This window comes from Pristiophorus japonicus, chromosome 2 (genome assembly GCF_044704955.1).
Source record: "Pristiophorus japonicus isolate sPriJap1 chromosome 2, sPriJap1.hap1, whole genome shotgun sequence".
NCBI classification, from domain to species: domain Eukaryota; kingdom Metazoa; phylum Chordata; class Chondrichthyes; family Pristiophoridae; genus Pristiophorus; species Pristiophorus japonicus.
The window spans coordinates 90101682-90229280 of record NC_091978.1 but is presented as its reverse complement, the minus strand read 5'-3'; the positions used below and the strand labels follow the sequence as shown (position 1 = coordinate 90229280).

The window sequence follows — 127599 nt, the reverse complement described above, 5'->3', positions numbered from 1 at the left end:
GACTCCCAGGTGTCAGTGGGGATGTCGCACTTTATCGGGAAGGCTTTGAGGGTGTCCTTGTAACGTTTCCGCTGCCCACCTTTGGCTCGTTTGCCGTGGACGAGTTCCGAGTAGAGCGCTTGCTTTGCGAGTCTCGTGTCTGGCATGCGAACTTTGTGGCCTGTCCAGCGGAGCTGATCAAGTGTGGTCAGTGCTTCAATGCTGGGGATGTTGGCCTGGTCGAGAACACTAATGTGGGTGCATCTGTCCTCCCAGGGTATTTGTAGGATCTTGTGGAGACATCGTTGGTAGTATTTCTCCAGTGACTTGAGGTGCCTACTGTACATGGTCCACGTCACTGAGCCATACAGGAGGGTGGGTATTACTACGGCCCTGTAGACCATGAGCTTGGTAACAGTTTTGAAGGCCTGGTCTTCGAACACTCTTTTCCTCAGGCGGCCGAAGGATACACTGGCGCACTGGAGGCAGTGTGGATCTCGTCCAGGAGGCTCCAGAGATATGGGAAGTGGTCCAAGTTGTCCAGGGCCGCGCCGTGGATCTTAATGTCTGGGGAGGCAGTGCTGTGCGGTGAGGACAGGCTGGTGGAGGACCTTTGTCTTACTGATGTTTAGCATAAGGACCATGCTTTCATACGCCTCAGTAAATACGTCAACTATGCATTTATATAGCGCCTTTCACATCCGAAGGTCGTCCAAAACCGCTTTACAGCTAATTAAGTACTTTTTGAAATAAAAACAGAAAATGCTGGAAATCTCAGTGGGTCAGGCAGCATCTGTAGAGAGAAGCAGAGTTAACGTTTCAGGTTGATGGCCCTTCGTCAGAAGTGCCGAAAGTTCAAAATTAACAGATTCTTCAGGAGCACTGAAAGGGGGAGGGGAGGAAAGAACAAAAGGGAAGGTCTGTGATTGGATGGAAGACAGGAGAGGTTAGAGAGATAAAAGGGATGATGCGCCGACTTGAGTTAGAAAATGATGTCTAGATAGTGTGTGAATGGCGGAATAATTACCAGCAATGTGATAATGACTAATCTGTTTTTAGTGATTGTGATTGAGGGATAAATATTGGTCAGGACACCGGTGATAACTTCCCTTCTTAAGGAGCACTGAAAGGGGGAGGGGAGGAAAGCAGAGGCTCTGACCCATCATTTTCCAATCCTCTCTGGCTACAGGTATGGTGCCAGAGGACTGGAGGACTGTTAATGTTGTACCTTTGTTTAAAAAGGAAGAAAAGGATAGACTGAGTAATTACAGGCCAGTCAGCCTAACGTCAGTGGTGGGAAAATTATTGGAAAAAATTCTGAGAGATAGGATAAATCTTAATTTGGAAAGACATGGATTAATAAAGGACAGTCAGCATGGATTTGTTAAGGGAAGGTCGTGTCTGACTAACTTGATTGAATTTTTCGAGGAGGTAACCAGGAGGGTCGATGAGGGCAGTGCGTATGATGTAGTGTATATGGATTTTAGCAAAGCTTTTGATAAGGTCCCACATGGCTGACTGGTCACAAAAGTAAAAGCCCATGGGATCCAGGACAAAGTGGCAAGTTGGATCCAAAATTGGCTCAGAGGCAGGAAGCAAAGGGTAATGGTTGATGGGTGTTTTTGTGACTGGCAGGCTGTATGCAGTGGGGTTCCACAGGCCACAGTGCTGGGCCGCTTGCTTTTTGTGGTATATATCAATGGATCACCATCGCGGCAGGTCAGGGATAAAAGGCAGAGCAGCCCCAGGATCCAGAGGTCAGGAGACCGAGAGTTCGGGAGGCCACAAAGGTCGGTGAGTTCGGGAGGCCACAGAGGTTGGTGAGTTCGGGAGGTCAGACAGGTCGATGAGGTGAGTTGGTAAATATCTCTCTTTTCTCTATTTCTTTTTAATTAGATTTTAAACTAGGTAAGTTTAACTAGAGGGATGGCAGGGCAGCTCAGTACCGTTGAGTGCACATCCTACGGCATGTGGGAAGTCCTGGACGCTTCATGTGGCCTAGACAACCATGTGTGCAGGAGGTGTCTCCAGCTTCAACTACTCGAGCTCCGCGTTTCAGAGCTGGAGTGGCGGCTGGAGTCAATACAGTGCAATTGCTAGACTGAGAGCTACATGGATAGCACGTTTCAGGAGGTGGTCACTGTTGTGTATCTGTAAAGCATGCACTCCCATGTTCTGCCACCAGGGAGCGCATCCCCTGAAGTCCCAAGGGATCCCAGCATCCCTTGGGAGCACTGTATATGAGCCGGCCCCTAAGGCCTGTTCCTCACTCTGGAGTGTCTTAATAAAGACTGAGGTCACTGTTAGTTTAACCTCCCTGTGTGCAGTCTCATCTATGTTAGGAACACAACAACTGGCGACAAGTATACAAATCCAAGGCAAAGATGCAGCAAACTGTGGGCATCCTGGAAGAGTTCTCGGAGGGTGAGGACTGGGAAGCCTATGTCAAACAGCTAGACCAGTACTTTGTAACAACGAGCTGGACGGAGAAGGAAGCGCTGCAAAAAGGAGAGCGGGCCTCCTCACGGTCTGCGGGGCACAGACCTACAGCCTCATGAAGAATCTTCTGGCTCTGGTTAAACCCACAGATAAGTGGTATGAGGAGCTGTGTACACTGGTTCGGGAGCATCTTAACCCGAGGCAGAGCGTGCTGATGGCAAGGTATCGGTTCTACACGTGCCAGCGATCTGAAGGTCAGGAAGTGGCGAGCTACGTCGCCGAGCTAAGGCGACTTGCAGGACAATGTGAGTTTGATGGCTACCTGGAGCAGATGCTCAGAGACTTTTTTGTACTGGGCATTGGCCTTAAGACCATCTTACGAAAACTTTTGACTGTAGAGACACCGACCCTCAGTAAGGCCATTGTGATAGCACAGGTGTTTATGTCCACCAGTGATAACACCAAACAAATCTCTCAGCACACAAGTGCTAGCAATGTTCATAAATTAACTGGAACTCTGTTTGCGAGCAGAAATGTACAGGGCAGAAACCACGAGTCTGCAACTTTCAGCAGGCCACGGGTGACCCAGATGACTCAGAGTCCGCAACAAAGGATGAATGCAAGGCAATTCACACCTTGTTGGCGTTGTGGAGGCTTCCATTCAGCCTATTCATGCCGCTTCAAAGGATATGTTTACAAGAGCTGTGGAACAATGGGGCACCTCCACTGAGCTTGCAGACAAGCTGCAAGCTCTGTAAAACCTGCTAACCACCACATGGCAGAGGAAGATCGGTCCATGGTGGATCAAAGCAATTTTGAGCCTTAGAGAGAGGAGGCAGGTGCTGAAGTACTCGGGGTGCACACATTTTCGACAAAATGTCCACTTATAATGCTAAATGTAAAATTGAATAGCTTACCCATAGCCATGGAACTGGACACTGGCGCTAGCCAATCCATCATGAGTAAAAAGATGTTTGAGAGACTGTGGTGCAACAAGGCACTCAGACCAGCCCTGAGCCCCATCCACACGAAACTGAGAACGTACACCAAAGAGCTCATCACTGTCCTGGGCATCGCCATGGTCAAGGTCACCTACGAGGGCATGGTGCACGAACTGCCACTCTGGATTGTCCCGGGCGATGGCCCCACACTGCTTGGAAGGAGTTGGCTAGGCAAAATCCGCTGGAACTGGGATGACATTCGAGCGCTATCACATGTTGACGAGGCCTCATGTACCCAGGTTCTTAACAAATTTCCTTCCCTTTTTGAGCCAGGCATTGGAAACTTTTCCGGGGCGAAGGTGCGGATCCACTTGGTCCCAGAGACACGACCCATTCATCACAAGATGCCTCACATGATGAGGGAGAGAGTGGAAATCGAGCTGGACAGGCTGCAACACAAGGGCATCATCTCCCCAGTGGATTTCAGCGAGTGGACCAGCCCGATTGTTCCAGTACTCAAAAGTGATGGCACGGTCAGGATTTGTGGCGATTATAAAGTAACTATTAATCGTTTCTCGCTACAGGACCAATACCCGCTACCTAAGGCAGATGACCTATTTGCAATGCTGGCAGGAGGCAAGACGTTCACCAAGCTCGACCTGACTTCGGCCTACATGACGCAGGAGCTGAAGGAGTCTTCGAAGGGCCTCACCTGCATCAACACACACAAGGGACTGTTCATCTACAACAGATGCCCGTTTGGAATTTGGTCGGCTGCAGCGATCTTCCAGAGAAACATGGAGAGCCTACTCAAGTCGGTACCACGCATGATGGTTTTTCAGGACGACATATTGGTCACGGGTCGGGACACCGTCGAGCACCTACAAAACCTGGATCGTGTAGGGCTGCGGCTGAAGAGGTCGAAATGCGTCTTCATGGCAACAGAAGTGGATTTTTTGCGGAGAAAGATCGCCGCGGACGGCATTCGGCCCACAGACACCAAGACAGAGGCTACCAGGAACGCACCCAGGCCACAGAACATCACAGAGCTGCGATCGTTCCTGGGACTCCTCAACTATTTTGGTAACTTCCTACCGGGGTTAAGCACCCTCTTAGAGCCCCTACATGTGTTATTGCATAAAGGTGAGAACTGGGTATGGGGAAAAATACAAGTAATTGCTTTTGAGAAAGCCAGAAACATTTTATGCTCCAACAAGCTGCTTGTATTGTATAACCCGTGTAAAAGACTTGTGCGAGCATGTGATGCATCGTTGTACGGAGTCACGTGTGTATTACACCAAGCTAACGTTGCGGGGAAGTTGCAACCTGTCGCCTATGCCTCCAGCAGCTTGTCTAAGGCCGAGAGTGCCTACAGCATTATTGAGAAAGAGGCATTAGTGTGTGTGTTTGGGGTAAAGAAAATGCATCAGTACCTGTTTGGCCTCAAATTTGAGCTGGAAACCAATCACAAGCCCCTCATATCCCTGTTCGCTGAAAACAAGGGGATAAATACTAATGCCTCAGCCCACATACAAAGGTGCGCACTCACGCTATCAGCGTATAATTATACCATCCACCACAGGCCAGGCACCGAGAAATTTGCGGATGCTCTCAGTCGGCTACCATTGCCCGCCATGGGGGTGGAAATGGCGCAGCCTGCAAACTTGTTGATGGTGGTGCAGCCCGCAGACTTGTTGATGGTCATGGAAGCGTTTGAAAATGATAACTCACCTGTCACGGCCCGCCAGTTTAGGACTTGGATCAGCCAAGACCCTTTGCTGTCCCTGGTAAAAAAAACTGTGGGCCAGCATCCCGTTGAAATGCAAGAACTAATCAAGCCATTCCAGCAGGCGAAAGGATGAGCTGTCCATTCAGGCAGACTGCCTGTTGTGGGGTAATCGCGTAGTGCTACCCAAAAAGGGCAGAGAGACGTTCATCTCGGATCTCCACAGCACCCGGGTATAGTAATGATGAAAGCGATAGCCAGATCCCACGTGTGGTGGCCCGATATCGACTCTGACTTAGAGTCCTGTGTACAGCAATGCAGCGTGTGTGCTCAGTTGAGCAACGCGCCCAGAGAGGCACCACTAAGTTTGTGGTCCTGGCCCTCCAGACCATGGTCGAGGATCCATGTCGACTATACAGGCCCGTTTCTCGGTAAAATGTTCCTGCTGGTGGTGGATGATTTTTCGAAATGGATTGCATGTGAAATAATGTCAGGAAGCACCGCCACAACCACCATTGAAAGCCTGAGGGCCATGTTTGCCACCCACGGCCTGCCTGACATACTGGTTAGTAACAAAGGGCCATGTTTTACCAGTGCCGAATTTAAAGAATTCATGACCCGCACTGGGATCAAACATGTCACCTCGGCCCCGTTTAAACCAGCCTCCAATGGGCAGGCAGAGCGGGCATTACAAACAATCAAACAGAGCCTTAAACGAGTCACAGAAGGCTCACTCCAAACCCACCTGTCCCGTGTACTGCTCAGCTACCGCACGAGACTCCACTCGCTCACAGGGGTGTCCCTGGCTGAGCTACTTATGAAAAGGACATTTAAAACCAGACTCGCTGGTTCACCCCAACCTACATGATCAGATAGAGAGCAGGCGGCAGCAACAAAATGTAAACGATGGTCGTGCCACTGTCACGGGAAATTGATCTGAATGACCCTGTGTTTGTGCTAAACTATGGACATGGTCCCAAGTGGATTGCGGGCACGGTGATAACTAAAGAAGGGAGTAGAGTGTTTGTAGTCAAACTAGACAATGGACAAATTTACAGGAAGCACCTGGACCAAACGAGGCTGCGATTCACAGACTGCCCTGAACAACCCACTGCAGACACCACGTTTTTTGAGCCCCCAACACACAGCCAAAGGATCAACGATACCACCCCGGACCAGGAAATCGAACCCAACAGCCCAGCAAGACCAGGCTCACCCAGCAGCCCTGCAGGGCTAACAACACGCCAGCCCAGCGAGGGCATAGCTAACACACCAGAACAGACATTTTTATCGAGGCGGTCCACCAGGGAAAGAAAGGCTCCCAACCATCTCACCTTGTAAATAGTTTTCACTTTGACTTTGTGGGGGAGTGATGTTGTGTATCTGTAAAGCATGCACTCCCATGTTCCACCACCAGGGAGCGCATCCCCTGAAGTCCCAAGGGATCCCAGCATCCCTTGGGAGCATTGTATATAAGCCAGCCCCTGAGGCCTGTTCCTCACTCTGGAGTGTCTTAATAAAGATTGAGGTCACTGTTACTTTAACCTCCCTGTGTGCAGTCTCATCTGTGTTAGGAACACAACAATCACCCCGCAGCTTAAAGGCATGCACCAGAGAGGAAGTGGCTGACCACCAGTTGAAGTAAGAATGCTAGGCAGATAGTGCAGGAGTCCCCCTGTGAGTCCATCTTGCTTTCAAACCGATATTCACTTTTGAGTATCGGTAAAGGCGATGGTGCCTCTGGGGAGTGCAGCCAGAGCCAATTCCAAGGCATCACGGGTGGCTCAGCTGCACAGGGGGGAGGGACGAAGAATAAAAGAGCTCTAGTGATCGGGGATTCTATAGTTAGGGGAACAGACAGGCGTTCCTGCGGCCGTAGACGTGACTCCCGAATGGTTTCATGCCCCCCTGGTGCCAGGTTCAAGGATGTCACAGAGCGGACGCAGGGCATTCTCGGGGGGGAGGGTGAACAGCGAAAGGTCGTGGTCCATATCGGGACCAACGACATAGGTAAAAAGAGGGATGAGGTCCTACAGGCAGAATTCAGGGAGCTAGGAAGAAAATGAAAGGGTGGGACCTCAAAGATACTAATCTCCGGGTTACTACCGGTGCTACTTGCTAATGAGTACAAGAATAGAAGGATAGAGAGGATGAACACGTGGCTGGAGAGTTGGTGTAGGAGGGAGGGCTTTAAATTCTTGAGGCATTGGGACCGCTTCTGGGGGAGATGGGACCTGTATAACGGACGGGTTGCACCTCAACAGCTCCGGGACCAATATCCTCATGGGGAGTTTTGCTAGTGCTGTTTGGGAGAGTTTAAACTAGCTTGACAGGGAGAACAAATTCAATAGGGAAGGAAGTAAAGCAGAAATTGGATAGCAAGAATTTAGAAAGCGAATCTGTAAGACAGAGGAAACAAGGCTTAGTAAGTAGTAAACAAGGAGGTCTTCCTGTGCAAAATGGTATATATTTTAATGCAAGGAGCACAGCGAATAAGTCGGATGAGCTAAGAGCACAGGTAGACACTTGGGAGTATGACATTATAGCCATTACAAGAACATGGCTAAAAGAGGGTCAGGTTTGACAAATTAATATTCCTGGTTGCAGGATTTTTAGACAAGACAGAGAGGGGGGTAAAAGGAGCGGTGGGGGGGGGTGCGGGGTGGCGTCACGGTACTGATTAAATAAACTATTACAGTGATGAGGAAGGATGATATGTTAGAGGGATCAAATGAGGCCATATGGGTCGAACTGAAAAATAAAAAAGGGGCGATCACACTGCTGGTCGTGTATTATAGACCCCCAAACAGTGGGAGAAAATATGTAGGCAAATTGCTGTGAAGCCCAAAAATCATAGGGTAGTAATAGTAGGGGATTTTAACTATGCAAATATTGGTTGGGACAAATATAGTGTGAAGGGTACAGAGGGTGCGTAATTCTTGAAATGCATTCAAAATAACTTTTTTAGTCAGTATGTAGCAAGCCCAACACGAGAGAGGGCAGTTTTGGATTTAGTTTTGGGGAATGAAGCTGGGAAGGTTGAAGGGGTATTAGTGGGAGAGCACTTGGGTGCCAGTGACCATAATTCAGTCAGATTCAAGTTGGTTATGGATAAGGACAAGGATATGCTTGGAATAAAAGTCCCGAATTGGGGAAAAGCTGATTTTGCGAAGTTGAATGATTTGGCCACAGTAGACTGGAAACGGCTACTTGTGAGTAAATCAGTGTCGGAACAGTGGGAGGTTTTCAAGGAGGAGATCCGGAAGGCTCAGGCCAAACATGTGCCCTTAAAGAAAAAGGGTGGGAATAATAACTCTAGAGCCCCTGGATGTCTACAGACTTACAGGGGAGGATAAAGATAAAAAGAGACGCTTATGTCATATACCAATGGCTAAATACTATAGAATCTTTAGAGGAATATAGAAAGTTATGAGGCAAAATTAAAAAGGATATTAGGAATGCTAAGAGAGAGCACGAAAAATTATTGGATGGTAAAATTAAGGAAAACCCTAAGATGATCTATAAATATATTAAGAGTAAGAGGGTAACTAAAGAAAGAGTAGGGCCTATTAGAGACCATGAGGGTAATCTTTGTGTTGAGGCGGAAGATGTTGGTAAGGTTCTTAACAAATACTTTGCTTCTGTTTTCACAAAGGAAAGGAGTAATGCAGGTACTGCTATAGAGGAGGAGTGTGATATTCTGGTTGAAATAAATACAGTGAAAGAGGAAGTATTAAGGGGTTGGGTTTAGCAGCTTTGAAAGTAGATACGTCCCCAGGCCTAGATGAAATGCATTCCAGGCTGTTGAGCGAAGTAAAAGAGGAAATAGCAGAGGCCTTGACCATCATTTTCCAGTCCACTTTGGATTTGGGCATGGTGCCGGAGGATTGGAGGACTGCTAATGTCGTACCCTTGTTTATTGAGAATACAAGCTGGTTAGCACATGGAAACGATAACACTGTGCAATATCAAACCTTGTAATACACAGGCTCCTGTTTACCTTGCTCGATAAGCTTTGAAATGTCTTCATCTAGTGGTCAGCGGCAGGTCGGGGCCATAAAAGGAGCGGTGAGCAGCGGACATGGGCAGCGTGGAGGCCCCAAACTGCGAGGGAACATCAGCGGCAGGTCGGGGCTATAAAAGGAGTGGCGAGCTGCGGCCATGGGCAGCATGAAGGCATACCACTTCAAGGTACAGTGCGAGCTGGTGCAGGAGGGCGACGGCTGTGAAGAGTGGCGTCATCAAGATTCAGGTCGGTGATTGGAGCATGGGCAGATACAGCAGGTGCGGCAAGAGATTATAGAGGGATGTGATTGGGACCCAGTGGGGGTGCGAGTTCGGGGTCAGGGGCCCAGAGGCAGCACGGACCTGCCCACACTGCGATACGTGTGCGCACTAGGTCCGTGCAGCAGAGCTGGTCTCCAGTCGTCTTGGGTAATCCTTGCCACTGGACCAAGATCTAGCTCTGTCAAGCCCGTGTGGTGGCTGGTGTGCAATGGCCACCCCACGTTAAAAAAAATCCATGCACAGGTATCTTCCACCCTTCAGGATGTAGTTCGGGTCCTTCATTGAAACACTTGTGAACTCGTACTTTTTTTTTGTCGTGGAAGCAAGTCATCCTTGTTTCAAGGGAACGCCTATGATGACCCTTGTTTAAGAAGGGAGAAAGGGATAGGCCGAGTAATTACAGGCCCGACAGCCTAACCTCAGTGGTGGGAAAATTATTGGAAAAAAGTTCTTAAAGACAGGATAAATCTACATTTGGAAAGGCAAGGATTAATTAGGGACAGTCAGCACTGATTTGTTGAGGAAAGATCTTGTTTGACTAACCTGATTGAATTTTGTGAGGAGGTAACCAACAGGGTCGATGAGGGTAGTGCGTATGATGTAGTGGATATGGATTTTAGCAAAGCTTTTGATAAGGTCCCACACGGTAGATTGGTCACGAAGGTTAAAGCCCATGGGATCCAGGGCAAAGTGGCAAGTTGGATCCAAAATTGGCTTGGAAGCAAAGGGCAGTGGAAAATGGAATTTAATTCAAAGAAGTGTGAGATAATGCACTTTGGGAGGGCTAATAAGGAAAGAATATACACATTAAGCAGTAGGCCACTTAATAGTGTAGATGAACAAAGGGACCTTGGAGTGCTTGTCCACAGAACTCTTTTTGGGAGGAAACTAAAACATTAAATCATTAAATCGTGTCCCCCCGATCTGGGGGACACACCAAACATTTTCAAGGCCCTTTTTTTTTGTGTTTTTGATTTTTTTTTATAGTTTTTTTTGGGCACTAAAATCATATTTTTTTTTCTCCAAGTGCCCCCTATAAAAGGGGAGGGGGACACTAAAAACACTGGCAATTAAAACAAATTAAACTTTAAAACATAAAATCAAATTAAAATTTGGTTGCCGGGGGTGATGATGCACTCCAGTCCCTCCGGAGCCCACCTCTCGCGGAAGGCCGCGAGCGTACCGGTGGACACCGCGTGCTCCATCTCCAAGGTCACCCTGGCGCGGATGTACGCGCGGAAGAGAGGCAGGCAGTCAGGCTGAACGACCCCCTCGACTGCCCGCTGCCTGGACCGGCTGATGGCACCCTTGGCCGTGCCCAGGAGCAGTCCTACGAGGAGGCCCTCAGACCTACCCGCTCCCCTCCGCACAGGGTGCCCAAAGATCAGGAGTGTGGGACTGAAGTGCAGCCAGAATTTCAGGAGCAGCCCCTTTAAATAATAAAACAGGGGCTGCAACCTCGTGCATTCGGTAAAAACATGGAACACGGACTCTTCCAGACCGCAGAAATTGCAGGCGGCCTGGGAGCCCGTGAACCGGCTTAAAAATTTATTGCACGGCACTGCTCCGTGCACCAGCTCCAGGCCAAGTCCCCGATAAATAGTGGGAGGACTCCCGCGTAGAGTGCCCTCCATCGGGGACCCCCGCCTCCTCCAGACGGGAAGATGGTACGCCATGGCGTTTCCGGATGGCAAGCGAGGATGGCAAAGTTGAGAGTGTGCAGGAGCAGCCCGTACAGGAAACCCCTCCGCGCGGCACGGAGGGGATTTCCCTGAGGAGGCTCAAGTTGTGAGGCGCCTGCTCCCGAGGGAGGTTCCGGGGTTTGGCGCCGATGAGGAATTCCGTCCGGACGGGGGTCAGTTCGGACGGGATCTCCCCACGTGCTTGAGCCTCCTCGATGCACCTAACGGGGTCAGGGCCCAGAGCTGTTTTTAACGACTCGATGGCATCGGCCGCGTGGCGGACGTCGGCCGAATTTAGGCGCCGCGCCAGCGTGTCCGGCGCCATCCAGCCCGCTCCTCCACCATCGAGCAGGTCCCTGACCCTGGTCACCTCACCAGCCACAGCCCTCTCGTCCGACCGCCACCTAAAACCTCGGGTTGTGGAGGTACGGATTCCCGAGCAGCGGCTCCTGCAGGACAGCCGCCACTCCAGCCGGTGGAGAGCTGCGCTTGGTGGAGACTTTGTTCCAGACCCTGATGAGTTCCTTGTAAAAGACAGGCAGCTCCTGGAAGGCGGTCCTGACGCCCCCCAAGCTCACAAACAGGAGCTGCGTGTCGTAGTTGAGGCCGCGCTGCTGGCGGAAGAAATACGTCGCCAGAGCTCACCACCTGGGAGGGGGCTCGACGTAAAGGTATCTCTGCAGGGTCTGAAGACGGAAAGTCGCGAGCTGAGTGCTGACGCACACCAACGACTGACTGCCCTCCCCAAGCGGGAGACTCAAGACCGCGGCAGAGACCCAGTGCTTCCTGTTGTTCCAGAAGAAGTCCACCAACTTCTTCTGTATCTTGGTGACAAACGCAGGGGGAGGGGTCAAAGTGACCAGCCGGTACCACAACATGGCGGCCACCAGCTGGTTTATGACGAGCGCTCGACCCCTGTAGGACAGCACTTGGTGGAGTCCTGTCCAGCGCCCTAGGCGAGCGGCGACCTTGGCCTCCAGCTCTTGCCAGTTCGCCGGCCAGGCTTCCTCGTCGGGGCTAAGGTAGACTCCCAGATAGAGGAGATGGGTCGTGCTCCAGGCAAAAGGCCTGAGCTCCTCTGGCAGGGAGTCCACCGCCACTGACCCACCAGGAGTCCGGAACATTTCTCCCAGTTGATCCTGGCGGAGGATGCGGCCGAGTAAACCTCCTGGCATTCACGCATCCTCCGCAGGTCATCGGGATCCTCTACCGTGAGGAGCACGTCATCGGCGTAAGCCGAGAGGACGACCTCCATGCCCGGCCCTTGCAGAGCCAGTCCCGTCAACCTCATCCGCAGGAGGCGCAGGAAAGGCTCCACGCAGATGGCATATAACTGGCTGGACATGGGGCATCCCTGGCGCACCCCTCTCCCAAAGCGAAGGGGCGCCGTCAAGGACCCGTTAACCTTTATCAGACACTCCGCGGCGGCGTACAAAAGTCGGATCCGGGCGACGAAATGCGTCCCGAACCCGAAAGCGCGCAGAGTTCCGAACAGATAGTCGTGATCCACCCTGTCGAACGCCTTCTCTTGGTCGAGAGATAGGAAGGCGACCGACAGACCAGCCTCCTGGAAACAATGGATGAGGTCCCGGACCAGATGGATGTTATCATGGATTGTCCGGCCCGGGACCGTGTAGGACTGGTCGGGGTGGATCATGTGGTCCAGCACGGCTCCAAGGCGAGCAGACATCGCCCTGGCGAAGATTTTGTAGTCCGTGCTGAGGAGGGAGACCGGGCGCCAGTTCTTAAGGAGGCGGAGATCGCCCTTCTTAGGCAGCAGGACGATGACTGCCCTGCGCCAAGAGAGGGGCATCTCCCCGGTCGCCAGACTTTCCCCCAGGACCCGCGCGTAGTCGCCCCCCAGGACGTGCCAGAACGCCCTGTGGAACTCCACAGTCAGCCCGTCCAGCCCCGGGGCTTTTCCCCTCGAGAGCCGGTCGAGGGCGCCGGTCAGCTCCGCCAGGCTTAACGAAGCTTTCAGATTTTCGGCGCCCTCTGGGCTGACCTTCGGCAGGTCCTCCCACAAAACTCTACGCGCTTCCTCGCTGGACGGATCCGGAGAGAACAGAGCCCCGTAATATTCACAGGCCCTGTTGTTGACGCCCTCCGGATCCGAGACGAGAGAGCCGTCGTCGGCCAGCAGCGTCAAGAGCTGCTTACGGATACTCTGTCTTTTTTCCAGCGAGTAGAAGAAGGGGGAGCCGCGGTCCAGATCCCACAGGAGCCGGATCCGCGACCTCACGAACGCGCCTCGGGACCCGACGAGCTGCAGGTCCTTCAGCGCGGCCTTCTTCGCTTCATACACCATCCGCAGGGCCGGGTCCTCGACGACTTGACCGAGACGGGACTCCAGGTCGAGCACCTCTTTTTCTAGGCGCCCGACCCTGGCCGCCCGCCTCTTGGTCGACCCCCTCGCGTACTCTTGACAGAAGATGCGGACGTGAGCCTTGCCCACGTCCCACCATAGCCTCAAGGAGGGGAAGCCCCCCTGCTTCCTTCTCCAGTCGGACCAGAATCGACGGAACGAGTCCTGGAACCGCACGTCCTCCAGTAGCCGGTTGTTAAAGTGCCAGTACGCGGACCCTGTCCTCGCGCGGAGCGAAGCGAGCTCCGCCCACACCAGGTGGTGGTCCGAACACGGCACCGGCCGCATGGAGGCTGCCGGGACGCAGGAAACGTACGCCCGAGACACGTAAAGGCGGTCGACTTTGGACCATCCTACTCCAGGCCTCACCCAAGTAAAAGCGCTGGAGTCGGGATGGAGATTTCGCCAGACGTCCACCAAGTCAAAGGATCCGACCAGGTCCCTCAACTTCTCCATCGCCGTCATGCTCTGCGGGGCACCGGAGCGGTCCCTCACCTCGAGGGTGCAGTTAAAATCCCCCCCGAGGACAATGCAGTCGCCGACGTCGACGGAGCCAAGAATAGCGGACACTTCTTCGAAGAAGCGCGTTTGCTGCGGGCCGGGCTGAGGGGCGTACACGTTCACGAGATGGAGTGGCACGTGCCCCAGGCGAACCGTGATGTGCAGCAAGCGGCCTGGCACGGGCTCCTCGACCCCCAAGATCTCCGGCTGGAAATGCAGGGCCAGTAAGACGGCCACCCCACAAGAAGTGGCAGTGAGGTGGCTCATGCGGACCTCTCCTTGCCATTTCAGGAGCCACGTGGCTTCGTCTCCCGGAACGGTGTGGGTTTCTTGCAGGAAGCACACCGCATATTTCCCCTCCCGCAGGAGCGAAAAATTGTTAAATCTACGGCGTGCCTCTCTGCCGCTGTTGATGTTGAGGCTGGCTATGGTTATCTTCATGACAAAAGCATAGTGCAACCACTACCTAACCTATTGTGGGGGGGGGGAGTGGAGTCGTTTGTTGACCTCCACTCCTTCAGCAGCCCAGCGAGGAACCTTTTGAGCCGGCGCAGCTCAAGGCCTTGTGCCTTTGATAAGGGCCCGCCCACGGCCATGGTTTTAGCGGCGGCGCGGACGGACGCGATGAGCAACCCCGGCTCGGACCATCTTTCTAGGGCCAGATGGGCTCGGTTGCGGCGACCCTGGCTCTGGGCCAAAAAGTCCCGGAGTTCCTTTACAGGAATGAGGGGGGACTCAGCGGCGGGCACGAGGAGATCCACCGCCTCACTGGCGATGGACTCGAGATCTTCTCCCTCGTCCCCCACCGAGTCCCCGTCCCCCTCCGGGAGGTCGCCACCAGCAGCCGGCCCGTCGACCGCACGAAGTACGGCAAACGGCCCGGCCGATCCATCCGGCCCTGGCTCTGCCTCGATCCCACCCCCAGGATCGTCGGCAGAGGAGTCCCCACTGGGCTCTTTTAAAAGCGGTGCTGGGTCGGGAAGCGACAGCGGAAGGGGTTCCTCCTCCGCCCCAGGAACCGGGGAACACGGAGAGACCTGGTTTAGGAAATTCTCCAGGTCTACCCAGTCCCCCAGCTCCAAAGTAGGGGGCGAGGGTTGGTGTTCTTCCCCCTCCCCGCCGCCACCCCCTGGCCCAGCGTGTGGATGTATATTGAATTTTTTTAAATTTTCATTTTCTGCCGTGTCGTGCAAGTCCCGGGGGAAGTTGGTTAATAGCTGGGCGGGCTCAGGTTAGGCCTTTTCGGCCCCGCCCGCCTCAGTCCCCGGCAGCAATGCATTCCTCCGCTGGCCCTGCGCCCCCCACGACAGGCAGATGCTCCATGCCATCCCCGGGGGCAGATTCTTCTCGCCTACGGCGCAGCTTGGGGGCGCTAGTGGGGGACGCGGGGGGCTTACCGACTCCTCCGCGGAGGGATGTTGTTCCCCCTCCGTCTCATTGGAGTGCCGCCTCCTTTTGTTCCTGGGGGGGCGCGGAGGCAGGGAGACCTCCATGTCTGCCAAGGCCCCCGCTCCACTCCCCACTTTTCCTTTTCTTGCCCGCGCCCAAGCCCCTCTGCGGTAATGGTCAAGGGCTCGGGCACAGGCTCAGGGCACCCCGCGCTCGCCGGTGAGTGTTGGGCTGAGCGCGGTGATCAAATTGTCTGGCGCACTGGGGGGACCCGCCTCGAGATGTTTCGCCTTCCTCTGCGCCTTCTTTCCGATCGGACGCTCTCCCTCCCCCCCGCCGGAGGCCGTGAAAACAAAGGCCCCCGACGATGCCCACGCACCCACAGCTCCCGGCACGCGGACACTACTAGGGGGAGTGGTGGTGGCGGCGCCAGCCTTGGCCGCCCTCGGTGGTTTGGCGGCCTTGGAGGCAGGGCAGTTCTTACGAACATGCCCCACCTCCCTACAGGCATGGCACCGCACGCCGTCCGACGTCCAGAAGACGCGGTAGACAGTCCCCTCATGCACCACATTAAAACTACCCTCCGTCGTCTCCTCCTGCGCCAGCCGGACAAAGAGCTGGCGGCGGAAGGAGAACACGTGGCGCAGGCTGCTCTCCCTGAGGCCGAGCGGTATGGGGTTGATCCCTGACCTTACCTCCCCCAGTTGGTGTAGGTGAGGGAGGAGGAGCCCAGCGGGAACAAAGGGCGGGACGTTAGAAAGGATGACTCTCTGTGCGCTGGCCTCGAGAGGGTCCACCGGCAGGAACGCCTCGCCCACCGTGAGCCCCTTTTCAAGGGCCAGGGACACCGCCCGCTCCGACCCCAGGAAGAATACAGCCTTCCCAGACATCTTGGAGGCTGCGACAATGGCCGAGGGGCCGACTACCCCAGCCATCGCCCGTACGCACTCCTCGATGCTCATTGTGGGGTGAGTGTAGCTCTTGACCCCATGTTTTTTTGTTATAAGTCTGAACGGTGGCAGGGCAGCAGGAGGCGCCGTGGATGTGGACGCCGCCTGCGCGTACGTCTTAGCTGGCCCTGCCACCGGCGTGGATGGAGTCGCCATCACGGGGTCCCTTTAAGGGCTACACCCATCCCAAAGTCACAGGCTTTAATGTTCTTAAATTGGCCTCGTTTAAGTGTATGAGCAGAGGAGCTCACAATGAGGCACACCTCTGCCCTAGTTGACAATTGGGGAGGGGCCTTGCTCCCTCTGCTCAGTTGTCTTAATTGTTTTTTTCAATTAGGAGGAAAGGGCTCTCAGAGAGAGAGGGGAGAGACAGAGAGAGTGACAGAGAAAGAGAGAGGGGGAGGGTGGGAAAGAGGAACGCTGTGAGGGCAGGTCTCCCCTCACAGCGATGGGTGGGTGTTTCTTGGGGTGCACCCCCCAGATGGCAAAAAAAAACATCTATGACGAGCTTGTGGACAATGCGGACCACTTCCCATACTTTGGGAGCCTACTATCAGCTAGGACAGACATCAATGACGATCTTCAGTGTTCCAGTACAGCCTTCGGTCACATTCGGAAAAGAGTGTTCGAAGACCAGGATCTCAAACCCGGCACCAAGCTCATGGTCTACCTGCCTTCCTATATGCTTCAGAGACATAGACTAAGCACTGGAGAAGTATCACCAACGCTGCCTCTGCAAAATCCTGCAAATTCATTAGCAGGATAGGTGCACTAACATCAGCGTTTTCTCTCAGGCCAACATCCCCAGCATCGAGGCATTGATCAGGCTCGATCAGCTCCGATGGACGGACCCCATTGTCTGCATGCCCAATACTAGAGTCCCGAAACAAGCCCTCTACTCCGAGCTAAGTCACGGCAAGCGAATCCCAGGGGAGCAGAGAAAATGCTTCAAAGACACCCTCAAAGCCACCTTGAAAAAATGTAACATCCCCACCGACGCTTGGGAATCCCTAGCCCAAGACCACTCAAAGTGGAGAAGCACCGAACACTACAAGTCTCTTCGTCGGGAGCACACAGAAGCCAAGTAGAAGGAGCATACGACAAATCAAGCACCCTACCCACCCGTCCCTCCAACCACCATTTGCCCACCTGTGACAGAGACTGGAGATCCTGCATTGGTCTCATCAATCACCTTAGAACCCATTTTAGTGTGGGAGGAACTCATCCTCGACTCCGGGGGACTGCCGAAGAGGAATGAAGCTCAATCAGAACCACTCTGTACTTAGACTAATAAGAACATAAGAAATAGGAACAGGAGAAGGCCATACGACCCCTCGAGCCTGCTCCGCCATTTAATACGATCATGGCTGATCCGATCATGGACTCAGGTCCACTTCCTTGTCCGCTCTCTATAACCCCTTGTTCCCTTATCATTTAAGGAACTGTCTATTTCTGTATCAAAGAAACTGCCTATTTCTGTCTTAAATTTATTCAATGTCCCAGCTTCCACAGCTCTCGGAGGCAGCGAATTCTGTAGATCCACAACCATCAGAGAAGAAATTTCTCCTCATCTCAGTTTTACATGAGCGGCCCCTTATTCTAAGATTATGCCCTCTAGTTCTATTCTCTCCTATCAGTGGAAACATCCTCTCTGCATCCATCTTGTCAAGCCCCCTCATAATCTTATACGTTTCAATAAGATCACCTCTCATTCTGCTGAATTCCAATGAGTAGAGGCCCAACCGACTCAACCTTTCCTCATAAGTTAACCCCCTCATCTCTGGAATCAGTCATGTGAACTTTCCCTGAACTACTTGCAAAGCAAGTATATCCTTTCGTAAATATGGAAACCAAAACTGCATGCAGTATTCCAGGTGTGGCCTCACTAATACCCTGTACAACTGTAGCAAGACTTCCTTGCTTTTATACTCCATCCCCATTGCAATAAAGTTCAAGATTCCATTGGCCTTCCTGAACCTACATACTAATCTTTTATGTTTCATGTACAAGTACCCCCAGGTCCCCCTGTACTGCAGTACTTTGCAATCTTACTCCATTTAAATAACTTGCCCTTTGATTTTTTTCTGCCAAAGTGCATAACCTCACCGTTTCCAACATTATACTCCATCTGCTAAATTGTTACCCACTCATTTAGCCTATCTATGTCCTTTTGTGTCTCCTCCTCACACATTGCTTTCCCTCCCATCTTTATATCATCGGCAAACTTGGCTACCTTACACTCAGTCCCTTCCTCCAAGTCGTTAATATAGATTGTAAATAGTTGGGATCCAGCAGATCCCTGCGGCATCCCACTGGTTACTGATTGCCAACCCGAGAATGAACCATTTATCCCTACTCTCTTTTCTGTTCGTTAGCCAATCCTCTATCCATGCTAATATATTACCCCCAACCCTGTGATCTTTTATCTTGTGCAGTAACCTTTTATATGGCACCTTGTCAAATGCCTTCTGGAAGTCCAAATACACTACATCCACTGGTTTTCCTTTATCCACCCTGTTCGTTACATCCTCAAAGAATTCTAGCAAATTTGTCAAACATGACTTCCCCTTCATAAATCCATGCTGATTTTGCCTGACCGAATTTTGTTTTTCCAAATGTCCTGCTACTGCTTCTTTAATAATGGACTCCAAACAGCTTCCCAACCACAGATGTTAGGCTAACTGGTCTATAGTTTCCTGCTTTTTATCTGCCTCCTTTTATAAATAGGGAAGTTACATTTGCAGTTTTCCAATCTGCTGGGACCTCCCCAGAATCCAGGGATTCTTGGCTAGCACCAAACAAAAATATTGCACAAAGGGCAACAGGCTCTTTACAGCACTTCTCACTGGGCACAATGTCCTAAACTCAACTCGGCGTCAACATTTCTAAACCATTCCCTGGTCTGGGACTCAAAACATTTTTCATAGAATTATAAAAATTACAGCACAGGAGACGATTATACCGGCGCTCTCTCCTATAACCCCATTCCCCATCAGACCCTTTATATTTCTCCTTTTCAAATACTTATCCCATACTTATACATTACAACAGTGACTACACTTCAAAATGTACTTCATTGGCTGTAAAGCACTTTGGAATGTCTGGTGGTTGTGAAAGGTGTTATATAAATGAAAGTCTTTATTTCATTTTAAATGTTCCACTCTCTGCCTCAATAGCTAAATGTGAAACATCCCATGGTCTAATAGCCTTCCATTCAAAAACTTCCTTCTCCCTTGGTTTTTTTCAGTGTGAATCCTCAATCTCTGTCCTCTTGTTCTCCATTCACTCCCCAGTGGCAACAATCTTTCACTACCACCCAAAGTAAAGCCCCAATACAAAAGCAAAATACCGCAGATGCTGGAAATCGGAAATAAAAATGGAAAATGCTTGAAATACTCCGCAGGTCGGGCAGCATCTGTGGAGAAAAACAGAGTTAACGTTTCAGGTTTCTCCACAGATGCTCCCTGACCTGCTCAGTATTACCAGCATTTTCTGATTTTATTATACCATAAAAACCACATTATATCTATTTAATGGCCTTAAATCCAAGAAAAGCTAAAGTGCAGTTCTTTGAAATCTGGAACTCTCTCCGAAAAAGTTGCTGTGACTAGGCCAACTGAAAATTTCAAAAATGGAGATGGATAGATCTTTGTTAGGCAAGATTATTAAGGAACATGGAACCAAAGCAGGTAAATGTAGTTAAGCTGTTATCTAATTGAATGGTGGAACAGGCTTGAGGGGCTCAATGGCCTACTCTTGTACCTATGATTTTTTGCATTATTCTGTATCATTACATTTTTGTTCACAAAATAACAGGTGGATCACTCATTAAAAGGTTTAAGTTTGGAATCCGGGCACTTTATTGCCTCCATTCCACACTTTGTGCATTTTGAAAAAAAATGTTTTTTAATTGAAATGTCAACAGCACAGATTGTATTTTTATTTAAGTGGAGTACTTGTTCTCAAAGCCTTCAAGTTAAAAAATATCAGCAGAGACCAGTAATTGATCCAGACGCAGGGGTGAGGGTGAAACTCAACTTCAGCAGTACGCAAAACAAGTGGTAATCGATCGATCGCCACCATCCTCTTTGCACCCCGAGTAGTAGAATTTCACCCCTACATCTCCAAAGTAGACTTCAGTTCTGCCTTCAAATATATTGCATAATGTGACTTCTAAAGTGCTATTAGGTTAAATGATCTATACATACTTTTACATTCACTTGTTCCAGTGAGGAATACCTTGAGTTGAATGCAAGTCATTATTTTTCTTCTCGTTGGTGAAAGTCGTATTTGTTCTCATGGGTGATTATAAAAAGGTGGCTGTCATGTACGTACTTTTGGGATCACTAGCTACTAGATGGCATCACTGTTGGAGTCCATTGGGCTGCACGCACGTGTGTGCAGCCCAAGTATAAAAGGCCAGCCATTTTGTACATTAGTCACTTTGGGCCTTAATAAAGCAGAGCCAAGGTCATACCTCTTGAAGTTAAACAGTACTCAGTCTAACAGTTATTGCATACACAACATTGTGCTAACAGATAATTAACACACCACTGCCAGCCTGTTTAGCACATTCACATAGGGACTGCAACAGTTCATAAGAACGTAAGAAATAGGAGCAGGAGTAGGTCACCTGGCCCCTCGAGCCTGCTCCGCTATTTAATAAGATCATGGCTGATCTGATCATGGACTCGGTTCCACTTCCTGCCTGCTCCCCATAACCCTTTATTCCCTTATCGCTCAAAAATCTGTCTTATCTCCGTCTTAAATATATTCAATGACTCGGCCTCCACAGCTCTCTGGGGCAGAGAATTCCACAGATTTACAATCCTCAGAAGAAATTCCTGTTCATCTCAGTTTTAAATGGGCGGCCCCTTATTCTGAGACTATATCCCCTAATTTTAGTTTCCCCTATGGGTTGGAATATCCTCTCTGCATCCACCTGGACGAGCCCCTTCGTTATCAGAGATAAAACCACACCTCATTCTTCTTTAATCCAATGATATAGGCCCAACCTATCTTCATAAGTCAACACCCTCATCTCCGGAATCAACCTAGTGAACCTTCTCGGAACAGCCTCCAATACAAGTATATCCTTCATTAAATACAGAGATCAAAACTGTACACAGTACTCTAGGTGTGGCCTCACCAATATCCTGTATGGTTATAGCAGGACTTCTATTTTTATACTCTATCCCCCTTGCAATAAAGACCAACATTCCATTTGCCTTCCTGATTACTTGCTGTACCTGCATACTAACTTTGTTTCATGCACAAGGACCCCCAGGTTCCTCTGTACTGCAGCACTTTGCAATTTTTCTCCATTTAAATTATAATTTGCTTTTCTATTTTTTCTGCCAAAGTGGATAACCTCACATTTTCCCACATTATACACCATCTGCCAAATTTTGGCCCATTTACTTGGCCTGTCTATATCCTTTTGCAGGTTGTGTGTGTCCTCACAATTTGCTTTCCCACCCATCTTTCTATTAACAAACTTGGCTACATTAAACTCAGTCCTTTCATCCGTCATTAATATAGTTTGTAAATAGTTGAGAATCCAGCACCAATCCCTGTAGCACCCCACTAGTCAGTTTGCCACCTGGAAAATTACCCATTTATCCTGACACTCTGGTTTCTGTTAGTTAGCCAATCCTCTATCCATGCTAATATATTACCCCCAACCCTGTAAACTCTTATCTTGTGCAGTAACCGTTTATGTGACAATCACTAGGTGGGGGTAGTGCTGGACAGGCTAATGGGACTCAAGGTAGACAAGTCCCCTGGTCCTGATGAAATACATCCCAGGGTATTAAAAGAGATGGAAGAAGTTATAGCAGATGCATTCGTTATAATCTACCAAAATTCTCTGGACTCTGGGGAGATACTATCGGATTGGAAAGCAGCTAATGTAACGACTCTGTTTAAAAAAGGGGGCAGACAAAAGGCAGGTAACTATAGGCCGGTTAGTTTAACATCTGTAGTGGGGAAAATGCTTGAAACTATTAAGGAAAAAATAGCGGGACATCTAGATAGGAATAGTGCAATCAAGCAGACGCAGCATGGATTCATGAAGGGGAAATCATGTTTAACTAATTTACTGGAATTCTTTGAGGATATAACAAGCATGGTGGATAGAGGTGTACCGATGGATGTGGTGTATTTAGATTTTCAAAAGGCATTCGATAAGGTGCCACACAAAAGGTTACTGCAGAAGATAAAGGTACGCGGGGTCAGTGGAAATGTATTAGCATGGACAGAGAATTGGCTGGCTAACAGAAAGCTGAGAGTCGGGATAAATGGGTCCTTTTCGGGTTTGAAATCGGTTGTTAGTGGTGTGCCACAGGGATCAGTGCTGGGACCACAACTGTTTACAATATACATAGATGACCTGGAAGAGGGGACAGAGTGTAGTGTAACAAAATTTGAAGATGACACAAAGATTAGTGGGAACGCAGGTTGTGTAGAGGACACAGAGAGGCTGCAAAGAGATTTAGATAGGTTAAGCGAATGGGCTAAGGTTTGGCAGATGGAATAGAATGTTGGAAAGTGTGAGGTCATCCACCTTGGGGAAAAAAAAACAAAAAAAGGGAATACTATTTGATTGGGGAGAATTTGAATTACAACATGCTGCGGTGCAGAGGGACCTGGGGGTCCTTGTGCGTGAATCCCAAAAAGTTAGTTTGCAGGTAATCAGGAAGGCGAATGGGATGTTGGCCTTCATTGCAAGAGGGATGGAGTACAAAAGCAGGGAGGTCCTTCTGCAACTGTATAGGGTATTGGTGAGGCTGCACCTGGAGTACTGCGCGCAGTTTTGGTCGCCTTACTTAAGGAAGGATATACTAGCTTTGGATGGGATACAGAGACGATTCACTAGGCTGATTCCGGAGATGAGGGGGTTACCTTATGATGATAGATTGAGTAGACTGGGTCTTTACACGTTGGAGTTCAGAAGGATGAGGGGTGATCTTATAGAAACATTTAAAATCATGAAAGGGATAGACAAGATAGAGGCAGAGAGGTTGTTTCCACTGGTCGGGGAGACTAGAACTCAGGGGCACAGCCTCAAAATACGGGGGAGCCAATTTAAAACCGAGTTGAGAAGGAATTTCTTCTCCCAGAGGGTTGTGAATCTGTGGAATTCTCTGCCCAGGGAAGCAGTTGAGGCTAGCTCATTGAATGTATTCAAGTCACAGACAGATAGACTTTTAACCAATAAGGGAATTAAGGGTTATGGGGAGCGGGCAGGTAAGTGGAGCCGAGTCCACGGCCAGATCAGCCATGATCTTGTTGAATGGCAGAGCGGGCTCGAGGGGCTAGATGGCCTACTCCTGTTCCTAATTCTTATGTGGCACCTCATCACATGCCTTTTGGAAATCCAAATAAATCACATCCACTAGTTCCCCCTTATCCACTCTGCTCATTACATCCTCAAAGAACTCCAGCAAATTTGTCAAACATGATTCTGCTTGATTGAATTATGCTTTTCCAAATGTCCCGCTACCGCTTCCTTAATAGACTCCAGCATTTTTCCAACAGATCTTAGGCTAACTGGTCTATAGTTTCCTGCTTTTTGTCTGCCTTTTTTTTTTAAAAAAAGGGGCATTACATTTGCAGTTTTCCAATCCGTTGGGACCGCCCCAGAATCCAGGGAATTTTGATATTACAACCAATGCATCCACTATCTCTGCAGCCACTTCTTTTAAGACCCTAGGATGTAGCCATCAGGTCCAAGGGACTTGTCCACCTTAAGTCCCATTATTTTACCTAGTACTACTGCATTAGTGATTGTGATTGTAATTAGTTACTCCCACCCTATAGCCCCTTGATTATCCAGTATTGGGATTTTTTAGTGTCAGGAAGACAGCCCACCTCCACAGGGCATCTAAGGATGGGCAATAAATGCCAACCATGCCAGGGACACCTAAAACCAGAGAATGTATAAAAAAAAACACTTCTGTTCCAATTGTATTTCAGAAAATTTAATTAGGACCTATTTTACATATTGTTTCTCTGGGCACTCAGAAAAAAAACTAAGCACACATGCAGCATTTTTCTTCATTTCCCATTTTCTTTTTACCACAACAAAGACATGCCAACAAAAGCAAGTCCTATTGAAATAACAAATGCAGGGCAGGAAATGGCCACTTAGAATATATTCAGAATAAAAATGAAACAACCCACAAGTAGGTTTGGACTAAACATGTGCATTGAATTAGTAAACATATGAGAGACATGATCAAAACAAACAAATGTATGTGAAATATGATCACGTTTTAGTGAAATTCTTAATCCCCGGCATTAAATAACATATTATAAGACTTAGTTTTCAGAAAAAAATCCTAAAATTAAATATTGAAAAGTCAGGGCAATTACTGATCAGTTGTATAATTCCAGCAGTGATTTTTAAAAAAAGTCAAACCTGAAGAATGTGTTTTTTTTGTATTCTAGGGTTGGAGCTAGAATGAGAAAATAACTGATTCTAGTAAGCGTAGTTTGTAGTATTTTATTCCACATTCTACAATTCCTCTTTCTCCCCCAAATGACCCGTGTCTTGCACTAAAACCAGTGATTATCAGATAAACCTGTAGTTTAGCTTGATTTAAACTAAAAGTGGAGTTACATAACAATTTTTATACATCATAGTAAATAAAGATAACTACCGCAATAACAGAGTTCTCATTCTGAATATGTACACACTCAACACTGCTTGTGGATGCACTCAAATATACAAGACGACAATATAAAGTCCTACTAAAAGCAATTCATATATACACACAATCAAATGTACAATTTATTACTTCAAGCATGGATTTAAACCACCCGAGGAACGGTAGTTTGTGTCAAATATCTTATACAAAAGTAGGCATTTCTAAAACACAAGTTTAATACAACAAGGGTGCTTTATTTAAACCTCTTCATTTCAAAATTCAGTTAAACCAGGAAAATTTGATGTGTCCAAGAAACATTTGAAATCAACATTTTCATAACTATTTGTAAAATTGTACTGATTTTCTGACTGATTGGTTATTGATTGTATATAAATGTGCAAAAGATGCAATTTATGATCTTCTATATTCATTGTTATTAAATATTTCAATTTAGACAATGCCAATGAAGCAAATCCTTCAAGAACTGAAATGAGAAATTTTGGATTAAAAATATTAGCAAACATATTTAATGACTGAATGATCTGAAACTGTAATCATTGGTACTTTATGGTTTGAAAGCAATCCAAAATACATTAATTTGACATTCTACAGTACCAGTTACTATATGCCTGAAAAAGGTCAATTTTTCTGTTTCAAAACTAAAAAATAGAAAAGTACTCAGTTCTAACTAACAAATAACAGGGCTGTCTGAAAGGCTAAGCTTCAGTCTTTCATTGCAGTCAACACAGCAAATTTGAGATACTCATGTGGGTTTCAATTTGAATATTTTAACAAGTCAGCTTTTCTTTGTTACAACTATTATTTGCAGTTCAACTGTTACATTCTACTACATATACCAGGGCTTTACTGTAAAGAAAGGGCTATTGAAGTGTTTACACTTGATTCAATTCTTTAAGGGCATCATTTGACATAACAAAGACAACCAATCTTGCATCGTTCTATTTCCCTCTCCTCACTGAATTGTTACTGTACATTATTCTTGGAATTATTTACCCAAAAGGAATGCACACTTTTATAGATCAACAAACACATCTTAGAACAATTATGTATTGGTATATTTGGAAAATAGTCAAATTTGTAGTTGAAGTTGTGGGTGGGGGTGCAGAGGTGCATTTTTGAATAAAGTAACTCAAAAAAGAATTGGCCTCTAAATAACCAGTAAAATATGAAGGTAGCTTATCCTGATTTATACAGAACAGTTAGATGAGGGGAGTCGGCCATGCATTTTGTCTAGTGCTAGTTGCATACTCCAAATGCTCAGAGGTCTCATGTATGCCAGAGAACGATAAATGTTCTTTTCACAGTAGGCTTCAGGTGTCTGAAAAGCCATGCCAAGACGTTCCCACACTGTCCTGTAGGTACCTTCTGCAGTCTTGAAACCTTCATCGATAAGTCCCTATTAATTCCCAGAAAAAGGATTCATTTTAAGGATAAAATTAATACATTGCATTAACTAGTTTTAAATAACCAAAAAAGGTTGCTATGCTTCCAAATACACACCCAAGAAGTTCAATTAATTGCATCTTTAAGTAAAGCGATACAAGCATCAATTAATGATAAATTGAATGTAAATTTGTGCAGTTAACTATTAGTGTTTGTTTTCCCAAGTCCATATTGAAGCAACATCTTCACAATCTAGTATTAGTTTTAAAGTTTATTTTTCTCTCCACATATTTTTCCATCTCATTTTGGGATATGGTTCCACAGACACGAGAGTACCACCGAATCAAGTGGCAATTCTGCATGACGAGCCCAGAGTGGCAGGCTATTCACAGGAGAAAAAGCTCACACCTGATCTGGTTCTTCCCCAACAACCACATGTACTTTCCAGCAGGGTTCATTAGATGAGAGGGCAAGAGCCACTAGATAGTGATCAGGAGCAACAGCCCTTGATTATTTTCTACTCCCTTACATAGAATCAGAGGCCAATTATAGGACTCTTGCTGTCACCCTGGCTGAGATAAGCCAACTCAGTTCAGGCATTGAACCTGGTTGAAGTTCAGATGGCATACTTCCGGATACCACAATAGTAATATCACTCCAAGTGGTATACATCATCCTCAAATGTAAAGTGGCACATTGGGGGGGGGGGCGGCAAAGAGAGAGCAGGGAGGGGTCAGAAAGAGAGAGCAGGGGCAGAGGAGAGAAAGTGTGTGTGTGTATATAAAGAGAGCCTGGAGGGGGAGGGAAGAGAAAGAGAGACCTGTCAGAGCTGCTGCAATTTGATAGTCTATTTTCACACTTTGCTTAAGAATTCATAGCAACACATTGCTATTAAGAACTAATTGGTTTATTAACACACTACACATTGCCAGTTCATCCACTAGACTCATAACTGCGTACCTCAATGTGGATGACCTAGGCCCAACTGACTGGGGTATTACTCTCTGAAAACTTTTCCTACCTCCCCTGGACCATGAATGCACTACTGAATAGCAAGCCATAATTTCCCAGACCGTCACAGATCTCATCAATATTATCTGAATGGCGGCAGATTAGGAAAAGGGGAGGTGCAACGAGACCTGGGTGTCATGGTACATCAATCATTGAAAGTTGGCATGCAGGTACAGCAGACGGTGAAGGCGGCAAATGGTATGTTGGCCTTCATAGCTAGGGGATTTGAGTATAAGAGTAAGGGGGGGGGGGGGGTAATGGTCTTACTGCAGTTGTACAGGGCCTTAGTGAGGCCACACCTGGAATATTGTGTTCAGTTTTGGTCTCCTAATCTGAGGAAGGACATTCTTACCATTGAGGGAGTGCAGCGAAGGTTCACCAGACTGATTCCCGGGATGGCAGAACTGATATATGAGGAGAGACTGGATCGACTGGGCCTGTATTCATTGGAGTTTAGAAAGAAGAGAGGGAATCTCATAGAAACATATAAAATTCTGACGGGACTAGACAGGTTAGATGCAGGAAGAATGTTCCCAATGTTGGGAAAGTCCAGAACCAGGGGACATAGTCTAAGGATAAGGGGTAAGCCATTTAGGACTGAGATGAGGAGAAACTTCTTCACTCAGAGTTGTTAACCTGTGACTGCTCAGCCAATCAGGTATGTATGTCACAGGTTCCCAATTAATAGCACAGAACTCCGTATCTACGAGTTCTCATTGTTTTTTTTCCCCCCATTAATAGCAAACATACAATAAAATGTCAAAAGAGCACACATTTAAAATTAATTGAAATTAAAGTTATAAAAAAATATGTATTTTCCTGATTTTTAAAGAATTTTTAAAAAAATGTTTAAAAATAAATTTATCGTAGTGGGGAGGGTTTTTAAACAATAAAATAGGTTTTTATATTTGATCATGTTTTAGTGTGTTTTAAAACACTTGCAAGATTTTTGAGGACATTTGCTGGGCAAGATATGCGTAAATACCGCAATCTTGCCCAAACAAATGTCCTCACTCCCAAGATGTGTAGGACCTGTCAAGCTCCAGCTTGACAGATTGGAAAAGCCGGTTTTCGGCACATGCTCATTGCCTGCTGAAAACTGGCTCTTCCGATACCTTCCCGGGACCGTAGAAATTCCATACGGGTTCGGGATATCGGAATTTCTGGGCCAATGATTTTGGATGAAATGGAGTTTGGTACAAAAAGGATTGTCCTGTAAACCAATTGTGGTCAACAATTAAATCTCATTTGCAAACTATTTGTTTTTAAGTTTCCAGGTTTACAATAATGTTAACAACTTCCTCAATTATAAATACAACCAGAACATATTTTAGTAGAAAGCTCACTTTCTATGCACAAGTTAATTTTGTAGCATTTTGTAGGAATCATCTAGGTCTTGAAACCTGTGCATCTTAATAACTCACCTCTTGTATCATAGTAGCTGCCAGACTATAGACTACCCCAATCCAAACCTCATCTGATTGGACACTGGACGTGTCTATTGTACCATCTGGTCTCATTCCATTTACTGCTCCCATAGTTCCATTGGCAAAACTCATTACATTCAAGTCAAAGATAGTCTTTAGTGCACATAATATATGAGATTTTGGAAATACCTATAAAAATTAAATGATATGCTTACTTTAGCGACATAATGTGAAATATATGTACACAAGATATTTATTTCAATAATTTCTCTACACAACATACCCTGACGAACAGAGTAGGCAAGAAACCCGACATTAGGCCTCTGAAAGCATACCTTCCACAGACTTATTAAAACAGCTCATGTGGACAATCTCCAGTTTTCCATTATTTTTTTTTTAAAAAAAGAGAAAAAAAGTGCTTCATCTTAACTTGTCACAGATAATTAAAACATAACTAAAAACTCAACCATCTAGAAATTATGGGCCCACATTTATGATCTACGACTCATTGGCACATTTCATTTGTATGCAAGATATTGTACCACTGGACTAGTATTTAAGGGAGTACTTCAAGAGCATTTGGGCTAGGATAACAGATTGAAGGCATCCACTGATCTAGTGGGTAAATGCATCAACCCAGTGATAGTGTTAAGCGATACAGATCAGTAAGCTTTCAAGTTTAATCCCTGCTCGGTCTGAATTTGCTGACATCAGCCATGGCAGCAACAGGGAAACAATTAAATATAGCACCCTTAAACTAGGGAGAGGCTGGAGAGGTGGAGGAATAATAAAGCCAAGGTTCCTGCTCCTGATTGCTAACTAGTGACCAGAGTTGGAAAACTCAAGGACAGGGCAAGAATAGGACCGGGCTCAGCTGTGATTCCTCCCATTGTCAAATAATCTGCCACTGTTCAGTCAAGGCTCATGTCTCAAGAATGAATTAGATTAGACGGCTGCTGACACCAATGGTGCCTTCAGGAGAAACGGGAAGGAATGGGAGAGGTAAACCAAGTCAGCTTTAAAAAAGTTTCCAAATTTTCAAACTTTCAGAACATGGTTGGTGTCACACACACACATATACATACATACATACACATACACACATTTTAAAATAGTTGCAGGTTAATGGAGCAGAGGGTCAGTCTTGACTTTTTACTTCTATACATTACGGTGCAATTGGGCTGCAGTCATCCCTTATCAGGAGGTGCGACATGAGGTTTCAACAGCAATAGATTGCTATTGGCACTGTGCACCCATCTCCTCAGCAGGTAGCTTGCCAGTATTGTGCAATATGTGTGTACCATGCTTGAAACTATGCCCCAAGTGTGTGCAAACTTCCAGAAAATAAAATTAGTTAGAAGAGTAAAAATCTTTGTTTTGTCTTCTTTTCCTCCAAAGATGATCATGTCCTGCCAGGATATGCTACTGGTCTGGTTATGGGAGCTTAGCCCACAGGAAGAACCCCCAAGTCCTGGTATTCAGCTCCATGTACAGCCTGTACATTACTTGATCTAAATGGCATGATGCCCTCCATATACTTAAGACTTCATTTGCTGTAGGGGGTGCTGAATTGCATTTTCTTGATACCAGGAATAATATATATGAGCAGTAAGGGTTTCCTGCCCTGCTGGAAGTATGCATGGTCTCGGTCAGAGGGGGATGGGTCGGCTAGTCATTACTTCAGTAGCTGCCAGCAACTCTGTGCAGAAAAGCTGGCTGGTAATGAAGATCAGAATGTTTCCTTGTACTCATAATCCCACCAGCACTCACTTGCCTGGGTTGGGTGGAATTTGCTAAGTTTAGGCAGGATGAGATGTGCACTGAAGTATTCAAAGTTAGGTCCCCTCTCATTCTACTACAAGTGACGGCTAAGGGCAAATCTCAGTGCCCCTTCCAGTCTTTCCAAGTGCATACGTCCCAAGACAAACTTCCAGGAGCAACGTAGGTTTTCATATGCTGGTTAGTAGAGATGGACAGTACGATGTAGAGTTCATAGGGCAGCTGGAGAGAAATTATTTCCTTTGGTGAGGGAATCCAGAACAAGGAGCATAACCTTAAAATTAGAGCTAGGCTATTCAAGGGGTGTCATCAGGAAGCACTTCTTCACCTAAAGGGCAGTGGAATGCTGGACCTCTTCCCCCTGCCCTCACCGCCACCCCCCACCCGCAAAAAAAATTAACATTTCAAAACAGAGATTTTTGTTAGGTTATGGTGTTATGGTTTACAGAACCAAGGCGGATAGATGGAGTTTGATACAGATCAGCCATGATCCAATTGAATGGTGGAACACTGGCACCGGGATCTCTGGTAAATCAACACATTGGGAAGAGCACAAACAGGCCCACTGATATCTTTAGTGCTGTGCAAGCTTCCCTGCAGATTGGCAGGATTAGAGATACGACTGGGTGCTATGTACTGAGCCTTTAATGGGAACCTGTGAGGAAGAACATAAAAAAAATCTAATTTTTAAGTCAAGGCTGCCACTTTATAAAAAAGGTTTTTCTGGCCAATTTATTTTAGTTAAACATGAAGCAACTCCCAAACTGATGAATTATCAATTGAAAATAGTTGCAAAGAATATATAGTGATATAACAAACTCCTAACTTCAATAAGGGTGTTTGTCATTTTGTTGACTTTTTCCAATTTTTATTTAAATACCGAATACAAGACATTATTTTTGTTTAATTAAACATTATGAAGTACTGAAGGTAACAACAGAAATGCACAGATCCTCATTCTCTGAATAAATTAATTTGGTTTCAATTTAGAATTTATATTTGCCTACATGGGCTGAATCACTGCTCAGCATGCTTCTATTTTTCTCTGTTGAATCACATGTTTCCAGTTGCCTCAGCAGCTTTTAAATTCAATGACGCACCTCTGAATCAGTTCTGTGTACTCAGTATCCAAAGATAACAGAGCATAGGTATGTTGCAATGGTATTTTGGCCTTTATTGCAAGGGGGTTGAAGTACAAGAGTAAGGAAGTCTTACTGCAATTGTACAGAACTTTGATGAGACCACATCTGGGTACTGTGTACACTTTTGGTCACCGTATCCAAGAAAGGATATACTTGCCTTTGAGGGGGTGCAACAAAAGTTCACGAGGTTGATCACTGTAATGAGAGGGTTGACCTTTCAGGATAGATTGAGTAGAATTGGTCTATGCTCAGAGGTTAGAAGAATGAGAGGTGATCTCATTGAAACATTTAAGATTCTGAGGGCTTGACAGGGTAGATGCTGAGAGGCTGTTTCCCCTGGCTGGTGAGTCTAGAATTAGGGGGCACAGTCTTTAGAAGGGGTTATGGGGAGTGGGCAGGGAAGTGGACCAGAGTCCATGATTGGATCAGCCATAATCATATTAAATGGCGGAGCAGGCTCGACAGGCTGTATGGCCTACTCCTGCTCCTATTTCTTATGTTATGTTCTTATAAGGAGTCGGCCATTTAGGACTGAAATAAGACATTTCTTCACTCAGAGGGTTGTGAATCATTGGAATTCTCTACCCAAAAGGCCTATAGATGCTCAGTTTTTGAGGATTGGGCAGGAAAGTAGAGTTGAGGTTGAAGACCAGCCATGATCGTATTGAATGGCAGAGCAGGCTTCAGAGGCCATATGGCTTACTGCTGCTCATATTTCTTATGTTCTTGTAATTAAGTCGTTCAGTATATGACAGGTCACAGTAGTGAATTGATGGACAGCAGGAATACATATTACAAGAACAGTATTTGAAAATTCCGTTAAAATGAATTCTATTTTCCAATCTTGCATTTATCTGTGACATGAAGTGATGGAAAGCGGTTTAAGGTGCACGGACAACTATTAAGAAATGGGCGATTACCAAAAGTGCCAAAAAATGTACGATAGCAGAGACAATCGTCAATAAAAGATTATTTTTCTCCTCTCGATCTCTCAAATATGCATTCAATAGGATTACCTCGTATTCACCGTCTCCAAGGCCACATGCTCGTACAAACCACTGTCCAGCACACTGGTCTGACATCACACTGTTTGAGTAGCACTTCTTACTGCTGTCATAATTGTAGTATTTACCTGCAAGATTAGCAGAATTCATTTTCAGTAAGAGTTATCTGCACAGAAGGTCTGCTAAAATCCAAAAGCTTAGTTGACAACAGACATGTCAGACATGTTTCAGTTACATTTAAAAAAAAACACCTCTGGACTTGGTCAACAAGCCATGCAGGGTTCAGTGCATTTTTTCCCCCTCAAATGTAAAGTTCATGTCGTTTCCCCATGTTATGGACCCACCAACTGGTCGCAGGCACAGCAGGAAAGAATGACACTTCATCAGACAGCTCCGTTTGATAACCACAATGCAGATAGTTTGAGAACTTCAGCTTCAAATTGCACCACTGCACTGCAAAATGTTAGTAAATTAGTCACAATATAAAGTGTAACAAGCTTGGAACAAATAATATTCCTTATTCTTCAAATTATACATAAAGTAAAAGATTCCAAGAGAGATGCAAAAAGAGTCATCTGGAAACTTGGTTTTCATTCTGCTTTCCCCATCTTGCCTTGAGTATACACAGCATCTCTGTTGCTTGTGTTTTTGGTGGATTTAATCCATTTTTAAAGAAATAAGCTTGGTAAACAATCTGATCAATTGACTTTATAAAGAATATTGTTTCGGATGAAATCATTTTTGCACCCCACAAATACATAAAATTTGCATTCAGAAGCCACACTAAGATCCAAGGAGTAAAGAAAAAAGTAAATGCCTAAAGGGAAGCAAGTTTATCAATTCATTAAAAAAAATGACCTGTTGACAATTCTCCAAAAAGGATTAGTACATACATACTGTGTTGACCTCTACCATAAGTGCCAAATAAATCAGTCCACTCTTTTGTGTAGTACACATGTCTTAGAAGAGAGAACCTGACTGATTAGTTTGGGATTTGTCTGCAAAAAGTGCTAGTGATGCAGAGAATGAGGATTCCCTCGCAGCACATCTACTCCACAGCATTAACAAGTTTTTTTTGTTTGAAGCCCATTCTCTTGCAATTTATTGACAAGAATTCCTCATTCCTCTAAAACACATGTTCATCTATTCTATTGCTGCAGCCTGATGAAACGCAAAATTTTAGGGGTTGCAAGGAGAGAGACATAGGGGTATATGTACACAAATCGTTGCAGGTGGCAGGGCAAATTGAGAAAACAGTTAAAAAAGCTTACGGGGTTCTGGGCTTCATGAACAGAGGTATATAGTACAAAAGCGTGGAAATGATGATGAACCTATATTAAACACTGGTTCGGTCTCAACTGGAGTATTGTGTCCATTTCTGGGCACCACACTTTAAGGATGTGAAGGCCTCGGAGAAAGTGCAGAAAAGATTTACGAGAATGATCCAGGGATGAGGGACTTCAGTTACATGCATAGAGTGGAGAAGCTGTGGTTGTTCTCCATGGAGCAAAGAAGATTGAGAGGAGTTTTGATAGAGGTGTTCAAAATCATGAGGGGTCTTAGACAGAGTAGAGGGAGAGAAACTGTTTCCACTGGCAGAAGGGTTGAGAACCAGAAGACACAGATTTAAGGTGATTGGCAAAAGAACCAAAGGCGACAGAAGAAAAAAATTTTTTTTTTTTATACGCGAGTGGTTAGGATCTGGAACGCACTGCCTGAAAGGGTAGCGGAGGCAAATTCAAGTTGGATAAGTACCTGAAGGAAAAAAAAATTGCAGGGCTATGGGGAAAGGGCAGAGGAGTGGGACTAGCTGAGGTGCTCTTGCAGAAAGTCGGCACAGGCTCGACAGGCCGAATGGCCGCCTTCCATGCTGTAACCATTCTATGATTATATGATCCCAACAGGCTGGTCAGGAATCAGTAGTGGTCAGCTTGAGTGAGTGTGTTATCAAAAAAAAAATCAACCTTTTTAAATCAATGTGAAAGTATAATATGATAGCTCAATTTAGGAATAAAGCTTACCATTCCACAATATCCTCTCAAATGCTTCTTTTCCTCTTTCTAGTATGTCTTTGTATTTTTTGTATTCATCATTCTTTTTCAGGATCTCAGCCATCTTGCACATAACACAAACAGATGCTAACCAGAGCCCTCCACAGTAGGCACTGCAAAGTGTACAAAGACAACTAAATTATTTTGAACATTTTTGTCTTGCAGAACTATCCAAAAAAACTGCACCTTGAAAGACAAAAATCAATATAGCTAGGATTATATTCCATGTTACTTCTGAAACTGCAAAAATGCATCAGATTTTAAACAGATATCATGATGATGCAATATATTGGCACACAATACATGACAGAACAGCAGCTCAAGTTCATGCCCACAATCCAACACATTGCAAACTCTAATTCTCAGCCATGCAGAGAAGCATATAGAGTAGAGGCCATGTTTTGGTCAAATGGGTGAGCGGGCTAAAGCACTTTGGTGAATAGAAATCACTCAAACCAATTGGCACTAAGCTTAGGCAGGGAGCTCTCACTGATGATTTCTTTACCAAATCTCTCCAGAACTACAACTTGCTCACACTGAAATATTTAAAACCTGAATCAAGAATCTTAAAATTAGCTGCATTTTGTGTAGGCCTTCGTCATTCCTTAAATGTCACCAAACACAATTGTGATAAAAGAAAATTACCTGAATATAGTGCTCTTTAACTCTCCTGTGAAGCACCTTGGGACATTTTAATACATTAAAGGCACTATATAACTGCAAGTTGCTGATGTTAAAAGCAGCAGAAACGAAGTTTGCCTGCCTATGTCTTTGTGAAAAATAATGCATAACCCAATGGAAGGGAAGAAGAAAGATGCAAGTAAAATAGGAAGGCAGAGCGCATATCCTCTAATAAATTCACTTTGTTTTAAATGATAATAAATGACAGATTGATTTCCTACCTAGGTCCTGTTACAGCCCATCCATCATATGTCTGGTCTGCATAGCCAGAGTTTTCAATAAGTCCATCTCCATCAGTATCAAACTTCAACTCAGACTCCATGACAGCCTAAAAACAACATTCATTCAATGAAGTTGCAACCTCGGTTTACAATAGTTGTTAATTGTCAACTTTTTCAAAAAAGGAGGGAGAGAGAAAACAGGGAATTATAGACCGGTTAGCCTGACATCGGTAGTGGGGAAAATGTTGGAATCAATTATTAAAGATGAAATAGCAGTGCATTTGGAAAGCAGTGACAGGATCGGTCCAAGTCAGCATGGATTTATGAACAGGAAATCATGCTTGACAAACCTAGAATTTTTTGAGGATGTAACTAGTAGCGTGGACAAGAGAGAACCAGTGGATGTGGTGTATTTGGACTTTCAAAAGGCTTTTGACAAGGTCCCACACAAGAGATTGTTGTGCAAATTTAAAGCACATGGTATTGGGGGTAATGTATCGACGTGGATAGAGAACTGGCTGGCAGACAGGAAGCAGAGAGTCGGGATAAACTGGTCCTTTTCAGAATGGCAGGCAGTGACTAGTGGGGTGCCGCAGGGCTCAGTGCTGGGACCCCAGCTATTTACAATATACATTAATGGTTTGGATGAAGGAATTGAGTGCAATATCTCCAAGTTTGCAGATGACACTAAGCTGGTGTGAGCTGTGAGGAGGATGCTAAGAGGCTGCAGGGTGACTTGGACATGTTAGGTGAATATACTGCATCTGCCATCCATTTGCCCAATGTGGATAAATGTGAGGTTATCCACTTTGGTGGCAAAAACGTGAAGGCAGATTATTATCTGAATGACGGCAGATTAGGAAAAGGGGAGGGGCAGCAAGACCTGGATGTCATGGTACATCAGTTATTGAAAGCTGGCATGCAGGTACAACAGGCGGTGAAGAAGGCAAATGGCATGTTGGCCTTCGTAGCTAGTGGATTTGAGTATAGGAGCAGGGAGGTCTTACTGCAGTTGTACAGGGCCTTGGTGAGGTCTCACCTGAAATATTGTGTTCAGTTTTGGTCTCCTAATCTGAGGAAGGACGTTCTTGCTACTAAGGGAGTGCAGCGAAGGTTCACCAGATTGATTCCTGGGATGGCAGGACTGACATATGAGGAGAGACTGGATCGACTGGGCCTGTATTCACTGGAGTTTAGATGAATGAGAGGGGATCTCATAGAAACATAAAATTCTGACGGGACTGGATAGGTTAGATGCAGGAAGAATGTTCCTGATATTGGGGAAGTCCAGAACCAGGGGTCACAGTTTAAGGATAAGGGGTAAGCCATTTAGGACCGAGATGAGGAGAAACTTCTTCACTCAGAGTTGTTAATCTGTGGAATTCTCTACCGCAGAGTGTTGTTGATGCCAGTTCATTGGATATATTCAAGAGGGAGTTAGATATGGCCCTTATGGCTAAATAAATCAAGGGGTATGGAGAGAAAGCAGGAAAGGGGTACTGAGGTGAATGATCAGCCATGATCTTATTGAATGGTGATGCAGGCTCAAAGGGCCTACTCCTGCACCTATTTTCTATTGCAAGTTTTTCCACACTGAAAATTTTCAAACCCGAATCCAGAATGTTAAAATTAACTGCAGAAAGTGTGGGGCCTTCCTCATTCCTCAAAATGTCGTCAAACAAGAAAACCTACTATCTTGATAAAAGAAAATGACCTGAATACAGTGCTCTTTAAAGAATTTCATCTCATGCATGTTTAAGCCTCAATTAATGCAGAGAGAGAAAACTTCATTCAGCCCATTAATCCTGCTAGAGTCTATGTATGATTACTTTATCACAGTCTTCTCTCCCAGATCACTATTTAATCCTAGTTCCTAGTTTAGGAAACACTAATTTATTTTCCTCCGCTGAAAAACAAATCAAGCAATTCTGTTAAACATCTATTCAACCCTCAAAGCTGCTTCAACATTTGAAGACATGAATATCATGCTGTAATCTAGTATTTTTATTCATTACTCTCCCATCAATAAAAGGGTTGGACTAAATTTTGCTACCTACACAATTTTGCCATACTTTGTTCAAAGAAGCCCAAATCATTCAATGGACAAGAAAAAAAACTTGAGAAACTACATGAACTGTATTCAATAAATTAGCATTACTATAACTGGTGTGCTTTTAGTTACGTGTAAATTTAATTTTAGTTATTCATTTACAAAATTATTTTTGTTAATGATTTGAGTTATATTTAATGAAACACACATTGACCATAATCATAGCAACAATGATGATCAGAAAAACAAACTTAGAGTTTGACCAATAAAGTTTGCAAAATAATGTGCTCAATTTTCCCCAGTGATTTGCGCCATTTTTTTTTTGAGCAGGCTGCTTTTTTTGGCCTAAGTTAAAAAAAGTTTCCCCAATCAACTTGCGCCAGCGTAACTCAGTTAGTTACGATTTTTTTTGGTTAGTTTATTTTTCAGCCAAAGGGGGCATAACCTGCCACCCATGCCAATTCTAGCCATTTAGGCAAGTTTGGCCAGATAAATGCAGTAGATGCCTGGGGAAAGGGGGGGTGGGGGGGGAGAGAGAGAGAGAGAGAGAGAGAGAGAGAGAGAGAGAGAGAGAGAGAGAGAGAGAGAGAGAGAGAGAGAGAGAGAGAGAGAGAGAGGGGGGAGAGAAAGATAGAGCAATATATTTCAGTGTTTTTAAATTGATGCAATGTGTTGCGAGCTGGTTATATGTTTCACTTTGCAGCCTCAGTTCGCATTGTGTCGCTGGTTACCACGGCAGCCCAATTTTTTTGGCACAGATCAAGGCTCCACCCCCAAAACTAAGGGACCGGGTTAGGCCACGCCAAAAGGAAGAAATCCAACGGGGAAACTTAGAACATTTTTTTTTGCCATACTTGGGCCTGCAAAAAACGGGCATAACTCTTCAAGTAAGCCAAAAAAAGGCTTTGGGGAAAATTGAGCCCATTGATGTGGACCATTTGTCCAGCAAAAATATGACCTCGTATTTACAATGCACTTCATGTCCTCAAGACCTCTAATAATAGGAACTTCACATCTAATTAGTTACTTTTTGAAATGTAGTCACTTACATAAGCAAAAGTGGCAGCCAATTAGTGTACATTAAAGTCCCCAGAAACAGCAATTAAATGAACAGATTGTCATGGATCTTTTACAGTCACTTTTCACAGGTAGACAGACAGGCCTTGATGGCTTGTGGCATGATAGTTTACCTGCTGTTGGGGTGGGAAGTGTAGCTGAAAAAAATTATTGAAAATATACAAGACGGTTTCCTGACTCAACGTGTTCATGAAGTAACTAAGGAAAATCATATATTGGATCTGGTGTTTAGTAGCGAGCCTGACCTCGTATCATGCCTCCATGTAGGGGAACATCTGGGCAGCAGCGATCATAACATTATACGGTTCCAAGTGGCTAGTAGAACTAAAAGGTACTGAGAACCTGCAACTCGTACCAGATTTCAGAAGGGCAAACTTCTCCAAAATGGAACTGGTAAATTGGTGGTGATGCGACCGATGTTAAATATAAATATAAATGAAAAGTTTTTAAGAATGATTAAAAATGTGGTAAACAAACACGTACCCAAAATCAAAAGAAGGAAATGTGGCAAGAAAAGGCCAAGGTGGCTGACTGGGTATATAGAAAGACAAAGATGTAAACAGAAATGTTTCTATAAATTAAAGAAACTTAACACTCAAATAAATAGGGTTGAATACAAAGAACTAAATAAAACTAAGGCTGCTATTAGATCAGCAGAAAAATGGAAAAAAGGACTGTAGACAACTGTGGCAGTAATAGAAATAGCATTTTTAGTTATGTGAAGAGTCAGAATTATCAAAGACTGTATTGGGCCACTGAAGGGTGGCAAGGACAGGTTACAAATGACTCAGTATGGCAGAAATATTAAATGAGTACTTTGCAGAAGTATTCACCCTTGAAGATGCTGCTCAAATATTAGAATTTAATACTAGTTTTACTACTGGTAACATAACATAGATAAGAATATTATTTTGGAAAGAATGAAGAACTTAAAAATAGATAGAGCAGGACTGGATGATATCCACCCAAGGGTCCTCCAGGAGATGTGACATGTGCTGTGTGAGCCCCTGGCCTGTATTTTTAATAGCTCACTGCACTATGGAATGGTTCCTACAGATTGGGAGGAGACTAATGTAGTCCCTATTTTTAAAAAGTGACAAGGCAGACCCAGGTAACTATAGGCCCATCAGTTTAACATCAGTAATAGGGAAGATGCTTGAAAGAATCATAAGGGATGCAATGTGTGAATACTTATATAGGGAGAGACATATTTGGGACACCAAACCTGGCTTCATTAAAAGAAAGGTCATGTCTCACAAATCTAATTGCATTTTTTGAAGAAATTACAAAGTTGGTGAATGAGAGAAGCCCAGTAGACATTGTCTACTTAGATTTCCAAAAAGCTTTTGACAAGGTACTGCACAAAAGGCTTCTCGAAGATCAGAGCCTCTGGCATTAGTGGAAATATATTGAGCTGGATACAGAACTAGTTGGCAGGACGCAGGCAGAGTAGTTATAGATGGATTTGGATCTGTTTGGAGACCGGTCACCAGTGGTGTCCCGCAGGGATCAGTGTTGGGACCGTTGCTTTTTGCTATATTTATTAATGATCTGGATTCAGGGGTTGACGGCACAATTTGCAAATGATACCAAGATCTGTGCGAGTGCTAGAACTGTAGAAGAGGCTCGTCTGATTCAAGCAGATCTTAATGCGTTGGGAGACTGGGCTCATGACTGGAAAATGATGCATAACTTGGATAAGTGCAGTGTTATGCATGTGGGCAGGACAAATGTTCAACATTCATACACCCTCCCGGGAAAGGCGTTAAAGATGGTGGAGCTAGAAAGAGATTTGGACATTCTAGTGCATACGTCCTTAACGATACACAAACAATGCCATGCGATAGTTAGAGCAATTAGGGTGTTGGGGTGTATCCACAGGACAATTGAGTACAAGACGAGGCGTACTGTTTTGTCCTTGTACAAGACCTTAGTCAGGCCGCACTTGGAATACTGTGTCCAGTTTTGGTCTCCTCACATGGTGGGTGCTATTGAGGCTATGGAAAGGGTGAAGAGGGCCACTAGACTAATTCCAAGTTTAAAGCACCTTAGTTATTAAGATAGGTTAAAAGAGTTGGGACTTTTACCTGAGAGCAGCGTAGACTTAGGGGGGATATGATTGAGGTTTATAAGATAATGAAGGAAAGAGATAGTGTACCAGCTGACCGTTTATTTCAATTAAATAGGTTAGGCAAGACCAGGGGCATAAATTTAAGTTGTATAAGGCTAGATCTAGGTTAGATGTCAGGAGATAGGTTTTTTCAGAGAATAATAGACCTCTGGAACAAGCTGCCCCCTCACACAGTGGATGTCGACTCACTGAATTCCTTCAAACAAAAATTGGATTTGTTTCTGGCTCCAGTGGAGGTTAACTCTTGCAGAAGGTAGGTACTGCAGGGAATTTAATGTCCAGAGTGATCTCCTAGACTAGTTTTGATCACCTAGATGGGTCGGAGAGGAATTTCCCAGATTCTTTTGCCCAAATTGGCCTTGGTTTTGTCTCTTTTTTTGCCTCTTCCAGGAGATCACATGGTTTCAGGTGGGGTGCGTTTTATGAGTTGTGATACACAAGGTATCACAATTTGGGACAGGCTCGATGGATCAGATGGTCTTTATCCGTCGGTCATTGTTCGTATTCATATAAGTTTAATGTCTCATCGAGAGATGCCACTTCCGACAATTTAGCATTCCCTCAACACTGCACTGGCATGTCAGTCTGTATTGGGAAATGGGGCTTGAACCCATAACTGCTGTTCGAGGTTAGACTGCTACCAATTAATAAAAACTAAGTGCCACAAAATTTCAGATCTGCACTAGATATTTTCATGGACTCCACGTCACTGGTGACTATTGTAAATTGATCCTGCGTCCTTTACTATCAAGAATTTACCGTCACTACCCAATATTTAGTCATAATAGTGACCCCGGGGTTGTTACCGTAATCTTACACATGCCCCAATATGCATTTCCAGATGATGAAATGATACACACTTGAGACAAGGCCACTTATTAGCCAACAGACATATATGAGCAAACAGGACAGTGTCAACAGTGTATTTTCAGCTATTCCAGAACATTAGTTGTAACATAGAAAATAAAGTACAGGTATATCACACTATCCCTGTTAGTGGGCTAAACGCACTTTGGTGAATAGAAAGCTCTCAAACTAATTGGCACTAAGCTTACGCAGGAGCTCTCACTCTGCTGATTTCTTTACCAGATCTCTGCAGAACTATGTTTCTTTCTTAGCTAGACAGGAAGTCAAAGGCTTGACCTCAGAACTTCCCCCAACTCTCCATATTCAGAAATTAGGTACATTTGCTGCATCAACCGGCCATCACCTTTCTAAATCTGGGCAGGAACTTGCGCTGGGCTCACATGAATGACGCTATGCCAACATATGATGAGTGACTGTTTACTGGAATGTCTTTAACAAAACTCCATTGTGTCCAGCTAATGTTTTATGCAGTAAGCACCATTCTAGGCATACTATATCTAATTCTAAGTTATATTCAGAAACTTTGTTGTAGATGTAACCCCTTTGAGCTAAATGTAATTTAATAGCAAGAGTAATGTAAATTACCAGAAATTCCCATATCACAATCAAAACATGACAAAACTATCATTGTATCACAATGTAACTTGGATTATAAATTACAGATCTAGATTTCACTACTATAAAGGTTTTTTGAACAGAAAGTCAGCTGCTACATCTTGTAATCTAAATTAATCTACACCCCTTCCAAGTATAATTCTTCCTTCCTCATTCATTTAACCTGTACATAATAGATCCATTTTGCTGTTACTGAAAATGTGGACAGTGGACCATTCAGAGGTTCATCACATTAAATTAAGCACTTGGCCAAACTCCCACTTTCCCAAACTCCCACTTTCCCGATTCATTTTATAGGCTGAAAAAACACTGCAGCTCTTTAAAAGATCAGCATGGAAGTAACCATAACCATGGGCAGTTGATCACATAAAAGTCATTCTATTATGTTTGAATGAGCTGCGAGCTTAACTCATGGTTTAGGTTATTAGAAGTCCCTGAATGCCTTAAGAGTTATAGGATATTTAAACAGCTTTTTTAAAAATAAAACCAGAACTACTTTTCCCTCCCCATAAAATTTTAAAATACAGAACACTTAACTATGTACCTGGCAGACAGACCACATGTCTTCAAGGTAAGTGCCATCATCAGTCAGATAGTAGTCTCTATAAACTTGTAGAACAAATTTCAAGTTGAGATCCTTCCAGTCAGCTGTATCATGAATCAAATAAGCATTGACTCTTTCCCAGGGTTCATCATCTATTGAAAACAAATGTTCTAAAATGATTTCATTAACCAGAATAATTAAACTCAATTTAACTAACAATTTTGAATTAAATGATATATTTTTCTATAAAGAAAATTGATAAAGTACATTCAGCAGCAGCTGAAGCTGGTGACTCATGTTGGCTAGAGCTCCAACGCAAGAGGCAGTCCTCTAGTACTTTGCCCATGAGCTTAAACACTAAATATCGACAAGCTATTGAATCACGGAAGACATCACTTTTGAATAAAATCTTTTCCTCAAATGGTATCCCACCTTTGTGTATTTTCTAGTTATTGGATACCTGTGCTGATGGCAGGTTAAATCCAGAATGTTACATTGTATATTCACTAGACAGATGTTAAAGCTTGCTGTGTTTCCAGCATTTACGCTGTTTTGCATTCTGTTGCATGAAGAAAATTGTTTTAATCTTTAAGTTCAGTTTTTGACCTTTATTATATAGCCTTAATGAAAAATTGGGTTATTCGATATCTAGTTACTTCCATCGTATTCAACCTCCTTTCCGTTAAACTTTGAAGGGCATGCTATTTTGTACTAAATTCATTGCGATAAATATGTTTTGTACCCGTAGCCATTGAAAGAAGCATTGAAGGAATTGTAAAGCATTTTTTTTTTTTTTAATTGAAAGATTGGATAAAGCAGATCATAACATGGCTCACATGCTTTAGTTTGTGTAACAGAGCTCGTGTAAATATTCATTTATAATATTTGTAACTTGGCTTGCTGAGAAAATTCATATTTATAAACAGTTTGCTTATTTAACATCTGTAGTATTTGCCTAGACTGAATGAAATTATATCTGTGGTGAATAAAAGTAGTAGTTAACCTCACCCAACTGACTGTCATGTCTAATTGTGAGTGAGGGATTAAATGATGAGCACATGCAGGTTTACCAAAAAGAAAGGCAATACCACTGCAGAAACACAACATCCTTGCGGAAATACCCCCTCGTCTCAGCTTGCTATTACACTGAGCAAACTAAAGCAGGTCCTCGAATCAACAGAAAAGAGTTCCCGATTGGCCAGTGCTGGGATCTGGAAAGCTTCTGGTATGGGAATTCTGTCCGTGGTAACCCAGATGTTCCTCCCCCTCCTGAAATAAAATTTAGTGGAAACAGTCACTAAGAATACAGGAAGATTGTTTTGATCAAGGACTAGTTCAAATAAAGGCTTTTAAAATCGGTGTCAAGAGCTGTAGGCACATGGGCTGTTTGAAGCAAAGTTGGCTGATTTGAATTTAACCTTTGTCATCGCAATAGAATAATTTTTAAATGGGGTGGTTAGTTGCATTAAAAAGCCAGTTCTACAATGGCCATCAACTTCCTATTGCAAAATATTTTCATTGTTTTTTGAACTATTCATATCATGCCATATCTTTAACACTGTTCTTGATTTTCGATTATTAGGTTATTTGCTAGTGCTACGCCAAATAGTATTGTTCTTTTGATTAGCAATCCAGAGATCACAGGAAAAGAGCTTAGAACTGGAATGTTTCAGCAAACCTATGGTTTAGTTTCAAACTGAGCCTGTCAGAGGATAAACTTCATTTTAAAAACTTACATACACCATGAATTGACCTAAAAGACAATTACAAGCAGAGTTTATTGGACTTTTGGTGTATTTAAAACTAAGGAGACTTTCCACTGACAATTGTAGAACAAAGGGCTCTTCACATAAACTGTTTAAAAGTGCTGCTGTATAACTTTGTAGTATATGCTGTATAGCACGCCTCTGTATACTTGCTGAATGTAGTGATTGTTTTAGCTTTGAACAGTTCTAAGTGTAATATTTCCATGTTTCAATAAACTGAGGAAACAGTGGGGATACTATAAAGTTCCAATTATTAATTTACTAGTCAATTTAATTGTTAAATCCAGATTATTAGTATCTCAAAAAAGTACTTCCAGTTCATGAGTGACCAATCTGCTCAAGGGAAACACTATGAAATAGTTTGGAAAGAGAAAATGTTATAAAAGCCCAGATTCTGTCAGAAATGTTCCCTGCAAGTATCCAAAATCGAGGCTCTCTCAAGAGACAGAGTCTTATTCTGCAAAAGTGTTCTTCCATACATCAAATTTACATGACAGATTACTGATCATCATAGAAATTTATGGCACAGGAGGCGGCCATTCGGCCCATCGTGTCTGTGATTAATAAGACATGGAAGACAATTAGAGGCTCTTAACTGATAAGATGCACATTGCAGCCAGTTTACTTTAGTCATCTTGCTCAGAGTTTAAGCCAAAGGTGGGGGGGAGGGGGGGGGGGGAGGGCAAATATTCAAAAGGCACCTTCTGGAAGATTAACACCAGAGTTAGTGCCACAAGTGGAAGACATTTAGGTTTGGATTTTAAAAGGTGCTAAATGCCACCGATGTTGGATCTAATGCTGACTCTTGCAGAGGTGGTAGTTTACCCCACTTTTCAGTGTCAAAGCTCCAATTCCCCCAACTTTGATGAACATATAGGACCCTGGAAGGTTTCTAGAGGCACCAAGTTACAAAAAAGGAGCAATGAATAGTTGCAGACTGCAAAGGTCAGTGAAAAAAAGGTGGTACAATAGGGCTGATAATGTACCTCATGTGCCTACACACAAATGAGCAGACCTCAGCAAATAATGAGATCATGACATTTGCATAATTTTGTGGCACTCCATAGACATTATACGCCACTGCTGCAACATTAGGTGTTCGCAGAATGAGGAGCTCTAGTTGCCGATTGTGTTCGAGGCATTGCTCTGATGCTGCAGAGAATTATAGGGTAACACCTAATTTAAAGCTTATCTGCAGAGACCCATCTCTTTTTGCACTTTCTGCCTGCATTGGAGCACACAACTCAGGCTTTAGGCGCCACAACCAATTTTCCAGTGAGCAGCTGCCTATCGTGCATTAGCTGCCTACCATTGCAGGGACAAAATAAACTTTCAAGTGAAAAGGCACGATTTTGAAAAGTTTGAGGCATGGTCAAATCATGTCTAACTAACTTGATCCTGGAGTAGTGTACAGTCTTGGTCTCCTTACCCTAGGAAAGATATACTTGCCTTTGAGGAAGTGCAACGAAGGTTCACCAGACTTATTCTTGGGATTGGAGGGGGGGGGGGGGGGGGGAAGGGGTGGGGGGAAGAGATTGTCTTGTGAGGAAAAGTTGAGACGGTTAGGCCTGCATTCCCTAGAATTTAGATGAATGAGAGATGTTCTCATTGAAACACAAAACTCTTGCAGGGTTTGACAGGGTAGATGCTGGTGAGTCTAGAACTAGGAGTCACAGTCTCAGAATAAGGGGTCGGCCTTTAGGACTGAGATGAGGAGATATTTTTTCTCTCAAAGGGTTGTGATCTTTGAAATCCTTTACCCCAGAGGGCTGTGGATGCTCATTGAGTATATTCAAGACAGAAATTGATAAAGATTTTTGGATATTAAGTGAATCAAGGGACATGGGGATAGTGCGGGAAGGTGGAGTTGAGGTAGAAGACCAGCCATGATCTTAGGGAATGGCGGAGGAAGCTCGAAGAGCTGAATGTCCTACTTCTGCTCCCATTTTGCATCTTCTTGTGTTTTTAACCTGTTGTAGCTCCAATATTCTGCGTCAAAGTGCAATGCAATAATAAGCATGAGATTACACCGGCCTTAAATACCACCTTGAAAACTCTAGTCTTACCTGCTTAAACCCAGCGGTAATGACGCCATTTTGAAAAACGGAGCCGATATTCATTGCATGAGAGGATTTTGAGAAAAGGCTGAGTTTTACAGTGAGCTTAATGCGAGTTCAGGGTTCGATTTTAAGGCTATTTGAGCGCATGGGAGGAAATGCAAGGACATTTGAGGACATTTAAAAGAATGGGGCCTACAATATCTCTGCCAATAAGGCTGGCTACTTATGTTATGCAGAAGAGAGCTGGAAGAATGTTTACTCAAGAGCATTATGAGCCTAATCAAAGAGCTCACAGACTTATGAGAAGGCTTTATCCCCAATGACTTTTCAGAGAGAAGCACTCATACCTGCACATGTCTGAGGCACAGTGCGTTAGAAAGCTGCGCTTTCGAAAAGAGATAGTCAGAGAGATCTGCCAGCTCATAAAGGCAAACCTGCAGCCCAACAGGACTGCACTGCCTGTCGAGGTGAAAGTACAGCACTTGCCTTCTATGCTTCCGACTCTTTTCAGGCAACAGCTGGGGACATATGCTGCATCTCGCAGCACGCTGCATTCGTCAGGTAACTGCTGCACTGTATGCATGCAGGATGGACTTTATAAACTTCTCAATGACTAGTGAGGTAAGAATATGAGGGCTGTGGGTTTTGCACGAAGTGCTGGCTTCCCCAAGGTTCAGGATGCCATTGACTGTACGCACATCGCCCTGCGAGCACCTTTCATAATCCAGAGATTTACCAAAACCAAAAGGGATTCCATTCCCTGAACGTACAGGTCGTCTGTGACCATATGCAGCGCATCATGGCAGTCAATGCTCAGTTTCCAGGGAGCATCCATAATGCTTTCATCTTGCGTGAGAGCAGTGCCTCTTACCTGTTTAAGCGCCAGCCACAAAGTTACAACTGGATTCTGGGGGACAAAGGTTACGGCCTCACCACCTGGCTCATGACTCCCCTCCGGAACCCTCAGACAGAAGCGGAGCATTGCTACAATAACAGCCATATAGCGACATGCAATATCGTCGAAAAGACAATTGGAGTGCTCAAGCAGCGCTTCCGATGCCTGGATCACTCTGGAGGCAGCCTGCAATACCATCCTGAGCAGGTCACTAAGTTCATTGTGGTGTGCTGCATGCTACACAACTTAGCCATCATGAGGGGAAACTGCAGGACCACCTGAGAAAGGGGAGGAGGGGGGGGGGGGGGGGAAAGAGAGAAAGAGGATGAGGAGGCTGACGATGAACCCATGCCCCCTGCTCAACCACCACCACAGGGGAAGCCTCATGGAGCTTTCGCCACTGCAAAAGTTTTACGTTAGCAGCTCATAAATCAACACTTTGCTTGAATAGAGAGAGTAACATTTCACCTTTGCCTGCCCACTCTATCCCACCATGTTGACTATTGCTCCTCTTGTTCTAAAAGTGAGACACTATACAAGAATGATTAAGGTGAACAAAGCGATTTATAAAAAATGTTACATTCTTGAAACTGACAGTAAATAAATAATTTTCTCTCCAAATAATTTGTAAATTTGTACATTTTTTGTGAAAGAACAAGAACAACAATAACAATATATATCATCATAGGCAGTCCCTCGAAAATGGAGGAAGACTTGTTTCCACTCCAAAAATGAGTTCGTAGGTGACTGTACAGTCCAATACGGGAATTACAGTCTCTGTCACAGGTAGGACAGTCGTCGAAGGAAAGGGTGGGTGGGGAATCTGGTTTGCCGCATGCTCTTTCCGCTGCCTGCGCTTGTCCTTTGCATGCTCTCGGCAACGAGACTCGAGGTGATCTGCGCCCTCCCGGATGGTCTTCCTCCATTTAGGACGGTCTTGGGCCAGGGATTCCCAGGTGCCGATGGGGATGTTGCACTTTATCAAGGAAACTTTGAGGGTGTCCTTGAAATGTTTCGAGCAGCAGGGAGTCCAGGGACGTTGGAGGCCTACAAAAGGCCCAATGCGTCGGAGAGGTCAGTGTTTCGATGCTGGGGATGTTGGCCTGATCGAGAACACAGACGTTGGCAGGTCTATCCTCCCAATGGATTTGTAGGATCTTGCAGAGGCAGCGTTGGTGGTATTTCTCCAGTGCTTTGAGGTGTCTACTGTATATGCAACACAACAACCAACACCCCCCGACCCCCATACCTATTTTAACTGCGGCCACCTCTCCCATCCGCCCCCCCTGGCAGATCTTTACTCCCAATTGCTTCCTCCCGCTACCCCTACCAGTGTTGGGACCAGGAGGTTGTGCAGCAAGGCATCCAGAGCACTGCTGTTGTCAGGGGATAGACGATGGCGACGCCATGCGTGGATCCACTGGAGAAGCTCGGGGTATGAAGACCCGGCTTCTGAGTTGGAAGGCTGTTCTACCTCCCCGTCCACAGGTGCTGTCGGTCTGGGTGGTACGACACTGGGGGCTGCAGTGCCAAAAGCAAAGACCATCAATTGCCGCATGGCATTGACAAACCCGATGTTCTTCCGCATCATCGCAATCATCTGCAACATGTCCGCAGCTTTTCTGGCAGATTGCACGGGGATGTTGCCGGAAATTCCACCCAGGGCCTGGAGGAGCAGTCGACCAAGTTCGACGCTCTCCCTTGACAGTCTCATCATGTCCAGGTTTGCGCCTGCCTGTCTGAGCAGACCAGTTTTGCTGATTCAACCTCCATGGAGGCAGCATACAGGGTTCTTGGTGCATTGCTGCATGCCACTTGGTCCCGCTGCTTCGGAGGCAGGGAACCCGTGAAATGTGGATCCCTCCGAGGGAGTTGTGGCCGCAGCTAAAATAGGTGCTGACTCGTCCCAACCCCACTATCCCCACCTCCCCCTCAACCAATAACTCTTCTTCCACCTCCCCCTCCACTGACTAAAAATGACCCCCCGCAAGAGATGTGTCCTCCATAGGGTCCTCTGAGCGCCCCTCATCTACCTCTTCCTCCTCGGTGACCCAAGCACGAAGGTATGAGCTGGAGGTGGCGGCTTCCATGGTGGGATGTCGCGCATGCAACTCATCTGGAAATAGAAACCATACGAGTGATTAGCAGCAGGAGAGGGGACAGGGTGACATGAGTACTGTCACGTAGCGCAGACCTATTTGAAGGACCACCACTACTGATTTATATGTTGTCAAGACACAACATGATATTACATTACATACTCCAACACAGCCCGGGGATTTTGCAGGACTTACCCTCAGCTGAAGCACCCTCACAGGTAGTCGATCGGTTGTGGGTACCCAACAGGACTGACACACGTTCCTCCACCTCTGTTAAAGGCTGCATGTTGGTTGGACCACTCGCCATGCATTACTACTCACTGATTGTGAGCCAGTTTCTTCTGCAAAAATGACAATAGCAATGCTTAACCGAATTGCCCTTCTGCTCTTGCGGCACTCAGATAGCCGTCAAAGCACTTGTAACATACTGTGTACATTTAATACAGTCCTTTGTTTCATGTCCCATTAAGCTACGCGTGGTTCATGAGGAAGACATCAAAGTGCAGAAACATCTTTTAAGATCTCAGAAAGCTATCTTAATAGTGTGTAAAGATCATTCATGGCAACTAAGGTGCAACACTAAGCCTACCTACAGCAACATGCGTCAGATTTACATTGTAAATAATCAAGGAGTACGTGAATAAAAATATTACTTACTCTCGCGGACGCGCAAAGATCATTCCACTTCTTTCTACACTGCTGGCGGCCCCGGTGGATGTCATGTGCCGAGGACACCACCTCAGAAATAGCAGTCCAGATTCTTCTGCCTACAGCTGAGGGGGGTGGGGGGGGTTTGTTCATCCACCCCGAAACAATTGTCCCCAGCTGGCCTCCACTGCTGCCAACAGTGCTTCTTGGGCATCCAGGCTAAACTTTCACACCCTCTGCCTCGCTAATTCTGCATTTTTCTTTTGTTTCTCTCTCCTATTATCTCCTTTTTTCTCTCTCCTTTTCAAATATCTCTCTCCCCTCTCCAATTATTTCCTCTCTATCTCCAAAATGGATGACTGCTGGGTGCTCTGCGCACACGCGGGTGAACCCTGACCCCGGCAACTGACCAGAATCGTGGGAAAAGAAAATCGTAAAAACACATTGCGCACGCGTAAAGGTCCATTTGTTTTCGGCCCCAAAAAGCCGAATCGAGTAAAGCTGAAAATACCGCTACCACCGGTCAACTTTTGACCAAACTAGCAACCTTCAGTAATAGCGGTATTTCTGCTGTAAAACAAAACTCGATCTGCAAATACCGCCGAAAAACCAGTGGTAGCAGTATTTAATGAAATTTCAGCCCAGTATCTTTTGTCCTTTTACCTTCACCTGAACAGATAGGCAAGACCTCAGTATAATGTCTCACCCAAAAAATGGCACCTTGGACAATGCAACTCTCATTAAAGGCAAGAGTATCAAAGAACATTAAAGCACAACACTGGTACGCTAATAGAAGTGTTCACAATTATGAAACGGTTTCAGAGTGTAAATAATGAAAGATTATTTCCGTTACCAAATGGCCCAGATTTTGCAGTAATAATAATGATAAAGCTATCGGTGCTCACTCATTACAGAGTAAATTGTTGAGCAACCTCTGGCATCTGCACGTGCGCAGTTAATGTGGAAATAGGATGTTGGTGTTCGATTTGCCCAGTTCCTCCACAAGCTTCGCTACATTGAAGTTGTAATACTTACCTACTAGTTACCCACTAACCAGACTAGAAAAAGTTAGGGCTGGTGCTTTCAGGAGCAAGTCCATTTTTAAACAGTGTGCTAAGTCTTAATCACTGCCAAACAACCTTGCTGGCCCCGAAAATTTAATCTTACAAGTGTGGAATCTCCAGAATTTAATTACTGGAGATTTTTTTTTAATTAAAACTTTTTCATCGTCTCTTATCTCTCTCTCAATCCCATCTTTCCCTCTCTTTATTTCACTTGCTATACATGATTTTACATTGAATGAAATATTCTAATTTATACATCCTGGTTTAGACTCTGCATGCCTCAGTGAAGATTCTTCAATCTGATTAGTTTGCACTGCTCACACATGCTACAGATCCCCTGTAGAGGGCACCATGCTGGATCAGGCGCCCAATGACAGTAAGTTGCCACTCAAAAAACCCGCGAAAAGTCTGTGAGCAGCTGTAAGCACAATGAATGACGAATGCCATTCCTTTGGCACTAACCACAAACTCCGGGTCAATTAATTAGCAAAGGCCCATAAATGTAATACAGATTGAACCTCCCTTATCTGGAACCATCGAGACCTGGCCTGTTCTGGATAAGGAATTTTTCCGGATGAGGGGTGGTCACATTAAATTGGATGGTACAAGTACTGAGCAAGGGGATATCGGGGCTGGCTGGCTTGGGGCTGGGAGTGCGGCAGAAAGATCATTTGGGGGGGGGGGGGGGAAACGGTGGATCGCGGGGTCAGGCCAGCGACTGCGGGAGTCGGCAGCGAGGAAGGACTTCAATTTGTTCATGTTGGAGTTCTGCGCATGCGCCACCCCGGTGGCCGGGAATGGTTCCTGATAAGGGAGTTCCGGATAAGGGAGGTTCAATCTGTAGCTTAAAAAGGATTTTTTCATGCAAAGAATTATTAGAATATGGATTACAATTATTAGAATATGGATTACAAGCAGCCATAACATGAGAAATATCAAATAAGCATTTGATGAAAATTATCAAATGGCATTGGAAAGAATAGGGAACTGGAATTAGGGAAAACTGCTCTAGTTCAGAAGCTAGAACCAGTATAGGCACAGGCACAATGAAGTAATATTTGAGATTCTATTATTAAAGCACTCAAGAACAACATGCCTAGAGTACATTTTTTTTCAATTGGTATCAATATGTTAAATAAAAGTAACACTGGTTATAGAAAAACAATGACAGAGGCCTGGATGTAAATTGCCAAACTAGGGAAGTTAAGAAAGTGGTGCCAAATTAAAAAGCAACACAAGAAACAACCATCTTTCAAAAGACAAATATTGTTGAAAGTATATTTTAAAGACAAAAAGTTAATATATTTTGCTAACATGGAACAGGAACAAATTTAAAGTTGAATTTCATCTCAAACAAATGCACCAAATCTCACCTGGATCTCCTATATCATGTGGGACTACATTTGCTGTATTCACTTTTGCCAATCTACCGTTCATTAGGTGTATTCGCTGTGTATTGTCTTCCTTCAATACAGCAGCAGCTAGAAAAAGTTACATTAGCTATGAATTTTTAACAAGCAACTCATAGGAGTCTCGACAAAGATTTGTATTTATATACCACCTAACAAAATCTGAGAAACGTTAGTTAGAAATTTTGGATCTGCACAATATTCTCAGGTTCAGTGTCAGTGGTCTCTCCCATTGGCGGTCGCCACATCTCATCATATGAATTTACCTCTACTTCCCCAAATCTAATCGTGCAATCAGGTGACACAGGGGCTAACAATGAAACCCCTCATTGTGTCAATAGTGTCCTCAAGCATTTCTCCCATCTTTCAGGAGGGAGACGAGAAACACTAGTGAGAAAGTCAACTGTAAATCAACAAGCTGGTTTATTTTCCATTATAAGTAACAATGTAATTGTGAATTTCAATCTATTTCTTATAACATAAAACAAATCATACCACACTACCTTAAATGGGATAATCTAGCAAATTTCAACGGGATTAAGGGACATGGGAACACATGGAATGAAAATGTGAACATGGAGTGGTTGGGCCAAAGGCCCGTTTGTGTAGTACTTGTATGTAGTCAGCTCTAATGTTAGAAATGGAGATTGTTCCCTCTGCAACAGTAGTCACTCTAACTTTCTTCACAGTTTGATGTTCCAGCTACACAAAGCCAAAAACCTGACCCATGATCCTCCTAACACGGTTGGAAAGATTGGCCAGTTGAGCTGCCAATCAAACCTAGTCATTCCAGCATATTGTTTGTGGATGCCACTGGAATGTATTAAAGAAATACATTATTCCAAACAGATATGGTACACGAGAAGCGCCGTTCTGACAAATGCTTCATATGGATCTAATCCGCATTCCCAGAAGCTGGTGTTATATGGATTTAACACTTCTTTCCCCCCCACCCCCAATGAATTTAAATTAGTTAATTAATCAGCTGATTGCTGAGTAACTGCTGGGTGTGTTCTGCTAAAGTTGAATGTTTATTTTTGCTTGATAGTTCCGAGTCTAGAGGGATGCCAGGGCAGTTCATTTCCGTGGATTGTACATCCTATGGCATGTGGGAAGTCCTGGATGCTTCGCACAGCCTGGACGACCATGTACACAGGTGCTTCCAGCTGCACCAACTCAAGCTCCCCGTTTTGGAGCTTGAACGATGGCTGAATTCACTGCGCTGCGAGACAGAACTACGTGGATAGCACGTTTCTAGAAGTGGTCACCCCGTAGCTTAAGAGTGTGCAGACAGAGAGGGAGTGGGTGACCAGCAGACAAAAGGAGGAGGACTAGGCAGGTAGTGCATTAGTCCCAAGACCATCTCGCTCTCCAACCGGTATTCTCTTCTGAGTACCGATGGAGGCGATGGTGCCTCTGGGGAGTGCAGCCAGAGCCACGCCCACGGCACCACGGGTGACTCAGCTGCAGAGAGGGGGTGGGGGAGGATAAGTGGTGGGGCTTCAATAGTCAGTAGTGGTGGGGCTTCAATAGTCAGGGGAGCAGCCAGGCGTTTCTGCAGCCACAGACGTGACTCCAGGATGGTATGTTACCTCCCTGGTGCCAGGGTCAAGGATGTCACCGAGCGGCTGTAGGGCATTCTGGGGGAGGGAGGGGAAGAAAAGAGAAAGAGGGTGAACAGCCAGAGGTCGGAGTCCATATCGGTACCAATGACATAGGTAGAAAGAGGGATGAGGTCCTGTAGGCAGAGTTTAGGGAGCTAGGGGAGTAATTAAAAAGCATAGAAATATAGAGCCCAAGTTTCCACACGCGCCTAGAACGGCGCAGTCCCAACCTGGACGCCCGTTTTTCGCGCCAAAGTGCGCCTAAAAAAATCCTCAGTATTCTCCACCTACCTGCAGGTCCTCTGGCCCTCGGCGCAGCCAGCATGAGCTGTGGAGGGGCGGAGCCAGGTCCCTGCGCTGAAAACAGTGCCGGGACCTCTGCACATGCGCGCTACAGTGGGCACGCAAGTGCAGTAGCTCCAGGCGCCGAACTATGTGGGAGGGGCCCGAAGCACGCAGCCCCTAGCCCTGGCTGAATGGCCTCACTGGGGCTGTGTGAATAAGGCTCCTCCCACGGCCAGCTCCTGCTCCTCCCCCCCCCCCCCCCCCCCCCTACCAGACCCGGCACCCGCTCCCCGCCCCCCCCCCCCCCCCCCGCCTCCGGGCCAGACCCGACACCCGCTCCCCGCCCCCGACTGACCCGACCCGCGCTCCTGTTCCCGCTCCCCGGCTTGACCCGACCCAACCCGCGCTCCTGTTCCCGCTCCCCGACTGGACCCGACCCGACCTCCTGTTCCCGCTCCCGGCCTGGACCCGACCTCCTGTTCCCGCTCTGCCCCCGCTCTGCCCCCCGCCCTGCCCCCGCCCCCCCCCCCCGCCCCCGCTCCTGTTTGTGTTTTTTCAGTTCTACAAAAATCTTCACTTGCTCCATTCTACTTTAGTTTGGAGTACGTTTTCACTGTGGAAACTTTCAAATCAGGCGTCAGTGGCCGGACACGCCCCCTTTTGAAGAAAAAATTCTGTTCCAAAGTAGAACTGTTCTACCTGACTAGAACTGCAGAAATTTTTTTTTTTTTAGAGAATTGCGATTTCTAAGATAGTCCGTTCTCCACCAGTTGCTCCTAAAAATCAGGCGCAAATCATGTGGAAACTTGGGCCCATAGACATAGAAAATAGGTGCAGGAGTAGGCCATTCAAGCTTGCACCACCATTCAATAAAATCATGGCTGATCATTCACCTCAGTACCCCTTTCCTGCTTTCTTTCCATTCCCCTTGATCCCTTTAGCCGTAAGTACTATATCTAACTCCCTCTTGAATATATCCAACGAACTGGCATCAACAATTCTCTGCAGTAGGAGATTCCACAGGTTAACAACTGAGTGAAGAAGTTTTTGCTTATCTCAGTCCGAAATGGCTTACCCCTTTATCCTTAAACTGTGTCTCTGGTTCTGGATTTCCCCAACATTGGGAACATTCTTCCTGCATATCAACCTGTCCAGTCCTGTCAGAAGGTTATATGTTTCTATGACATCCCCTCTCATTCTTCTAAATTCCAGTGATTATAAGCCTAGTCGATCCAGTCTTTCTTCATGTCAGTCCTGCCATCCCAGGAATCAGTCTGGTGAACCTTCACTGCACTCCCTCAATAGCAAGAATGTCCTTCCTTAGATTAGGAGACCAAAACTGCACACAATACTCAAGGTGTGGTCTCACCAAGGCCCTGTACAACTGCAGCAAGACCTCCCTGCTCCTTTACTCAAATCCTCTCGCTATGAAGGCCAGCATACCATTGGCTTTCTTAACTGCCTGCTGTACCTGTGTGCCTACTTTCAATGACTGACGTACCATGACACCTAGGTCTCGTTGCACCTCCCCTTTTATTATGTCACCAGAGATAATAATCTGCCACCAAAGTGGATAACCTCACATTTATCCACATTATACTGCATCTGCCATGCATTTGCCCACTCACCGAACCTGTCCAAGTCACCCTGCAGCCTCTTAGCATCCTCCTCACAGCTCACACTGCCACCCAGCTTAGTGTCATCTGCAAACTTGGAGATATTACATTCAATTCCTTCGTCTAAATCATTAATATATATTGTAAATAGCTGGGGTCCCAGCACTGAACCTCTCAGTACCCCACTAGTCACTGCCTGCCGTTCTGAAAAGGACGTGTTTATTCCCACTCTTTGCTTCCTGTCAACTAGTTCTCTATCCAAATCAATACATTACCCCCAATACCGTGTGCCTTAATTTTGCACACTAATCTCTTGTGTGGGACCTTGTCAAAAGCCTTTTGAAAGTCCAAATACACCACATCCACTGGTTCTCCCTTATCCATTCTACTAGTTACATCCTCAAAAAATTCTAGATTTGTCAAGCATGATTTCCCTTTCATAAATCCATGCCGACTTGGACCGATCCTGTCACTGCCTTCCAATGCGCTGCTATTACATCTTTAATAATTGATTCCAGCATTTTCCCCACTACTGATGTCAGGCTTACCAGTCTATAATTCCCCCTCTCCCTTTTTTTTTTTAAAAAGTGGGGTTACATTGGCTACCCTCCAATCCATAGGAACTGATCCAGAGTCCATGGAATATTGGAAAACGACCACCAAAGCATCTACTATTTTGAGGGCCACTTCCTTAAGTACTCTGGGATGCAGACTATCAGGCCCTGGGGATTTAATTGGCCTTCAATCCCATCAATTTCCCCAACACCATTTCCTGACTAATAAGGATTTCCCTCAGTTCGTCCTTCTCGCTAGACCCTTGGTCCTCCAGTATTTTCGGGCGGTTATTTGCGTCTTCGTTAGTGAAGACAGAACCAAAGTACTTGTTCAATTGGCCTGACATTTCCTTGTTCCCCATTATGAATTCACCTGATTCTGACTGCAAGGGACATACATTTGTCTTCACTAATCATCTTCTCTTCACATATCTATAGAAGCTTTTGGCAGTCAGTTTTTATGTTCCCTGCAAGCTTACTCTCATACTCTATTTTCCCCCTCCTAATTAAACCCTTTGTCCTCCTCCGCTGAATTCTAAATTTCTCCCAGTCTTTAGGTTTCCTGCTTTTTCTGGCCAATTTATGTGCCTCTTCCTTGGATTTAGCACTCTCCCTAATTTCCCTTCTTAGCCATGGTTGAGCCACCTTCCCCGTTTTATTTTTACTCCAGACAGGGATGTATAATTGTTGAAGTTCATCCATGTGATCTTTAAATGTCTGCCATTGCCTATCCACCGTCAACCCTTTAAGTATCATTCGTCAGTCTATCCTAGCCAATTCACATCTCATACCATTGAAGTTACCTTTCTTTAAGTTCAGGACCCTAGTCTCTGAATTAACTGTGACACTTTCCATCTTAATGAAGAATTCTACCATTTCATGTTCACTCTTCCCCAAGGGGCCTCACACAACAAGATTGCTAATTAATCCTCTCGTTACACAAGACCCAGTCTAGGATGGCCTGCTCTCTAGTTGGTTCCTCAACATCTTGGTCTAGAAAACCCATCTCTTATACACTCCAGGAAATCCTCCTCTACAGTATTGCTACCAGTTTGGTTAGCCCAATCTATATGCAGATTAAAGTCACCCATGATAACTGCTGTACCTTTATTGCACGCATCCCTAATTTCCTGTTTGATGCCATCCCCAACCTCACTACGACTGTTTTGTGGTCTGTACACAACTCCCACTAACATTTTCTGCCCTTTGGTGTTTCGCAACTCTACCCATGTAGATTCCACATCATCCAAGCTAATGTCCTTAGTTACTATTGTGTTAATTTCCTCTTTAACCAGCAACGCTACCCCATCTCCTTTTCCTTTGTCTGTCCTTCCTGAATATTGAATACCTCGATGTTGAGTTCTCAGCCTTGGTCACCCTGGAGCCATGTCTCCGTAATCCCAATTACATCATATCCATTAACAGCTATCTACGCAGTTAATTCATCCACCTTATTACGAATGTTCCTCGCATTGAGACTCCGAGCCTTCAGGCTTGTTTTTTTTTTAAAAACACTCTCCTTTTAGAATTATGTTGTAATGTGGCCCTTTTTGATTTTTGACACATGGCTGAGAGGATGGTATGTTGCCTCCTTGGTGCAAGGGTCAAGGATGTTTCGAAGCAGCTGCAGGGCATTCTGGAGGGAGAGGGTGAACAGCCAGTTATCGTGGTGCAATAAGGTACCAACGATGGGTAAAAAGCAGGATGAGGTCCTACAAGCTGAATTTAGGGAGCTAAGAATTAAATTAAAAAGTAGGACCTCAAAAAAGGTAGTAATCTCAGGGTTGCTACCAGTGCCACGTGCTAGTCAGAGTAGGAATAGCAGGATAGCTATGAACAATACATGGCTTGAGTGGTGCAAGAGGAAGGGATTCAAATTCCTGGGACATTGGAACCGGTTCTGGGAGAGGTTGCACTAATACAAACCGGACGTTCTGCACCTGGGCAGGACCAGAACCAATGTCCTAGGGGGACTGTTTGCTAGTGCTTAAACTAATGTGGTTAAACTAACATGGCAGGGAGATGGGAACCTATGCAGGGAGACAGAGGGAAATAAAATGGGGGCAAAAGATTGAAAGGAGAATAGTAAAAGTGGAGGGCAGAGAAACCCAAGGCACAAATCAAAAAGAGCCACATTACAGCAAAATTCTAAAGGGGCAGTGTGCTAAAATGACAAGCCTGAAGGCTCTGTGCCTCAATGCCGGGCTTATTCATAATAAGGTGGATGAATTAACTGCGCAGGCAGCTATTAACGATTATGATATAATTGAGATTACGGAGACTTGGCTCCAGGGTGACCAAGGCTGGGAACTCAACATCCAGTAAGGATAGACAGAAAGGAAAAGGAGGTGGGGTAGCATTGCTGGTTAAAGAGGAAATTAACACAACAGTAAGAAAGGACATTAGCTTGGATGATGTGGAATCTCTATTGGTAGAGCTGCGGAATACTAAAGGGCAGAAAACGCTAGTGGGAGTTGTGTACAGACCACCAAACAGTAGTAGTGAGGTTGGGGATGGCATCAAACAAGAAATTAGGGATGCGTGCAATAAAAGGTACAGCAGCTATCATGGGCGACTTTAATCTACATATATAGATTGGGCTAACCAAGCTGGTAGCAATGCGGTGGAAGAGGATTTCCTGGAGTGTATTAGGGATGGCTTTCTAGACCAATATGTCAAGGAACCAACTAGAGAGCTGGCCATCCTAGACTGAGTATTGTGTAATGAGAGAGGACTAATTAGCAATCTTGTTGTGCGAGGTCCCCTGGGGAAGAGTGACCATAATATGGTAGAATTCTTTATTAAGATGGAGTGTGACAGTGTTAATTCAAAGACTAGGGTCCTGAACTTAAGGAAAGGTAACTTCGATGGTATGAGACGTGAATTGGCTAGAATAGACTGGCAAATGACACTTAAAGGGTTGACAGTGGATAGGCAATGGCAAACATTTATAGATTACATGAATGAACTTCAACAATTGTACATCCCTGTCTGGAGTAAAAATAAAAAGGAGAAGGTAGCTCAACCGTGGCTAACAAGGGAAATTAGGGATTGTGTTAAATCCAAGGAAGAGGCATATAAATTGGCCAGAAAAAGCAGCAAACCTGAGGACTGGGAGGACAAAGCATCTAATTAGGAGCGGGAAAATTGAGTATGAGAGGAAGCTTGCAGGGAACATAAAAACTGACTGCACAAACTTCTATAGATATGTGAAGAGAAAAAGGTTAGTGAAGACAAACGTAGGTCCTTTGCAATCAGAATCAGGTGAATTTATAATGGGGAACAAAGAAATTGTAGACCAACTGAACAAATACTTTGGATCGGTCTTCACTAAGGAAGACACAAAAACCCTTCCGGAAATACTAGGGGACTGAGGGTCTGGCGAAAAGGAGGAACTGAAGGAAATCCTTATTAGTCAGGAAATTGTGTTAGGGAAATTGATGGAATTGAAAGCCGATAAATCCCCAGGGCCTGATAGTCTGCATCCTAGAGTACTTAAGGAAGTGGCCCTAGAAATAGTGGATGCATTGCTGATCATTTTCCAACATTCTATTGATTCTGGATCAGTTCCTATGGACTGGAGGGTAGCTAACGTAACACCACTTTTTAAAAAAAAAGGGAGAGAGAGAAAACAGGGAATTATAGACCTGTTAGCCTGACATCGGTGGTGGGGGAAATGTTGGAGTCAATTATTAAAGATGAAATAGCAGCGCATTTGGAAAGCAGTGACAGGATCGGTCCAAGTCAGCATGGATTTATGAAAGGGAAATCATGCTTGACAAATCTTCTAGAATTTTTTGAGGATGTAACTAGTAGAGTGGACAAGAGAATCAGTGGATGTGGTGTATATGGACTTTCAAAAGGCTTTTGACAAGGTCCCACACAAGAGATTGGTGTGCAAAATTAAAGCACATGGTATTGGGGGTAATGTATTGACATGGATAGAGAACTGGTTGGCAGACAGGAAGCAGAGAATCGGAATAAACGGGTCCTTTTCAGAATGGCAGGCAGTGACCAGTGAGGTGCCGCAGGGTTCAGTGCTGGGACCCAGCCTTTTACAATATACATCAATGATTTAGATGAAGGAATTGAATGTAATATTTCCAAGTTTGCAGATGACACTAAGCTGGATGACAGTGTGAGATGTGAGGAGGATGCTAAGAGGCTGCAGGGTGACTTGGACAGGTTAGGTGAGTGGGCAAATGCATGGCAGATGCAGTATAATGTGGATAAAGATGAGTTTATCCACTTTGGTGGCAAAGACAGATTATCTGAACGGTGACAGATTAGGAAAAGGGAAGGTGCAACGGGACCTCGGTATCATGATACATCAGTCATTGAAGTTTGGCATGCAGGTACAGCAGGCAGTGAAGAAGGCAAATGGTATGTTGGCCTTCATAACTAGGGGATTTGAGTAGAGGAGCAGGGAGGTCTTACTGGAGTTGTACAGAGCATTGGTGAGGCCACACCTGGAATAGTGTGTTCAGTTTTGGTCTCCTAATCTGAGGAAGGACGTTCTTGCTATTGAGGGAGTACAGCGAAGGTTCACCAGATTGATTCCCGGGATGGCAGGACCAACATATGAGGAGAAACTGGATCAACTGCACTTGTATCCACTGGAGTTTAGATGACTGAGATGGGATCTCATAGAAACATAAAATTCTGATGGGATTGGACAGGTTAGAGGCAGGAAGAATGTTCCCGTTGCTGGGGAGTTCCAGAACCAGGGGTCACAGTTTAAGAATAAGGGGTAAGCCATTTAGGACCGAGATGAGGAGAAACTTCTTCACTCAGAGTAGTTAACCTGTGGAATTCTCTACCACAGCAAGTTGTTGAGGCCAGTTCGTTAGATATATTCAAAAGGAAGTTAGATATGGTCCTTACGGCCAAAGGAATCAATGGGTATGGAGAGAAAGCAGGAAAGGGGTACTGAGGTTGAATGATCAGCCATGATCTTATTGAATGGTGGTGCATGCTCGAGGGGCCAAATGGCCTGCTCCTGCACCTAATTTCTATGTATGGCAGCTCAACATTCTTGGTTACAGGATCTTCAGATGGAATAGAGAGGGGTAAAAAGGGAGGGGGGTCGCAGTATTGATTAAAGAAACTACTGCAGCTGTGAGGACGGATGATAGATTAGCAGGATCATCAAACAAGGCCATATGGGTCAAACTGAAAAACGAAAAAGGGGTGATCACACTGCTGGGCGTGTACTCTAGACCTCCAATGAGAGGGAGATAGAAGAGCAAATATGTAGACAAATTTCTGAGAAGCGCAAAAACGATAGGGCAGTAATAGTAGAGGATTTCAACCATCCTAATTATTAACTGGGACAAAATTAGTGTGAAGGGTATATAGAGGGTGCAGAATTACTAAAATGCATTCAAGAGAACTTTTTTAGCCAGTATGTAGCAAGCCCAACACAGGAGGGGCAGTTCTGGATTTAGTTTTAGGGAATGAAGCTGGGCATGTGGAAGGGGCATCAGTGGGAGAGCATATAGGTGCTAGTGACCATAATTCAGTTAGATTTAAAGGCATTTATGGAAAAGGACCAAGGATAGACAAGGAATAAAAAGTTCTAAATTGGGGAAGCGCCAACTTTGCTAAGCTGCGAAGTGATTTGGCCATAGTCGACTGGAAACAGCTACTTGAAGGTAAATCAGTGTCAGAGCAGTAGGAGATCCAGAGAGTTCAGGCCAAATATGTGCCATTAAACAAAAAGGGTGGAACTAACAAATCTAGAGTCCCCTGGATGTCGATGGACATACAGGCTAGAACAATGAAAAAAAGGGAAGCTTATGACAGATACAGAGGGCTAAATACTGCAGAATCTCTAGAGTATAGAAAGTCCAAGGGTGAAATTAAAAAAGGATATTAGGAAAGCAAAGACAGAGCATGAAAAATTATTGGCAAGTAAAACCCAATGATGACAAATATATTAAGAGCAAGAGGATAACTAAAGAACATGTAGGGCCTATTAAAGAAGAGGGTAATCTATGTGTGGAGGCAGAAGATGTGGGTATGGTTCTTAATGAATACTTTTCACTAGAGGGGCGATGCAGACACTGCTATCTAGGAGGAGGAGTGTGAAATATTAGATGAAATAAAGAGAGAGAGGAGGTATTAAGGGTAAGGGGTTTAGCAGCTTTGAAAGTGGATACGTACCCAGGCCCAGATGAAGTGTCCCCCAGGCTGTTAAGCAAAGCAAGAGGAAATAGCAGAGGCTTTGACCATCATTAACCAATCCTCTCTGGCTTCACTTAGAAAGATACAGATTAAGCAAGGACAGTCAGCATGGATTTGTTAAGGGAAGGTCATGTCTGACTAACTGGATTCAATTTTTCGAGGAGGTAACCAGGAGGGTCAATGAGGGCCAAGTGTATGATGTAGTTTATATGGATTTTAGCAAAGCTTTTGATAAGGTCCCACATGGCAGACTGATCACGAAAGTAAAAGCCCATGGGATTCAGGGCAAAGTGGCATGTTGGATCCAAAATTGGCTCAGAGGCAAGAAGCAAAGGGTAATGGTTGATGGGTGTTTGTGACTAGAAGGTTTCCAGTGGGGTTCCACAGGGCTCAGCACTAGGTCCTTTGCTTTTTGTGTTGTACATCAATGAACTAGACTTGAATATAGGGGGTATGATTAAGAAGTTTGCAGATACTAAAATCATGTGTGGTCGATAATGAAGAAGAAAGCTGCGGACTGCAGAAAGATATCAATCGACTGGTCAGGTGGGCAGAACAATGGCAAATGGAATTTAATCCAGAGAAGTGTGAGGTAATGCATTTGAGGAGGGCCAACAAGGAAAGGGAACACACATATTAAATGGTAGGACATTAAGTGTAGAGGAACAAAGGGACCCTGGAGTGCATGTCCACAGATACCTGAAAGTAGCAGGCCAGGTAGATAAGGTGGTCAAGGCGGCATACGGAATATGCTTGCCTTTATTAGCCGAGGCATAGAATACAAGAGCAGGGGGGTTTATGCTTGAACTGTATAAAACACTAGTTAGGCCACAGCTGGAGTACTGCGTGCAGTTCTGGTCACATTACAGGAAGGATGTGATTGCACTGAAGAGGGTGCAGAGGAGGTCGACGAGGATGTTGCTGGGAGTGGAGAATCTTAGCTATGAGGACAGATTGGATAGGCTGGATTTGTTTTCCTTGGAACAGAGGCTGAGAGAAGACCTCATTGAGGTATGTAAAATGAGAGGCCTAGATATATTGGATAAAAAGGGCCCATTTCCCTTAACAGAGGGATCAACAACCAGGGGACATAAATTTAAAGTAATTGGTAGAAGGTTTAGAGGGGATTTGAAGGGAAATTTCTTCACTCAAAGGATTGTGGTGGGCTGGAACACTCTGCCTGAAAAAGTGGTAGATGCAGAAACCCTCACCACATTTAAAAAGTACTTGGATGTGCACTTGAATTGCCATAACCTGCAAGGTTACGGACCTAGAGCTGGAAAGTGGGATTAGGCTGGATAGCCTCTTGTTGGCCGGTACAGACACTATGGGCCGAAATTGCCTCCTTCCATGTTGTAAACTTCTATGATTAGCATAACTAATACACGTTAAGAAATGTGTCCCATGTCAGATATCTAAAAAATTTGGAAATGCAGTCATTGTTATGTACACAAATGTGGCAGTCAATTTGAGCACAACAAGATCTTGGAAACAGTAATGAGATGAATATAGATTTGGTGTTTTTGGTTGAGGGAAGAAAATTTGCCCAGAAACTTCCTGCTCTGCTTTGAACTGTGCTATGGGCTCTTTACTGTCCACATGAGCAGGCAGAGAGGGGTTCTCAGTTTACTGTCGCAACCAAAGGACGGCATGTCGGACAGTGCACTACTCTGGAGTAGAAATTGAACTCTTTACTCAGAGGCGACGGTGCAACCAACTTTTTGATATAAAATGTATTAACTGTTATACACAAGTGTTTTATATCTCTGTACCATGTTACAAGTAGGAATATTAGTTACCTTCAAGATAAAAAGGCATATTGACAAGGGTGATTCTGAAAATTAATATAATGTAAATGTCCAGAAACACAAAATGCACAAGCTAAATGGTTAAAACGAGCACTAGTATGTTATAAATATTATAAAGTAGTTCTTGGAACTAACAGAATGCAACAGTGCATTTAAAGCATTTTGGCAGTGAGCAGAACAAAATCTGTCATTTGTAGAATACAGCTCATTGAAATGGTGATCCCTGAACAAATACAATTTGCATTAGTGGTAGAGATTTTTGTAGATCTCAAGATCAGGCAATTATTCCAGTCCCATGAAGTTTAGATTTGTTTAATTTCTGAAAGGAGCACCAGATGGAATAGATATCACTTACCAATATCATATTGCAGACTAAGCTCCAGTTTGGGCCATAGCATGATTAGTGCAAATGATGCATAAAAATGAACATCGTAAGTATTGTACATTCGATACTCCTGTCCTACAATGCAAAGCAAGAAAAAAAAAAATTTGACACTCTACAGCATGTAATTCAATATACAAATAACTAAATAGCCATTCCTGTGGAAAAGAGCAGCAATTCGTTTAGTAGATTCTTTCAATGCACGTGTGTGTCCATTCACTACATTTTGCAAGATTATGTCGAAAACTGAGAATACCAATATACAGAAGGATAACTTTTTAAAATTTAAAAAATGTCTAATTTATTTCTACTATTGAAATATAAAACTATTTGAAAGATAAAACAAACTTCTAAACAAGTTTAATACTGGAATTTATCTGGAGCTCATAATGCTTGGATTAATCTCCAAAAGCTGATAACTTTAAAGCACTTCATGCTGTGATGACGGCCACAGGGAAACCTAGTTGTTAGTACAGACATAGGGCCCAAGTTTCCACATGATTTGCGCCTGATTTTTAGGAGCAACTGGTGGAGAACGGACTATTTTAGAAATCGCAATTCTCCACATTTTTTTTCTGCAGTTCTAGTCAGGTAGAACAGTTTCACTTTGGAACAGAATTTTTTCTTCAAAAGGGGGCGTGTCCGGCCACTGACGCCTGATTTGAAAGTTTCCACAGTGAAAACGTACTCCAAACTAACTTAGAATGGAGCAAGTGAAGATTTTTGTAGAACTGAAAAAACCTGTTCTACACATTAAAAAATCAGGCGCAGGTTACAAATTAGGCGTCCAGAACGAGGTGGGGGGGGGGGGGGAGGGGGGGGGACACACGACAGACGTTTCGTTCCCGCGGAGGGGAGGGGGGGGGGAAAACAGACGTTTCGTTCCCGCGGAGGGGGAGGGGTGGGGTCAGACGTTTCGTTCCCGCGGAGGGGGGGGGGGGGGGACGACGGACAGAGGTTTCGTTCCCGCGGAGGGGGGGGGGCGGGTGGGGACAGACGTTTCGTTCCCGCGGAGGAGGGGGGGGGGCAGACGTTTCGTTCCCGCGGAGGGGGGGGGGGGGGGGGGGGGGGGGGGCAGACGTTTCGTTCCCGCGGAGGAGGGGGGGGGGCAGACGTTTCGTTCCCGCGGAGGGGGGGGGGGGGGGGGGGGGGGGGGGGCAGACGTTTCGTTCCCGCGGAGGGGGGGGGGGGGGGGGCGGGTGGGGACAGACGTTTCGTTCCCACGGAGGGGGGGGGGGGGGGGGGCGGGGGGGGGACAGACGTTTCGTTCCCACGGAGGAGGGGGGGGGGGGGGGGGGGGGGGGGGGGCAGACGTTTCGTTCCCACGGAGGAGGGGGGGGGGGGGGGGGGGGGGGGCAGACGTTTCGTTCCCGCGGAGGGGGGGGGGGGGGGGGGCGGGTGGGGACAGACGTTTCGTTCCCGCGGAGGAGGGGGGGGGGGCAGACGTTTCGTTCCCACGGAGGGGGGGGGGGGGGGGGGGGGGGGGGGCAGACGTTTCGTTCCCGCGGAGGGGGGAGGGGGGGGGGGACGGACAGACGTTTCGTTCCCGCGGAGGGGGGGGGGGGGGCAGACGTTTCGTTCCCGCGGAGGGGGGGGGGGCGCAGACGTTTCGTTCCCACAGAGGGGGGGGGGACAGACGTTTCGTTCCCGCGGAGGGGGGGGGGGGGGGGGACGGACAGACGTTTCGTTCCCGCGGAGGGGGGGGCGCAGACGTTTCGTTCCCACGGAGGGGGGGGGGGGCGCAGACGTTTCGTTCCCACGGAGGGGGGGGGGGCGCAGACGTTTCGTTCCCACGGAGGGGGGGGGGGGCGCAGACGTTTCGTTCCCACGGAGGGGGGGGGGGGCGCAGACGTTTCGTTCCCGCGGAGGGGGGGGGGGGCAGACGTTTCGTTCCCGCGGAGGGGGGGGGGGGCGCAGACGTTTCGTTCCCGCGGAGGGGGGGGGGGACAGACGTTTCGTTCCCGCGGAGGGGGGGGGGGACAGACGTTTCGTTCCCGCGGAGGGGGGGGGGGGGACAGACGTTTCGTTCCCGCGGAGGGGGGGGGGGACAGACGTTTCGTTCCCGCGGAGGGGGGGGGGGACAGACGTTTCGTTCCCGCGGAGGGGGGGGGGGACAGACGTTTCGTTCCCGCGGAGGGGGGGGGGGGGGCGCAGACGTTTCGTTCCCGCGGAGGGGGGGGGGGACGGACAGACGTTTCGTTCCCGCGGAGGGGGGGGGGGGGGGGGGGCAGACGTTTCGTTCCCACGGGGGGGGGGGGGGGGGGGCAGACGTTTCGTTCCCGCGGGGGGAGGGGGGGAACAGACGTTTCGTTCCCGCGGGGGGGGGCAGACGTTTCGTTCCCACGGGGGGGGGGGGGGGGGGGGGGGCAGACGTTTCGTTCCCACGGGGGCAGACGTTTCGTTCCCACGGGGGGGGGGGGGGGGAACAGACGTTTCGTTCCCGCGGGGGCAGACGTTTCGTTCCCACGGGGGGGGGGGGGGGGGGGCAGACGTTTCGTTCCCGCGGGGGCAGACGTTTCGTTCCCACGGGGGGGGGGGGGGGGGGGGCAGACGTTTCGTTCCCGCGGGGGCAGACGTTTCGTTCCCACGGGGGGGGGGGGGGGGGGGCAGACGTTTCGTTCCCACGGGGGGAGGGGGGGAACAGACGTTTCGTTCCCGCGGGGGGGGGGGGGGGGGGGGGGGGGGAGGGACAGTGAGAAGGCTGCAAGAGCTGATGGCAATGAGCTTTTATTTAAAATGTTCAAAAATTAAACAGCTACAAAGAACTACAAAAATGGCCGAGTGCCAATGTTTTTTTCACAGAGCGTGCGCGAACGCTCCAACGCGCACGTGGAGCGTTGCCGGCAGGAAAAAAACTAATTTAAATAGTACCCGCCCCCTCCCACTTACAAAATCGGCGCGAGTGTAGGCTCCGCCCCCCTGCACGCCACGCCAGGCAGACAAGGAGCTGCAGAACGCTCCAGAATCGCGAGGTTTTTTTTAGGCACCGTTTTAGGCGCGAGAAACGGGCGCCCAGCTCGGAGGGGCACCCGTTTTTTATCGTGTGGAAACTTGGGGCCCTTAGAATGATACTGTACATCGTTAGCAGTAATTATACCTTCTAAATAAGCAAATCTTCCATATTCCTTCAGCACTTTAGGTAGAGGTGGAAGCTCGTCCTTCTGAATACTCAAGCCACTTGTTATATTTAAATCATCAGGCACCTGAAGCCAAATTGTCCCTCCATCAGACATAAAGTACAGTTCATTAAATAGGGCTGATTTGTACCAGTCAGGTAATTGGCTGTAAAATAAATGGGAACAGGAACATGTGAACACTAGGACCCCAAATTTAAATTTTTAAATTGACTTGATTTTGGTGATCAAAATGTCTAAAAGCATTAGCGTAAATGCAGCTTTGGTCATTTCCACAAAAGCTATGCGGAAATAAGTTAACCAGAAATAAAACGTTACTTTGAAAATATTCATAAGCAGAACAGTATCTTTTAAATAAAATGAGCATTCAATCTGGAGTACTTCAAGGTTGGTTTTCTTAAACAATGAAAGTTTGTGATTTAACAATTTGTAAATGTTATCAATATATTCAAAATTGTAAAACACTAAAATATTTAGCTAATAGCAGGACTGCAACAGTACAATTTTGTCATGCAAGATCTAGATTGGTATGACAAAGGGACTAAACTAGCTCCTTGGTTGAATACTTTCACATTTTTGCTATTTGTAGCTCTTGCTTGAGCTCAGGAACTTGAGGGCAGCACACCTCATCTACAGCAATGCAAGGACCATGGGTTTATTTCCACTCTTTCTTCTGTGCTTCACTCATCCACCCAGGAAGCTTTTTGACATTTGCTCTACATATTTGCCCTCATTTGAAATATTCGTCCCTCGCCAGATTTCTTCTGCATCATTGTTCAACATCATCATAGGCGATCCCTTGTATCGACAATGACTTGCTTCCACACCAAAAAGGGATGAGTTCATAGGTGTTTCAATGAAGGACTTAATATTCAAGGTCACGAACTACATGTTGAAGGGTGGAAGATGTCTGTGCGTGGATTTAAAAATTTTTTTTTTTTTTAAATGTGTGGTGGCCATTGCATACCAGCCACTACACAGGCTTGACAGAGCTAGGTCTTGGTCCAGTGGTAAGGACTGACCAAGACGACTGGAGACCAGCTCTGCTGCACTGGCCTAGTGCGTATACATATTGCAGTGTGGACTGGCCCATGCTGTCCCTGGGCCCTCACCGCTTCTCAAAACAACATGTGCAAATTACTCAAAAGTATGATTCAATTTCATAAAAAAAAATTAAATTCTTGCTTCCCTGATGGTTTAGTGGATAAATATTGCATGGTAGAATCCTAGGTCTGTGCTGAGTTAGCTAATCCTAGCTGGCCAAGGGGAAGAGGAAAAATAAAGACTCCTGTTCTAGACTACAATCCACTGAGCCCATGCTGGAAAGTGTGCGCGTGTGCGGACATCAGACGAGGGCAGGAGTGGACTCGATTTGGATATCTTCCACAGTTGAATAGCCTGTCAAAATTCATTGTCTAGGCTTACCCATGATGAATGACTACTTGGGCAAGTTAGTAAATCATGGCTACAGTTCCTGGAATTACACTCAGAGAAACTGATATCCCCTCGGGAGATTGGAGGATTAGAAAGAATAAAAAACTAAAGGGGAAAAAAAAATAAAAGTATTTAACAGAGCAATTGAAAAATGAAATGCTATCTTTACAAGTTTAATTAGTTAATTCCAGTAAAACCCACTAATATTTTCCCTTCCTTTTGGCTCTTTTCACTTATTTTTTGTTTTAACTCTTTTCTTCAAAGACAGGTGGTTAAACAGACTTTCTGGTAGAGGTTTCAAGTGAGACTTCATTTGTGCATTATTTCAGTACATATTGAATCCCCAGCCCCATCAGCCACTAGCACAGGACTTTAGAAGTAGGCATTAGCCAACGAGAATCAATACACAAGAGCCTGGACAATAAATGCAGAATCAAAACAAGAGCATGCCACTTCAACTGTATCTACACCAATCTAGCTCCACCATACAATGAGTAGGACCTTTTCAGAGCTAGTTCTGGTGAGGTCAGCATTCAAACTTTCCTTCGGAAATCTCCAGAAACAACATCCAAAACAATATTCAAGGTGATCTTAATTACATCTTTAATTAATCCAATAGTTATTAAGTTTGTTGGCAGAAATCACATCAATTGCTTGATTAACAGCTTGCATATAATGGGGACAAAAACAGACAATATACACTATTCCATTTGTTTTCAACCAGATTATAGATATTCTACTAAACATCATGGGATATATAAAATTATCTCCAGAAAACTTAATAGTAAAGGACAAGTTTATATATACACTGCAAGTTTTCCTTATGCTTAATATTGCATTATTTACCCATTTTCTAAAATTGGATGTTGCCAATCATCAATCTTTTGCTCCCATTGTTTGTAATGTGTTAGGGAGTAGTGACTCAGAGCAGGAGCAGCCTCCCCACTTGTCCCAAAAAAGCGGGTATACCACCTAGAAAGAAAATGTAACCAACATTAACAAGTACACCAAGTTATTACCATCAAAATGCATTACTAGCCTCTAAACAGTCCCAATACTGGTTTGAATGAAATAATAAGATTAACTTGATTTCAAAGAATTTCAAAGAATAATTTCAGTAGTACTTAATTTAACAGCTGAACTCCACATTAGATACAATCTGACGTGACAATTACAAACTTTTGAAAGCAGGGTGCCCAAAACTATACCCACTGCACAGAAGGGAAAGTTCAGAGGAAATAAACGAGCTTTCAATAGAGCAAAGAAGCAGGAGACATTTATATATATATATTTTTTTTTTAAAAGAGGAATGGATGCTTTAGTTGCAAACAGGCTCCCCAGTTTAGGCAGAGCACAAACCAAGAGAATAGAAATAATAAGTAGGAATTTTTCCTCCCATACAATGTAGAAGAGACACCCAGCTAAAGCAGTATCAATCAACACTTCAAAAAAAGTGCATAAATATCAAGTTAGGGCTGGGCTTGAGTACAAGTACAGATAGAGATCATCCAGGTAGGGATCATCAAGTTCCATCAAACACATTTTCTTGAACAATAGAAGTATCATACCAAGTGAAGTGAAGTGAATTTAGTTGAGAGTATTTTGTTCTTTTTGGAAAAGGGGTAAAGAGAAACTTGGCAGAACCTTCTCTCCAGAGATTGTGGGCTGGGTAGAGTCAATGTATGATACAACCAACTGGGCAAGATGGACAGGATGGCTTGAATAACCTTTCCTTGTTCTGTGCTAGTTTAAAAGAAAATATGCACTAGTCTGGTCAAGTGAAATAAATTCACAGAAAATGGCTGTGCTCTGTGTGCTCCATTTTGCTTTTCTTTTATTTCTCTTACCTTGCATGCTCTTTTTCCCTTGATCCAAAATAGATCTTGGGCATGTCCCACGCAAGACAGAACTCAACAACATTTTGCTTTTTTGTCGGAACAGTGCAGGTAGCTGCAATAGCTGCTGCAGTGACCTGCCCTTTCTCTGTCGGTTTACTTTTTCCTAGGTGCACAAACAAAAAAAGAAACCGACTCTCAATTCATTGTTATGTGGATCAAGTCAGCCTGTGTTTCTTAGCAAAAACATCTGATAAATCAGCTGATAGGAAATACGTCATTTGCAGAGTATTGCTCATTGTATAACCATTTTAGTTACTTAATACCAAATTACGTAAAAGGCACAAGTTGATAAGCTAAAAAAGCTACTTTGGAACAGTTTTTGAGTCAGTTACATAAAGCTACTATTGAAATATACAATTCAGCACAATGAGAGCGAACAAAATATCTACTTATGTTTTACATTTGGATCAGATATGCATTTATCTGGAATCAACTGGGCTATAGTTTTCTTCCCTCGTGATCTACAGCATGTGCTGGCACTGAGCCAAGCCCTATCCAAAAGATGGTTATTACAGTTCAGCTTAGTGAAACACAAAACCTGCTGAAAGTCATGGAAAAAGTCAGATCAACATGCCTCTAGGAAGATCTATGAACACACCAATTTTCTACAAAACCAATTTAGCTTTACACAGCTCTCTAAGAATTACAACCACTTGCCCCTCTTACAACAGTTCCGTACATCTCTGCATCTTTTCACAAGTTAATTTACATTAGCACCAGTCACACTTAACAATATACAGGAATTTGAGAGGCAACAATGCCAAGAACCTCCATGAAGCTCAAAAATGGCTAAACAACCTCGTTTAAAAAAAAGCTTGCATTTATATAGTGCCTTCACTACCTCAGGACATCCCAAAGCGCTTTACAGCCAATGAAGTACTTTTTGAAGTGTCGTCACTGTTGTAATGTAGGAAACACAGCAACCAATTTGCACGCACTAAGGTTCCACAAACATGAATGAGATAACCAGATAATCTGCTTTAGGTGATGTTGGCTGAGGGATAAATAAATATCGGCCAGGTCACCAGGGAGAACTTCCCGGCCCGGAACTTGCGGTTCCGATGATGGCTCGCCTTTGAAACCAACCGCAACTTCATGATTTAGCACATGCGCAGCCAAACACGGGAATCCTGAAGTTGTGGTCTGTTATTTATTGTTCCTCCACAGGCTGTGCCTGTGTAAGAAACCAAAATTATTGTTCGTATTTATTTCAGGTTTTTTCCCCATGCGAGAGCCCCAATCTTTGTTTTGCTCGTTCCAACATTTAAAAAAAAAAGTTAGAATCAAAGGATTCAATAGAACAGTTTCCAGATATTAAAACAAAAATCTCTTCACATGTTATTAAATCTATTAGCTACATCTCTAATAGTTGGGATTTCTGTACTCTTGCCCTATACCCATATTTTCGTCCCCTCTATCTTGGTCAGTCCAGTTAACTGGGATGAAGGGTCTCCCTCTAGAATATTAACCCTCTCTTTCTTTCATTTGCTGGGTTGTTCCAGAATAACATTGGTATTTTAGTCAACTGATACTGGAGGTACCTGTGCTGCTGTTCAGTGAGTCAGAGAATACAGTTTTTAGAACATCAGGTGCATTATATCATGTCCATGTAACAATTATTATACAATAAATAGGGGAGAAATTGATTCAGATAGATAGTGACTATAACAATGAACCTACATATAGATGGTCTTGAAACTTTGGCACTAGATGTTTGAAGCTGCAGTATCATTTAGCATCATTCCAGTTGACTCAGCAGCCCTATTTAGGGTTTGTATTGCTTATCCCACATGGGGAGTGGGCTGGAAAATGTGCCCTAAACATTGCCAGGCTCCAACAGACAGAGCAGCTAACCATGGCTGGTAGCCCCTGCATTCCCCTTAACACTGGTCATAAAATCAACAAAAACAGAACCCAACACTGGCTTCATGGAACATCAGAACTCTTACACACGATACATAATGCTCAAAATGTAGAACTGTTCTAGTCACACAAGAGTCAGCTTGCTGTGATATTGCTGCACTAACAGAGACCAAGTTGGTTGAAAAGGGATTCTAACTCGTGTGTGGCCAGGCAGAGGCACTAAATACTGATGCAGGATTGGTGATTTGCAATTGCATTACTGTAAAGTTGAAAAAAGTCTACCAAAAGGCATCAACAAACTTGTGATGGTGAGACTTCAACTGATATGAAAGTATTATGCAGATCATTCAGCACCAGAGGGATGGAACATGGCTATGCTTTAAATGTTTTAAACCACTGAATTCCCAATCTCAGCTGCAGTCCTATGAGGAAACTCAAAAGGAACATCTTTTAAGCAGCCACTTCAGAGCAACATTAGTGTAGTTTTGCAAGCAGATTGCTTTCTGCCTGAACTAAATACAATAAAAACTGAAAACTATTTACAATATATCTTTCCATCATCAGCACCTAAAAACTATTGGAAATTTGTTTATTAATTGATCTAAAGATAGTTTTACTCTGAACATACTTAAAACCTTCATGTCACAAGTGAGTAGTTAAATCATTCAGATGGGGAAAACCATGACATCACCTTAGCCTTTCCCCATCCTCCACTGACCCAGATACTCTGTTCTTTATGGGATCAATCCACATAAAATGGATTTGGTGAGGAATGAGCTTCACCCAGTGTCTTATAGATGGGCCAGCAATGTGATTTCTTTTTAAACTGCTATTGGGTTTTGCAATGTCTGTTTTTTTGGCTATGTTGCTGAAGCTCTAACATCCATGGCTAGGTTGATGCACATCTCTTGCATCTAAATTGGTTTAATCCATAGTACTACTTCATGATTCAGTTGAATAAGGAATGATGTTAGAATATGGTTATGGTCATCAGAAATCAGCACATTGCTCCTTAACCGGTTCCTCAGACATTAGTACAGTTCATTTTTTTTACTTCATCAGTGTGGTATCTCTGCTGTGACTTTATACTACCACAATATGGGGGTTCATTGTAACTAAGGATATTACAATTATTGAAGAAATACTTTGCTCCAGAGAGGAAGAATACAATTTTAGTTATTCGCTCAGAAGTGGAACAGTAAGAAAAAGTTTAGACATGATCTAAGACCACCTTATTAAAATCCCAAGCAGAATGCAAATCCACTGTGGCTTGAAACTCTCAAATTCTGTGCAGTGAGCACAGGACAATCTTGATATTGAGGCATTTAAGTAAAAACAATAATTCAGGTGCAAACTTGGAAAGAAATCTGAATGAATCTGTACTTGCTGGGCAGTTTGATCTCACAGGTGGCTTTCATGAACCTCACAGTTAGATAGCAGGCTGCAACAACTGCTACAACCTGGGTAAAAGACCCCAAGATAGCAATTACACAATAGGATAGCTTGACTATGACAATCAGAGGGGCAATACCCATTATTCAAACACCAAGAAATCCCTTGCAGGATTGCTGTAGAGAATAACAGCTCAACCTTAAGGTTCCTGTTATTCTAATTCATTCTTTAAAAAAAATTAAGTTTGAGTAGTTTCAATACAAGAAAATACACTTTGCAACACACTAGTGACATTTTGGTCAAACTTGTTACAGGTTGAGTGTCCGAAATCTGGAGTTCCGAAATTCGGACACCGGGCCGATCCGTGGCAGGGTCGAAATCATTCAGCACCATCGGATGTCCCGAAATCCGAACCTGCCGCTGGACTCCCCCGCTCCGGGACCTACCTCGCCAGCCTCGGGACCACACCCTGCCTTTATCTCGGCTGCCGCCCAGACCCCCCACCCCTTTCCTAACTTGACCTAGGCGTTTTCCGTTTCGGGACGTCGGAAAGACATTCCGAAATCCGGAAATACCCGAACCTCGGCCCGGGAGTTTCCGGATTTGGGACGTCGGATAGACGTTCCGAAGTCCGTAACGGCCTCAGTCTCGAGGTTTCCAGATTTTGGACGCTCCATCTGTAATCAAACAAAGGAGAGGGAGAAATTCAAAGAGAAATTTGAGGCTTAAGATATTTCCCCACCTCCTTCAATGGAGAGTGAAAAGACAGTCAAGTTGAGTTATATTCTTAATGTATGCTGAATACATCCTGTGGAGCTGGCAGCAATGAAAACTGACAATCAATAAAATAAACAAACAAAGTCAGAAACAGATTGAGGCAGAGACTAGAATGCCAAGCATGGAGAGAAAATGAGGTGTATTAGAGGAGAAATGTATTTACCAGAGGTTTGCTAGAGGATAGAGTGCTGTGCCACAGGATTACAGTTGAGGCAGAGACTATTGCATCTTTTAAGGGAAAATTGGATAAATATTTTGAAGCAGAGGGTTATAAGGAAAGTGCACAGAAATTAGATTTGTTTTGGATTGTTCTAGAAACAAATGCAATGGACCAAATGGCTTCTTCTATGCTGTAAATTGTTATGGTTTCAAGACTCAATATCCAAAAAAAGTAAAAGAAAAAAAATCTGCAATTTTGGATCAAAACAGGAAGATGGAAAACCAGATTAGTAGGCATATCTTTAACAGAACAGGCTTACCTGTCAAGGAAAGAAGAAAGCCCAGAGATATTGGACACTGTCGATTCCTCTCAACTACCCACTAATTGAGATCGATCCATTCCAGAGGTATCTTAAGCAAGCGACAAAGGAAGAATCACCACTGGCTGCAATATTCAGCCTCCTACATTTCATTGATAGAAAAATCATAGCGGAAGCAGGATAAAGGAGTAAAAGATGAGCTGAAATTTCAAGCAATGAAAAAATCAGCATTTATCCTAGTCTGTCAGAAAAAATTTTCATGATCACAGGTGGTATAGTTATCAGGCTAATTAGAAGATCAATGAAAATATCATAAATAAAAGTAGTTTACTTTTGTTCACATTTGGGAGGGAGCCATCATCAAATAGCACATTTGACTATGCACATTTAGGCCAAGATAAATTTTGTATAACATGCAGCACAAGAGGCAAATTTGTGACATCATTGCTGTGCCTATGGTTGCTCCAAAAAGTAATGACCTGCTTCAATCTCCCATCCTTGTTCTTTTCCTATATCCTTGAATATTTTCATTACGTGATTATCTAATTCCTTCTGCATCATGTTGGACATGGATTCAATAGTCACTTGCAGTAATGTATTCCACATTATAAAACGTGAAATTCTCTGATTTTTGTTTCAATACTACTTGTGCCTCGTTATTGACTGACCAACTAGTGAAATAATCTTTATTTGCTCTCAATCATTTTCATACTCCTAATTTTTCCATTATAAATAGATCCACTCATCCCTGGTATAGAAACATAGAAAATAGGTACAGGAGCAGGCCATTTAGCTCTTTGAGCCTGCACCACCATTCAATATGATCATGGCTGATCATGCAACTTCAGTACCCCACTCCTGCCTTCTCTCCATACCCCCTGATCCCTTTAGCCGTAAGGGCCACATCTAACTCTCTTTTGAATATATCCAATGAACTGGACTCAACAACTTTCTGTGGTAGAGAATTCCACAGGTTCACAATTCTCTGGGTGAAAAAGTTTCTCCTCATCTCAGTCCTATATGGCTTACCCCATATCCTTAGAATGTGACCCAACATCGGGAACATTCTTTCTGCATCTAACCTGTCCAATCCTGTCAGAATTTTATATGCTTCTATGAGATCCCCTCTCATTCTTCTAAATTCCAGTGAATATAAGTCGAGTCGATCCAGTCTTTCATATGTCAGTCCTGCTATCCCAGGAATCAGTCTGGTGAACCTTTGCTGCACTCCCTCAATAGCAAGAATGTCCTTCCTCAGATTAGGAGACCAAAACTGCACACAATATTCCAGGTGAGGTCTCACCAAGGAGGTACAACTGCAGCAAGACCTCCCTGCTCCTATACTCAAATCCTCTCGCTATGAAGGCCAACATGCCATTGGCTTTCTTAACTGCCTGCTGTACCTGCATACCTAGTTTCAATGACTGATGTACCATGACATCCAGGTCTCGTTGCACCTCCCCTTTTACTAATATGTCACCATTCAGATAATAATCTGCCTTTCTGTTTTTGCCACCAAAGTGAATAACCTCACATTTCTCCACACTATACTGCATCTGCCATGCATTTGCCCACTCACCTAACCTGTCCAAGTCACCCTGCAGCCTCTTAGCATCCTCCTCACAGCTTACACTGCCACCCAGCTTAGTGTCATCTGCAAACTTGGAGATATCACATTCAATTCCTTCATCTAAATCATTAATATATATTATAAATAGCTGGGGTCCCAGCACTGAACCTTACGGTACCCCATGAGTCACTGCCTGCCATTCTGAAAAGGACCCGTTTATTCCCATTCTTTGCTTCCTGTCTGCTAACCAGTTTCTCTATCCACGTCAATACATTACCCCCAATACCATATGCCTTAATTTTGCACACTAATCTCTTGTGTGAGACTTTGTCAAAAGCTTTTTGAAAGTCCAAATACACCACATCCACTGGTTCTCCCTTATCCACGCTACTAGTTACATTCTCAAAAAATTCTAGAAGATTTGTCGGGCATGATTTTCCTCTCATAAATCCATGCTGACTTGGACCGATCCGGTCACTGCTTTCCAAATGTGCTATTACATCTTTAATAATTGATTCCAGCATTTTCCCCACTACTGAGGTCAGGCTGACCAGTCTATGGGCCCAAGTTTCCACAAGAAAAAAAACGGGCGTCCCTCCGAGCTGGGCGCCCATTTTTCGCGCCTAAAAAAATCCTCGGTAGTCTGCACCTACTTACAGGTCCTCTGGCCCTTGGCGCAGTCAGCATGAGCTGTGGGGGGGCGGAGCCAGGTCCCGGCGCTGAAAACAGTGCCGGGACCTCTGCACATGCGCGCTACAGTCGGCACGCAAGTGCAGTAGCTCCAGGCGCCGAACTGTGTGGGAGGGGCCCGAAGCACGCAGCCCCTAGCCCTGGCCCAATGGCCTCACTAGGGCTCCTCCCACGGCCAGCTCTTGCTCCCCGCCTGACCAGACCCGACACTCGCTCTCCCCCCCCACCGACCAGACCCGACCCCCGCTCCGACCCGACACCCGCTCCCCTCCCCCGCCCCGAGACCCGCTCCCCCCCACCCCCCGCACCGACCCGACCCGCGCTCCTGTTCCCCGACCCGACGCCAATCTCTCTCTCCCAAATTCTCCCTGGCTGAAGCACTTTCACACAGGTAGGAAGATGGTTTATTTAATCTTTTCGTGGCTTATAAATTTATAAATGTTTATTCAGGTTGGATTTATTTGTATAATATTTGTAGAAGTATAAATAAGGATTTATTGTCAAATTTAATGAGTTCCCTTCCCCCCCCCCCCCCCCCCCCACTACCTCGTTCTGGACGCCTAATTTGTAACCTGCGCCTGATTTTTTTAATATGTAGAACAGGTTTTTCAGTTCTACAAAAATTTTCACTGGCTCCATTCTACTTTAGTTTGGAGTACATTTTCACTGTGGAAACTTTTAAATCAGGCGTCAGTGGCCGGACACGCCCCCTTTTGAAGAAAAAATTCTGTTCTAAACTAGAACTGTTCTACCTGACTAGAACTGCAGAAAAAAAAATGTGGAGAATTGCGATTTCTAAAATAGTCCGTTCTCCACCAATTGCTCCTAAAAATCAGGCGCGAATCATGTGGAAACTTGGGCCCTATAATTCAGTATTTTCTCTCGCCTTCCTTTTTTAAAAAGTGGGGTTACATTAGCTACCCTCCAATCCATAGGAACTGATCCAGAGTCCATGAAATGTTGGAAAATGACCACCAATGCATCTACTATTTCTAGGGCCACTTCCTGAAGTACTCTGGGATGCAGACTATCATCCCAGTAAATACACAATGCAGCTTTTGCATCAAGTCTTTTAATATGTCGCGTTAATCAAATACTTTTTGAAGTTATAATATACCACAGCGACTGCACGCTCTGGTCTATACACGTGGTAATTTTCCCCACTAATTTTTATTAAATTAGTCAAGCAGTCTGTCCTATACAATTCCATGTTGACTGGCCAGTCATGAATGTTCACTAATACTATCTTTGAAGTGATGAATGACACCAATTTCTTGCTCATTTAGTTAACTTTGTCTTTCTAGTTTACTATTTTCATTATTCAAAATCATATTGTATATGCTTCTCCAAATCTTTCTACCCAATGACACCAAAGAAAAAATCATTAGAATTTTTGCATCAAATAAAGAAGTTTCTGAATTAAATGCTTTATGATAGTATTAGGGTAAAAGCCGACATAATGAAGAGTAACTACACTTTAATTCTACTTCATTGGCCCTGTCTGGTAATGAAAAGCACTATATAAATGCAATTTTTATTTTCTAAAATGGGATTTAAAAATTGACTATAGGTTTAAAACATCAGCATCGGCAGTCCCTCGGAATCGAGGAAGACTTGCTTCCACTTTAAAAAATTAGTCCTTAGGTCCAAAACGAAAGCCGCAGTCCCAGTCACAGGTGGAGACAGATTTGCCTCACGCTCTTTCCGCAGCCTGCGCTTGATTTCTGCAAGCTCCCGGCGATGAGGCTCGAGGTGCTCAGCGCCCTCCTGGATGCACTTCCTCCGCTTAGGGCACTCTTTGGCCAGGGACTCCCAGGTGTCGGTGGGGATGTTGCACTTTATCTGGGAGGCTTTGAACGTGTCCTTGTAACGTTTCCTCTACCCACCTTTGGCTCGTTTGCCGGGAAGGAGATCAGAGTAGAACGCTTGCTTTGGGAGTCTCGTGTCTGGCAAGCGGACAATGTGGCCTGCCCAGCGGAGCTGATCGAGTGTGGTCAGTGCTTCAATGCTGGGGATGTGGGCCTGATCGAGGACGCTAATGTTGGTGCGTCTGTCCTCCCAGACGCCTGCATCTGCGCACAGAGACTGAATGCCAGGACATAGTCGACATAGTTACTGAGGCGTACGAAACCATGGGCCTTGCGCTAAACATCCGTAAGACAAAAGTCCTTCACCAGCCTGTCCTCGCCACACAGCACTGCCCCCCAGTCATCAAAATCCATGGCGTGGCCCTGGACAACGTGGACCATTTCCCATACCTCGGGAGCCTCTTAACAAGAGCAGACATGGATTTAAAACATTTATCTGTTAGGTGAGTGCCCAATACACAAAACCTGTAGTTTACAAATCCCCCAGGAGGACAGGCGCACCAACATCAGCATCCTCGTCCAGAGTAACATCCCCAGCATTGAAGCACTGGCCACACTCGATCAGGTCCACGGGGCAGGCCACATAGTTTGCATGCCAGACACAAGACTCCCAAAGCAAATGCTCTATGTGGCGCTCCTTCACGGCAAACGAGCCAACGGTGGGCAGCGGAAACGTTACAAGGACACCCTCAAAGCCTCCCTGAAAGTGCATCATCCCCACTGACACCTGGGAGTCCCTGACCAAAGACCGCCCTAAGTGGAGAAAGTGCATCCGGGAGGGCGCTGAGCACCACGAGTCTAAACGGCGAGAGCATGCAGAAATCAAGCGCAGGCAGCGGAAAAAGTGAGCGGTAAACGAGTCCCACCCACCCCTTCCCTTAAAGACTATTTGTCCCATCTGTGAAAGAAACTGTGGCTCTTGTATTGTACTGTTCAGCCACTAAAGAACTCATTTCAGGAGTGGAAGCATGTCTTCCTCGATTCCGAGGGACTGCCTGTGATGATGACACAAAACCATCCCAATTTATTTGCTTTTCAATGAGAGTTGGCTGGTCTTCTATGCCATTGCTTGTATTCAGGAATTAATTTGGTCAAGTCAGTTTGGTGGTTAGGCAGTCTTCCTTTCAAATGTTAATGTATTTGCAGACTGACAAAGAGCCAAGTTCTTCCCGGGACCTCCAAACTTAATATGGCTGTGCATACAGACACAAGCCTCAGAAGTGGGGAAATCCCCACGAACCTCAGCTATTGATAGTCCAGAAGTGTCTAGAAAGCATGGCATACTCCATGACTGTGACCAAGTCTGAAGCCCATTTTCCCATGCCCATCCTGATCAGCAAAGTTTTCAAGACAACTGCTCTATCGCAGAGAAACAAAGCAGTGACACTCGCCCAGTGCAGGTATCATATACCGAACATCACAATCCATGTCTCAAACTGTGAGCAATGTCAGGCAAATCTACTAGTAGTGATAAAAAGCTGAAGGTGAAATGTTAGAATATTTTGCAAAGATTAACTGACTGAAGGGATAATAGAGGACAAAACAACCGTCAAATAAGTACAACAGGCGTGAGGCAATTTTCTTTCTGCTGAAATCAAGATTAAATCACTCTTATTGAACAAACACTTTTTTCCTCCCAGAACCTCTGCAGCTTCAAATCCCTACAATAATCAGCTTTTTAAATCTAAGGTTTGCATTATTTTCTTTCTCCTATTTTTTTCAAAGTTGATGGTGTCAATTTTTTAAAATCTCATAATACTCCTGTGAAGTGCCTTAGGACATTTCACTCTGTTTAAGGTGTTATATAAATACAAGTTGTTGTGGTTGTCCTGCGCTATTGTTTTTCATTTTTGGTCCATGGCATTGACTTACCTTTTTAAATAACGTAGTAGTAATTGGTAAAAGCCATTCACGCCAGTTCAAGAACAAGCAGACAGCCAAGCACGAGAAAGAGTTTGCAGAAGAATCACACTTTTGGGAAATGTCATTCTCCCAGAGGTAGTATGGTCAAACCATGGACAACCAAAAGAGAAGTGAAAGCACAACTCAATGAGGGCTATTAACTGCGGAACTCAAAATACAAAGCAGGATTTGAGCAAGGATCCAATATCATAAATGAATCAATCATGTGTTTCAGTGATCACTGCAGAGTTAGATTGATCATGCTCAAGAATAAAAAGTTAAAGAAATTGATGTACTAGTGCTAGAGCTAGAAGAGCTCAAAGAAAAAACTAAGTGTAGGAAGAGGGGGAAGAACTAGAAAATAAAATAGAAAAAAGATTTTTTAAAAGGATAAAGAAATGTAGTGATGTACATTCATAGCAAATATAAAAGGAGCTCAGAGACTTAAGGTCAAATTGATCCAAGTTGCCAAATAAAAGTTTAAGATGATACAAGACCAACAATAATCTAGAATGGGTGTTTTAAACAGTCAATGGAATATTAGAAGTGAATGGCATATAGGAAGGCCAATTGTTGGTAACAGCAAGAGGGCTCCAAGAGAAATCCTTCTTATGGATGCAGATATCATGGAAATTGAATACATTAATGAATTCTTCACACTGAAAACCATTAACAAATTCAGATCCAGTGATTTTGCTGCAGGATCTATAACACAGTAGATCAAAGTAGTAAAGCATGCATTATCATGGAATTAAATGTCCAAGGAAGCATAACATAAGAAACAGGAGAAGTAGGCCAAACGGCCCCTCGAGCCTGCTCCGCCATTCAATATCATGGCTGATCTGATCATGGACTCAGCTCCACTTCCCTGCCTGCTCCCCATAACCCCTTATCGTTTAAGAAACTGTCTATTTCTGACAAATTTAAATTTATTCAATGTCCCAGCTTCCACAGTTCTCTGAGGCAGCGAATTCCACAGATGTACAACTCTCAGAAGAAATTTCCTCATCTCTGTTTCAAATGGGCGGCGCCTTATTCCAAGATCATGCCCTCTACATAAGAAATAAGATCTAGTTCTAGTCTTCCTCATCAGTGGAAACATCCTCTCTGCATCCACCTGGCCAAGCCCCCTCAATCTTACATGTTTCAATAAGATCACCTCTCATTCTTCTAAATTCCAATGAGTAGAGGCCCAACCTACTCAACCCTTCCTCATTAGTCAACCCCCTCATCCCCAGAATCAACCTTGTGAACCTTCTCTGAACTGCCTCCAAAGCAAGTATATCCTTTCGTAAATATGGAAACCAAAATTGCACACAGTATTCCAGATGTGCTGCACCATAGACCAGAACAGTTAAGGAAACAAGAAACTCGGCATGGTATGGTTCATAATTTAAAAATTAAACACATGGGGAATCTACACCAAAGCCAAAGGATAGCGAATGTTAACTCAATTATCGAGAAAAGTGGATTTTAAACCACGGTTGTGGGTTTGACTTTGATGAAGGTACGAGTTTAGTTCCAGTGGCAACTTTTATAATTGGAACCTTGGCATCATCCGAGCCAGTTGCTTTCTACTACCTTCCCTCTGGTCTCTTTTTATTGTGCTTAGACCCAGACACATTTCCTTGTCACCACATACCTCAAAGGGTAGGCTAACCCTGAAGGTTGACTTGGAAGGCTGTGGCAGAGTGGGGGGGAGGGCATGCAGAGGAGACAGTTCTGAGTTCTAGTCACACATTCAGTTATTAGACAACAGAAGGTTCTGGAAATGACATGGGCCTGGCACCTCCAGACAGGTACCTCTAACTAGTGCCGATCCCCAATGAAGCTAGTCAGCCTCCCTGGGGTAGCCAGGGTCCCTCGTACCCCAGCACCGTCTGTTTCTCCCCCCACCCCCAGCCAGCATCTATCAGATGCCATCCCACAGGCCGCTGAGTCCATCTGACTACAACCTCCCCTGCGATCAGCCCCTCAATCAGACCCAGCCACAGTCTTCCCCAGATAGGCCTCACCCGGAGAAACCGGCCATTCTCTAGCAGACCACTTGAAATCTTCTTGTGGAACCTGGACACCCGGTTGAGAACCATTGGCCTAAATTATAAAAGGGGGAAAAGTTTCCTAGTTATACCAAGTCCTGGTTGGACCACATCTGGGAGTACTATGTACAGTTCTGGGCACCACACCTTAAAAAGGATATATTTGCCTTCGAAAGAGTGCAGTGCAGATTCACCAGAACGTTACCCGGACTCCAAGGATTAAATTAGGAGCTTACATAAACTAGGCTTATATTCCCTGAAATATAGACGGTTTTGGGATTATTTTAAGGATTTTGAAGGAATTGATAGGATAAACAGAGAAACTTTTCCTGCTGGTGGGGAAGTATAGGACAAGGGGATATGACCTTAAAATCAGAGCCAGGCCATTCAGGAGAGGAGTTAGGAAACACTAACAAAGGGTGGTAGAAGTACAAAAAAGCAGTAGATGCTATCTCAGTTAATAATTTTAAATCAGAGATCGCTAAATTTTTGCTAGACAAGGGTATAAGGGTATGGAGCCAAGGCCATGGGTGAAGTGAAGATACAGATCAGTCATGATTTCATTGAATGGCGGAACTGACGTGAGGGGCTGAACATGTTCACGTTGCAGCTTGATTCCAGTGGCTGCTGCAGTTAGCAAAGCGAAACAGGAGGGAGGAGAAAATAACAAATGTGCCTTCTGTTTATTATACCAAATGACCATTCTCAAACATTTATTTAAAAAAATTTTATTTACACTAAATTGAACATTTCAAAGTTCAAGTTTACCTGTTTTCTACTCCTCTGAAGACATTACCGTCAACCTTTCTTTAAAGTTACAGCAATGTTCCAGGAAATTATACTACTATTAGAAGTGCTCAAGACTAGAGACATCAATATAATAGGTCAATTTGGGGTATGGGTTATTTTACTGGACTAGCAATCCAGAGGCCTGGACTAGCAATCCAGAGGCCTGGAGTAATGATCCAGAGACATGTGTTCAAATCCCACGACGGGGGCTGGGGAATTTAAATTCAGTTAATTAAATAAATCTGGAATAAAAAGCGAGCATCAGTAATGGTGACCATGAAACTGCTGGATTGTCATTAAAAACCCATCCGGTTCACTAATGTCCTTTAGGGAAGGAAATCTGCTGTCCGTACCTGGTCTGGTCTATATGTGACTCCAGACCCACAGCAATGTGGTTGACGCTTAATTGCCTGCTGCGGTTCAAGGAGACGACTCACCACCACCTTCTCAAGGGAAATTAGGGATGGGTAATAAATGTTGGCCTTGCCAGTAACACTCAAATCCCAGGAACGAATTCAAAAATATATTGCTAGTGATTCTAAAGGAGAGTTTCTGTCCATTATCCTTTAGGAGCTCCAAGTCAAATGCCAATAAGGAACACAAGTAATTTGAGGTTTAGCATAAATTAACTCTTCAAACCCAAAATAATTTTAATTCTGAGCTGAAATAAAGTTGGCATACCAATTTTCAGAAGGAAACAGTCAAAATCAAGGAAAATCAATCTAAAAAGTGCTTTAGCATAGATACCTGGCAGGGAGTCCAATTTTCCATCTTGAAGCAGATCTTTCCAGATTTCTTGTCCCATGTCATTTGGATTAAATTCAGTCTGGTGGCTAATTATTACACCTTGCTGTTTATGGAAACAGATTTGAATTCAAATTAGATTCAAAACTACCGTTATGTAACTCTATACATAGTAAACACTGTCTGGCAGAAGATATAACCTCTCACCATTGCAGAACTATGTAGGCCATTCTGCTCTTTAAGCCTGCTCCACCATTCAATATCATGGCTGATCTTTGACCTCACTCCCCACTGCCCGGTTACCAAGTCGCAAATAGATTCTAGCATTTTCCCCACTACAGATATCAGGCTAACTGGTCTACAAGTTCCCTGCTTTCTCTCTCCCTCCTTTCTTTAACTTGCTATCTTCAAATCCATGGGGACCGTTTCAGAATCTAGGGAATTCTGGAAGATCTCTGTAGCCATTTCTTAAAGTCTTAGGATGAAGGCCATCAGGTCCATGGGATTTTAGTCTTATAAATTTCTCCAGTACTATTTCTTTACCAATACTAATTTCTTTAAGTTCCTCATTCTCACTAGACCCTTGGTTCCCCACCATTTACAGAATGATTTTTGTGTCTTCTTCCCTGAAGAAAGAAACAAAGTATTTGTTTAATGTCTCTGCCAGTTCCTTATTCCCCATTATAATTTCTGTCTCTACCTTTAAGGGACCCATGTTTACTTTCACTAATCTCTTCCTTTTTACATACCTATAGAAGCTTTTATAATCTGTTTTTGTGTGTCTCTCGCTCTCTCTCTCTCTCTCTCTTCTCCCCCCCGCCCCTTTGGCAACATTATAAGCCTCTTTTTAAAAAGAAATCTACTATTACCTTTAACTTCTCATTAGCCACAGTTGGACCATTTTTCCCATGGGGTTTTTGTTCCTTAAAGGAATGTATATTTGTTACGAATTATGAATGATTTCTTTACATGTTTGCCATTGCTATCTACTGTCATGTCTTTATACTCGTCATACCAGGATACTTGCCTTTATTAGTCGAGGCATAGAATACAAGAACACGAGGTTATGCTTGAACTGTATAAAATACTAGTTCGGCCACAGCTAGAGTACTGCGTGCAGTTCTGGTCGCATTACATGAAGGGTGTGATTGCACTAGAAAGGGTACAGAGGAGATTTACGAGGATGTTGTCTGGATTGGAGAACTTTAGCTATGAGGAAAGATTGGATAGGCTGGGGTTGTTTTCTTTGGAACAGAGGAGGCTGAAGGGAGACCTAATTGAAGTGTATAAAATTGAGGGGCCTAGAGAGTGGATAGGAAGGACCTATACCGGGGGCACAGATTTTAAAGTAAGTGATGGAAGGTTTAAAGGAGATCTGAGGAGAAATTTTTTCACCCAGAGGGTGGTGGGGATCTGAAACTCTTTGAAAGGGTGGTAGGGGCAGAAACCCTCATAGCATTTAAAAAGTAGTTGGATATGCACCTGAAGTGCCCGTAACCTAAAAGGCTATGGACCAAGAGCTGGAAAGTGGGATTAGGCTGGATAGCTTTGTCAACAAGCACAGACACGATGGGTCAAATGGCCTCCTTCTGTGCTGTAAATTTCTATAATTTATGACTATTTTACCCTTCATACCCACGTAGTTTGCTTTGTTTAGATTTAAGACCCTAGTTTTGCACTTAACTAAATCACACTCAAACTCAATATAAACTTTTGTGATATTGTGATCACTCTTTCCCAGAGGCTCTTTTACTACAAGGTTATTACTTAACCATGTCTCATTGCACAATATTAGATCTAAAATAGCCTGTTCCCTCATTGGATCCTCAACCGACTGATCGAGAAACTATCGAATGCATTCCATGAACTTGTCCTCCACACTATTACTGCAAAATTTGGTTTGCCCGCTCTATATAAAAATTGAAGTCCCCCATGATTACTGTATTGCTCTTGTTACATGCACCTCTAATTTGCTGATTTATACTGTTCCTGTCACTACAACTACTGTTAGGGGGCCTATAAACTACACACACCAGTTTTCTGCCCCTTACCTATCTGGCAAGAGTATTTATTATCCAATAGAAGTCATCTTTCATACACTACTGGAGTTAAGCCAAACCTGGATAATTATGTGGGGAAATCAACTAAATAGCAATATCCCTTGAAAACAGACATCAAGACATTTTGCACATTCATTAGCACTATAAAGATGTGACTGCTTTTAACAGTGTAAATGTATTTAAAGCCTTTGGTTTTGACTGGATGATAACAGTGCCCGTGAATACGGGCGCAGTAGAGTAGTGATTATGTTACTAGACTAGTAATCAAGAAGCCTGGATTAATGTACCAGAGAACCATGGCAGTTTGAGAATTTGAATTCAGTTTTTTTAAATCTGGAAATAAAAAGTCATAAAAACCCAACTGATTCACTAATGTCCTTTGGGGATGGAAATCTGCCATCCTTACCGGGTCTGGCCTATACATGACTACAGTCCAACAAAGCGATTGACACTTAACTGCTCTGAAATGGCCTAGCAAGCCACACAGTGGTATCAAACTGCTACAGGCCCACCATTAATCTCTCAGGGCAACTAGGGATGGGAAATAAATGCTGACCTTGCCAGCAACATCCTAAGGATGATTTTCTTTTTAAACTTGCAATCAGTGTATAACAGTTGATGAAGAAGGCAATACTAACTGGATGAAGGAATAGAGAGCTGTATATCCAAGTTTGCTGATGGCACTAAATTAGGTGATACAGTAAATAGTGAAGATGGGAGCTGAAAGTTGCAAAGGAACATTTATCGAGTAAGTGAGTGGACAAAACTGTGGTAGATGGAGTTCATTGTAGAAAAGAGAGAGGGGATCCGCTTTGGACCCAAGAAAGATAAATCAGGAAACTTTCTAAATGGCAAGAAGCTAGGATGAGCAGAAAGATTTATGGGTCCAAGTAAAGAAACCACTAAAAGCTAGTGGACAGATCAGTAATTTCAAAGGCTAATGGAATGTTGGGTTTCATCCCAAGAGGACTGCAATACAAAGGGGTGGAAGTTTTGTTACAGCTTTACAAAGCTCAGCTTAGGCCCCATCGTGGGTACTGCATTCAGTTCTGGGCATCGTACTTCAGGAAGGATATATTGGCCTTGGAGGGAGTGCAGTGCAGATTCACCAGAATGATAGTGGAACTAAAAGGGCTAAGGACAAGTTACATAGACTAGGCTTGTAATTCTTTGAATATAGAAGATTAAGGTGTTTATTTATCTAATTGAGGTGTTTAAGCTGATTAAAGGAGTGGAGAGAAACTATTTATGCTGATGTGTGATCCATAAAAAGGGGCCATAACCTTAAAATTAGAGCTCGGCCAATTAGGGTGATGTCAGAAAGAACTTCACAAAGTATAGTGGAAATCTGTAACCCCCCCACCCCCAACCAAAAAAGGCTGTTGAGACGGTCAATTGAGAAATTAAAAACTGATAGATAAAAAATCAATCAAGGGTATTAAGGATTATGGAACCAAGGAGGATAGATGGAGTTAAGATACAGATCAGCCATGATCTAATTGAATGGTAGGACAGGCTTGAGGGGGCTGAATGGCCTACTCTTGTTCCTAGAGATGAAATGTTAATCAGAACAACAGCTAAATCAACATTAATGCTGCGTTTTATAACAAAACTTCATGTTACCAAAATACATTAGAAGAAATAAACAGACCAAACAGTAGCTGTCAAAAAAATGCAAGAGTGGAGAATATCGTTCTAGCTGCAGGGAAGAAAAAATGAACTGCTTATCTAATGAGAACAAGGCTTTTAATACTATGGAGTAAGGGGGAGGGACTATATGAATCAAGGCTGTGATGTCACCCAACATTGAAGCAGAAAGAAATGACATACGCGCTGTTTTCCCAGAACTGAAACCAGTCTAAGTCCTATGGCTAATATGTAATTTCTTTCATTGAAGCACTTTAAATTTAGCCCATTTCTTAAGATGTCAGACATTGGTTCCTTTAATCATGAAAATCATTTTAAGATCACTAAACCATCTTTTGATTTTCCATTTTTCAGATTACTCCCCAACATAAAATGTACTTACAAGCAACTTGGAACCATAAAAATATCATCCTTATCTTATCAGACCCATAATGTAACACAAGATCCCCTAAGCAACAAAAAACAAAGATCAAAGAATAAAAAAGGAGGGAGAGAGAAAACAGGGAATTATGGACCGGTCAGCCTGACATCGGTAGTGGGTAAAATAATGGAACCAATTGTTAAGGATGTCATAGCAGCACATTTGGAAAGAGGCGACATGATAGGTCCAAGTCAGCATGGATTTGTGAAAGGGAAATCATGCTTGACAAATCTTCTGGAATTTTTTGAGGATGTTTCCAGTAGAGTGGACAAGGGAGAACCAGTTGATGTGGTGTATTTGGACTTTCAGAAGGCTTTCGACAAGGCCCCACACAAGAGATTAATGTGCAAAGTTAAAGCACATGGGATTGGGGGTAGTGTGCTGACATGGATTGAGAACTGGTTGGCAGACAGGAAGCAAAGAGGAGGAGTAAATGGGTACTTTTCAGAATGGCAGGCAGTGACTAGTGGGGTACCGCAAGGTTCTGTGCTGGGGCCCCAGCTCTTTACATTGTACATTAATGATTTAGACGAGGGGATTAAATGTAGTATCTCCAAATTTGCAGATGACACTAAGTTGGGTGGCAGTGTGAGCTGCGAGGAGGATGCTATGAGGCTGCAGTGACTTGGATAGGTTAGGCGAGTGGGCAAATGCATGGCAGATGAAGTATAATGTGGATAAATGTGAGGTTATCCACTTTGGTGGTAAAAACAGAGAGACAGACTATTATCTGAATGGTGACAGATTAGGAAAAGGAGAGGTGCAACGAGACCTGGGTGTCATGGTACATCAGTCATTCAAGGCTGGCATGCAGGTACAGCAGGCAGTTAAGAAAGCAAATGGCATGTTGGTCTTCATAGCGAGGGGATTGGAGTACAGGGGCAGGGAGGTGTTACTGCAGTTGTACCTGCCACCCAACTTAGTGTCATCCGCAAATTTGGAGATACTACATTTAATCCCCTCGTCTAAATCATTAATGTACAATGTAAACAGTTGGGGCCCCAGCACAGAACCTTGCGGTACCCCACTAGTCACTGCCTGCCATTCTGAAAAGTACCCATTTACTCCCACTCTTTGCTTCCTGTCTGACAACCAGTTCTCAATCCACGTCAGCACACTACCCCCAATCCCATGTGCTCTAACTTTGCACATTAATCTCTTGTGTGGGACCTTGTCGAAAGCCTTCTGAAATCCAAATACAGCACTTCCACTGGTTCTCCCTTGTCCACTCTCCTAGAAACATCCTCAAAAAATTTCAGAAGATTTGTCAAGCATGATTTCCCTTTCACAAATCCATGCTGACTTGGACCTATCATGTCACCTCTTTCCAAATGCGCTGCTATGACATCCTTAATAATTGATTCCATCATTTTACCCACTACCGATGTCAGGCTGACCGGTCTATAATTCCCTGTTTTCTCTCTCTCTCCCTCCTTTTTTTTATTAAAAAAGTGGGGTTACATTGGCTACCCTCCACTCCATAGGAACTGATCCAGAGTCTATGGAATGTTGGAAAATGACTGTCAATGCATCCGCTATTTCCAAGGCTATCCAAGGCCATCTCCTTAAGTACTCTGGGATGCAGACCATCAGGCCCTGGGGATTTATCGGCCTTCAATCCCATCAATTTTCCCAACACAATTTCCCGACTAATAAGGATTTCCCTCAGTTCTTCCTTCTTACTAGACCCTCTGACCCCTTTTATATCCGGAAGGTTGTTTGTGTCCTCCTTAGTGAATACCGAACCAAAGTACTTGTTCAATTGGTCTGCCATTTCTTTGTTCCCCGTTATGACTTCCCCTGATTCTGACTGCAGGGGACCTACGTTTGTCTTTACTAACCTTTTTCTCTTTACATATCTATAGAAGCTTATGCAGTCCGTTTCAATGTTCCCTGCAAGCTTCCTCTCTTGCTCTATTTTCCCTGTCCTAATCAAACCCTTTGTCCTCCTCTGCTGAGTTCTAAATTTCTCCCAGTCCCTGGGTTCGCTGCTATTTCTGGCCAATTTGTATGCCACTTCCTTGGCTTTAATACGATCCCTGATTTCCCTTGATAGCCACGGTTGAGCCAACTTCCCTTTTTTATTTTTACCCCAGACAGGGATGCACAATTGTTGTAGTTCATCCATGCGGTCTTTAAATGTCTGCCATTGCCCATCCACTGTCAACCCCTTAAGTATCATTTGCCAATCTATCCTAGCCAATTCATGCCTCATACCTTCAAAGTTACCCTCCTTTAAGTTCTGGACCATGGTCTCTGAATTAACTGTTTCATTCTCCATCCTAATGTAGAATTCCACCATATTATGGTCACTCTTCCCCAAGGGCCCTCGCACAACGAGATTGCTAATTAATCCTCTCATTACACAACACCCAGTCTAAGATGGCTTCCCCCCTAGTTGGTTCCTCGACATATTGGTCTAGAAAACCATCCCTTATGCACTCCAGGAAATCCTCCTCCACCGTATTGCTTCCAGTTTGGTTAGCCCAATCTATATGCATATTAAAGTCACCCATGATAACTGCTGCACCTTTATTGCATGCACCCCTAATTTCCTGTTTGATGCCCTCCCCAACATCACTACTACTGTTTGGAGGTCTGTACCCAACACCCACTAATGTTTTTTGCCCTTTGGTATTCTGCAGCTCTACCAATATAGATTCCACATCATCCAAGCTAATGTCCTTCCTAACTATTACATTAATCTCCTCTTTAACCAGCAATGCTATCTCACCTCCTTTTTCTTTTATTCTATCCTTCCTGAATGTTGAATACCCTTGGTTGTTGAGTTCCCAGCCCTGATCATCCTGGAGCCACGTCTCTGTAATCCCAATCACATCATATCTGTTAACATCTATTTGCACAGTTAATTCATCCACCTTATTATGGATACTCCTTGCATTAAGACACAAAGCCTTCAGGCTTGTTTTTTTAATACCCTTTGTCCTTTTAGAATTATGTAGTGTGGCCCTTTTTGTTTCTTGCTTGTGTTTACTCGGCCTTCCACTATTGCTTTTTACCTTTCTACCATCTGTTTCTGACTCCATATTACTTTGCCTTGTCTCGCTGCCATCCCCCTGCCATATTAGTTTAAACACTCCTCAGTCCTCATCTCAGTCCTAAATGGCTTACCCTTGGACTGTGACCCCTGGCTCTGGACTTTCCGAACATCAGGAACATTCTTCCTGCATCTAACCTGTTAAATCTCGTCAGAATGTTACATCTTTCCATGAGATCCCCTCTCATTCTTCTAAATTCCAGTGAATACAAGTCTAGTCAATCCAGTCTTTCATATGTCAGTCCTGCCATCCCAGGAATCAGTCTGGTGAACATTCACTGCATTCCCTCAATAGCAAGAATGTCCTTCCTCAGATTAGGAGACCAAAACTACACAATATTCAAGGTGCGGCCTCACCAAGGCCCTGTACAACTGCAACAAGACCTCCCTGCTCCTATACTCAAATCTTCTCGCTATGAAGGCCAACATGCCATTTGCCTTCTTCACCGCCTGCTATACCGGCATGCTAAATTTCAATGACTGATGTACCATGACAACCAGGAGTCATTGCACCTCCCCTTTTCCTAATCTGTCACCATTCAAATAATATTCTGCCTGTTTTTGCCACCAGTGGATAACCTCACATTTATCTACATTATACTGCATCTGCTATGCTTTTCCCACTCACCTAACCTGTCCAAGTCACCCTGCAGCCTCTTAGCATCCTCCTCACAGCTCACACTGCCACCCAGCTTAGTGTCATCTTCAAACTTGGAGATATTACATTCAATTCCTTTGTCTAAATTAATATATATTGTAAATAGCTGGGGTCCCAGCACTGAACCTTGCTGTACCCCACTAGTCACTGCCAGTCCTTCTGAACAGGACCAGTTTATTCCTACTCTTTGCTTCCTGTCTGCCAACTAGTTCTCTATCCACGTCAATACATTACCCCCAATACCATGTGCCTTAATTTTGCACACTAATCTCTTGTGTGGGACCTTATCAAAAGCCGTTTGAAAGTCCAAATACACCACATCCACTGGTTCTCCTTTGTCCACTCTACTAGTTACATCCTCAGAAAATTCTAGAAGATTTGTCAAGCACGATTTCCCTTTCATAAATCCATGCTGACTTGGACCGATCCTGTCACTGCTTTCCAAATACGCTATTACGTCTTTAATAATGGATTCCCTACTACCAATGTCAGGCGAACCGGTCTATAATTCCCCGTTTTCTCTCTCCCTCCTTTTTTAAAAAAGTGGGGTTACATTAGCTACCCTCCAATCCATAGGAACTGATCCAGAGTCTATGGAATGTTGGGAAATGACCGCCAATGCATCCACTATTTCTAGGGCCACTTAAGTACTCTGAGATGCAGACTATCAGGCCCCGGGGATTTATCGGCCTTCAATCCCATCAATTTCCCGAACACAATTTCCTGACGAATAAGGATTTCCCTCAGTTCCTCCTTCTCGTTAGATCTTCGATCCTCTAGTATTTCCGGAAGGTTATTTGTGTCTTCCTTAGTGAAGACAGAACCAAAGTATTTGTTCAATTGGTCTGCCATTTCTTTGTTCCCCCATTATAAATGCACCTGAATCCGACTGCAAAGGACCTACGTTTGTCTTCCCTAATATTTTTCTCTTCACATATCTATAGAAGCTTTTGCAATCAGTTGTTATGTTCCCAGCAAGCTTCCTCTCATACTCTATTTCCCCCTCCTAATGAAACCCTTTGTTCTCCTCTGCTGAATTCTAAATTTCTCAGTCCTCAGGTTTCCTGCTTTTTCTGGCCAACTTATATGCCTCTTCCTTGGATTTAACACACTCCCTACTTTCTTTTGTTAGCCACCTTCCCCGTTTTATTTTTATGCCAGACAGGGATGTACAATTGTTGAAGTTCATTCATCTTTAAATGTTTGCCATTGCCTATCCACCATCAACCCTTTAAGCATCATTCGCCAGTCTATCCTAGCCAATTCACGTCTCATACCATCGAAGTTATCTTTCTTTAAGTTCAGGACCCTAGTCTCTGAATTAACTGTATCACTCTCCATCTTAATGAAGAATTCTACTATTTCATGGTCACTCTTCCCCAAGGGGTCTCGCACAACAACATTGCTAATTAATCCCGTTGATGCTTGAAAGGAGCAGGAGGCATAGAAGGCAAGTGCCGCAGTCACCTTCATCTCAACAGACAGTGCAGTCCTATTGCCACTGGTAGGCTGTAGGTCTGCCTTTATGAGCTGGCATATCTCAGAAACCACCTCTTTTCAGAAGCACGGCCTTCTAATGCTCTCTGCTCCAGAGAGCTGCAGGTATGAGTGCTGTTGCCTGTAAACTCATGGGGGGGGGGGAGGGGGGGGGTTTAAGGCCGCCTCCCCATACGTCTGTGACCTCTTCGATTATGCTCAAAATGATCAATAAGCCTTCTTTCAGCTCGACGCTGTATAAATACAGCAGCCAGGAATAATAGCCCCCATTTTTTTTTAAATGTCCTTCAAAACGAACTATAAACTCAAATAAAACATCAGTGTAAAACGCAGCCTTCTCCAAATCCTTTTACGCAGTGAACTTGTGCTCTGTTTTCAAGCTGCCGGATTCGAATGGTTTTTGCTGGCTGGTTCCCAGGCAGACGGTAAATCAGTCGATATCGCCGAATTCTTTGCCCGGGGCGACAGCGCAGTGTTGCATGCCGATTGAAGTCATCCAAATGCTGAAAACACGGGCGGGCACTAACTTTTAGCGCTGTCGCAAAACCACTGCCGAAATTTCTGTCCGGGCGCAAAATATCGTGCAACTTGTTTAGCGCCAAAAAAGTAGTCGTTTTTGCACTTCAAACCAGGCGAAAAACTGGTCGCAAACCTGTCAAAAATCTAGCCCTTAACATTTAATGGTGTCCTTAACAGAAATATTATCTCAAAAGCACAAGTTTGTTAGTTTCACTGATTACCGGCTATTTGGTAGGGATCCACAGCATAATCAGTTTCAGAACAGTGAATGACTGACTGCAACTTCTGGATTTCGCTGAAGCTGTGGTCAGTTTCAGAGAGGTAATGACCAATGTTCCCTGCAAGGTGCGCGGCCACGCACTGTTCCAGGGAACCTGCACAGCTGGCTTGCCTGCATTTCAATGTAAAAACAGTTCACACACGGTATTTTGAATGGCCTACGCAGTCCCTTAAAGGGGCCACGGAGGGCCAAAAAAAGTTACAGGGAGCATCAGTAATGACGACAAGCACTGACAGTTTGCCGTAATTACCCACCCCAAACTCCGAGCCTATACATTTCTTCTCTACTGTTCATGAAACTGCCCGCAGTAGAAATAGTGATGTTTTATCAACATTCAATTCAGAACCCTGGTTAGCGTTTTTCGTAACTGGACACATGACAAAGGTGAGCTTGCGTCACTGAGTGACTTTAAAAAAGGAATTCTGGACAAACTAACATCCACGTTGAAGATTCAAAAATGTTACAGCTTGAAGTTTTAAATATGCTTGATCATTTTTCCATGCAAGCGCACATGAATGTATTGCACCAGTGGTATTTAACTGTATTTAGTTGAGCAACAGAGAATGCAAGAGAAAGGATACCATAGATTTTACAACACCAGGACATGGTCATTCAGTACATCGTCTGTGCTGCCTCTTTGCTAGAGCAATCCAAAACTAATCTCACTGCCACATGCTCTCACCATCGCCCTGAATCATCTGCTTCACTATTTATCCAATGTTCCCTTAAAAGGTTACATTAGTCTCTGCTCAAAAAACTCCTGGCAAAACATTTCATGCTCCTAAAACTTTTTGCAAAGGAATTTTTCCAAACCTCTCCCAACTCTCAATGACTATTTAAATTAACGACCCCCATGTTATTGATTCCCAAACTAGAGAAGAACATAAGAACATAAGAAATAGGATCAGGAGTAGTCCATACGGCCCCTCGAGCCTGCTCCGTCATTCAATAAGATCATGGCTGATCTGATCATGGACTCAGCTCCACTCCCCCGCCCACTCCCCATAACCCCTTATCGCTTCAGAAAGTCTATTTGTGTCTTAAATTTATTCAATGTCCCAGCTTCCACAATTCTCCGAGGCAGCAAATTCCACAGATTTACAAACCTCAGAAGAAATTCCTCCTCATTTCTGTTTTAATTGGGCGGCCCCTTATTTGAAGATCATGCCCTCTAGTTCTAGTCTTCCCCCATCAGTGGAAATATCCCCTCTGCATCCACCTCATCAAGCCCCTTCATAATCATATACGTGTCGATAAGATCATCTCTCATTCTTCTGTACTCCAATGAGTAGAGGCCCAACCTACTCAACCTTTCCTCATACGTCAACCCCCTCATCCCCAGAATCAACCTAGTGAACTTTCTCTGAGCAAGTATCCTTTCGTAAACCAAAACTGCATGCAGTATTCTAGGTGTGGCCTCACCAATACCCTGTATAGCTGCTTTTATAGTCCATCCCATTTGCAATAAACATAGAAACATAGAAAATAGGTGCGGGAGCAGGCCATTCGGCCTTTCGAGCCTGCACCACCATTCAATATCAGAACCCCACTCCTGCCTTCTCTCCATACCCCCTGATCCCTTTAGCCGTAAGGGCCACATTTAATTCCCTTTTGAATATGTCCAACGAACTGGACACAACATTCTGTGGCAGAGAATTCCACAGGTTCACAACTCTCTGGGTGAAAAAGATCCTCCTCATTTCAGTCCTATATGGCTTACCCCTTATCTTTAGACTGTGACCCCTGGTTCTGGACTTCCCCAACATCAGGAACATTCTACCTGCATCTAACCTGTCCAGTCCCATCAGAATTTTACATGTTTCGAGAAGATCCCCTCTCATTCTTCTAAATTCCAGTGAGTATAAGCCTAGCCGATCCAGTCTTTCCTCATATGTCAGTCCTGCCATCCCGGGAATCAGTCTGGTGAACCTTCGCTGCACTCCCTCAATAGCAAGCACATCCTTCCTCAGATTAGGAGACCAAAACTGCACACTATACTGAAGGTGTGGTCTCCCCAAGACCCTGTACAACTGCAGTAAGACCTCCCTGCTCCTATGCTCAAATCCCCTCGCTATAAAGGCCCGCATGCCATAGAAACATAGAAACTAGGTGCAGGAGTAGGCCATTCGGCCCTTCTAGCCTGCACCGCCATTCAATGAGTTCATGGCTGAACATGCAACTTCAGTACCCCATTCCTGCTTTCTCACCATACCCCTCGATTCCCCTAGTAGTAAGGACTTCATCTAACTCCTTTTTGAATATATTTAGTGAATTGGCCTCAACAACTTTCTGTGGTAGAGAATTCCACAGGTTCACCACTCTCTGGGTGAAGAAATTCCTCCTCATCTCAGTCCTAAATGGCTTCCCCCTTATCCTTAGACTGTGTCCCCTGGTTCTGGACTTCCCCAACATTGGGAACACTCTTCCTGCATCTAACCTGTCTAACCCCGTCAGAATTTTAAACGTTTCTATGAGGTCCCCTCTCATTCTTCTGAACTCCAGTGAATACAAGCCCAGTTGATCCAGTCTTTCTTGATAGGTCAGTCCTGCCATCCCGGGAATCAGTCTGGTGAACCTTCGCTGCACTCCCTCAATAGCAAGAATGTCCTTCCTCAGGTTAGGAGACCAAAACTGTACACAATACTCCAGGTGTGGCCTCACCAAGGCCCTGTACAATTGTAGCAACACCTCCCTGCCCCTGTACTCAAATCCCCTCGCTATGAAGGCCAACATGCCATTTGCTTTCTTAACCGCCTGCTGTACCTGCATGCCAACCTTCAATGACTGATGTACCATGACACCCAGGTCTCTTTGCACCTCCCCTTTTCCTAATCTGTCACCATTCAGATAATAGTCTGTCTCTCTGTTTTTACCACCAAAGTGGATAACCTCACATTTATCCACATTATACTTCATCTGCCATGCATTTGCCCACTCACCTAACCTATCCAAGTCGCTCTGCAGCCTCATAGCATCCTCCTCGCAGCTCACGCTGCCACCCAACTTAGTGTCATCCGCAAATTTGGAGATACTACATTTAATCCCCTCGTCTAAATCATTAATGTACAGTGTAAACAGCTGGGGCCCCAGCACAGAACCTTGCGGTACCCCACCAGTCACTGCCTGCCATTCTGAAAAGTCCCCATTTACTCCTACTCTCTGCTTCCTGTCTGACAACCAGTTCTCAATCCATGTCAGCACACTACCCCCAATCCCATGTGCTTTAACTTTGCACATTAATCTCTTGTGTGGGACCTTGTCAAAAGCCTTCTGAAAGTCCAAATATACCACATCAACTGGTTCTCCCTTGTCCACTCTACTGGAAACATCCTAAAAAAATTCCAGAAGATTTGTCAAGCATGATTTCCCTTTCACAAATCCATGCTGACTTGGACCTATCATATTACCTCTTTCCAAATGCACTGCTATGACATCCTTAATAACTGATTCCATCATTTTACCCACTACCGATGTCAGGCTGACCGGTCTATAATTCCGTTTTCTCTCTCCCTCCTTTTTTTAAAAAGTGGGGTTACATTGGCTACCCTCCACTCCATAGGAACTGATCCAGAGTCAATGGAATGTTGGAAAATGACTGTCAATGCATCCACTATTTCCAAGGCCACCTCCTTAAGTACTCTGGGATGCAGTCCATCAGGCCCTGGGGATTTATCGGCCTTCAATCCCATCAATTTCCCCAACACAATTTCCCGACTAATAAGGATTTCCCTCAGTTCCTCCTCCTTACTAGACCTTCCGACCCCTTTTATATCCGGAAGGTTGTTTGTGTCCTCCTCAGTGAATACCGAACCAAAGTACTTGTTCAATTGGTCCGCCATTTCTTTGTTCCCCGTTATGACTTCCCTTGATTCTGATTGCAGGGGACCTACGTTTGTCTTTACTAACCTTTTGCTTTCTTTACTGCCTGCTGTACCTGCACGCCTACCTTCAATGACTGATGTACCATGAACCCAGGTCTCTTTGCACCTCCCCTTTTCCTAATCTGTCACCATTCAGATAATAATCTGCCTTCCTGTTTTTGCCACCAAAGTGAATAACCTCACATTTATCTACATTATAATGCATTTGCCCATTCACCTAACCTGTCCAAGTCCCCCTGCAGCCTCTTAGCATCCTCCTCGCAGCTCGCACTGCCACCCAGCTTAGTACCATCTGCAAACTTGGGAGGTTTTACCTTCATCTAAATCATTAATGTATATTGTAAATAGCTGGGGTCCCAGCACTGAACCCTGTGGCACCCTACTAGCCACTGCCTGCCATTCTGAAAAGGACCTATTTATTCCCACTCTTTGCTTCCTGTCTGCCAACTAGTTCTCTATCCACGTCAATACATTACCCCCAATACCATGTGCCTTAATTTTGCACACTAATCTCGTGAGGGACCTTGTCAAAAGCCTTTTGACAGTCCAAATACACTGGTTCTCCCTTATCCACTCTACTAATTATATCCTCAAAAAACTCTAGATGTGTCAAGCATGATTTCCGTTTCGCAAATCCATGCCGACTTGGACCGATCCAGTCACTGCTTTCCAGATGTGCTATTCCATCTTTAATAATTGATTCCAGTATTTTCCCCACCGATGTCAGGCTAACCGGTCTATAATTCCCTGTATTCTCTCTCCCTCCTTTTTTTAAAAAGTGGGATTACATTAGCTACCCTCCAATCCATAGGAACTGATCCAGAGTCCATGGAAGGTTGTAAAATGACCACCAATGCACCTATTTCTAGGGCCACTTCCTTAAGTACTCTGGGTTGCAGATTATCAGGCACTGGGGAGTTATTGGCAGTAAGTCCCTTCAATTTCCCCAACACCATTTCCTGACTGACAAGGATTTCCCTCAGTTCCCCCTTCTAGCTAGACACTCGGTCCCCTAGTGTTTTCAGGAGATTATTCGTGTCTTTCTTCGTGAAGACAGAACCAAAGTACTTGTTCAATTTGTCTGCCATTTCCTTGTTCCCATTATGAATTCACCTGATTCTGACCGAATTTTGCTTTTCCAAAACGTCCTGCTACTGCTTCTTTAATAAATGGACTCTAACATTTTCCCAACCACAGATGTTAGGCTAACTGGTCTATAGTTTCCTGCTTTTTGTATGCCTCCTTTTTTTAAAAATAGAGGCGTTACATTTCCAGTTTTCTAATCTGTTGGGACCTCCCCAGAATCCAGGGAATTTTGGTCAATTACAACTAATGCATTCACAATCCCTGCTGCTACTTCTCTTAAGACCCTAGGATGCACGCCATCAGGTCCAGGAGATTTATCTGCCTTTAGTCCAATTATCTTACTGAGTACCATCTCCTTAGTGATTGTGATAAGTTCCTCCACCCCTATAGCCCCTTGACTATCCACTGTCAGGATATTGTTAGTGTTCTCTACCGTAAAGACTGATACAAAATATTTATTCAGAGTTTCTGCCATCTCCATGTTCCCCATCACTAATTCCCCGGTCTCGTCCTCTAAGGGGCCAACATTTACTTTAGCCACTCTATCCTTTTTATATACCTATAGAAACCTCTTGCTATCTGTTTTTATATTTTGTGCTAGTTTACTTTCATAGTCTATCTTCCCTTTCTTAATCATTTTTTGAGTCATTCTTTGCTGGCTTTTAAAAGCTTCCCAGTCTTCTGTCCTCCCACTAGTTTTGGCCACTTTGTATGCCCGTGTTTTTAATTGGATACCGTCCGTTATTTCTTTAGTTAGCCACGGATGGCTATCTTTTCTCTTACACCCTTTCCTCCTCACTGGAATATATTTTTCTTGAGAGTTGTGAAATATCTCCTTAAATGTATGCCACTGTTCATCAACCGTCCTACACTTTTTATCTATTTTCCCAGTCCACTTTAGCCAACTCTGCCCTCATACCTTCATAGTCTCCTTTATTTAAGCTTAGTACGCTGGTTAGAGATCCAACTTTCTCATCCTCCATCTGGATTTGAAATTCAATCATGCTATGATCACTCATTCCAAGGGGATCCTTTACTAGGAGATTGTTTATTAATCCTGTCTCATTACACCGGACCAGATCTAAGATAGCCTGCCCCCCGGTTGGTTCCGTTACATACTGCTCGAGGAACCCGTTCCTTATGCACTCTATGAACTCCTCCTCAAGGCTACCCAGACCAATTTGATTTGTCCAATCAATATGGAGGTTAAAATCACCCATGATTATTGCTGTTCCCTTTTTACAAGAAAAATATATTCCAGTGAGGAGGAAAGGGTGCAAGAGAAAAGAGAACCATCCATGGCTAACTAAAGAAATGAAGGATGGTATCCAATTTAAAAACAAGGGCATACAAAGTGGCCAAGAGGTCAGCCAGACCAAAATGGCAGAATCATTTAGTAATAAAGAACTATAAAGAGAAAGACTTGGGTTTATATAGTGTCTTTCATGACATCAGAATGGTCCAAAACATTTTACAGCCAATGAATTACTTTTGAAGTGTAGTCACTGTTGTAATGTAGGATAGGCAGCAGCCAATTTGTGCATAGCAAGTTCCCACAAACAGCAATGAGATAATGAAGAATCTGTTTTTTTTTTTAGTGATGTTGATTGAAGGATAAATATTGGTCAGGACATCCGGGATAACTCCCCTGCTCTTCTTCTAAATAGTGCCCCGAGATCTTTTATGAGAGAGGGCAGACGGGGCCTCAAGTTTTTCAACATCTCATTCGAAAGACAGCACCTCCAACAGTGCAGAACTCTGTCAGCCTAGATTTTTGTGCTCAAGTCTCTGGTTTAAGACTTGAACCCACAACCTACTGACTCAGCGCGATAGTGCTTCAACTAAGCCAAGGCTGACATAAAAAAGATTGTTCTATGGCTCTAAAATTATACTGAATTCTGGAAAAGCAACTCTGTAACTCACTCACCTTATGGATGGCTGAAATTGCCATTGTATAGTCATTTACAGGTGCAGCATGATGCAACAACACTCCTGAAATGTGGTCCTCCTCTTTATCCAAATGAAATGGTTCATTCCAGTGTCCCCCTTTCTGATCAGCCTTAGATCCAGTACCATTCCTCAGAGTAAACATTAGCGAAACCTCGAGGTTGTCTTCATTTTGGTTTTCAATTTCCCATACAAAGACCGCAACTGGCAGACTAGTGTCCTGAAAGGCAAGGGATATTAAGGTTAAATCCATTCCACATGTATTTAGCTGAGAAGGCAAAACAAAGTATTAAAAGTTCATAGCTTACTATTCAAAATGCAATTTCATTTGACAGCAAAACAGTAATGTCAGAAGAGATAGAATAGGATTATGCAGCATGATACAAAACAGTGAAGAAAGATAGGGTTGAAGTTACAGTAAGAAAAGCAGAATATCACACCAAAACATTTCAGGCACTGGGTTCCAGTGTTACACAGGAAGAGGAATAAGAAACAGGTAAGTCAAAGAAACTTACTGGCACCAAGGGAGGTGGGTGGTGGTAGGGGGGGCTGGAGAACACAAGGGTGAAAAATGATTGCAGTAGGGTACTCAATGGTGCAATTTATGAATAATTCCCTTTGTAGTAATAAAGTAGTGAGAATCTGCCTGGACTAGTCCCAAGCAGAGGAATTGGAAGCAGTATTTAATAACGTAGGTATTGAACAGTCAAAGGACTTGAAAACAGGGTTTAGTCATATTAGGAGAAAAATAATCAACACATCAAGGGCACCCACCCCCTGGACACATTGGAATCTTGAAGTATCAGGGTGAGACTCAGATCATGGGAAATATGAGAAACGTATAGCACAGAAGGAGGCCTTTTGGCCAGTCGTGCCTGTGCTAGCTTTGAAAGAGCAGGTGTGCTAAGTCCCACACCCATGCTTTTTGTCCATAACCCTATACGTGCCTCATCCTCAATGACCTATCTAACTCACTTTTAAAATTATTTATGGATCAGTATCCACCACCTTTTCAGGTAGTGTTACAGATCTCAACTGAGTAAAAACATTTCTTCTCATCAGCTCACTAGATCTTCTGCCCATGATTTTAAATCTATTACCTCTCGTTCTTGATCCACTCGCCAGAAGGAATAATTCTTCTCTATACACTCCATCAAAACCTCATAGAAACATAGAAACATAGAAAATAGGTGCAGGAGCCTTCTAGCCTGCACCGCCATTCAATGAGTTCATGGCTGAACATGCAACTTCAGTACCCCATTCCTGCTTTCTCACCATACCCCTTGATTCCCCTAGTAGTAAGGACTTCATCTAACTCCTTTTTGAATATATTTAGTGAATTGGCCTCAACAACTTTCTGTGGTAGAGAATTCCACAGGTTCACCACTCTCTGGGTGAAGAAGTTTCTCCTCATCTCAGTCCTAAATGGCTTACCCCTTATCCTCAGACTGTGACCCCTGGTTCTGGACTTCCCCAACATTGGGAACATTCTTCCTGCATCTAACCTGTCTAAACCTGTCAGAATTTTAAACGTTTCTATGAGATCCCCTCTCATTCTTCTGAACTCCAGTGAATACAAGCCCAGTTGATCCAGTCTTTCTTGATAGGTCAGTCCCGCCATCCCGGGAATCAGTCTGGTGAACCTTCGCTGCACTCCCTCAATAGCAAGAATGTCCTTCCTCAGGTTAGGAGACCAAAACTGTACACAATACTCCAGGTGTGGCCTCACCAAGGCCCTGTACAATTGTAGCAACATCTCCCTGCCCCTGTACTCAAATACCCTTGCTATGAAGGCCAACATGCCATTTGCTTTCTTAACCGCCTGCTGTACCTGCATGCCAACCTTCAATGACTGATGTACCATGACACCAAGGTCTCTTTGCACCTCCCCTTTTCCTAATCTGTCACCATTCAGATAATAGTCTGTCTCTGTTTTTACCACCAAAGTGGATAACCTCACATTTATCCACATTATACTTCATCTGCCATGCATTTGCCCAATCACCTAACCTATCCAAGTCACTCTGCAGCCTCATAGCATCCTCCTCGCAGCTCACACTGCCACCCAACTTAGTGTCATCCTCAAATTTGGAGATACTACTCATCATCGTGAAAACCTCTATTAGGTCACCTCTTAACCTTCTTTGTTCCAAGGAGGAGAATAGTCCTAACTTTTCCAACCTCTCTTCAAAACTAAAAGGACATCATATGTATGTCAAAATTTTTTTTTAAATCTTCAGTGGCACTAAGATATCCCTGGGATCAATTAGCATTGAACTTTGCACTGTTGAGGCCTGTTAAGCTCAGTTGTAGATGCCAGTTCATTCGATATATTCAAGAGGGAGTTAGATATGGCTCTTACGACTAAAGGGATCAAGGGGTATGGAGAGAAAGCAGGAAAGGGGTACTGACGTGAATGATCAGCCATGATCTTATTGAATGGTGGTGCAGGCTCGAAGGGCCGAATGGCCTATATTTCTATGTGCCTAGCTTACAGCCCACACCCCACCATAGGCAATTCGGCCCATAGAGTAGAGCCTGGTCTCCAGTCGTCTCGGACCCCCTTGCGACTGTTGTGGTAGCCAGTGTGGTAGCTGGTGTGCAACAGCCATCCCACGTTAAAAGAACTCACGCACAGGTATCTTCAACCCTTCAAAATGAAGTTCAGGACCTGGACCGTCAGAACCCTCATGCACAACCCCAACTGCGACAGACTGGAACGTCGCACCACCATCGTTGCCCGGGAACTTAGACGCTTCGCTGTCGACATCGCCACCCTAAGCGAGACCAGGCGGGCAGGGGAATGACAGCGCAAAGAACAAGGTGAAGATTACACCTTCTTCTGGAAAGGCAAAAAGAGGAAGAATGCCGCCTCCATGGAGTTGGTTTCGCCATCAACAATGAGCTGGTCGATCGCCTCAGAGACTCCCCCAGTGGAATTAGCGAACGCCTCACGAGTCTTCGGCTCACCCTATCCCGGAACCAGTGCGCCACAGTTATCAGTGCGTATGCCCCAACACTCGACGGAACAGATGATGCCAAAGAGGCATCCTACTCCAGCCTTGAATGATCCCTGTCCCACGTCCCTATGGATGACTTCAATGTCAGAGTCGGTAAGGACACAGAACTCTGGGGAGGCGTGATCGACAACCAACACCAGTAGTACACTGCTCCTGACAAAATGCCCAGAACACGACCTTGTCACCACCAAAACCATGGGCCCAAGTTTCCACATGATTTGCGCCTGATTTTTAGGAGCAACTGGTGGAGAACGGACTATCTTAGAAATTACAATTCTCCACATTTTTTTTCTGCAGTTCTAGTCAGGTAGAACAGTTCTACTTTGGAACATAATTTTTTCTTCAAAAGAGGGCGTGTCCGGCCACTGATGCCTGATTTGAAAGTTTCCACAGTGAAAACGTACTCCAAACTAAAGTAGAATGGAGCAAGTGAAGATTTTTGTAGAACTGAAAAAACCTGTTCTACACATTAAAAAATTAGGCGCAGGTTACAAATTAGGCGTCCAGAACGAGGTGGGGGAAGGGAAGTCATTAAATACTATAATAAATCCTTATTTATACTTCTACAAATATTATACAAATAAATCCAACCTGAATAAACATTTATAAGAAAAGATTAAATAAACCATCTTCATGTGTGAAAGTGCTTCAGGCAGGCCTTTCGGGACCGAAGGCTGAACGGGCCGGCCCGAGACTTCGGGGGGGGGGGGCGGAGGAGGAGGGGTGGCCGGGGGGGCGGAGGAGGAGTGGCCGGGGGGGGGCGGAGGAGGAGTGGCGGGGGGGGGGTGGCGCGGAGGAGGAGGAGTGGCCGGGGGGGGGGGGGGGGCGCGGAGGAGGAGGAGTGGCCGGGGGGGGGGCCGGGCGGAGGAGGAGTGGCGGGGGGGGCGGAGGAGGAGTGGCGGGGGGGGGGGGGGGGGAGTGGCGGTGGGGGTGGAGGAGTGCCAGGGGAGGTAGGGGGGGTGCTGAATAGCCCTGCTGACGACACAGATGCCTGGCGGCCAAAGACGTGGCGGAGAGGGGGACGGGGTCTGAACAGAAGGGAGGGAGGCCAGAGTCCCGATCTTCACCCTGGGTGCGCATTCGGCTAGGGCTAGCGTGCTTCGGGCCTCTCCCACGCAGCCTTGGGGCGAGGAGCTACTGCACATGCGCGCGCACTATCGCGTGCATGTGTAGAGGTCCCGGCACTTACCTGGCTCGCTCCCCGACCCCTTGTGCTACGCTACGTCGAACACAAAGGCGTCCTGAGGAGCTCGCAGAAAATCGCCGCATCTTATGGAGGGGCGCCGTTCTTGGAGAGCAGAAACTTGGGCCCTGTACAACTACTAAGGGTATACATTTACTTCCTGTAATGGAAGGTATGCTTAACAATAAGCTGGATGGCCGAGCCACTGTGGAAGGGACCATCCATAACCTACGATAGCATAGTGGTAAAGTTACGGATAAGTAATCCATCTGGAAAGATGAGTTCAAATCCCACCACAGCAGATGGGGAATTTAAATTCAGTTAATTAAATAAATCATGTAAATAAAGCTAGTACAGTAATGGTGACCATGAAACTGCCAGATTGTTGTAAAAACCCATCTGGTTCACTAATGTCCTTTAAGGAAGGAAACCTGCCCTCTTTACCCTGTCTGGCCTATATCTAACTTCAGACCCACTGCAATGTGACTAGCATCAAAAATGATTGCTACAATGGACTGCAGCAGCTCACCACCACCTTCTCAATGGCAATTAGGGATGGGCAATAAATTGCTCACATCCAGTGAATACATTTTTTTTTAAACTCTGAAAGGTAGATAAATGTTTGAAAGGTCCATTCCCAATTAATTATAAAATCAGTTTTAAATTCCTTGCCTATTTAAAACAAAACCTACAAACATGCAACTCGATGGAGAAGGCCAAGGTTAGAACTTTAATTTTGATCCAAATTTTTCAAATGTAAAAAACATTCAACAAATGACAGCTTATACCTACAAATTGTTTATTTTAAAAAAAATAAAGCAAGGTTTCAGATCTTTCAAAAAGGTGAGAATTCACATTATGCTAATTGTTAACAGTGACAACATAGTCGTACTAACCATATAATTGTGAGGAATAATTGGAGATATCTGCCGACACGTCAGAGTTACATTTTGTCCAGGAAGGTTGTAAACTGTCCAGGCACGTGGATAAAGGGCATGGTAAAAAGCATACTCTCCACAGTACCCCCAATTCCAACTCTGGAGTTTGTGAGGCCTCTCCACAGAAAGCACTTGTTGATAAATAGTCTGTCCATTCTTTCTTAAGCAGACAGTAAACTGGGAACACAATAGAAGTCTAGGTAAGAGCCACCATACATCATATTGGTACACCTTGTAGAAAATTAGCTATTGATATTAGTACAATGATTTTAACACCTTGATCCAGAGGCTGTCATACCGCAGTTGGATGTGGTCCCAACTTCTCCTTACAGAGCTAGATTTTCCCCAATAAGTTTTGTCGGCGCACTGACCTCAAGCACGCCAACTTTGCGCGCTGGAAACGGAGCCGGCAAAAACCGACCCCATCCTAGCCGCTGCGTGCAGTGCCCGGAGTCCTGGCGTGATGTCGGTGTTGAAGTGGGGGGCGGGCCACGCCGAAAACACTGCCGGCACTTTCGCGCATACGCAGTGGTGCCGGCCCCGACATGCGTGCATGCGCAATAGAAAGAGATAGAAAAAAAAAACTTGGCTCCATCTTCCCTCCCCTATCCCAGGCTAAATGGCCTCACACACAGGCCGGCCGGCTGCCTTTCCCAGGCAGACTTTAAAGATAAGGTGGGATTTACTTTTTTTATTGTATTTTATTGGTTTGAACTTTTCCTTAATGTTTGCTGCTTGTATGTTGAGCTCCTCTCCAGTTCCCTTCCCTCCCCTATCCCTGCCCTAATGTCTGTTGAATGTGCGCTGCTTTTTCTTAACTGCACGCAAGGTTTTTCAGCGTTTTTTTGCTGGCCAAGTGGCATAAATGGCCAAAACTGAAGTAAGCGTCTGGGATGCCCCCTTTTGAAAAAAAACTGACATAAAAAAAAAAATCGTACCTAACTGACTTACTCTGAAACAAATATTTTTGGGAAAATGGCATTTTCTAACTTACGCCAGAGAAAACAACTTACTCCAAAAAAAATTGATGCAAATCATGGCCAAAATTGGGCCCACAACGAGGTGACTATTATTCTATAACCAACACTTGGCATCAAGCACAGAATAAAATTCCATTTAATCCAGCCCTTCCAGAAATACCGAATCATGAATGATGATACCCCTCCCATTTCCTTCAGAAAGGTTCCAAGAGATTTTGAAGTGTTTTGCCCCTTTCTTTGTCTCACACTCCACATAATAGAAGGATGAGAGATTATGCCCTAAATCCTTCACACCAGTTTTGAATTTCTGGTAAGTGTTTCATTGTGATTAACACAACATCTTAGCATCCCAGCTCAGAGTGGCATCAGTCCAGCCAAACAAGGGCAGGAGAAGAGGAAACTTACAGGGCTTTATATTCTTGTGGTTAAAGAATGTTAGCTTGGGCGTTTTCTGCTTCTCAGCACCCGCAGGCTTTACAAGTTTTTTCAGCACCTACAGGCCTTACAAACACACAAGATTATTCTTCGAAGTTTAATCCCCTTTACACATAGAGCTGTGGTTAATAGAAAACTGAAAACCACAAGACAATCCCCAGATTGCAAAGGATGTTTTTCCTTTTAAAGTTCAAAAATGTCAAAGCAGTCAGAGGAAATCAATGGTTTTAACATCCAGCAATTGTGTACAATTCCTATTTCCTCTCAGGGGTGTACACACAAATGAAGAATTAGTACTTGGCAATGTACTATGTAGCACAAGTATATTAAAATATTCACTTAAAAAGACAGTCCCGCTGTATAGCTTAACTCCTGCAGAAAATATTAACAAATGTTAACTTCATCATGTTCAAGAGATTCTGGGCAGTAATCTGTCCTTTTTAGGTTTTCAAATTATTTCCACCCCAATGTCCTCCTATATAGGACATACATTTCTTAGAATCCTCCAAACTCAATCTCTCATCGTCTTAGCAGCACAAATTTTCAGCCTGTAATGCTAAGTCACCCTTTGAAGAATCAGTTGTGATCAAAACTACAATATTATTTTGACACAAATGTGCAAACTCTTAAAACTATGTTTTAATCTTGGAGAAATCTCATGAGAAATACTCCACAACATGCTAATGAATAAGTAAACTAGCACTGCCTGGAATCTCAACTGGCTTAACACCTCCACGACTGTGACCCAGGGGGTGAGACATCTGTTGATAACCAGCTGCAGGCTCCAGAATATATAAAATAAACTGATTACTATTTTAAATTACACTCTTTAATTCACAATTACTTTAAAAAAAACCTAAAAGGGCTTTAGGTTTTTGTTATAGAACCCATTGTTTAAATGAAAATATATTCCAAAAAATACTGTAACAGAGGAATGCTAATTCTTGGTAACGGGTCAATTTTATAAAAGTACAGGTTGAACCTCCTTAATCCAGAACTCCCTTATCCGGAACCACCCCTCATCCAGAACCATTCCGGCCACCGGGTAGCGCATGTGCAGAACTCCGATGTGAACAAATTGAAGTCCTTCCTCGCTGCCGACTCCCACAATTGCTGACCTGACCCCGCGATCCACTGATCCCCCCCCAAACCCCCAGCCATGATCTCTCTACCGCACTCCCAGCCCGCCACGATAGTCCCTTACCCAGTACCTGTACCATCTAATTTAATATGACCACCCCTCGTCCGGAAAAATCCTTTATCCAGAACAGGCCAGGTCCCGAGGATTCTGGATAAGGTAGGTTCAACCTGTATTGCAATTGGTTGTTTTTAAGTTTCACAGCACCCTTAATTTCAGTATAACCTATTACAACCAAACACATACCTGGTTCTCAATCACAGTGTCATAAGTGTACATTCCTGGGTTTAGCTGCCACCTACAGAATTCTCCTCGCCACCCTCTTGTAATGGTACCTCCGCCAAACCCACCTAGTGGGGCACCTGAAGAGAAAAATCAGGGTGGAATCTTAACATTACCCACTAAAAATGTAATTAAATCATCATCTTTTGAAGTCAATTGTTTGAGAACTAAAAGATAGAAAAGGGAAAACTACAAATGCTGAAAATCTGAAAAACAAACCACACAAAATTCAGATATACACCAGCATCTGTGAACATAAGAACATAACCAGCGTACTAAGCTTAAATAAAGGAGACTAAGAAGATATGAGGGCAGATTTGGGTAAGTGGACTGGGAAAATAGATTAAAGTGTAGGACGGTTGATAAACAGTGGTGTACATTTAAAGGGGATATTTCACAACTCTCAAGAAAAATATATTCCAGTGAGGAGGAATGGGTGTGAGAAAAAAGATAGCCATCTGTGGCTAACTAAATAAATAAAGGATGGTATCCAATTAAAAACAAGGGCATACAAAGTGGCCAAAACTAGTGGGAGGACAAAAAGACTGGGAAGCTTTTAAAAGCCAGCAAAGAATGACAAAAAAATTAAGAAAGGGAAGATAGACTATGAAAGTAAACTAGCACAAGATATAAAAACAGATAGCAAGAGTTTCTATAAGTTATAAAAAGCAAAAGGGTGGCTAAAGTAAATGTTGGTCCCTTAGAGGACGTGACTGGGGAATTAGTAATGGGGAACATGGAGATGGCAGAAACTCTGAACAAATATTTTGTATCAGTCTTTACGGTAGAGGACACTAACAATATCCCGACAGTGGATAGTAAAGGGGCTCTGGGCAGGGGCGGGGGGAGGAACTTAACACAATCACAATCACTAAGGAGGTGGTACTCAGTAAGATAATGGGACTAAAGGCAGATAAAATCCCCTGGACCTGATGGCTTGCATCCTCGGGTCTTAAGAGAAGTAGCGACAGAGATTGTGGATGCATTGGTTGTAATTTACTAAAATTCCCTGGATTCTGGAGAGGTCCCAGCAGATTGGAAAACTGCAAATCTAACACCCCTATTTAAAAAAGGAGGCATGCAAAAAGCAGGAAACTATAGACCAGTTAGCCTAACATCTGTGGTTGAAATCCATTCTAAAGAAGCAGTAGCAGGACACTTGGAAAAGAAAAATTCAGTCAGGCAGTGTCAGCATGGATTTATGAAGGGAAAGTCATGTTTGACAAATTTGCTGGAGTTCTTTGGGGATGTAACGAACAGAGTGGATAAAGGGGAACCAATGGATGTGGTGTATTTGGACTTACAGAAGACATTTGACAAGGTGCCACATAAAAGGTTACTGCGCAAGATAAAAGTTCATGGGGTTGGGGGTAATATATTAGTTGGCCAATCCTCTATCCATGCTAACAGAAAAGAGAGTCGGGATAAATGGTTCACTCTCTGGTTGGCAATCAGTAACTAGTGGGGTGCTGCAGGGATCAGTGCTGGGACCCCAACTTTTTACAATCTATATAAACGACTTGGAAGAAGGGACTGAGTGTAACATAGCCAAGTTTGCCAAAGATACAAAAATGGGACGAAAAGCAGTGTGTGAGGAGGACACATAAAATCTTCAAAAAAGGACAGTCAGGCTAAGTGAGTGGGCAAAAATTTGGCAGATGGAGTATAATATTGGAAAGTGTGAGGTCATGCACTTTGGCAGAAAAAAAATCAAAGAGCAAGTGATTTAAATGAAGAAAGATTGTAAAGTGCCGCAGTACAGCAGGTCCTGGGGATACTTGTGCATGAAACACAAAAGGATAGGATGCAGGTACAGCAAGTGATCAGGAAGGCCAATAGTATCTTGGCCTTTATTGCAATGGGGATGGAGTATAAAAGCAGGGAAGTCTTGCTACAGCTATATAAAGGTATTGGTGAGGTCACACCTGGAATACTGCATGCAGTTTTGGTTTCCATATTTACGAAAGGATATACTTGCTTTGGAGGCAGTTCAGAGAAGGTTCACTAGGTTGATTCCGGGGATGAGGGGATTGACTTATGAGGTTAGGCCTCTACTCATTGGAATTCAGAAGAATGAGAGGTGATCTTATCGAAACGTATAAGATTATGATGGGGCTTGATAAGGTGGATGCAGAGAGGATGTTTCCACTGATGGGGACTAGAACTAGGGGACATGATCTTAGAATAAGGGGCTGCCCATTTAAAACTGGGATAAAGAGAAATTTCTTCTCTCGGGGGGGTTGTTAATCTATGGAATTTGCTGCCTCAGAGAGCTGTGGAAGCTGGGACATTGAATAAGTTTAAGACATGTTCTTATTCTTATGTTCTTATGTTATGTTCTTATGAGAAATAGGAGCAGGAGTAGGCCATACAGCCCCTCGAGCCTGCTCTGCTATTTAATACGATCATGGCTGATCTGATCATGGACTCAGGTCCACTCCCCTGCCCGCTCCCCATAACCCCTTATTGGTTAAGAAACTGTCTATCTCTGTCTTAAATTTATTCAATGTCCCAGTTTCCACAGCTCTCTGAGGCAGCGAATTCCAGAGATTTTCAACCTTCAGAAGAAATTCCTCCTCATCTCAGTTTTAAATGGAGAGATTAACATTTCAGTTCCAGACCTTCCATCACAACCCCATCTAAAGAACAGTCAAACTATTAACCTAGCTTCTCTTTTTACAGATTCTGATCGATCTGTTGTGTATTCACAGTACTTTTTGAACTCAGATTTTATCAAAATTCATACTCGTCCTTACACATTAATATATTCACATTGATTTGGTAGCCTGGTTAAGACCTATGCTAAAGATGCTACACTTATATTTCTGTTTGGACAAACAATCTATTGTACCATTGGTAGTTATTGTACAATAAAATATCAAATTACTTATCAAATGGAAAATAGGCAGACTGGAAAGTCGCACTCTAGTCTGAAATAAAATCTTTCAACTTATTGAACAGCAACATTGAAACAATTACTCAGTGGCACTTACCATAAATCTGACGCAATGGAATGGAATTAAATGAGTCAATAAAAGGTGCCTTCTTCTCTATTCGAGTTTTTCTGTACCACCATTTAAAATACCTGTCCAAAAACAGAATTACAGTGCATATTTACCAACAAGCTGAAAAGGTAAGCCATTAATTATTTATAACATTTTACTTGCACTACTGTGTTAACCCACATCTGAACACACTCTTATGATTGAGTAGACTTGATCCAACACCTGCCTCCTCTTGATATGGAAAAACGAGTCAAAGGTTGACTTAATCATTACTATCTTTGGCATAAAAGCAAATTCCAGCCTTCAACAGTAATAGAAACAGTGTTATATATGTAAACTTGTATTTACCTTGCACAGCCACCAGAGGGCTCATCGCCTGGAGTCCCAAGGGATCCCATAATCCCTTGGGAGCACAGGTACTGAAGGAGTCCTCACAGGCTGGAGAACTGCAATAAAAAAAACTATAGTCACACTTTACTTTGAGCTCACAGTATCCAGACAGACTCTTTCTTCATACATAACACATAGAAAATAGGTGCTGGAGTAGGCCATTCAGCCCTTCAAGCCTGCACCACCATTCAATATGATCATGGCTGATCATGCAACTTCAGTAGCCCATTCCTGCTTTCTCACCATACCCCTTGATCCCTTTAGCCGTAAGGGCCACATCTAACTCCCTTTTGAATATATCTAACGAATTGGTCTCAACAACGTTCTGTGGTAGAGAATTCCACAGGTTCACAATTCACTGAGTGAAGAAGTTTCTCCTCATCTCGGGCCTAAATGGCTTTCCCCTTATCCTTAGACTGTGACCCCGGTCCTGAATTTCCCCAACATCGGGAACATTCTTCCTGCATCTAATCTGTCCAATCCCGTCAGAATTTTATATGTTTCTATGAGATCCCCCTTCATTATTCTAAATTCCAGTGGGTATAAGCCTAGTCGATCCAGTCTTTCATATGTCAGTCCTGCCATCCCAGGAATCAGTCTGGTGAACCTTCGCTGCACTCCCTCAATAGCAAGAATGTCCTTCCTCAGATTAGGAGACCAACTGTCCACAATATTCAAGGTGTGGCCTCACGAAGGCCCTGTACAACTGCAGTCGGACCTCCCTGCTCCTATACTCAAATCCTCTCACTATGAAGGCCAACATGCCATTTGCCTTCTTCAACGCCTGCTGTATTAAATGGCGGAGCAGACTCGAGGGGCTGTATGGCCTACTCCTGCTCCTATTTCTTATGGTGTTCTTATGTATTTGGAACTATTCCTCAAGCCATTTGGCGTTCAGCAGAAAGCTGTATTTGAATACCCATAGGTCATTGGCGAGGCCAATTTTACAGTATATATTCTGGTCATCCTAACAACTACAGGTTGTACCTCTCCAGTCCGGGACTCTTTGGTCTGGCAACATTCCCGGCGGGGGGTCGACCCGCGCTGTGTCCTGGGGCTGGCTGCTTCTCTTCTCCCCGCTTTGCTGCCTCCAGTGTTCCATCGGAGGTCGGGCTGGCGTGCTGTGTCCTGGGGCTGGCTGCTCCTCCTCCTCCTCTTCCTACTGCCTCCCGTGATCCCTCCTTGGTCGGGTCAGTGCAGAGAGGGAACGAGGAGCATAGCGGCTGATTGAGGCGCCGAAGCTGGGCCTGAGAAATGCTGCGCAGTAGACTTCTGCGCAGCACATGCACAGAACACGACCGTGTCGTTGTCAGCAGTTCCCGGTAAGGCTCGGGTACTGCTGACCACGCTATGGTCGGCATGACCTCCTGTGGTCCGGAAAATTCTCTGGTCTGGCACTGGTCAAGTCCCAAGGGTGCTGGACTGGAGAGGTACAACCGGTACTTGTATTTCTTTAGCAGCTTTTAACATACCCCAAGTGCTTAGAGGCATAATCACACAAAATTGAACACTGGGCCAAAGGAGGGGAAAATCAGGAGGGGTAACCAAGAGTTTGGTGTGAGGTGGGTTTTTATGAAAGTCTTGATGAGAAGAGTTAAGAGAAGCAGAGGTTTAGGGAGGGAATTCCAAAGCTTGAAGCAAAAGGGACATAGATAAATTGGAAAGGATTCAGAAAAGAGACACATGGATAAATCCAAGGTATTTGGGGGGGTAAAATTATGAAGGTGATGGAGCTTATTTTTGATGGAGAAAATAATGCAGATTTTCATGTTAGGTATAAGGCAAGCAGGTTACTTAGTGTTGAAAGCAAGCTATTTAACTTGGTCACAGTCTTGAGCAAGATTAGAGATCAGAAGATTGATCATAAAAGCTGAATTTTTTTTTTAAATCCAAATGTTATCACCATATTGACTGCAGGAACCAAGGGCTCAATTTTCCCTAATGCCTTTTTTTGGCCTATTTGAAGAGTATACACCAAAAAAAAGTTGAAAGTTTTCCCGTTTTAACTTGTGAATGTGGCCCAGCACACATTGTCCTTAAGCTCTGTGGGTGGAGCCTAAGAGTAATGAGGGACATATTGTGGGCTGGAAAGTGAAACATGCAAGACATTCTGGAATAAAAACAGAAAATGCTGGAAATCTCAACAGGTCAGACAGCATCTGTGGAGAGGAAGCAGAGTTAACGTTTCGGGTCGATGATCCTTCGTCAGAACTGGAGAGTGTTCGGAAAGAACAGATTCTTAACAAGCATTGAAAGAGGGAGGGGAAGAAAGAAAAGGGAAGGTCTGTGATAGGTTGGAAGACAGGAGAGATTAGACACACAAAAGGGATGATGGCCCAAATTCAAATGGTAATGCCAGGAGTTAGAAAAACATTAGTCAAGATAGGGTGTAAATGATGGGATAATGACCAATTAGAGACAAGGAGAAAAAAAATGAAAAACATGCTCTGAAAAAGGGGGGCAGGGGGGCTGAAATTGGTAGTGGTTATGCTCTGAAATTTTTGAACTCGATGAGAGTCCAGAAGGCTGTAAAGTGCCTAAACGAAAGATGAGGTGTTGTTCCTTGAGCTTCGTTGGAACAGTGTAGGAGACCGTGGACAGAGATGTTAGAGTGGCACTGGAGTGGAGAATTAAAGTGACAGACAATCGGAAGCTCAGGGTCACACTTGCAGACTGAACGGAGGTGCTCCACAGAGTGGTCAACCAATCTACGCTTGGTCTCCCCAATGTAGACCAGGGTGTCGCGGAGGGAGCGGTCCCTTCGGAATTCTGAGAAAGAGAGGGGAGGGGAAGACCTGATTGGTGGTGGGAGTTGGCGGAAGATGATCTGTTTAACATGGAGGCTGGTGGGGTGAAAGGTGAGGACAAGAGGAACCCTGTCATGGTTCTGAGAGGGAGGGGAAGAGGTGAGAGCAGAGGAGCGGGAAATAGAACGGACACAGTCGAGGGTCATGTTAACCACGGCGGAGAGGAATCCTTGGTTGAGGAAAAAGGAAGACTAGCCAGAGGCACTAGTGTGAAAGGTGGTGTCATCAGAGCTGATGGCAATGTGCTTTTATTTTAAAAATGTTCAAAAATTAAACAGCTACAAAGAACTACAAAAATGGCCGAGTGCCAATGTTTTTTTTCCACACTGAGCATGCGCGAACGCTCCAACGCGCACGCGCAGCGTTGCCGGCAGGAAAAAAACTAATTTAAATAGTACCCGCCCCCTCCCACTTACAAAATCGGCGCGAGTGTATGCTCCGCCCCCTTGGGCGCCACGCCAGGCAGACAAGGAGCTGCAGAACTCTCCAGAATCGCAATTTTTTTTTTAGGCGCCGTTTTAGGCGCGAAAAACAGGCGCCCAGCTCGGAGGGGCGCCCGTTTTTTATCGTGTGGAAACTTGGGCCCCATATCTCATAATTCCTATTACGATCAATGAGAATAGCCCCCTAAAACACCCAAACACATGATAAATTTTTTTAAATTTTGTATTTAAAATTAATTGAAATTAAAGTTAATTAAATGTTTTAAAAATATATATTTTTGGATTGTGTTTTATTTACAGTTTAAAAGAAACTTACCTTAATGGATAGGGTTTTTACTCTAAAAATGTGTTTAACTTCAGTTTTTAATGTTTTAAAACTCTAATGCTGGTAAAAGCAGGCTATGCTTTTACCAGGCGTAAAAGTTTCAAGGACATTCGTTGGGTAAGAGATGTGCAAATAGCCCAATCTCGCCCGCACGAATGTCCTTCCTGGGGAGATGTGGAAGATCTGTCAAAAGATATCTTGATCGATCGGAAAAGCCGGTTTTCATCGCATACGCATTGCATGCCAAAAACGGCTTTTGTGAGGCCTCGCCGGGTCAGTACGCATTCCGTACGGACCCGACAAGGCCGGGATTTCATGCCCAGCTTATCCACGCTGTTACACCGGAAGCTTTGGCCTGGATGTCCAACTTTCCCACTCAGATGTCTCCGTCCTCAGTCTCCTACACTGTTCCAAAGAAAGTCAAGGAACAGCACCTCATCTTTCGTTTAGACACTTTACAGCCTTCTGGACTCAACAGAATTCAACAATTTCAGAGTGTAACCACTGCCAATCTTTGACTCCCTTTCCTTTCCCCTCCCACCCCCCAGGTTTCTTTTTTTTCTCCTAGTCTCTAATGGCAGCTGATTATCCCATCATTCACACCCTATCTTGACGAATATTTTTTTAACTCTGGCATTATCATTTGAATTTAGACCATCATCCCTTTGGTCTCTAATCTCTCCTGTCTTCCACCCTCTCTTAGACCTTCCCTTTTATTCTTTCTTCACCTCCCCCTTTCAGTGCATAAGAATGTGTTCTTTCCAGTCCTTACAGACTCATCGACCTAAAACATTAACTCTGCTTTCTCTCCACAGATGCTGCCTGACCCAGAGATTTCCAGCATTTTCTGCTTTTATTCCAGATTCCAGCATTCGAAGTATTTTGCTTTTGTATTAGTAGCAAATCAAATGTCAATGTCTTTCATATGAAAGAAGGTACCAATATGGAGAAGGCAGCGAGGGATTCCACACTCCCTATTAATGTCGTTTTAATGTTATCCAATGCTCTTACCTTAAATCGCCACCGAAATAAGTGAATGTAACAATGAACCATAACCGAACCAGAGTGCTCTCTACAACCTGCTGGCTCGCAAACATGTCCCGGGGAATCACTTGTACAGAGGCGCACCTGTAATTCACTCATGCAAAAGCCAACGGCAAAGGGCGGCGGAGAGAATCTTTCTAACGCTTTTATTTGATAAAATACAGCAACAGCATCAAATCCACATTAAAATATCCCTTACCTGGCCCGCGGTATCTGCGGGCGGGCAGTTTAAAACACATTTGCACTAATTTCCTGAAACAGCCGCTCAAAAATAAAACACAATGCGGCAAAAGCATCGGTCAGGCTGGCGGCTCGGGAAAGGTAAGCCGGGGCTGGGCCGGGCCGGTCACTCACTCACTCACTCACCGGATGCCCAGGCCCAGGTGGCCGATCATATGTGACAGGGACACATCGGTGGCCTCGAACGGCTTCCTCTGCTCCTCGAACTGATGTGCCAGGCAGATCCTCCAGCCGAACCGCGGGAGCCCGACCCCCTCCGAGCGGCCACCCGCGTACTTCTGCATTAGTTCGGCGCTGCGGTCCTCCTTGCTCCCCATCCCTGACGGACTGTCTCTCTCTCGTCTCTCACTCTGACACACACACACATAAAGTCAGTCCGTCACTTCTGCCCCACCCTTCCGCGCAGGCGCGCCCCCCCCCCGCTGCCCCTTTCTTTTGAAAGCCAGGCCCGCGCACGCGCTCTGCGTGTAACGGTGGGAGGAACAAGAGAGGGGGCGGAGCTGTGTTGCGTACTGCGCACGCGCAATGCCTGCAACTGAACCTGCGGCGGGAGTGGGTGTGGGAAACGTGCGCGCGCAGACTAGAATGGGCCGACTGACCTCCTTCTCTGCTGCCCCATTCCACGGCTCTAAATGGCAAAGGCGCCAAAGGAAAATACTGCCACGTAGGGAAATCTGAAACAAAAACAGAAAATGCTGGAAAACGGTCAGCAGCTCGCCTGAGCAGGGATAAACAGAAAGTTTTAGCGTTTCAAGTCGATGACCATTCACCAGCAAAGGAAATATACGCCCGCCTATATTAATTGGATCAGTATAGGTGGCACTGCCCCAGTGTTACCAGGCAAAAATCAGCACCACACGTGTCATCAATCTGATGATGGCACCACTAATAAAATAGTCATAACACTAGATCTAATAAAATTGAAAGAAACTTAATGTAAAACTAAATCAGGATATTATTGTCATAATCAATCATGCGGTGCCCTCCAATCATGGAAAAGAGTAGTGTTTGATTGTAAAGGAAAAAGCTTATTGTGCAGGCACAGTGGAGCAAACTCCATTTCTTTTTCAGAACATAACATAAGAAATAGGAGCAAGAGTAGGCCATACAGCCCCTCGAGCCTGCTCCGCCATTCAATAAGATCATGGCTGATCTGATATTGGACTCAGCTCCACTTCCCCGCCCTGCTCAAGGAATCCGTCCGTCTCTTAGGCACTCTATGACCTCCTCCTCAAGGCTACCCTGACCAACTTGATTTGTCCAATCAATATGGAGGTTTAAATCATCCATGATTATTGCTGTTCCCTTTTTACAAGCCCCACTATTTCTTGGTTTATGCTCTGATTGTTACATATGTATTTACTCTGTACAGCCACCAGAAGGCTCATTCCCCGGAGTCCCAAGGGATCCCATAATCCTTTGGGAGCACAGGTATTTAAAAAGGCTTCACAGGTTGGAGAGGTACTCTGGAGTCCTGCAATAAAAGACTAAATAAAAGACTTAGGTCAAACTTTGAGCAAACAATGTTCTGTCTGACTCTTTCTCCATACACAGCAACTGGCAACGAGATACAGAGAGTAAACCCAAAGATGCAGAGAACTGTGGGCATCCTGGAGAAATTTTCGGAGGGAGATGATTGGGAAACTTTAGTGGAGCGACTCGACCAATACTTCGTGGCCAACGAGCTAGATGGGGAAGAGAGCACTGCCAAACATAGAGCGATCCTCCTCACCGTCTGTGGGGCACCATCGTATGGCCTCATGAAGAATCTGCTCACTCCAGCGAAACCCACGGAGGAATCGGGCGATGATTTGTGCGCACTGGTCCAAGAGCATTTGAATCTGAAGGAAAACGTTCTAATGGCGAGGTACCGGTTCTACACCTACAAAAGGTCTGAAGGCCAGGAAGTGGCGAGTTATGTCGCCGAGTTAAGGCGCCTTGCAGGACATTGCAAATTTGAAGGACATTTGGAGCACATGCTCAGAGACTTTTTCCTACTTGGCATTGGCCATGAAACCATACTTCCCAAACTTTTGAATGGAGAGACCCCAACCTTGAGTAAGGCCATAGCGATAGCCCAGGAGTTCATTGCCACCAGTGACAATACAAAGCAAATCTCTCAACACACAAGTGCTGCTACATGTACTGTGAACAAAATGATGTTTCAAATCATAACGTACAGGGCAGGTCACACATACCTGCAGCTGCACATCCGCAGATATGAGTCCACCATCAAGGGTGATGAATGCAAGGCCATTAACACCTTGTTGGCGCTGCGGGGGTGATCATCGTTTTCATTCATGCCGATTCAAAGGATACGTTTGCAAGGGCCGTGAAACAATGGGACACCTCCAACGATTGTGCAGGCGAGCCTCAAATCCTGTTAAACCTGCAAAACACCATGTTGCAGAAAAGGATCACGACAAAACAGAGCCTCAGATAGAGGAGGCAGAGGTACATGGGGTACACACATTCACTACGAATTGTCCCCCGATAATGCTGAATGTTGAACTAAATGGACTCCCGGTGACAGTGAAGCTGGACACGGGCGCAAGCCAGTCCATCATGGGCAAAAAGACTTTCGAAAGGTTGTGGTGCAACAAGGCCTCAAGGCCAGCCTTAACTCCAATTCGCACGAAACTAAGAACCTACACAAAAGAACCGATTCCTGTAATCGGCAGTGCTACTGTAAAGGTCTCCTACGATGGAGCGGTGCACAGGCTACCACTCTGGGTGGAATTGGGCGATGGTCCCACACTGCTCAGCAGGAGCTGGCTGGGAAAGATACGCTGGAACTGAGCACTATCACCCACTGACGACACTTCGTGTGCCCAGGTCTTACAAATTTCCTTCGCTGTTCGAACCAGGCATCAGGAAATTCCAAGGAGCAAAAGTGCAGATCCACCTAATTCCGGGGGCGCGACCCATCCATCACAAGGCAAGAGCAGTACCGTACATGGTGAGAGAAAGGGTAGAGATCGAGCTAGACCTACTGCAACAAGAGGGCATCATTTCACCGATTGAGTTCGGTGAGTGGGCCAGTCCTCAAGGGAGATGGCACCGTCAGAATCTATGGCGATTACAAAGTAACTATAAATCGTTTCTCCCTGCAGGGCCAATACCCACTACCAAAAGCCGACGACCTCTTTGCAATGCTGGATTTGACTTCAGCCTGCATGACGCAGGAACTGGAGGAATCATCGAAGGCTCTCACCTGCATCAATACGCACAAAGATCTTTTTGTTTATAACAGATGCCCGTTTGGAATCCGATCAGCGGCAGCAATATTCCAGAGAAACAAGGAAAGTTTACTGAAGTCGGTCCCGCACACCGTGGTCTTCCAGGACGACATCTTGGTCACAGGTCGGAACACAGTTGAGCATCTGCAGAACCTGGAGGAGGTTCTTAGTCGACTCGACCATGTGAGGCTCAGGTTAAAACACTCGAAGTGCGTTTTCCTGGCGCCTGAAGTGGAGTTCCTGGGAAGGAGAATTGCGGCGGACGGCATCAGGCCCACCAATGCGAAGACAGAGGCAATCGAGAACGCACCGAGGCCACAGAACATGACAGAGCTGCGGTCGTTTCTGGGACTCTTGAACTACTTTGGTAACTTCTTACCGGGTATCAGCACTCTGCTCAAACCACTACATGTCTTACTACGAAAAGGGGCCGAATGGGTTTGGGGCAAAAGCCAAGAAAATGCCTTTGTTATGCTCAAACAAATTGCTTGTGTTGTATGATCCATGTAAGCGTGTGGTACTAGCATGTGATGCGTCGTCATATGGCATCGAGTGTGTATTGCAACAAGTTAATGATTTCGGGAAACTGCAACTGGTTGCTTATTCATCCAGGAGTCTGTCTAAGGCTGAGAGAGCCTACAGCATGATTGAAAAAGAAGTGTTAGCATGTGTCTATGGGGTAAAGAAAATACATCAATACCTGTTTGGGCTAAAATTCTAATTGGAAACTGACCATAAGCCACTTACATCCCTGCTTTCCGAGAGTAAAGGGATGAATACCAACGCATCGGCCCGCATCCAGAGATGGGCGCTCACGTTGTCCGCATACAACTACGTCATCCGCCACAGGCCAGGCACAGAAAACTGCGCCGATGCTCTCAATAGGCTGCCATTGCCCACCATGGGGGTAGAAATGGCGCAGCCCGCAGATCTAGCCATGGTTATGGAAGCATTTGAGAGTGAGCAATCACCCGTCACTGCCCGGCAGATCAAAACCTGGACAAGCCAGGATCCCTTATTATCTCTAATCAAAAGCTGTTTGCTTCACAGGAGCTGGCCCAGTGTCCCAGTGGAAATGCAGGAAGAGATAAAGCCATTCCAGTGGCGCAAAGATGAAATGTCTATTCAGGCAGACTGCCTTCTGTGGGGCAATCGAGTTGTGGTCCCCAAGAAGGGCAGAGACATCTTCATCAATGACCTCCACAGTACCCACCCAGGCATCGTAATGATGAAAGCGATAGCCAGACCCCACATGTGGTGGCCCGGTATCGATGCTTAGAGTCCTACGTTCATAGATGTAATATATGCTCGCAGTTAAGCAATGTACCCAGGGAGGCGCCGCTAAGTTTATGGTCTTGGCCCTCCAAACCGTGGTCTAGGTACACGGTTGACTATGCAGGCCCGTTCTTGGGTAAAATGTTCCTTGTGGTTGTAGACGCATACTCTAAGTGGATTGAATGTGAGATAATGTCGGCTAGCATGTCCGCTGCCACTACTGAAAGCCTGCGGGCCATGTTTGCCACACACAGCTTACCCGATGTCCTGATGGGTGACAACGGGCCATGTTTTACCAGTGCGGAGTTCAAAGAATTCATGACCAGTAACGGAATCAATCATGTCACATCTGTCCCGTTTCAACCAGCGTCCAATGGTCAGGCAGAGAGAGCAGTGCAAACCATCAAACAAGGCTTGAAGAGGGTAACTGAAGGCTCACTGCAGACTCGCCTGTCCCGAGTCCTGCTTAGCTACCGCACGAGACCCCACTCACTCACTGGGATCCCACCTGCTGAACTGCTCATGAAAAGAGTACTCAAGACAAGTCTCTCGTTAGTTCACCCTGATCTACATGAACAGGTAGAGAGCAGGTGGCTTCAACAAAGTGCATACCCATAATAGCGCAAATGTGTCATGCGAGATTGAAATCAATGATCCTGTATTAGTATTAAATTATGGACAAGGTCCCAAGTGGCTTCCCGACACTGTCGTGGCCAAAGAGGGGAGCAGGGTGTTTCGGGTCAAACTTTCAAATGGGCTCCTTCACCGGAAACACTTGGACCAAATCAAACTCAGATTCACGGACTACCCTGAGCAACCCACCTTGGACCCTACCTTTTTTGATCCCCCAACATACACACCAGCGGCAACCGACACCACGGTTGACCACAGAGCAGAACCCATCATCCACAGCAGTCCTGCAGGGCCCAACACACCAGGCAGCCGAGCAAGGCCAGCTGCACAGCAGCCCAGCGAGGGCCCAACAAATGATTCAACAACACCAGCTGTCACACTGAGATGATCAACCAGGACAAGAAGGGCCCCAGATCGACTCATATTGTAAATAGTTACACTATTGACTTTGGGGGGGGAATGTTGTTATATTTGTGGACTTGTATTTACTCTGTACAGCCACCAGAGGGCTCATTCCCCGGAGTCCCAAGGGATCCCATAATCCCTTGGGAGCACGGGTATTTAAGAAGGCTTCACAGGTTGGAGAGGCACTCTGGAGACCTGCAATAAAAGACTACGGTCACACTTTACTTTGAGCTCACAGTGTTCAGTCTGACTCTTTCTCCATACACAATACCGACTAACAGTCATTAGTCCTCATTAGGCAACCCCTTCATCCCTGGAATCAACCTAGTGAACCTTCACTGAATTGCCTCCAATGCAAGTATATCCCTCCTTAAATAAGGAGACCAAAACAGTACGCAGTACTCTAGGTGTGGTCTCACCAACGCCCTGTACTGTTGTAGCAAGACTTCCCTACTTTTATACTCCATCCCCCTTGCAATAAAGACCAACATTCCATTTGCCTGACTAATTACTTGCTGTACTTGCATGCTAACTTTTGTGTTTCTTGTACGAGGACACCCAGATCCCTCTGAACTGCAGCATTCTGTAGTCTCTCCCCATTTAAATAATATTTTGCTTTTCTATTCTTCCTACCAAAGTGGGTAACCTCATATTTTCCCACATCATACTCCATCTGCCAAATTTTGACCTCTCACTTAACCCATCTATATCCCTTTGCAAACTCTCTTGTGTCCTCCTCACAACTTGCTTTCCCAACTATCTTTGTATCATCAGCAAATTTAGCTACAATACACTCGGTCCCTTCATCCAAGTCATTAATATAGATTGTAAGTAGTTGAAGCCTGAGCATTGATCCCTACTTGTACAGTTTGCCAACCTGAAAATAACCCATTTATCCCGACTCTCTGTTTTCTATTAGTTAGCCTATCCTCTATCCATGCTAATATAATAACCTTTTATGTGGCACCTTATTGAATGCCTTTTGGAAATCCAAATATGCTACATCTACTGGTTCTCTTTTATTCACCCTGCTTGTTACATCCTCAAAGAACTTTAATAAATTTATCAAATAAGATTTCCCTTTCACAAAACCATGTTGACTCTGCTTGATTGTATTATGATTTTCTAAATATCCTGCTACTACTTCCTTAATAATGGATTCCAGTATTTTTGCCAATGACAGATGTTAGGCTAACTGGCCTATAGTTTTCTGCTTTCTGTCTCCCTCCTTTCTTAAATAGGGGCGTCACATTTGTGGTTTTCCAATCCGCTGGGACCTTTTCAGAATCTAGGGAATTTTGAAAAATTACAACCAATGCATCCACTATCTCTGTAGCCACTTCTTTTAAGACCCTCGGATGCCATCCATCAGGTCCAGGGGACTTGTCAGCCTTTTGTCCTATTAGTTTGCCTAGTATTTTTTCTCTGGTGACAGTGATTGTTTTAAGTTCCTCCTTCACTTTTACCCCATGATTTTCTACTATTATTGGGTTGCTTTTAGTGTCTTCTACTGTGAAGGCCGATACAAAATGTTTGTTCAAAGTCTTTGCCATTTCCTTGTTTCCCATTATAGCTGCAATGGCTATCAGAACATTCCCATTTATTTCTATTTGTGCCATCAATTCATCTAGTTATGAATCCTGCATGCATTCAGATAAAGAGCCTTTCATTTTATCTTTTTACCATTACCATTTTTCCCTACTCTGACCCTATTTGCTGGTGCACCCATATGTTTGTACACTCTGTCCCTTCCTGTCACACTCTGGGATCATTACCCATGTCGCTAACCCGCTCTATTACCTTGTCCTTTCTCTTTTACTTTCTAAATCTCCCCTCACCTGAGCCCTCCCCCCCAATTTTTTAGTTTAAAGCCCTATCTACAGCCCTAATTATTCGATTCGCCAGGACACTAGTCCCAACACGGTTCAAGTGAAACCCACCCCGACAGAACAGCTCCCTCTTTCCCCAGTACTGGTGCCAGTGCCCCTTGAATTGAAACCTCTTCCTTTCACATCACTCTTTGAACTCTCTGATCTGTTTGACCCTATGCCAATTTGTGCGTGGCTCAGGTAGTAATCCAGAGATTATTACCCTTGAGGTTCTGTTTATTAATTTACACCCTAGCTCCTCAAACTCCCTCAGCAGAACCTCATTCTTAGTTATACCTATGTCATTGCTTCCTACATGGACCACAAAATTGGATCCTCCCCCTCCAAGTTCGTCTCCAGCCGCGAGGAGATATCCTTAACCCTGGCACTGGGCAGGCAACTCAACCTCTGGAATTCCCTGCCACGGCTGCAGAGAACAGTATCTATCATCCTGACTGTACTATCCCCTACCACTACCACATTCCCATTTACTTCCCTCACTTAAATGGCCTCCTGTATCATGGTGCCGTGGTCAGCTTGCCATCCTCCCTGCAGTCCTTTTCCTCATCCATAAATGTAGCAAGTACCTCATACCTGTTAAACAAGGTCAAGGGCTGAGGCTCCTCCATCACTACTCTAAAGTACTATTTAATCTTAAGCGTGTGACTGCCTCCTGGAGCAAAGTGTCCAGGTAACTCTCCCGTTCCCTGATGCATCGCAATGTGTGCAGCTCGTACTCCAGCTCAATGACTCTGAGCCAAAGTTCCTCGAGTTGCAGACACTTACTGCAGATGTGGTCGCTCGGGATTGCGTCCTTTCCGCCAACTCCCACATGCCGCCGTTATGACATGCCACCTGCCTTGCCATCTCTAAACTTGTTTAATTTATTAATTAATTAGTTAAAGCTTTTATTCAAATAATATTTTAGTGTTACTGTTTAATTATTTTATCTGTTCTAAGTTATTAATTTAATAAGTACGAACAAGTTACAGTTTCTCTGCTGTTAATTTAACCCCCTTCCCTAAC

General features: G+C 44.6%; 1 protein-coding gene across 3 annotated transcripts; it reads right to left on the bottom strand.

Annotated features, from left to right (window-relative positions):
* Nucleotides 1-24751: 24751 nt before the first annotated feature.
* gba2 (glucosidase, beta (bile acid) 2) lies at nucleotides 24752-119547 on the bottom strand. Of its 3 annotated transcripts, none has more exons than XM_070868400.1 (17): nucleotides 119280-119547; nucleotides 113893-113984; nucleotides 110864-110979; nucleotides 108023-108241; nucleotides 102904-103143; nucleotides 85873-85975; nucleotides 71706-71859; nucleotides 70705-70830; nucleotides 68388-68572; nucleotides 65264-65368; nucleotides 52820-52927; nucleotides 42915-43066; nucleotides 35631-35737; nucleotides 34699-34841; nucleotides 32690-32805; nucleotides 28750-28941; nucleotides 24752-26327 (listed from the first exon to the last, which is right to left on the bottom strand). In XM_070868400.1, the coding sequence occupies exons 1-17, from the start codon at nucleotides 119468-119470 to the stop codon at nucleotides 26118-26120; spliced, it is 2559 nt and encodes an 852-aa protein (XP_070724501.1). In that variant the 5' UTR covers nucleotides 119471-119547; the 3' UTR covers nucleotides 24752-26117. The 3 variants fall into 3 exon arrangements, with proteins under 3 accessions (XP_070724501.1, XP_070724503.1, XP_070724502.1); XM_070868402.1 differs by lacking the exon at nucleotides 119280-119547 and adding an exon at nucleotides 114253-114331; XM_070868401.1 differs by lacking the exon at nucleotides 52820-52927.
* Between the last annotated feature and the right edge of the window lie 8052 nt (nucleotides 119548-127599).

Coding starts and splice junctions, on each gene's coding strand:
- gba2 (XM_070868400.1), bottom strand. CDS start 119,470: ATGGGGAGCAAGGAGGACCGCAGCGCCGAACTAATGCAGAAGTACGCG. Junction 71,860..85,872: donor AAAATTGGACTCCCTGCCAG/GTATCTATGCTA, acceptor TTGTGCACCTAG/GAAAAAGTAAACCGACAGAG. Junction 43,067..52,819: donor ACATGATATAGGAGATCCAG/GTGAGATTTGGT, acceptor TGTTTTCAATAG/ATGATGAACCCTGGGAAAGA.